This window comes from Protopterus annectens, chromosome 2.part2, assembly GCF_019279795.1.
Source record: "Protopterus annectens isolate FY-2018-M chromosome 2.part2, PAN1.0, whole genome shotgun sequence".
NCBI lineage: Eukaryota > Metazoa > Chordata > Ceratodontiformes > Protopteridae > Protopterus > Protopterus annectens.
In genome coordinates this window covers 898654061-898798239 of record NC_056730.1, presented here as the reverse complement: position 1 = coordinate 898798239, position 144179 = coordinate 898654061, and positions in this window count along the sequence as shown.

The following is a 144179-nucleotide window of genomic DNA, read 5'->3' as shown; positions in this document are numbered from 1 at the left end:
ACAAAAGCACAGCAGCACTAACAGGTTTTACGTCATACCATGGTTTTCAGACACAAGACATGGACCGGACAACAACAATAGGGGGGGTATCCATATACATCATTCATACACACACCTCCAGGTTGGTAGCAGTGCACAAAGCATTGGGGAACGTACATGTGCAACTGAGAGTGGGCAAAACTGCATTTCAGTTTGTAGACTGTTACAGACCACACTCCCAAACTTGGGCACAACAGTCGTTATTCCTGGGAACACTGGGGAATGTGAAGGTCTCACCAAACACCATTATATTGTGTGACTTCAAATACACAAACATTGACTGGGTATACTACTCAAGCACTGACACCCTCACACAACAGTTGCTAGGATTGTTACACTCAAATGCTATGGCAGACCTGGTCACCACACCCACAGGGGGTTAAACATGTGGGACCTGATCATCACCCACATGGGGACTCTATGTTCCACAACAGAGGTATACCTGTAATTGTTAAGGTCAGAACATACATTCATCTCACTAGACATACATATCCTATACACACACACATCCAATGTGATCTCAGTGACATACTTCTCATGAGCAAATGTCACACTTGTACAAACTGAGGTGGTATCCTTCAATGACACTGGGACAGTGTTAATTACGGCTCAGACCACTTCATACTTTACAAGCACATTCTATGGACAACTACTGGAATGCATGGATCATGCTATCCCAGATAAATACAAGACTCACTCCTCCAAAGGCAGGGGACCTGTCTACTGGACCACGGCCATTACTGAGCTATACAGGGACAGGAGGAGGCTACTACATTATAGAGCACAATCACAATCAGGAAGGCATCTCTGATCAGTACTATGGTATAGCTACGATTACTTGTTGATTCATCTAAGGCCCACTTCTAACAGACACTTGCAACAGACACTATGAACAGTCACAAGGCCTTATTTAGTTATGTCAGGGACCTGGGTGGGAACTCACAGATATGCTGTGAGTTACTGCATAATTACAAATGATACAGTGAACCCACTGACATTGCGAACATCCTGGACAACAGGTTCAGTGGGAATGTTTCCCCACCATCTCCCCTGCAGTACACATGTCCATCACAACAGGGTATAGCCTCCCTGACATCACAGATGAACATGTGTGTGCTGCCCTCTCCATAGCAGACAACACAGCATCAGTGGGACCAGATGGTGTCCCAGACTGTGGCATACACGAGATTCATGACAAACTTCACACTCACATTATATCATTGTTCAATATCACAGTTACTACAGGATGTGTACCAATGGAATGGCATACAGCTACGGTGTACCCACTCCACAGTGCTGGTGCCACAAGGGACCCTGGACATTATCCCAATATATGCCTAACTATCCTGGTCTGCTATGCTATGGAGTGTATCATCATGGAACACATACACATACACATTGTGAACCTACAGACACTGGATCCTACACAATTTGGTTTTGTTGTGGGCATATCTTGCCTCTTACAGATGTTTGATGTCTTTAAACAGTTAGCAGGTCCATAGACGTACACAGGGTTGTCCACACAGCCTACCTGGAGCTCGCACACCACTTCTACACAATACCCCACTTGGCCTTTACACATTAGATCACCGGATTCAATATCTACACATATGTCACAAGATGGATTGCTAACTGGATCATGGATAGCACATACATGGTCAGTATTGTAGGTGCCATGTCTGACTATACACCAGTTACACATGGCATCCCACAGGGCTCAGTCCTGGGACCTCTCTTGTTCTGTATATATTTCTGATACATACTGGCTAACACAGGAGGAATATGGATGACCATGTTAACTGTGTGCCATAATCGACTCCACAGCTGGCACAAGCATCCTCAGAATGGGTCTCACAGAGATGGATGACTGGTGCCAGAGCCATGGCCTACAGCTACCTTCCTTTAGATGTATAGTCATCACCTTTGGTAGTAACATCATGCACACACATTACCACATAGGTGATGATACATCACGTACAGTGTGTGTGATTTGTGATTTGGGGACATGAATACTTACTAGTCTCTCCTTTGACATTCATGTTGCCAATGTTATTAGACACACCTTCTATTTAGCCAACCTTATCCCATACGGTTTTAGATCCAGATCAGGTGGGGTCATTGTGACCCTATAGTCATCAGGCACATGCTTGGATACAATGCCCCATTTTGGATGTACCTTACCCAACACCTGCAGCAACTGGAATGTACACAGATTTACATAACCAAGTGGATCTAGGGACTCACACAGATGGTATGCACAGTTTGGCTATGGTGACCCCAGCTCTCCTCAGTTGCTTACTGCCTACTTGGATGCAATCTGTGCCTTTTGTTTGAAGCCATGTCCATCACAGCATTGATGGACAGGCTCCACATGAGGATATCAAAGTCCCTTACAGCTACATGCTCCAGGGACAGGTACGTGAGCAATGATGTTAATAGGATATGCTGGGAGGGCATATTACCATCACAGAGGCTCCACTCACTCGGGAATGTGATCACAGTCCCACATATGCACAGACCCCCGCTGACCACCTACAGGTGACATCTTCACAGGTGGATTGGTGATTGTATGTTTAGCCCTGGGATATGTTATGGGTCCTTGCTAGACAGAGGCAGAATGAAATGAACATATGTGAGATATCTTGTGTGACCTACTATTAACAGGCACAGTCTACTGATCTAGCGTGGTTGCAAAATACAAACACACTGTGGCTAGGCTTCTACATACCCTAGGGCAGATAGCCTAGTATGAACCTCTGAACCTATGCTAATGTTCGGGATGCACATTGTTCAGTGATGGTACTGATTGCAGGTTTTGTTTCTTCTTTGCTTTACCACTTCCTATGAACAACCTAGGTTTCTGCATAACATATTTGATTGTGACAGGATTTCACTATATTATATTGTGTCTGTTGTCATATCACTGTGTGCACATGGTGGATTGGTGAATAGTGCGAGGTTCCTGGGTTGACACATGCAACTGAGGGATATGTGTGACTCACTGCTGTACTCAAACTTGCCCTAAGTGTGTGAGCATGCCCAGTTCAGACTTTCAGTGTTTTGTTGCCTGACATTTGTCTCATAGTTTCGTGTGTGAGCATGCCCAGTGTGACCTTGCAGTATGTTGCTGTCTGAGGTCCACTACGTTTGTTGATGTGTGTGAACATTACCAATATTAACATTTATACTATATGTGTGTTGAATATCAGGTTCTATTATTACTGCAGGCCTCACCTTTGTGTCTTAACTCAACAGGGATTATGCTATGCCTGCAAAGTTTCCATGAGATACTTAGCATTGACTTATCAACCGTTTTTCATACAAGCTGACCATTGACATACTGTCATGGTTTAGTGGTTCTGTACTCTGAGTGCACTGTATCCTGGGTTTGAGGACTGTCACTGCTTCATATTTATATACATGCCAGAACAGACTGCTTCAAGAAAAGTGAAGCAAATATGAACTTGTTAACCTGCTTTTGATGAACTATACCCACATTTGACCAGACTTGCACAATATTGCTCAATCTTGCCCAACATTGCTGGACAGTGCACAATATTGCTGAACATTGCCTGTAGTTGTGCCACTTAGTGTGTGCAATTTTGTTTGCATATACTAAATAGTGGTGAGAGCTGCTTAGCAGTGCTTTATATTGCTTAACACATAGCAATCATGCCTCAGGTGGTACTGCAGGGCTGCCTATGTCGGATGCAAATTTTACACTCCCTATACATGTTTGTTAACAGGTAGTGTCAAGTTAGGCATCGCTTTTACTATATGTGCAAGTCGGAGAGAGGTATCATTTCCAGGGTTCCTACTGAGCCAGTGTATATGCTATGTGTTGCCTCTTTGCCAAGGCTAAAGCATACTGGGCACGCCTCCTTCTGCCTACTGGGGCAGGCTCAGGTTGTTCCTCCTCTGAGTCACGCTCTGCCTGTGATGGCCTTGGCAATGGTGGGGGGCTGCTGTGCTCGGGTCTATGCTGCTCCTGCTGCAGCTGTTTTCACAGGATCATATTGTGTAGCATAGCACATACCATGACTATTTGGGTACATGTAGTTGGTGAGTACTGCAAGGCTCCACCAGATGTGTCCAGGCACCGGAACCGTGACTACAGCAGCCCAAACACACGCTCAATTACATTTCATGTTTGTGCGTGTGCCTCATTATGGCGTTCCTGTTCAGGTGTGTGTGCATTTCTGATGGGTGTCATCAGCCACGGCTTGAGTGCATATCCAGCATCCCCCACTAGGTGACCATGAGGGATGTCCTCATTGGCAAATGTCTGGTACAGCTGTGTCAGATGCCAGATATGGGAGTCATGGTAGCTTCCAGGGCAGCCAGCACACACATTCATTATCACACATGACCTGGCAGTTGATGGAGGGGTAACCCTTGCAGTTATAGTAGACCCTACCCCGCTCACCGGCTGGTGCTTTGATGCAAATGTGCATGCAGTCTATTGCACCCACTACCTCAGGGTATTCTGCTATTTGCTGGAAGAAATGCATATTGCTGGCCAATACCTCATGGGAATTGGGGAAATATACATGATCACCGACATGTGCTGCCATGGCATTCAGGAACTGGTGCAGTACCCTAGATGCTGATGCCTGTGAAATCCCCATCATATCGCCAGTTGGTCTCTGGAAGGTACCTGTTGCTAATATTCTTAGGCCAACACATACCTTGGTTTCCACTGGGATGGGTTCCCCTCTGTTGGTTCTGTGTGTGAGGCGTGGCCTGCACAGCTCAACAATTTGCTGCATGAGGTCTCTGTCCACTCTATAGCGCTCCACTATCTCCAGCCCATGTAGCCCCTGATAGGTTACTGTAGGCCTGTACACTCTTCTCCATCTCCTCACTGTAGGTTGCTCAGCAGCATTTGCATTGTCACCACCCTCAGCATGTTGCATATGTTGCCTTATGACAGCAATGGCAGCCCCTAACATTTCTTTGTCTCAGTAAAGCTTTTTCAGTTTTCACTTCTATTAGCTTACTGCAGTGTTGCAGTGTGTCTGAGAAAAACATACTGGAATGGTTTTTGCTGAGTTTTAAGTGCTGGGCTGGGCTAGTGTACTGCCTGTGTAATTGCCTGATTCTGATTGTTTTCACCTGCTAGCTCTGCTAGTACTCCCTGGTTAACTTCCTACTATTTGTTGTGCTTCCTTTTCCCTTTCTGTTTCCTCAGGGGGCAGCGCCATGCAAACACACGCACACCAGCTCACATGTGTGCACACATGCTTACACAGACTAAATCTTGCTTATTCTTGTTAAAACACGCACACACAGGCGCAAACTTGCTTACAACTGTTTACACAGCCTTACATATGCTTACTCAAGCCTACACATGAGCACACACGCTTACACACGCACACACTGTCTTACTCAGGTTTACTGGCACGCACACACAGGCATGCACGCTCAGCAAGAAACTTTGGTGTTATCCACAGCATACACCTTTGATTTCTTGACTTTACCTGGCCTACCTGTTGACACACCTCTTTCACTATTATGTAAATGTAAGCTGACACATGTCACTCTGCTCCAATGAGCTGCACTCCTTTCATACATACCCCCCTCGTGATGTCACCTATCTTCTACTCTGTTACTCCCCTTATCCTACTCCCATACTCCACTGACTGTGCTCATTTGCTATGTAAACCTGCGATTCACTATCATAACTCTCATTTGCATAGGATTGCCTACTAATGCTTAGTTACATCTCTTAGACTGAGCTTCCCCCCTTAGCAACCTCTACTCGGTGGCCATGTTGTCTTCAGCCTACCATTCCCTTGCATTGTAATTTCATTTTAGCTATGAAATCCACATTTGTGGATCTTAATTATTAATTTTCTGCTTTTTAGGGTGCAGCACATTTGCGCGGCGCTGCACTATGGTTAAACCCCAGAAATCGGGATTGAAAAAAGAAAGTTATTTTATTTTTAATTTGCATCACTTCCCATTGCCAATGGCTGTATTTTTGGCCAGTAGCATGCTTCTTCCTGTGAATGCATGCATTTTTTTCAGCTGACACGGCTCCGTTTTGTTATTTGCAGAACCGTACTGTTATCAACTGAGTACATTTCTGCAAATAACACTACTCCTACTCAGACAGGTTCGGGTTTCCTGGATCGCAAATTTACCTCATTTGCATGGCTTTCGCCTGCAACTGAGGTAATTTGCATATCCCAGCCCTGTCTGTGTAAGACTAGTTTGGAGAGCTCAGTTGCACGCCCCTGCCGGCTTTTCCTGGATCGCTCGGCGGACATGTTGGCTTGCTGGAGTCTTACTCTACTCTTAGACTGCATGCAAGCCTTCATGAATCCGGCCCTGTGTTTACTTGTTACGAAACAGACTGGAGTCAGTCAATCTGACTGCTTAGGCCTTAGTCAGTACAAGTAGAATGGCAGGGATAAGAAGGTACTTAGTTGTTAGAAGATGGCTTGGCTTCCAATCTGTTACTGTCATTCTTAGTAGATTAGTTTTAGAGAAGGGAAGTTAGTGTATTATGAGGAAGTAATATAGAGGAGTAGAGGGGGGCTTAGCCTGAAGTTAGGCATGTGCATAGCCATGACTTAAGTGTTTTTTAAGGAAGTTTTAAAGAGAATTAGGCTATGAGTTAGGCTAATGTTTGGTGGGAGGGAGTTCCATAATTTTGAGACTGAGTATGAGTATAAAGATTTTCCAGACGTTTTGGAAGGTTTGTAGATTTTGTGTAGATTTTTATCATCATATTTGAGAGGCCTGCTAGGTTTGCATTGTTTGATTAGGTTTGCTAGGGTATGACAGGCAGTGGGTTTATAGATTAGGTTATGTATTGTAGTTAGGTGTGTAAATGTTAGTTGATTTGACAGTTCTAGCCAGTTTAGTTCTTGTAGTGGTTTACAGTGATGTCTGCAGTAGCTGGCATTTGTTGCAAGCTTTACTACTTCATTGTAACAATTTTCTATTTTAGTTTGGAGGAGTTTTGTAGATTAGTTAGTATACAAGAACCGTAGACTAGGGATTGGAGGAGAAAGGTTTTTGCCAGTGTGGTCTTGGTTGGAGTGATAAGGAATTGTTTGTTTCTGTAAAAGTAGTCCTATTTTTTTATGTGTCGTCTTTATGTTTTGTTGGATATGAAGGTCAACATTTGGTTGGCTATCAATAATGACACCTAACAGTTTAGTTTCTTGTACATTTTCTATGATAGTTTTGTCAGATGCAAGGATGTTAAATTGGTCTGGGCTGAGGGTAGTATTTTTGGGGTGAATGAATGTGAGTTTTTTATTTATTTTTTTTTTTGGATTTAGAAAAAGTTAGACCTTTGTGAGCTAGGATTCAATTTCTTTGAAAGATTATTGGGTTTTGTTTTGCAGTTCAGGGAGAGTAGGAGATGTACAAATTAAAGCTGAGTTGTCTGCATACTGGATTATTGTTCCTGGGAAGGAGGCAGTGTGTAAATTATTGATGAATATGTTAAATAATAGGGAACCTAGGATGGAACCTTGGGGAACTCCTGTAGGGTTAAGTAGGAAGGGGAAGAGTTGGTTAAACCATTTTACTGCTTGCTACAGGTCACATAGATAGCTCTGAAACCACTGAAGTGTGGTAATGGAGCATCCTAGGTTGATTGGTGTTTCTAGAAGTAATGAGTGTGAAACCATGTCAAAAGCTTTTGAGAGGTCCAGAAATACTGTGGATATTAGGCATCCCTGATCCCTGGCTCTGTTAATAGCATCTGCGAAGGATAACAGTGCAATGAATATGCTATGATTTGTCCAGAAGCCACGCTGGGTTGTTTTGTAGTAGGTACTTCACTAATTGTTGGTGGATATATCTTTCCATTATTTTAGATTGAGGGGATAGTATTGATCCTCCTCATCATCATCATCATCTTTCGGCTTTTCCAGTTAGGGATCGCCACAGCGGATCATCTCTTTCCATTTCTTCCTATCCTCTACATCTTGCTCTGTCATACCAACCACCTGCATGTCCTCTCTCACCACATCCATAAACCTTATCTTAGGCCTTCCTCTTTTCCTCTTACCTGGCAGCTCCATCCTTAGCATCTTTTTCCCAATATACCCATCATCCCTCCTCAGCACATGTCCAAACCAACGCAATCTCGTCTCTCTTGCTTTGTCTCCAAACTGTCCAACATGAGCTGACCCTCTAATATACTGATTCCTAATCCTATCCATCCTGGTCACACCGAGTGTAAATCTTAACATCTTTAACTCTGCCACATCCAGCTCTGACTCCTGCCTTTTTGTCAATGCCACTGTCTCCAACCCATATAACATAGCTGGTCTCACTACCCTCTTGTAGACCTTTCCTTTCACTCTTACTGGTTCTCGTCTGTCACAAATCACTCCTGACACTCTTCTCCACCCATTCCACCCTGCCTGTACTCTCTTCTTCGCCTCTCTTCCACATTCACCATTACTCTGAACTGTTGATCCCAAGTACTTAAACTCGTCCACCTTTACCAACTCTACTCCCTGCATCCTCACCATTCCTCTACCCTCCCTCTCATTTACACACATATATTCTGTCTTAGCCCTGCTGACCTTCATTCCTCTACTTTCTAGAGCATATCTCCACCTCTCCAGAGTCTCCTCAACCTGATTCCTACTCTCACTACAGATCACAATGTCATCTGCAAACATCATAGTCCACGGGGCCTCCTGTCTGATCTCATCTGTCAACCTGTCCATCACCACTCCAAATAAGAAAGGACTCAGAGCTGATCCTTGATGTAATCCCACCTCCACCTTAAACGGATCTGTCACTCCCACTGCAGTCTTCACCATTGTCACACTACCCTTGTACATATCTTGTACCACTCTTACATACTTCTCTGCCACTCCCGACTTCCTCATACAATACCACAACTCTTCCCTAGGCACCATGTCATATGCTTTCTCCAAGTCTACAAAGACACAATGAAACTCCTTCTGACCTTCTCTGTATTTCTCCAATAACACTCTCAGAGCAAACATTGCATCTGTAGTGCTCTTGCCTGGCATGACACCATACTGCTGATCATTAATCATCACCTCCCTTCTTAACCTAGCTTCTACTACTCTTTCCCATAACTTCAAGCTGTGACTGATCAATTTTATCCCTCTGTAGTTACTGCAGCTCTGCACATCACCCTTATTCTTAAAGATAGGTACCAAAACACTTTTTCTCCACTCCGGAGGCATCCTCTGACTTTCCAAAATTTCATTAAACAATCTAGTTAAAAATTCCACTGCCATTTCTCCTAAGCACCTCCATGCTTCCATTGGGATGTCATCTGGGCCAACAGCCTTTCCATTCTTCATCCTCTTCATAGCTGTCCTTCCTTCCTCCTTGCTAATCTGTTTCATTTCCTGATTCACTATCCCCACATCATCCAACCTTCTCTCTCTCTCTCTCATTCTCTTCATTCATCAGCCTCTCAAAATACTTTTTCCATCTACTCAACACACTCTCCTCTCTTGTGAGTACCTTTCCCTCACTATCCTTTATCACCCTGACTTGCTGCACATCTTTCTCAGCTCTGTCTAGCCAATCGGTACAGGTCCTTTTTTCCCTCTTTAGTGTCCAATCTCTCATACAATTCTCCATACGCCTTATCCTTAGCTTTCGCCACCTCTCTCTTTGCTATGCGCCTCATCTATTGATATTGGACAAAAATTGGATATTTCTGTGGAGTGTCCTCTCTTATGTATTGGTGTTATGTGTGATTGTTTCCATATTGTGGGGACTAAGGCTTCTGAGAGTGATCTGTTTATAAAAGTGCTGATGGAGTATGCAACTGAGTCTGTGGCGAGTTTTAGGTATTGGGGTGGAAGGTTGTCTGTTGATGTGGAGCAAGGTTTTTAGCCCGAGTAGTAGCTTTTTTATTTTTGAGGTGGGTATAGGTTGGAATGAGAAAGGGGTAATGAGGCTATTTGCTTGCTTATTTATGTTGTTGTGGGCTTGGTCTCTTTTGGTGGGGTGTAGAGTTATTGTAGCTAGTGTTTAACTTTATATATGTGTGTCCTGAGTTCGTTTTGGTGGTGAGTAAGTCAGGTATGGATTTTATGAAGTATTTGTTAAATTCCTCTGTTATTTGAGATGGGGGGGTATTGGGAGAGGAGGAGTGTTCCGTATGTTCCTGGGTTGAGCAGGGTAGATATAGAGTGCCAGAATATTTGGGGTTGTGTTTGTGTTGTAGCCGAAGGTTAGAGTAGCAGAATTTTTTTAATTTTTTTGACTAGTTTGGTTACTCTGTTGTGTAGTGTTTTAAAAGAGTGGAGATTTTGTTGGGTTTTAAAATGTTTCCATTTATTCCATGCTGTGTCTCTTTGTTTCATGAGGTTTGAAGCCATACAGATTGATACTTGTGATGGGGGAGTTTGCGATGATGGATTGCCAATTTATGTTCATGTCACCCAGGATGACTGTTTCTAATTTAATGTTTTCAGATGTCCAGGAGAGAATATCTTCCAGGACTGGTACATTATTTCCGGGTGGGATGTACACTATGATGATACAGATTTTTTTTGTGTTGTTAAGGTTTATGGTGGTTATTAATATCTCAGCATTATGGAATGTGGCTGTAGTGTTTGAGTAGGGAGTAATGTTAAGTGTGGAGGGGTGTAGGAGGGCTATCCCCCCATCTTTCTTTTTTGGTCTGTCCAGTCTGTGTATGGTGAAGTTGGGTGATAAAAGTTCGGTATCTTTTATGTTGGGGTGCAGCCAAGTTTCGCTTATGGCTAATTTGTCTAGCTTATTTTGTTCAATCCATGCATGCAGGGTGTTATCTTATTGCATATACTTTTTAGTTTGATAGTAATTAGGTTTAAGCTTTTGGAGTTTGCTTGTTTGTTTGGTTCAGGATTAGGGTGTAAGTTACTACTCTGTAGCAATTGTAATAGTAGGTAAGTGTTTAGTGGGTGTTTTTAGTTTTGAGGCTTGAGTTTAAAGTGATAAATTGAAGATTGGTGGTTTCAGTGGTTTTGATTTTGGTGTTGGAGTTGTAAGGGAGGGAATAGTAAAATGGCTGAGGGGAGATACTGGAGTAGTGGGTTTGTTTTTGGAGTAAGTTGGTGGAAGAGGTTGTTGTAGTGTAATAGGATGTAGCTGTTTTATTTGTGAATGTTGTGGCTAAGGTTAGGTATAGCAGTAGAGTGGTTAGCATGGTGAGTGACAGTAAAATATTTTGAGAGATGTAGAGCATTATTGTGTGTAGGAGGGTGAACTGAAGTTAGATAAGTTTGACTGGTGTCAGAATTTTATCTATGTAAAGTAAATGGGTGATGTATGGTAGACAGAATGTTGTCTATGTTAGAGTTGGAGATTGCACAATTTAAGTGGTGTTGATAGTTTGAGGGAAAGTAGTATGATTGCTTAAAATATGATTGCATTCATGTGTTCCCACCTCTTTTATATCATTAAGGAATTATCTGAGCCTAAAAAAAGACATATTCTTTATGGACTGCCTTAAAGCCCTATCCCTGTACTCGGTTCTCCTAAAGATTGCTGAAAGGTGAGCCATGCCTTGCCTAAAATGTATCTTCTTATCCCACTCTGATGGACCCGTTGCACATCTGCAAAACAAAAGGCATCAGAATTGCCTGATCTAAAGATCTAAACCTCAAATGCAACACAAATAGTAAATGTTGGAGGGAGTGCTATGTGTCCCAGAGACCACCACTTCTCTGGAGCAGGTTTCCCATTTCAAGTGAATCAGTGTTCTTCCATAACCCAATTCAAGCATAATTTGGAACAGAGGATGGGGAACTGGAAATTTACCCCTGATCTGCCACTTATGTCTCTAGTAGACAGAGTCAGCTAATAAATACTTGACTATCCATTCCCACGCCTACATACCTGCCTTAAAATAACATTAGGATATAAAAACTTGTCATATACCTTTAGGAAGCATGGTTATGCCTAAAAATGCTTTCTGCAGTCATTAGCCTAGGAATCACTTACACACCTATGAACCTGGACGCATTGAGGCATATGTACCAATCTGACATAACCATAATGGCAAGTTTAAAACTAAACCCATATGATGTGACGGGGCTCATATACATTGCCCTTGTAAATAACTCAAACCCCACATAAGTAGGGTAGGAATATTTGTGATTGTGCAACACTAACATATAATTTTGTATTACAGTTAAAGCTAGCAATGTAGCCATTTATTATTCTAATAACAGTGCATTATTAAGCTATACTGCTTCAGGCATTTAGTTTTATAATAGTTGTCTATTATCAAACTTTGTGAGCTTTAAGTGTTGTGATAGTGGTACAAAATTAAGCTGTATCTTCTGAATAACTCTTTTCTAATGGGGTACATGGTGTTTGTTGCAGTTTGATACAGAGCAAAAGGGTACTGATCACAAAATGCACTTTTACAGGATGGTTATGTCATCAGCTGCCTGAATTAAAAAACTTACCCTTGGAATCAGAAATAAATAACAGCTACAAGCTGCTGTTTACATGTCAGGAAAATGTGTGTGCAATATATCTGAGCACTGTTTCTATCCTCGCACCTTTATACTTGATGAAATGCATCAGTCAGTTCCTTTCCACGCAGCCTAGTATGTGAGAAAATGTACCTAAAATGTGCTTCATCAGTATGAATCAGCAAATGTAACATAAAATCAGGGGTCTGTTAGACAAACTGTTTCTTCTTTCTAAGTCAATGAGTGTGAATAATTGTTTTGTTTGTATCTGTATCTGGCAGATTTGATAAGAGGCAAAAGTTTTCTTCCACTGATAGCAGATATAGGGAACTACATTTAACAGGCATTGATTTTCTCATATTGTCTGTAATTATTACATAATAAGGTTGCTTTGGCTTGTGTTTTATAATAAATCAGTTCTGAATTGTTGTTTTGCTGGTGTCTTGTGTGCTCTTTTCTATCAATGTCATCTATGTTGTAATTTATTTCCTTGCCTCAGAATTCTACTGTAGAACATAAGATGCAAATCAACAAAAACTATAAAACTCTTGGCCATCCATACAAGAAGTATACTTCATCATTATAAAAGGGAATTAAAACTTGTAAGTGCATCTTTCAAACTTACCATTTGGAAATAAAGGCTAACTATGAACTTAGAGTTACAACTAAATCAAACGACAACCATAAGACCTTCATCAGCTACATTAGGAAAATTAGAAATGACTAAAAATTCTGTACTGAACCTATCTTCAAAGGTCTTTCCTTCTCTGACCCCTAAGATTCTGGTAAAATTCTTACACACAAATTCTCTTCCAACTTCACCCAACCCACTTTCCCTCAGTCCATCCACACCCCCACATCTCCCATCCCAAATTCATTTTGGATCAAAGTTTTGACACTTTCCAAAATTAAAGTACCATTTTCATGGGTTCTGATGATTATATCCATCGAAGTTTGCTGAGAAGTGTTAAATCCCTTCTAGAAAAAACTCATTGTCAACTCTTTATCCTGTCTCTCTTCACTGGTTATATCCCCGCTGTTGTGGTGCCCTTACATAAATGTGGTCCCCCTGCTGACTCTGGGAATTATGTTGCCTATTAGTTTCACTAGTATTATTTGTAAGGCTATGGAATGTATTATAATTGAACTAATGAGCAATATTGTAGGTGGCCTTATATCCCTGGATACGCAGCAGTATGGCTTTGTAAAAGACAGATAATGTCTGCTAAACCCTGGTTGATTTCTTTAAAAGGGTTACTAGGAGAAAAGGTAAAGGAGATATTATCCATGTTGTCTACCTGGACCTTGCCAAGGCCGTTGACACTATCCCCACATTGGGATTATTGAAAAAAACTCTCCCAACTCATTATGAAGTAACACAAAGTTTGCTGGGTAGGAAAATGGTTACTCATAGAACATATACTGTTAAGGTCAGGATGTCTGACCTAAACAGAAAAATGTCACCAGTGGTAAACATGGAGCTCTATCCTGGGCTCCATCCTCTTTGGTATACATGGTTTTCTGACAAAAAAGCTGAAATCAAGGTACTTGGGCTAATAAAGTGTGCTGATGATCACAAACTCGAGGCAGTTGTCAAATTCCATTCTGGTACTCAAATTCCCTAGCAAGGGTTGGACCAGATAGATGCTTGGTGTGTCAATCACGTGCGCCAGGAGCACATACTGGTAGTGCATATTCAAGTCAAGAGATATGTGCATTTATAGCTATAACTTTACTTGCATCTGTGTTTAGAAGATGGGATATTTTTAATCCATTTTGAACTGGTTTAAAATATTGGATGTTAAAAGTTCACTATGTGTATAAAAGAAAAGTGCTTGGTATTATACCTAAGTATTTTTTGCTGAGTATTGTAATGAAGTTTAATAATCAAGCATTGAATGTTCTGAGACATTTGGAAGTGTTTAATAACATAACTGTAAACTTTTAGGAGTTGATGATCATTTTTTATTGTTGGAGATCCAGTTCCAGATATATGAGAAGTCACTTTGCACGTCTATACAAGACACTGTGAGGAAGAGTGAGATTTACTTAATACAATGTTGTTAGCATGAAGCTGAAGTAGGCTCCAGTCCTAGTACGCATATAAATTTTAAAAAGTAAAGGATCAAGAACATAGGGAATACCTTTAGAAAACATGCCCAATCACTGTTTTACTGAAATACCTGTGTCTTCCTCCAATAGAAAACAGTAGTTTGGTTATTTAACCTGTATAAGGGTACTGGGAAATAATTCATCTGCTTTTTGGATGGAATTTTACCATATTCTAGAGTTAAAATTTTACAACAGTGAATTCTGAGACTGAATTTTCAAAAATGTAAAGCCAGTGGTAACACTATGTTTAAGGAAGTCATACTGAAAATTCCAGTCTGAATGCAGCAATGTATTCTCTTTCTTTCTTTTTTCTTTGCTCCCCATATTTATCTGCAGTGTGTGTGTTCATATATTTGCATTGTGAAAAGGAGACACCTGGTCTGTCCAGATGTCAAAGTTCAAGAAAGTGTGCTGATCCTCTGGACTTGAGTGTACCTTCTTCTAATATAACAAAGAAGGATAAAGCAAGAGTGAAATGCTAGACTTTTGAGTACACAACTGAAATTTGATTCAAAGAAAAATACATGTTGATATGTTTGGACAAACTTGTTATCTGTTAAGCTGAACAAAATGGTTTAGAATGTGCTTCCCTATCAAATATGATGTCACGGACACTGGGACTAAGGAAGGGTTAAGCTATACAATTGTATGATATTGCAATTGGAAAGACAGTAGTTCTTGTTGATGCTTATCAGTGGAACAATCTCAACCAGCTATTTCAAGGCCAATGCTATTGTAGCAAATTATCTATGGAACGTATAGCTCGGAAGTTACTTTTTTCTGTACGCATCCTATCTATGTTTACTACATATTCTTTTAATTTTCCTTGTGTACCAATCCACATATATTTTATTCTGTATTCACACTATTTTCTTTCTTATTTAAGTAAAATTCATGTTTTCACCTTTCAGCTCTTTTGACTGGCATTTATTTATTATAATTGCACTTATGCACTTTTGTCTGTCTGAGAGGAGGGTGGACATTGTTTATACTGTAGGGCACACATCTACAAAACTGCTTTGGCCAACTACCAGTAAAAAAGGTATTAACTGATGAATTTCATGCTTGACTTATTTAAAAACTGGAAGTTTCTAACTTTCTTCAGAGTGATGGCAGGACTACCGACTAGGAAGAAAGCTCTGCAAAACTGGAGAATTCTGTCAGTCTTCTCTGGGATATGTGTGTGCGTGGGGGTGTGTAAGAAAATAATATTTTTGTGTAAAGCAGTTACCATGGATAAAGAGTGCACTGGAAGACACTGGTTCACTGACACAACAGTGAGTGTCTGTAAGTGAACAGTGTACTGTCTAATTTGGGTGTGGAGGCTGGAACCCCATACACAAGACAACAGTGCATATTCCCTTTATGCTCTTAGAATCAGATTGTATCTTGTGGATTAATTATTGAAACACACCTGTGTGTACTTTCTTACTATCACTTCATCCTTTGTGAAGACAGAAGTACCACTTTATCCTTTACCTTGGGTGGCAATGGTACCACCTGCCCCCCACATTTGATGCCCAGTGGTGAAGACAAGAGCTGAAGTTATTCAGTCTAAAGTTGCTTTGTCATCAGAGGTGTGTATTAATACTCACTGTCACAAGGTAAAATATACAGTGGTCTGGTTGTGTACAGCAGTTATTATTTTATTTTCTGTACAGCTTTGTTAGGAATCAGTAGAAAATAAGGTTTGCTGGAAAATTTGCTAAAATGTCCGTAGCTCAGCTGACAAAAGAATGTACAGCCTGAGGAGTTCAGAAGACTAAAATGTCCAGGAAGGAGCTGATAGAAGCTCTGTGCACAGTACAGCATGGAGAGAATCTGCAGGACACCAAACAAGGACAATTAGTTCCATTCCAGGACTTTGTAGTGAGCTGAAATTACACAGTCTGCCATTAGAAACTAAATTAAATGCAAAGAACTTGAGACAGCTAAGCAAATGTGAAAACTGGAAGCAGAAAAGAACACAAAATAATGCTAGTATGAAAAGGAGATGGTCATTCTATGACAGAAGCATGTGAGTCAAAGGGTAGGAGAATGTCTAACTCCAAAAGCTAAGGTCATTTAAAAAATTCTCATTATAAGAAAGGGATAATTTAGATTGTCCTTTAACATTTTTTTGGTGTGGGGGGTATGTATTCTACACCAAGTTGACCAAGGGGCAGTAGGTGAGGTTTTTAACTTCCTTGCTCATGGGTAAAGCAGTACATGCAGTTTCTAAACTGAATGATGTTGACTGTTTAAATGATTTATTTATTTAGTATTTATATACATATATCCATTCATCCATTCCTCAGGAAATCAGCCCTTAGCAGTATGCCCGATGACATGAGGATTTGGGGGGGCAGACTGGGAGTGTAATACTGCTGTAGAGATTGGGAGGAAAAGGGGACCTCTACCTAGATATCAGATTCTCACTGAATAGGAGGGTCTAATTGTCTACTAAGGCAAGGGGGAAAACAAAGATCTCAGGAAGCACCAAGCAAGCCAAACACTACAAAAGTGGTTGGCTTTTTAGAGACAATAGCTAGGTTGCCACCTGTCCATCTTTGCTCAGGACAGTCCCTACTTGGGCAGTTGTGTCCTGTGAAAAGTAGTGAAAATTAGCAAATGTCCTGAGATTCTAGGACAAAAATTATTTCCTAAATTTTCTTTACGTGTTGCATAAAACAATTATTTTGTATCTCAAAATCAAGTGTTAGTCAAAACAACATAAGCAAATCAAATTCTGTAAGAATAAGCTTTTATTTTTAGCAAAAAAATAAAGTTTCAGTTATTTGCAGTGGTGGACTCGTGGATATGGTTTGTCCTGCAAAATCTTGGGTTTCTATGAAAAATGTCCTACTTTGGGTATTTGAAAAGGTGGCAGCCATAACAACAGCAGTAGCTAACTATCACAATTATCAACATTACCAACATGGGAGATAGATGCTCCACACCAGTGGTCACCCCCTCACTGGTCAGGTCTGACCATAAGCAAATCATCCTTGACATCCACATCCCACTTCCCAGTAAGGAAACCTGTGTAAAAACTTCTCCAAAGCCAACTTCATGCTACTCAAGTCAGAAGTGACAAACATCATGACGCCCATGCAGATGGGAGCTGAAAGTTCGACTGCTGAATCCTACATTAAGTCACTGTACAAGCACATCCACTCGTGCATGAATTGTGCCATCCCAAACAGAACCAAGACGCCCTCCTCCAAAAAAAAGGAAGCCAATCTTGTGGTCCCCTGCCATAAACAAACTATACAACAGAAGAAAGAAATTGTTGCAGAAAAGAGGAAAATCCCAGGATGCAAAAAAATCCCTTACCAGCCTCACTAAGAAGCTGAGATTCCTCATAAAATCCTCCAAAGCTAGTTATGCAAATAAAATTGCCAAAAATTTCAAAGACAACCACAAGGCATTCTATAGTTATGTCAAGAATCTAAATGGCAATGCTTAGATATGCTCTGAGCTACAACAAAATGGCATTAAATATACTGATCTCAAGGATATTGCCAATATCCTGGCAGATCAATTTAGTGCAAACTTCACACCCCTCTCACCCCCTAATGGGCCCATCTCAATACCAAAAGATTGCCAAATTCTGGTAATCATGGCCACACAGGTAGAAACCGCACTCTCCAAAGCTAAGAATACAGCATCCATGGGACCAGATGACATCACGGGCTGTGTACTACATGAGCTACAAAATGAACTGACCCCACCTCACCTAAGTGTCATATTTAATCATAGCCTCATCTCAGGCTTCGTGCCCACTGAGTGGTGCACAGCTACAGTTATCCCACTCCACAAGGGGTGATCCACCTTGAATCCCGGGAACTACCGTCCCATCAGTCGGATGAGCCTGATCTGCAAGGGCATGGAACGCATTATCATGGAACTTATAAACAAAGACATTGGCAATCTTCAAACACTGGACCCCACACAGTTTGGGTTCGTGAAGGGCCGATCTTGTCTCCTGAACCTGATTGACTTCTTTGAATTAGTCTCCGGAGCTGTGGACAAGGGTAAGGTGGTCCACACAGCCTATCTGGACCTCGCCAAGGCCTTCGACACCATCCACCACTCTGGAATCATAGATAAACTTATGAAGTTGGACTTAAATCCCTACATCACTCGATGGGTTGCCAACTGGCTTACTGACAGAACTCAGACTGTAAAAGTAGCCGACTCTAAATCCAGCTTCAAACAAGTGACAAGTGGAGTACCTCAGGGTTCAGCCCTGGGACCACTCTTGTTTGGCATCTACTTCTCTGAAGTACAGACCAACACTAAGGGATTCTGGCTAACAAAGTTCACAGATGACTGCAAACTGGGAGCCATTACTGAATCCCCAAATGATGTGGATATTCTACAAAAGGGCCTTACAGAAACAGATGTTTGGTGCCAGAGCCATAGGCTCAAGCTTAATGCCAAGAAATGTATAGTTATCCCCTTTGGGAAAAACCATGCATCCATGAATTACCACATAGGTGGCAGTACACTAAACACTGAAAGTGTGATGAGAGACTTAGGGACACAGATGGACAGTGGTCTCACCTTCGATAACCACATCGCCACAACAGTCAGGAAATCCTTCTATGTGGCACACCTCATCTTTAAGGGCTTTTCATCCAGATAAAAGGAGGTTATTTTCCCACTGTACTCATCCCTCATTAGACCCATTATAGAGTATAACACCCCGTTTGGTATGTACCTCACAAGATATCTGCAACAGCTGGAAAGGCTGCAGAAATACCTCACTAAAAGAATCACAGGCCTAAAGCAGATGCCCTATACTGACTGTCTAAAAAAAACTCCAATTATACTCTGTGGCTTATCATCTACACAGAGGTGATCTCTGCTTAACATACAAGGCCATGTCAAACCCTGAGCTGTTGGACATGCTCCACTTAAAGAAATCCCAATCCCTCAGAGCCACACGCTCCAGGGATCTAAACCTTGTCATCACAATGAACAAAACATGCTGGAGGGATAGGTTCCTGACCCAGAGACTCCCCATACTCTGGAATAGACTGCCCATACATGTCAAGCAGAGCTCCTCCTTGGCCCTCTTCAAAAGGAACCTTGACGATTGGATGGGAGATAGGAAATTCACCTTGAGGATCACATCAGTCCCCCTGCTAAGCAGGGGACCAGGAAGTAAATATTTTGGGAAGAAATACCCAGGAAATTGTTATGGCTAGGCTTGTATAGGCCCTAGGGTCGATAGCCTAGTACCAACCTATGAATCTATGAACCTATGAACAACATCTGTATCCTATCGTGGTAGAAGGGAAAGATGCCAGTGCCAAAAGGGACACAGCCTCAAACATACCCATAGTCAAACCTACAGTGATCAGACAGGAGAGCTACTTGTTTGGGCAATCTGATCCACTTAGAGCCTTAGATGGGAAACCTTTTCAGGTACCACTGTCCAGAGTCTATTTGGACTGGGAAATTGAGCAAGATAGCAAGCAGGTGGCTGTGTTTGAGGACATTCCCACTGATGTCCTAATATGGAATAATTTTAACAGTACAGTACCTGGTGTGCATGCTGTTACATGTAGCCAGGAATAGAGGCAAACCTATGGGGAAAGCAGTAGTAAAGAGACCCAGGCAGAGCCCACAACTCCAACTAGGGTTGCTGATGGGGCTATTTCAGCGGGAGCACTATACAGTAGCAGTGACTTGGGATCCGAGCCACAATAATGTAAAGGTATTGGGATTCCCTTGGAAGGTGATATTTCTAAGAGAACTGTAAGTGATAGTAGCCAGACAGAGCTTGAGGCATCACTGGCAGATGGTACCAGACTTCCTTTGGAAGGGGAGCTGGGGAGGGTCAGTAAGAAAGAAATGAGGCAGGCTCAGCTCTCAGACTATACTTTACAAGACATGATGGAGGAAGCCAAGGATGCTTCAGACACTTAAGAGCAAATGGAGTCCATATACTCGGAAACATAAGTGTTATACAAGGAATGGTTCCCTGAAGGAATTTTACAGGGAGAAGCAGTACAGCAGCTGGTAGTTCTGAGGGCATACCATATGTCTTTTCCTGACAACAGCTCATGATATTCCCTTTGCAGGTCATATGAGCATAAACCTTACTAAAAGATGACTTTGGTAGAATTTTTGTTGGTCTATGATTGCAAAGGATGTAACAAGGTACTGCAGGATCTTTGACTGATGCTAGAAGGTTAACAAGGTTGGAGACAAAGTCTGAGCTATCTTGATGCATTTGTCTGTCATTGAGGACCCATTAGGTAGTTATTTTTATTGTGGGATCACTGAGCAGCCCAAGTTCCACAGTTAGGAAAATTTATCCTGGTAGAGGTAGATTCCACAACTAGATTCTCAGAAATTGTGGCAGAGAAGATAGCAAATACTTTATGTCAAATCTGCAGGCATGTTTGAGGAAGTGCTATGAGGTAAAAAAAAACCTAATGCTTCCACCTTACCATTCACAGGCAAATAGTCTGGTGGCAAGGTTTATTTCTACACTAACTACACTGGAATTCATAAACTCCAATGCCCTAGATCAACTTATCCACACCCCCACCAGGGGCAACAATATCCTAGACCTAATCATTACCAACATGAGCGACCTGTGTTCCACACCTGAAGTCAACTCCTCGTTGGTCCAATCCGACCATAAGCTAATCACCCTTGATATCCACATCCCATCCCCACCCCCCATTAAGGAAACCACAGTAAAAAATGTCTCCAAAGCCAACTTCATGCTTTTTAAGACAGAAGTGGTGAACTTCATAACACCCATGCAGATGGACAATACAGTTACAACTGCTGACTCCTACACAAATGCACTCTGTAAGCACTTACACGAGTGCATGAATCGTGCTATCCCAAACAGAACCAAGATGCTATCCCCCAAAAAAAGGAAGACAATCTGGTGGTCTCCTGCCATAAACAAACTGTACAACAGAAGGAAGAAACTGTTGCAAAACAGAGTAAAATCCCATGAGTGGAGGAGCTCCCTGGTCAGCCTCAGTAAGAAACTGAGATCCCTTATAAGATCCTCCAAAGCTAGCTACGAAAACAAAATCACTACTAATTCCAAGGACAACCACAAAGCATTCTATAGCTATGTCAAGAATCTCGATGGCAACACCCAGATCTGCTCTGAGCTACAGCACAAAGGCACAAAAATTACAGAACCGACTGGTATTGCCAACATCCTGGCAGATAGGTTCAGTGCTAACTTTACTCCCCCCACCCCCTAAAGGGCCCATATCTATACAGGAAGAATGCAGAGTCCCTGTAATCACAACTATGCAGGTAAAAGCTGCTCTCTCTAAAGCCAAAAACACAGCATCCATGGGACCGGACAACATCCCAGGCTGCGTTTTACATGAACTTCAGAACAAACTGGTTCCCCACTTAAGCACCATGTTCAATAATAGCTTCACATCAGGCTTTGTGCCCACTGAATGGCTCACAGCAACAGTTATCCCACTCCACAAAGGGGGAGCCACCACTGATCCCAGGAACTATTGACCTATTAGCCTGATGAGCCTGGTCTGCAAGGCCATAGAACGTATCATCATGGAACTCATAAACAAAGACATTGGTAACCTCCAAACTCTGGATCCCACCCAGTTTGGGTTTGTGAAAGGCAGATCATGCCTCCTGAACCTGATCGACTTCTTTGAAGCAGTCACCAAAGCTGTAGATGAGAGGAAGGTGGTTCACACAGCCTATCTTGACCTCGCCAAGGCTTTTGACACCAACCCCCATTCTGGAATTATAGCTAAACTCACTAAACTAGGTATAAATCCCTACATCACAAGATGGGTTGCCAACTGGCTCACTGACAGAACCCACACTGTAAAAGTTGCAGACACCAAATCTGACCTCAAAGCAGTGACGACTGGGTACCACAGGGTTCCATCCTGGGACCTCTCCTGTTTGGTATCTACTTCTCTGAAGTACAGGCTAACACAGAAGGCCTCTGGCTAATGAAGTTGCAGATACCTGCAAACTAGGAGCCATAGTCAGGTCTCCAAATGATGTGGACATCCTACAGAAGAGCCTCACTTAGACAGATGCCTGGTGTCAGACCCATGGCCTCAAGCTCAATGCCAAAAAGTGCAGTGTCATCCCCTTTGGTAAAACTCTATACCCATGAACTACCACATAGGCAGCAATCTACTTAACACCGAATGCGTGATAAGAGACCTTGGGATCCTGGTGGACAGAAGTCTCTCCTTTGATAGTCGCATCGTCACAGTAGTCAGGTAGTCCTTTTATGTGGCACACCTCATCATAAAATGGTTCTCATCCAGGAAAAAAAAGGTCATTGTTCTCCTCTACTCAACACTCATTAGACCCATTATAGAGTACAACGCCCCTTTTGGAATGCACCTCACAAGACATCTGCAGCAGCTGGAAAGGCCACAGAAGTACCTCACAAAGAGGATTACTGGCCTCAAACAAATGCTCACACTGACCGCCTCAAAAAAACTCCAGCTTTACTCCATAGCATATCGCCTATTCCGAGGTGATCTCTGCCTAACATATAAAGCTATGTCAAACCCAGATCTGCTGGACATGCTACACCTAAAGAAATCCCAATCCCTCCGAGCTACATGCTCTAGGGACCTAAACCTTGTCACTACAATAAACAGGACATGCTGGAGGGATAGATTCCTGTCCCAGAGACTTCCCATACTCTGGAACAGGCTACCCATCTATGTCAAGCAAAGTTCTTCATTAGCACTCTTCAAAAAAAAATCTTGATGAGTGGATGGGAAATAGGAAATGCATCCCGGGGATCACGTCTGTGTTTCTGCTCGAGAGTGGCACAGGAAAATAACTTTCTTGGGTGGCGTAAGCCAGGAAACCTTGTTGGCTAGGCTTACATAGGCCCTTCGGCCGATAGCCTAGTACCTACCTATGAACGTATGAACAACCATGTTGAGAGCATGTGCAGACCAGTTCAAAAGGGAGAAGAACAAGTATTCCTTTGGTCTTTCTTTTTTCTTGCACTCTTTATTTTTTCCAGTGTCCAAAGAATCCCTTCTCTGATTCCCTGGACTTGCATTCTCCTATTCATACCTAGCTTTCTCCCATGTCACCATACGTATCAACCTCTTAGTACAAACAATTCTAGACAAAGCCTGAAATAGTGGTTTATAGGTTCATGGATACTTACTAGGCTATGGATCTGTGAGCATTTCAAGAAGCCTAGCCTTACATTCCTATGGTAGTTTTTAGCCATTATATTCTGTATACAAATAACCCAGAAGCAAGTAGAACAAGGATATGTTGGGACATTTACTTGTTGCCCCTAACCATGAGGGGCATGGATCCAAATGGAGGACAAAGGCCCAAAATTGGTGACAAATTTTAAATATCACTCTTAGAAACTTAGAAAGCTTCTACAATAACATGTTTTACATGATCATTTGGATTCCAAAGGATATAAAGTCTGAAACTGAAATATATATCAGTATTTAGTGATTTTATTCATCAATGATTTACCAGAAAACTACATATTTTATGAGAAACAAGCAAAAACTATGAGGCACAAATACGAACATTCTTTGAAATTCTCTACAGTTGAGAACTGCTGCCAAGTTCTCACTTCCTGAGATCCCAGATTTATGCACTTTAAATGGGATGTAATAACTGCATTCTCCAAAAAATGTCTGTCAGACATTTGGCGCATGGACTACTGTGTTCATTGAGATCAAGACTGGAGTTTCCATCCAGTGAGGAAATTGCATTATTACAGCTTAATGACTTTCTGTAATGCCTTATTCTGGGCTTTGTGAAGTCCAATAACATGTTATGTTAAGTATATGTTAATGCACACAATACTAGTTATTGTTGTATGAGGTCAGATTTGGCCAACAGCTTCAAGAGCTTGAAAGTGGTTGTCAATCATCTAGCTGCCACTAGAGGGATGTCAAGCACTGAGAGACACATCAGCCTTCTTCAAAGTATTTGAGTCTTCAAATATTCACTTACTTCTCCTTTGAATGTCTAAATGCATGGCTGAAGGTGGCACACTGACATTGCAGCCATAGGCTTTGTGCTTATGCACATATGAAAAAGTTTGTCTGCTCGCTATTGATTTTCTCTTCCATATAAGGATATCAAACTGTTTGCTTTTACCTCTGCTATGAGTCCTATGACGCAGAATATCCTTGTGAAGGCAAGACAACTGTATAATGTTCTTTATCTAGGAACCAAATATGGCTTAAAAGGTAGAATAATCATACTTTTCTTCTGCTGGTAACTTAATTTGCGGTCCCGTGGTAGCTAATTTTGTTTAAATATTCCACTCTCAGTGGACAATATATTATTAATATTAAATTACTAAATGTATTATTAATAATTAATATCAACCCTTTCTGCAGATTGAGCCCCCCTCCCCCCATGAACATATTTGAAAAGCTGTTATGCACAAAGTTCTCAGTCTATTTACTACCAGATAATAAAACTGTCAAAATCTAAGCTAGGTTTCAGAACTCTATATGGCACACACATATAGCAAGTAGTCAGGATGCTCTGTAGACTGTATCTCCACCAATGTTGATAAAGTCTACACTAAAGTTTACACTCAGCAGCTACAGTATCTTTTTTAGATTTCTTGAAAGTTTTCAGTCTCATGGACTTAGAGAGGTACCTGCTGTATGTTGGTTCTCTAGCTACCTGAGGTATGAAAAAGTAGTGTCCTAGAAGAATGCTTTTTTCAGAGGAGTAACAGTCTCATACAGGAGTTGTTCAGCAGAACTGCATCCTTGGGTCTTTCCTTTTCTAATAATATGGATCATCATACAAATGGAACATTATGGATTTAATATGTTAATGACTTGATTCTCATACAAAGTGCAGACATCTAGAAAAAAAATCAAGGAGCTAAATTCAGGCTTCAACTCATTCAGAAATTGGATTTTCCAGAACAGATCAATTCAAATTGGAAAGTAAATTAGAATAATATTAATACAATTCTCTGCACTATCCGCTGAGCTATCGAAGGAATCCCCTGGTAACCAAGGACTACAGTGTGCAATCATTCCTAAGGGCACTACTTTCATGAGACATTCTGTCCCAGTAACATAAGTTAGTAGATGGAAGTACAGTACATAGCAATTACTAACATAAGTCTACCCTTCAAAGAATATATCAAGGCAGCCATCAATGGCACTGATTCTAAAATGGGCATTTGTAGAAAATAAAACAGTTTCTGACACAAGTACCAGGATGGAAACTCCTGCACTGTAATATGGTGTCGGGAAATCTAACCAGAAACGTAGATGGCATGCTCAGTACTATATAGGAGTACAGCTGGCAGATATTTATTTATTCTATTCTATTCTATTCTATTCTATTCTATTCTGTTCTATCCTATTCTTTTATTGCATTTTTAACCAGGAAAGTCCAAGTGGGCATTAAAATATCCTTTTAGTAGAGGCCCTAGCAGAAAATCTCCACAAAGTAATATGACAGAGTTTACTGACAAACGTAAATATACCAGCAATGGATACATTTACAAATTTAGTTTTTAAAAAGTAATTATTAAAGTTTGCTATGTTTAAAGAAGGGACCCGAACTCAAGAATCAGGAAGAGAGAAAAAGTGAGTGAAGGCATTATGGGAGAAAGTGAAAGGGAGTTGTGAGAATTGTACGATAAGCATAGTGTACAGTTGAGATAAAAAAGTGGTAAAGGGTGTTATTAAATATATAGGATGGAAATAGCAAAGCTGATGAAATGAATGGTTATCCTCGAGGAGATGTCAAGTTTCCCTTCATCTATTCCTTCCTGTACTGTGTTCAATAAACATTAATTAGAAGAACTTCAGTCCTAAGACAATGCATGCCCAAAATGTATTCATTGTCAAACTGTTGCATTAACATTCATTGTTTTTGACCACCTCTCTATTAACATGGCATAGACTAAATATAGAAGTTAGGTCTCCAAACTGTTACTTGCTATGGGTCTCAAGATTATACCCAGAATGGTAGACAACCTCTAATCTGTTCATACCCACTAGGTGGAATAAGTTTCCTTATCACATTAGCATTTCTGACAAACATACTGAGTTCATCTATACACTTAAGAGCCATTATCTTCAGGCCATAGACTATTCAAACTGTAGAAAAATAAAATAATATGCCCTTTTCTCCCATATAACACCGTGTTCATTATATGTGGCTTCTTACCTCAGCTTCACATTTAATTCTCATTATTTTACTCTCTGCTGTCTATACTTCACTATATTTCCCTCTTATTTAATGTTATTTTGCTTTAATCCATTCATGACACAAGTGTATGCTTGCTTAGCAATGATACAGACATAAGTATTTAGAACTCTTTGTATAACTATTTACCATGTAATTAATATGGGAAGTATTCAAAATGATTTGAAATTCTGCTGTGAAGTTCAAAATCCCAAGGAAATTACATCACAACACAGTCTAGTGCTGCTTAGGTATGTATTAGGACCAGCATCACCCTGATATTCTCTGAAAAGGGCTGCAGATTAAGGTAGAGTAGTCATGACACTGGCAGCAGTCATGCTATCGAACTAAGGCAAAGTGGCTACTGGTGGTCATGTTACCAGCACAAAAAGCACAGTATGATCTGTGCATGTTCACATGCACAGCAAAGTGTCCCATAGCTGCATCATAGGCACTCTGAGCAGGCCGGAGAGGATCAGCATGGAAAAGTGTTAACCCAGTTATCAGATATATGGGGAAGGGGATTTATGGAAGGCAGAATGGGATAAGAGTAAGCAGAGGAACACATGCAAGGATAATTTGAAAGAAAAGTATGTGGGGATGTCTTTTTTGTTTTTACATTCTGGAAAAAGATGGATAGAGGGAGACACTACCAAAGGAGCTTGTGTGGGAATGAATAGTGGAATCGAGAAGGTGGCAGGAGCAGACAAGCAAACATAAGATGAAGACTGAGGCAGACAAGATGGAACAGGAAAAAAGGACTGCAGCAGTGGAATGACACAGACAGACAGAATGAGGGCAACTGGTGATGTCAGGGTTTGGAGTACAAATAGCAGAAGGTGAGTAACACAATAGGAAGGATGGACACCATGGCAAAAGAACAGACTTCAGTACAGAGGGCCTGTCTGTATGATATAGAGGAGGATCCACCCAAATGTCAGTCAGCATTGTAGCTGACATTATGAGCAGGTTTTATCCCTGATAACCTGATGGTCGGGCTTGCTGGTTGTGTAAATCTATCAGCCACATGAGAAAGTGCTCCAGGATCCCAATGCAGGAGTCCAACTGCCATTGCACTTCAGACATGATATAGGATTACCCAGAGGAACACCTTCAGCAACTCTCACATTAGGAATATCTGACTTTCTGCTGACAGGTGGTCACAGAAGCCACCATCGAGCCCTTCAGGTCACCCTCAATATGACAAGCAAGCTCCAGGCATGTTGGGTACAGCAGATCTAGGTTGCTGCTGCCACACCATGGCTTATACCACAGCTGAACCTGTAGAAGATGGAGACAGAATCAGAAAGAGAAAATATACAACACACATCTATAATGTTATAATGGTAAAAATGGTAGCTCTATGTACACTCCACATATTATGACCACTATGTGATGCACGTCATGAAATGTTAAGGGTGCACTACAAAAAAGTATCACTAGTGCATGCTGACAGTGTTATGGGATTTGCAGTGTCTGTGCATGAGCATAGTGTACACTAGTCTAGAAATGGCCAAGGACAAGTATGGCAATACTGATGAGGGGCAATAGCATAACCTGTCATGGCGGCAGTTTAGAGATGATCTCACTAAGTTTCCTCAGTATTCTAGCCTCTGAGAACCATTATAGCATTATAAAAAGCTCTGCTGTCATACCATGGGAGGCCACATTAAGGCAAGTAAGTCAAGAATAGGAATTCAGTGGAGAAGCATTTTTATTGTGAAGTAGGCTGAGGAAAAGAAAATAAGACAATTGGTAATGTCTCTCAGTACTGCACTGATCACACATGGTGCATAGAAGCAACAGGGACAGAGAATAGATTAGATAACGTAACATACCACTTGGGCATGACAAATTACTGTCCACCTTGAGGGTGGCTCAGCTTGACATAGAACAGAGCACAAGAGCATGGTAGGTTTGTGTCCAGGAGTGGAGTGGGTTCATCCTGACAGAGAACATAACCCAAAGGGATGATGGGGTATTAGAGGGGCCTTAACCTGACAAGGACCATAATTCCTAGGAAGGACAGGTAACTGTGCTGCAGGAGGGTGCTCAACCTGACAGAAAAAAGAACACAAAAGCATAAGTTTGTGTCCACTTGAGTGTGTGTGTGTGTGTGTGTGTGTGTGTGTGTGTGTGTGTGTGTGTGTGTGTGTGTGTGTGTGTGTGTGTGTGTGTGTGTGTGTGCGCGTGTGTGGGGCATCCAGTGTTCCACCTTGATAAACAACACAGCGTATGTGCAGTGTCAGGGTATTGTCCAGCTTGGGGGGGGGGGCATTGTGACCTATGTGTGCAGATTGCAGGACATACTACTGCTGAAACAATGTCTCTTGTATATAGGTCATGGCATGGCCACATGCAGAGAGAGAGAAGTGAGAAGTACAGCATATGCACAACACACTGACTGTCAGCACAGTGCTACCAAAACATTGGAAGAGGGTACATGTACATTGCTACTGTTAGTGTGGCACAGATTGGAAATGGTCATAATATAATACCAATCAGGTATGTGGGCACCATATGGAGGTATGGGGACATTGTTGAGACTGAGGTCTGCCAAGGACTGGAATGCACTCACACTCTGACCCATGTGAGTAACCCATAAGTGTACACATGTACTAACTGGTCTAAGAGAATGACATTGGCTGGAAAAGTTCACCAGTCAGAAGACAGCAAAATTACTACAGGCTCTATGCATATAAGACATGTTTACCTTTGATAAGTTAAACTTAGGATGGCTTTCTCTGGAGCAGGTGTGGCAGGAAGTGGTACAGGGCATCAATGTTGTGGGTACTCATAATCGGACAAGAGTATAGATGCATCATATGGTCAGTGATATAGTACTGTATACCAAAATCAAGACCAAGATACAGGACATCATCTGGGACAAGTCCACCACAGAAGGTGAACCACAGACACAGATGTATCTCACAGAAGTGAAGAGTTCCTATTATTCATGTCCAAGGCTGAAGAGTAAACTCTCATATCTGTCAAATACTAGGATGTGGGAGTTGGGGGATGGCAATTGCCCAAATATCTGTAGGAGATGCCCCATGTTAGTAATAACATGTACATTTCCAGTAATACATTGAGTCCCATGAGTAAAGAGGTTATTCAGCCAAATACCTATGTATATATGTTCTCCAGGTATATCAGGCCTGCAATTATGATAACCTGCACCAAACGGTATCTACGTATGCATGTGCCTATATATTATTTGTATATGTGGCCTGTACTAGTCTGTATGCCACAAGCTGGGAGGAATAAGGCATATGTCTCCACATTTCCACAGATATGGTATCTTTATGGTTTCACAGTTTTTACTGATGGAGGGACCAATACAACAGCCCAGCACATGCTTGAGGTCAGAAGGTCACCTGTGGCTGATGATGATGGTACCATATTGATGGCACAGTCATATAGCATAGTAACATTGGCAGGAATGCTAAAACTGGAGGTCACATACATATATCCCTCCATATATGAGGTAATGGAGGAGGGACATGCCAAACCTCTGGCATCATCTGGTTTAGTGCTGCACACCCTGTCAATGTAAGACCACCAGGCAACAGAGTAGTCACTACCAAAGATGGGATCTATCAGCTGTGTTGCCTCTAATGTGCATACATCTACCATAGATGAGAGGTATGTAGGTAGCCATTGCTGCCATAAGTGAAGGTCATTCTCAACCCAAATACTACACTTGGCATCAATCAGCAAATGGGCAGGTCAGTGACTCAGGCACAGACAGCTGCCGCTCACACTGTGTCTGAGATGGTTAGCATGCTGTGCGGCCTGTATGAGGATGTGAAACCAATGCAGGGATTGCAGGATGATCTGCACCACATGAAGATTGGCATGACATACAGAGACATAGTGCAAACATTCTACTGATGGCACTGGTGACCCAAATGGCATCCACTGATGCATCCTTGAGAATAATGGCAAATGTCCACTCGGTACAGCTGTTCAAGGTCCCAGATGCATGGAAGACAGTCACAGGTCAGGCTTACACAGATAGCACACACAGTTACACCCCTGGCCATGACAACATTCACACTTAGGCATGGTCATTGACATGGTTATGGCTGATGGTTATCTGGCTCCACTTTATGGATGTCCCAACAGGCCACCCACTCTGTTTCTCACAGTTCCACATACTCCATATTCCCAGTTGGTTTCCTCAGTGTAATACCTAGTCAGAGCCATCCTTAGAGTCTTGGGCATCATCCATTTATTCTCTTTCCAGTGTTCCTGTACCTGCTCCCAAAGTGTTGCACCATCCCTCATGCAAGATGCATCCAGTTCTGACACTACAGGGCTGCAAAGAACACCTGGACAGTGATCATGTCATGGAAGCTCCACCCTGCCACTGGTATATGTGATCCCTGACTCCTACACATATCTAAGGCTATCCCATTCAGCTCCCATAACCCTTGAACCCTTACACCTGTGTAATGTAATGCATAGCCTGTTACGGCCTATAGTTGTGCACCGGATGCTGCCTCTTTGCCAGTTCCATAAAGTACTGTCCCTTCCATATTGTACCACTGCAGCCAGTTCTTCTGATAGCTCTGTGTCCACCTCCTCCACTGTTGCTGCAACAGGTCTGTCAAGCACTATAGCTGTTTTCATTTTATCATATTGTGCAACATGACATACACCACTACTGAAGCCCTGCAGGTTTCAGGTGCATACTGCAGTGCACCATCAGATACATAGCACAGTGATGCACATTATCTAGGCCGTGGTCTTGGGGGTTCAGATGGGTATCATCAGCCATAGTGCCAAGACATATCCTGCTGCTTCTGCAGTACACAACAGTGTCAAAAATCAAAATATTTAATAACCCACATGCGAGGAGAGCAGTACATACCCCCTGCCCAAAAATAAAAATGAGCATTGTTTTCTGATAGAATGTGTTCCCATGCAGCGGTATGCATGTATTAAATGTATGCTACAGTAGGCATTTTGACCTTGACATTTTAATGCTTCAACATTTTGATATTTAAATGTTCATTAATGATGCATAGCAAGGGAAATGAATGTGAGGAGGTGAGCTTGTTAAAGATCCTGCTCACAGCTGCAGCAGACCCTGTGGAATCAATATATACTAATGATGTACAGCCAAAGGCAATGATGAGCACAAGCAGCACTTGTACAAATCATGCTCCTTAATGAAGCTCTGCATGAGCCTGAGTGCACAGTAGCAGCAAGAAGAAGTGATTAGGAAGTCTTAAAGTGCCCTTGTACAGGTTTATTCATCTATTTCTGACCAAATTAAGGACTAAAAATTGAAATATAGAAAGTGATAAAATGAAGGAAGCAAGCACAGGGCAGAATATAAGGTAAAAACCTAAGAAAAGAGCGGGATGGAGGTAGGGAAGGTGAGGTCATTTTGTTGGAAGGGTCAGGTACCCATTTTATATAGGAAGGCAAGGGAAGTTGGAGAAGGTAGTAAGGGAAGTCAGAGAAAGGTGAGATAGTTAAGGTAAGTAACAAGTGCACACAAACAAACAAACATAGAAGACAGACAAGACTAACACTGGAGGTGCTGACATAATGAGAGATCGATAACACAATGGAGAAGGAGATGAAACACTTGGAAGACCAATGTGATGGGAAGGATTGGGCAACAAACGCAGGAGGCATAGACGCAAAATGAAGAGGAATATGAGAGTAGGATATAGGATGAGATTGCGCCACTGCAGTTCCTGTCAGCTGTGACCTAGTGGGAGCTTATTGTCCACACTGGGATCTTTCTTCATTGGGTCTTGGCACAGATTGAGTAGCCAGTGCTGGATGTGAAAGAGACTGAACAAATCAGTGGAAGAGGTGTTCTAGTTATCCAAACCAGGTATCCAGCTCCCTATCAATAATCTTCCCTCAATATGTCCTCCAGCTGCCAATGGATGACAAAGCTGTCATGTTCACTGATCCTGCTACCAACAGGTACAACAGCACCACCATCCAGTGCAAGGGTGGCTGGAGTGCCTGCTGTAGGTGCTGTAAGAGGTGTGGAGCTGACAGTGGTAGCCTAACACCCATATATACTGGGTGTGCCTGTTGTGGTGGTGTTGTTGCTACCTATGGGAGAGACTGGCAGACCTTGATGGAAGGATGGGTGTTGATCTGGATGCTGCTGCATATAACTGTAAAATAAATCGAAAGAAACAAATTGCTAAAAAAAAAAGGAAAGAAATATATGCAATAAAAAATATAGCAAGAAATAAGGTGGGGGACAGAGAGAAAACCACAGCTGATATATATATTTACTATAATAAAGATATTAGAAGCAAAAAAACACCCATCTGGCAAATCTTTGGCATGTGGAGTTATTTGGATAATTTCACTGAAGGCTGCTGTCCAACACACAGTAATGTAACCATATCAAGTATATTGAGAAAGATGGTCTGTGAGAGAAATTCACAAATACAATGACAGTATGCAGTTCATACATATTTTCTCTAATTTTGGAGAAACTGTACTCAAAAGTACAACAAACCTACTCCAAATTACCAGTGATGTCACAATAAACAACTAAGGGTGGGATGCAAACCTACAGTCATCATCCTATGCAATCTCCAAGCAAAGCCTTAACATGTTGAGTGACCTGTGCAACCCCACAAAGACATGCATATACATATTAATAACATCAAACAGTTATACTGCTACCTACAAACTATGGAAAATAGCACAAAAGAGTCAGTACTGTAGAAAATCTGTGCTAAGTTAGACTACAGCTATAGTATCTGAATGTCTCCCTTTTGAAATAATACAATGCCGAGTGCCTACATGCCAAAAATGGAGACTGAAAATACAGGAGAAGAGTGAATTTTGAAGAGTGTTCTTAAAACTTCTTTTAAGAAGTTCCCACTGCAGACCAACACCTCCCGAACTTAGATATACCAACTCCGAGATCGGCATACCTCAGAGAAAAGGGAATATTCCAAGAAATGGCATCTCTGACTTAGTATATGTAAGTCTATTCTATCATTCATTCAGTCTCCATATTTTGGGAATAATTCGAGTGGGTCCCGATATTTCAAATGGTTACCTGTCTGAACACATTATTAGCACTTAACAATGTTCTGTATAAAACAAGTGTACTAACCCAAATAGTCTTTAAGGAACTTTATCCTCCTCCTGCCTCCTGTGCAGCTGTGCATTCTCTACAATAGCTTCAGAGACTATGGGGACACAAACAGTGGCATGTAAGATATGTGGATGGAGCATAGTGGCCACTTGTATGTGTAAGTAGAACAAGGATAACTTATAGTACATATGTGGTGGTTGAGCTCTAACCTCAGCCTCCCATCAGCCCAGGAGGTCAAGGTGTACCACTGTTACCCCAAAACATGGGATCTGAGTGGCATGTGGTACTATATATATATATATATATATATATATATATATATCAACTGAACGCATAAGTGAAGTTAAGTAAATTTTTTTCTGCACTTTTTTCAAATAATACATGATTTAAATTAATTTGTGTTGCATTGAGCAATATCTAGCTGGAAGTTGTGACTGTTTTTTCAGTAGGTCCCCCTCCACTCTCCTTGTTTTTGTTTTGGTGTTAATCTTGGTGGCTTTGAAACTGCCTGCCCCTCTTGCAAATTTGCACTTGGATACTCCTCCTGGGCCCATCTGATTTGCTCACTCAAAAAAAAGTTATCTGCTTTTACTGTATTTGTGTTTATTCCTACTTTATTTTGCTTTTGCTTCATCTTAAAAGTACTCAATTGTATTTATTACTGCTTGGTGTAACTCATTCTAAGCCTTTTAGTTTAAGCACTTGGGCTTTAGACCAGTTGATTTACATTAAGAAGGTTTGTGGTCTGCACTGTAGTGGCAGAACAGGTAGCTTACATCCTTCTGAGTTGGGAACTGCTGATTGAGGGCTCAGTGTCTGTTATTCTAAAAGTGTATTAATTCTGGTTTAAGCACTTGGGCTTCAGGCCAGTTATTTTACATTAAGAGGGTTCATGGTCTGCACTCTTGTGGGAGGAGAGGCTGGACTCTGCCCTTCTGAGCTGGGAATTTCTGGTTAAAGGCTTATAGTGCCTGCATATCTGAACTGCTTCTTACTGAAATTGGTACACCTTGTTTGCTGTAGTACAGACTAGATCCAGGCCTGCTGAATCTAGCTTTGTTTGTATAACTTGAGCACTAATCCAGGCATTATTTAAAGTATTCAATTGTATTTATTACTGCTTGGTAGTAACTTGATTAAAGTGTAGCTATCATTCTGTCTTTTGGATTAAGCACTTGGGCTTCAGACCAGCTGTTTTACATTACGAAGGTTTGTGGCCTGCACTGTGGTGGCAGGACAGGTAGCTTACATCCTTCTAAGTTGGGAACTGCTGATTGAGGGCTCAGTGTCTGTTATTCTAAAAGTGTATTAGTTCTAGTTTAAGCACTTGAGCTTCAGGCCAGCTATTTTACATTAAGAAGGTTCGTGGTCTGCACTCTTGTGGCAGAAGAGGCTGGACTCTGCCCTTCTGAGCTGGGAATTTCTGGTTAAAGGCTTATAGTGCCTGCATATTTGAACTGTTTCTTACTGAAATTGGTACACCTTGTTTGGTGTAACATAGACTAGATCCAGGCCTGCTGAATCTAGCTTTGTTTGTATGCTTGTTGTTTGTTTGCTTGTTATTTCCCTGAAACGCTAATTCCACCTAAAATGCGGCTTTTCAGTGCTTCTGTGGATCCCTAGTGATATCTGCATTGCTTACTGTACTTATTTCCTGGTTTCACTTGAAAAAAAGTTACTGCTTGTCATTTTTGCATTTAAGTTACCTGTAACACAGTCGCAGGCTACACACTCAAGTGCGCTAGCCTCCTCTGTGTATTTAAAGTAATTTAAGCTCTGCATTTCTGTTTCTAAAAAAAAAAAAAAAAACACAAAAAAATTCCTTGTTTTCCCGCCTTTCTGAACTAGTCTAGTCCAGTTTTCAGGCTTTGCTGAATCCAGGACTGAGGTAAAGGTTCCTGTGTTGCCCATATCATACTTGGATACTTAGGTGGCTTCCTTGTTCACTGTGTGAGAGGGAACTCTGAGCAGCCTATCTGTCCCTGTAGGAGTGGTCCCAGCCCAGCAACTTGTAGCTCATTGGCCATTTTTGGCTAATTTCTATCCGTTTTGATCTCCCTGGTATAAAAACTGATTAGTGCGGTTTTGCACTTGTATACAGCTCAGCAGGCTCCTCGTGGTGCCCTGCAGGGTCCTACAAGTGGCTGAGAGACAAAAGAGAAACTTTGGACTTGATTAAGTATTGTTTTTGCTTGTTGTTTCCCCGAAACGTTAATTCCACCTAAAATGCGGCTTTTCAGCGCTTCTGTGGATCCCTAGTGATATCTGCATTGCTTACTGTACTTATTTCTTTGTTGCACTTGAAAAAAAGTTACTGTTTGTTGTTTTTGCATTTAAGTTACCGGTAACACAGTTGCAGGCTACACACTCAAGTGTGCTAGCCTCCTCTGTGTATTTAAAGTAATTTAAACTCTGCATTTCTGTTGTTTCTGAAAAAAAAAAAAAAACACAAAAAAACTCCTTGTTTTTCACCTTTCTGAACTAGTCTAGTCCAGTTTTCAGGCTTTGCTGAATCCAGGACTGTGGTAAAGGTTCCTGTGTTGCGCATATCATACTTGGGTAGTTAGGTGGCTTCCTTGTTCACTGTGAGAGAGAGAACTCTGAGCAGCCTGTCTGTCCCTGTAGGAGTGGTCCCAGCCCAGCAACTTGTAGCTCATTGGCCATTTTGGGCTAATTTCTATCCTTTTTGATCTCCCTGGTATAAAAAACGCTTAGTGCAGTTTTGCGCTTGTATACAGCTCAGCAGGCTCCTCGTGGTGCCCTGCAGAGTCCTACAAGCGGCCGAGAGACAGAAGAGAGACTTTGGACTTGATGAATATTGTTTTTGCTTGTTGTTTCCCTGAAACGTTGATTCCGCCTAAAACTCGGCTTTTCAGCGCTTCTGTGGATCCCTAGTGATATCTGCATTGCTTACTGTACTTATTTCTTTGTTGCACACTCAAGTGCGCTAGCCTCCTCTGTGTATTTAAAGTAATTTAAGCTCTGCATTTCTGTTGTTTCTGAAAAAAAAAACACACAAAAACTCCTTGTTTTCCGCCTTTCTGAACTAGTCTAGTCCAGTTTTCAGGCTTTGCTGAATCCAGGACTGTGGTAAAGGTTCCTGTGTTGCCCATATCATACTTACATAATTAGGTGGCTTTCTTGTTCACTGTGAGAGAGGGAACTCTGAGCAGCCTATCTGTCCCTGTAGGAGTGGTCCCAGCCCAGCAACTTGTAGCTCATTGGCCATTTTGGGCTAATTTCTATCCTTTTAGATCTCCCTGGTATAAAAACCGCTTAGCGCGGTTTTGCAGGTTTCAGCTGCGCAGTGCTGTTTAGCTGTGGTTAAACTATTCCAGGCTCCACGAAGTCTGCACTTCAGTTTTTCCCTTGAAACTTGAAACACTTCAACCCAGCACTAGAAATAAGGCAATTTAAGACCGGCACTTATTAAAACTAGCACTAGCTTACAGCTTGCACTTCAGCCCTATACTCAGGAAGTATAAGGCTCTTTACTCATCCAATCAGCAATACAGTCCCAACCATCTATTCAGGCATGTTCAAGTGACAGCTTCAGGTGTGCTCTCCAGTCCAGTTGGTGAATCTGGGCATCCTGAGGCAATGTTACAATTGCCTCATGTACACAGACACCCCCCTCCTCCTCCCAACCAACACAAACATATGTGAGAGATGCAGCTACACAGCCAAACTGGAGGCTAAGCTCTCTCAACCCACGACTGGATCAACCACTCACAAGGAGAAGGGCATCACAAGCACCACATTGCCAGACTTACATAGACCAGCCATAGCTGCACCAGAAAACAACTCTCAGAAACACGCAAAATCATACTCGGAGGCTCTAAATAAGAACCTGCCTAAACAACAGAGACATCCTAAGCATACACCCAAGCAACCCAAAAACCAAGTAACACATACGTCACAACGTCAGTGTGCCAAGCAAAAACAACCCCTAAGGCTAAATAACACACTAGTAATTGGTGATTCTATCATCAGGCACACAGACGTCCCACTCACTAGACTGAACAAGGAGAAGGTTACCGTAAGCTGCCTATCGGGTGCCAGAATCCACCACATAACACATACACTCAGGTCACTCCACAACAAGTACAAATATGACTCTACCATTGTACATGTTGGCGTAAATTACCTGAGACATACCTCCCTGGACTACATGAAAAGAGGCATGGAGGAGCTCTCTGACCATGTAGCCCAGGCTGGTATGACTCTGACTCTGAGTAGCATCCTGCCTTCACCCAAAATTATGCCAGCATATGAAGAAAAAATGATCAGTTACAACAATTGGTTAAACTACTGGTGTCATTCAAAGGGGATCCAGTACTTGTCAGCCTGGGATGACATGCTTGACAAGCCACGTTGCTTCGCCAGAGACGGCTTGCACCTGTCACCCCTGGACTTTCGAATACCGGCCAAGACTCTTGCCACCCCAATACTGCCTTTTTAGGCAAGGCTCAAAAGACAAACCCGCCTCCATAAACAACAATAATAAACAAAAACTGAGGGTAATGCTGCTCAACGCCAGAAGTCTAAACCTTAAAATGCATACACTCAAGGCTCTCCTTAGTATGGAAGAAATCGACGTATGTGCAGTGACAGAAACCTGGTTCAAGGCTCCAGAGAGTACCCCAGCACTACCAGGCTATAACTCCTACCATACCTTTAGGTCCCAAAACCAGGACCGGAACAAAAAAGGAGGGTGTGTGTCCATATTCATCAAGAACACCCACACCTCCAGGTTAGTAGCACAGCACGTGGAATCTGAGACCATCCAAGTGCAATTGACAGCGGGTAAATTGACTGTTCAATTTATAGCTTGCTAAAGATCTCCCACCTTGTCTCAGGACCCTCACGCAGCATTCCTGAGAACATTAGAAAGTATGAAGATTCTACCCAACACCATGCTACTGGGTGACTTCAACTATCCAAACATTGACTGGGAAAACTACTCAAGCTCAAAAGCCCTAGCCCAATGCTTCCTTGAGTTTATAAACTCAAACGCCCTTGAACAGCTGATCACCACTCCCACAAGAGGTGACAACATACTGGACTTGGTCATCACCAACATGGGGAACCTATGTTCCACACCTGAGGTAAACTCATCATTGGTAAGATCAGATCACAAACTAATCACACTGGACAGCCACATCCCGACCCACCCCCACCACCCCCAGTCAAGGAAATCAAGGTAAAACTTCTCTAAAGCCAACTTTACACCTCAAGACCAAGGTGGGAAGTTTCCAAGGCTCTCTATCAAATGGAGAGAATGATGACCCAATGGCAGAACTTTACAAGTGCATTCTTCTATGAACACTCTTCAAGAAGAAGAAGAAAGAAGGAAATGCATGGACCGAAAGCCATCCTAGTAAAACCAAGACCAACTCCTCAAAAAGAGGAAGCCAGTCTGGTGGACCCGGCCATAAATAAACTTTACAACAGAAGGAGGAAACTCCTGCAAGATAGAACAAAATCCCAAAGCCAGAAGAAGGCATCTCTGATTAACACTCAGTAAAAACTGCGCTCCCCTCATTAAAATCATCCACATTAATTTGAAGAAAATAGCGCCAATGACTCTAAGGACCAACCACAAGGCCTTCTTTAACTATGTCAAAAGTCTAGGAAAGACAAACTCAGATATGCTCCGAAAGCTAGTGCATAATGGCCATGCATTGCACTGAACCGGCAACCGACATTGCCAACATCCTGGCTGGACAAGTTCCAGTGCAAGCTTCACACCCCTCTCTCCACCTTCCATCAAAGGGCTGGCACTCACGGCATCCCAGAAGAGATGTGGCACTCCAGGATATCTCAGACACACAAGTAAGACCAGCCCTTGCAAAGGCCAAAAGCGCCCACACAGCATTAATGGGACCAGATGCTTTTATCCCAGGTTGTGTCTTGCATGAGCTTCACAAAATGAACTAATCCACCCATCTCAAATCATTCCTGTATTCCAAAGAAAGGCTCTCAGCCTCTCCTACCAGGCTATGTACCCAAAGAATGGTGTGCAGCAACAGTACATTGCCACTCCTCCTGGCACAAAAGGTGGTGCCACAACGACCCCTCAGAGACTGTATCACTCCAGGCTTGACCCCAAAGCTTGGTACACACAAAACAGTGAACCCCGCATTATCATGGAGCAGCAGGGACATTAGGACACTCCGGACACTGGACCCCACCCGGATTCGACTTTCGATGAGCAGATCTTGGCTTCTGAACTTGGTGACTATGCCGGAGAGCAGTCACCAGGACATAGATGAAGGAGGTGGTCCCACACAGCATATCTGGACCTACTTCTCAAAATTTCCCAGCACCATCCACTCTCGGGATCATAGACAAACTCACCGAGAAGCAAATATCAGCCCCCACTTCAATGTGTGTGTGTGTGTCGCCCAGGGAGGAATGGGTTGCCAATTGGCTCTCAGACAGAACCCACGGTAAGAGTGGCAGGCGTCATGTCACCGACTCTAAGCAAGTCCTGGCCCAGATACAGGGGTCTCAGTCCTGGGACCCAACCCCTCCTGTTTAGTATATATTTCTCCGAGAAGTACACGTAAAAGGATGGACTGTGGCTGACCAAGTTAGCAGATGACTTCTTAAATGAGGTACAATAATTGACTCCTCCAGCAGAGGCCAGACATCCTGCAACAGGGTCTCCACAGGAACAAACACCTGTGTCAAGAAAGTCACAGCTTCAAGCTAAATGCCAAAAATGCATAATAATCTCATTGGGAAAAACAAAGTACCTACAAACTACCACATAGATGAGAATCCACTAGAAATTACAGAAAGTAATTAGGACTGGGTACCCAAGCAGATAGCATGCCTCCTTTGATAACCACATAGCCAAAACTGTCAGGAAATCCTTCTATGTGGGCACACCTTATCACAAAGGTTTTCTCATCCAGATCCAAGGAGGTGATTGTGCCCCTTACTCCCTACCATTAGGGCCCATAATAGAGTACACACCCCATTTGGGATGTACCTCTACTAGACACCTGCAACAACTAGGAAGACTACAGAAGTACCTCAATTAAGAGGAATAAGGGCCTTAAACACTACCTCCCATGAAGCACTAATTAAAAAGATCCAGCTCTTTCTCTAGTCAGCACTGCCTGCTTAGGAGGTGACCTATGCCTGACCTATAGGGCCATGTCAAACCCTGAACTAATGGGCATGCTTCACTTCAAAAAAAACGAGATCCCCAGAACCACTCATTCTAGCTTAATTTGAACCTATGTACAACAATAAACAAGACATGCTGGAGAGATAGATTCCTGTCCCAGCTACTTCCCCTCATTCTGGAATAGAATCCCAATCCATATCTCGGCTGGTGAGCTCCTCTATGACCCTCCTTCAAGAGAAATGTTGATGAGTGGGATGGGTGACTCCCAGGTTCTACTCCTGATCACTTCAGAGCCCCATGACAGAGGCCCAGGTTACTAATCCAATGGGGAGAGACAAAGCCATCACCTGTGGCTAGGCTTATAAATGCCCATGGGCAGATAGCCTAGTACTTACTTACTTACTTACCTATACATAGATATATAAATGGGCATGCCTCATTGAAGTTGAGCACGTGGAATCTGAGACCATCCAAGTGCAATTGACAGCGGGAGTATTAAATTGACTGTTCAATTTATAGCTTGCTAAAGATCTCCCACCTTGTCTCAAGGACCCTCACGCAGCATTCCTGGAGAACATTAGAAAGTATGAAGATTCACCCAACACCATGCTACTGGGTGACTTCTAACTATCCAAACATTGACTGGGAAAACTACTCAAGCTCAAAAGCCCTAGCCCACATGCTTCCTTGAGTTTATAAACTCAAACGCCTCTTTGAACAGCTGATCACCACTCCCACAAGAGGTGACAACATACTGGACTCTGGTCATCACTCAACATGGGGAACCTATGTTCCACACCTGAGGTAAACTCATCATTGGTAAGATCAGATCACAAACTAATCACACTGGACAGCCACATCCCGACCCACCCCCACCACCCCCAGTCAAGGAAATCAAGGTAAAAACACTAATGGGCATGCTTCACTTCAAAAAAACGAGATCCCTCAGAACCACTCATTCTAGCGACTTGAACCTATGTACAACAATAAACAAAACATGCTGGAGAGATAGATTCCTGTCCCAGCGACTCCCCTCATTCTGGAATAGAATCCCAATCCATATTCGACAGAGCTCCTCTATGACCCTCTTCAAGAGAAATGTTGATGAGTGGATGGGTAATCGTAAGTTCTACCCTGGGATCACTTCAGGAGCCCTGTTGACAGAGGCCCAGGTTACTAATCTAATGGGGAGACGAAAGCCATCACTCTGTGGCTAGGCTTATAAATGCCCATGGGCAGATAGCCTAGTACTTACTTACTTACTTACCTATACATAGATATATAAATGGGCATGCCTTCATTGAAGGTTGAGCATCGAGGTGGCACCTCGGCGTTTCGTAAAAATCTACTGCCAATCATTAGCAGACCGGAGTTCCGCTGTGGCGATCCCTTACCGGGAAAAAGCCGAAAAGACAAACAACATATACACACACACACACATATATATATATATATATATATATATAGATATATATATATATATATATATATATATATATATATATATATATATATAGATATATATATATATATATATATATAAGGTCACTGTGTTTGCTACCTCTCTTTTTGTTTTTATTGTATGTTGGATTATAAGATGTGCTTTATTCACCAGTCCATTGTGTTTTCGATACTTGCAGTTTTTCTTTGGATCGGTGAGGCATGGCTGAGGGAACAGAGCTCATATTAGAATACAATCCAGTTCACAGGGGGATGACTACCAGGGTTGATCAATTTAAGAGACTGCTGTGTGCAGAAGACAATCAGTTTCTGGGTTATACTGCTAATGAACAGACTGAAACCAATGAAGAGAATCATGATTTAGGGAATGTATTGCAGTTAACGTGGGATATAGAGAATAATCTGCTAAAACTGAAGAGATTACAGTGGCAATGTAAGCACATGGAAGCATGTTTATGCTTTAAGGTAGAGAGGATTACTTATCGTTAAATACCTACATACGGCACTGCCTTTCCAGATTTATTGTCCAAATGGCAGAAACTTAATCTGGAAACTAGTTTCAGATATATGAAATTATTAGTAGAACATTATATGCATTTGGAGAGTGAGCTGACAATTGAAATTATGAATGTGTAGCAACAAGCCAGCAGTATTATGTCATCGAGCAGACTTAATGTGTTCATTGATGTGCTAACTACAAATATAGCAGCATTTGAATAGAAATTACATTTGCAGAAGAGGAAAAAGCTAGAGAGAGACTTTAGAAACTTAAGGAAAGTGCAGGTATTTGCATGGCCCAAAGAACCAATCATGAAGGCCAGACCTGATATACCCTTTCTTCCTGTCCAATCAGATGTACTTCCTGTAAACATCAATGCAGATGAAAATACACCCCCGGAATGAGTAACCATATCTGCTTTTGACTCTATTAATGCTCATGTCAGGAGGAAAGTTAGAGAAGCTGTTAATAGTACTGAACAAACGGCCTTTCCACTTTTCCCACTTCCAATAATGCAGCATCCACCATTGCAGCATTCTCAGAGTAGGGGCAGAAAGAGAAGGATGAATTCAGAGGAGGCAATAGACTCGAAGATGCACATGAAGAAAGCATTGAAATCACTGAATATCAACTAGTCGTGAATATCTCCACCAATATCCTGAATTCAGACGAAATGATGTTGTTACAGAGAGATTTGTCATTTATACCCTCAGTTAAGACAGACATTGTTGTTTTAGTAGTGAACATTAAATTGTTCTGCAGGAATGCTATGCTTAATTTAATGTATGGATGTAATACTAATGAAGTTGTTAGTTTTAAGAAGCTGACTTCTTTCACACAAAGTTTACATCCTTTAATAGAGGCATTTGAAAAGGCATGTGAGAAGGATCTTATTACCTTGGCATGTTCCTCTAATGAAAGCAATCATTTTTATAATATAACTGGGAATGTGTATCAGGCCTTGTTAAGTTTAAAGAATAATGGTGATATCACTATCAGGCCCGCAGATAAGGGTGGAGCCGTAGTTGTTATGGACACTGCTGACTATAACAGGAAGATGAATGATATGCTAAGTGAAGTTGATACATATACCATTTGAACAATGAGCAATTGAGCAAGCTCATTAGAAATGTTCATACTGATTTGTATTTTTTGCTCATGTCAGGCATGATTGGACAAGAGTTATATAAATATTTTTTAGTTGAGACACCTTTTATCCCTAGCATTAAAGGACTCCCTAAAATACATACAAATTATAATGACCCCCCCCCCCCAAGACCTATTGTTTCCAGTAAAGGGTGGCTCACTGAGCCACTCTCTACTTATATGTAGAAACAGTTGAGAAATGTAGTTGATAAGACTACTATGATCATTAGAGACACTGAGCATTTTCTAAGCACTTTATCTGAATATGTTTTCTCAGATAACTTTAATCCAGGAGTTTATTTAGTTACTCTTGATGTTACATCGCTATTTACTGCAATACTAATGAGGGTGGAATAGATTTTGTAAGGCAGTTTTTGAGAGAGAATGATGTTTCTAATAGCAAGATACTGTATGTTGCTTGATTTGATTCTGACAAATAATGTTTTCTCATTTGAAGGAAAGTAGTTTCTACAAAAGAATGGAGTAGCCATGAGATTGCCATGTACTAACTCTTATGCAAATTTGGTTATGGCAAACTGGGAAACACATTTCATTTACAACAATAGTAGCTTCTCGAAATATATACCTTATTATACGAGATTGTGGATGATGTGTTCCTGGTGTGGGATGTGTCTGAGTTGGAATTAGGGAGGTTTTTGGAATATATTAATTCCACAACTGATTTCTTGAAATTCACAGAAAAATGGTCTACTGAAGGCACAGAATTTCTAGATGTCTTCATTCTTAAGAGTGGGAGTAAGATTCATACTGAATTGTATAGGAAAACATGTAGGAAAAATAGTTTATTGCATAATCAGAGTATGCAACCCACCCATGTCTATAAAAACATTTTTCAAGGACAAGGTCTCAGAGTGTCGAGACTCACCAGTTCTGATACAGGGTATAAAGTAGCTTTAGGAAATTTAGAGAAATAATTTTTGGAAAGAGGTTATAAACCTCATGAGTGTGTTCATTTGAGGGATGATGACTTCATTGTTAGGTCACACAAAGGGAGACCTTATTTTAGAGATAAAAGAGAGCAGGGGAATGTATTGTTGAATAGCAGGCCACGTCACTATAATAAATGTAAAGTGACCATTCCCTATTCTTCCAAAAATAAGGCCATTTGTGACATAGTATACAACAATTGGCAAAAACTCACTGTAGATGAGAAAGTGCAAGAGGTTGTAGGTAGTTGACCTCGTTTTTCCTACAAAAATAGTAAGTCGCTAAAAAGATTACTTTGTTATAATGATAGTGATATAAAGAGGGTTCGGTCTCAAAGGCAAAGGACTTTTATTTGCAGGAATTGTAACCATTGTCCTTATATGATTAATGGCAATAAATTCATTCATCCAACCACTAATATAGTTTATGAGTTCAAACATTATGCGGATTGTAAAACTAGGGATCTTGTGTATTTAACTTCTTGCACGAAATGTCCTGCTTTTTATATAGGCAAGATAAACCGTACATTAAGGGGACGTGTTAGAGAGTACTTGTATGTGATAGAAGATGAGAGCTTGCCCTGGTCAGACACATCCTTAGTTATGGTTCTTCACATAGGTTTTTGTTTTTAGCTATAGAACTCATTCACTGCAGTGTTATACTTGGTAATCTTAAGAATTTAACAGAAAAGAAAGAGACCAAGTGGATTATTAGAATGTAGGCTGATAAAACATATGGTCTGAATGACATTTTCTAACTGACAGATCTTTAAAGTATTACATTTTTTAAACTTTAATATTATGCTGTATGACAAGATATATACTGTTTTTGGATATGTAGCTATTGTAACTCACATTCTCCTATACCAATTGTTATAATATAATGATATTGCTCTGTTGAGGTTAGTATGTGTATAATTCCATATACATTTTTTTAGTGATGAAATATTGCCACCTATTGGCCAATGAATTAGCTGCTAGACTCAGTCTTATTAAATGCAGTGAAACAGGATTGTTTTAGCTTTTAGTGTTTCATTTGTCATTTTTTATATTTGTTAATATCACCTACATATATATGTTTATATGTCATAACAGAATTCATACATTCTTATGAATATTAGTATTTTTGTCAGTTTTAATGATTATAAATTGTATTTTATTCATGATGAATGAGACCTATTTAGGAAGAGATGATTTGCATATTTAATTGAGATACATTAGCTAATTGATAGTAAATGTGACCTTATCTATATAAGGGTGGTTGTAATTTATTTTATTCGAAGTCTGAAGAAGCGCCCTAGTTTGACGCGAAAGCACTAACTGTTTTTATTTTTAATAAAGAGTTTAGTGGTTGTTCTGTCACCGTGTTTGCTCCCTCTTTTTTTGTTTTTATATTATGTTGGATTATAAGAGGTGCTTAATTCACCAGTCTGTTGTGTTTTGGATAAAGTATTTGACATTTTTCTCTGCAAATTCTCACCTACACAGACATGAAAACCTAGGTTTTGAATGCCCTCTCTAAGGTCAAAAACACAGCATTCATGGGACCTGATAACATCCTAGGCTGCGTCTTACATGGGCTCAAACAAGAACTGGCAGCACCATTGGGTACACTTTTCAGTCATAGTCTAAGTACTGGCTTCTTCCCAGATGAATGGAAAAAGGCCACCATTGCCACCTTGCACAAAGGTGTTGCTTCCACTGACCCCAGGAGGTATAAACCTATTAGCCTGACTAGCCTTATCTGCAAGGCCATGGAGGAAATCATCATGGACCTTTCCAACAAAGATATTGGTAACCTCTTGATCCTACTCAATTTGGATTTGCCAAAGGGAGATCATGCCTGTTAAACCTGGTGGACTTCTTTGAGACAGTCACCAAGGCCTTGATGAGGGGAAATCTGTGCATACAGCCTAACTAGACTTAGCAAAGGCATTTGACACTCTCCCCTACTCAGGCATAATTGACAAACTCATCCAGCTAGGTATCAACCCGTATATCGTTAGATGGGTCACTAACTGGCTCACTGAAAGAATCCACATAGTCAAAATAGGGGAAGCCACCTCCAACAGTAGAACTGTAACCTGTGGTGTTCCACAGGGATCAGTCCTGGGCCTCTACTGTTTGAAATCTATTTCTCAGAAGTGCAAGCTAAAACTAGAGGTCTGTGGTTGACAAAGTTTGTGGTCATAGACTCTCAAAACGATGTCAGCATCCTAAAAGAGGGTCTTACACAAACAAATGACTGGTGTCAAAGTCATGGCCTTAAACTCAAACGCAAAAAATGTAGTATCATCTCTTTTGGTAAGAGTGATGTTCCTGCTAACTACCACATCAATAGCAACACCCTAAGTACACACTCATTGGTGAGAGACCTGGGCACACAGGTTGACAGCACCCTCACCTTTGACAACCATGTCTCCACAGTGGTAAGAAGGGCATTCTAGATTTCTCATCTCATAAGTAAGGGCATTGCCTCCAGAAAAAAAGAAGTTATAACCTCACTGTACTCTTCCCTCATCAGACCAATAATTGAGCACAATGTCCCTTTTAGTTTGTACCTTTCCAAGCACCTGCATCAATTGGAGAGACCACAAAGGTTCCTTACAAGGAAAATTTAAGGTATTCAGCATCTGTCCTATTCAGAGGTGATCTCTGCCTTGCATATAAGGCAATCTTTGACCCTGATTTATTAGAAATGCTGCATATCCATAAGTCAAATGGTACACGGGTTGCTCGCTCTAATGGCCTCAACCTGGTATGTGACATTAATAGAACCTGCTGGAGAGACCGATTTGTCTCTCAGAGGTTACCACACCTTTGGAACAGACTCCCACTTCATGTCAAGCAGAGCACCTCATTTCTCCTCTTCAAACACAATCTGGACGACTGGATGGGTAACCGTAAATTCACACGAAGTTCCACCTATGCCCCTCTTGAATAGGGGTGATAGGTGCTGATCATGGAAATAAGGGTAACTAGCGTAGTAACCTCCTATGATCCTATATAATCATTGCCTTCCTGTTACCTAAAATGTGTGCAATATAAGTGCTAGGGAAGGTACTGAGAATCATCATGTTATGGAAGAATTCATACAGCAGCAAGTTCAAAACCTGCCACAGGTGAATCTCTGAGCATCTGGAAAGAGAAAGCAGATATTAGCTTCTACAAGGTAAGTGCTACTTGTTTAAAGCTTACTTTGCCAAGTATACCTCTGTTAACGTTTGTAATGAATTACAGAATGAAATAGCCTGGGCAATACTTGTAAAGGTTTTAAAGAGATGTAATGAGTAGGGTACTGCAAAGATAAGGTAGCCTTGGTGTTGAAGGATTGTTAAGCCTAATAAGAAACACACCCAACAGCACATCCTAACAGTACGCATGAACACATTCAGGCCTACTTTTATTATCACTTTGGATAAAAACATTTTCTTGTTGTATAGCTTAGACATACATCACATGTGCAGAACTCTTTTTTAACAATGAAGGAAAGTGGTCACATCACACTGGGGAGCTGCAGTGCTATAATTCTTGTACTATGCAGGACATTTGCTCAGAAATGTTATGTACCTGATATTAGGTAAACTATCCGTACAGGCAAAAATGATTGTCACACACAAACAGCATAGTATATAGGCAAGGAGGAGATCGATGGTGTAAAGTTGTTTCTGGGCTGCTCCTTTTTCAGCCACTCCCCCTTCCCCCACTATAACTGCATCCTAAGTAAGATATTGTGTAACACTGTACATACTGAAATATTTTTGCAGATATGTCAGTATCATACTGCAGGACACCACTGGATGAATCAAGCCAGTGAAAATGTCCCTTCAGCAGACCAAACACATGCCCAGTAATGCTTTTTCGCTTGCAGTTGGACATACTTGTACCCCTGGTCTGTTTCATTTTGTGGATTTGTTATGGTGATATCAGCCAGGGTTCTACAGCATATCCAGCATTGCCAATAAAATGCCCCTGGAGGAAGTCACTCTTTGCAAAACATTAGCACAGGTCGCAGGTGTGCCATGTGTGAAAGTTTTTATTTCTACCTGGATGGCATACAGACACATTATAGATGAATCCCTGTACATTACAAACTATATGGCAGTTGATGGAGTGATACCCTTTGTGGTTCAAGTATCTCCTTCCCATTTGCTGCGGAAGGGTCTTTATTTCAAAGCGGGTGCAGTCTATGGACCCTAGTACATTAGGGAAATGGACTATATAATAGAAGACCCACATGGTATTCCTTCTCTCCTATGTTGTATGTGGGAATCACATATTTTCCCCTACCCACTGAAATATGGCATTGAGAAACTGATGGGATATTCTCAAGGGAGATGTGTGAGATATCCTCACTGTATTCTCAGAAGGTAACAGAAAGGTAGCTTTAGCTACTATTTATTTATTTATTTTATTTAACATTTGTTTACTGGGAAAGTCCGACTTGGAACTAAGCCAATTTTCAGCGGAGGCCTGGGGAGAAATGCTTCAGATGCATGTCTTTGAAACATGGGAGGAAACCGGAGTACTGAGAGAAAATCCACATGAATGCAGGAAGGACATGCAGATTCCACACAGAAGGCACTCCAGCCAAGAATTGAACCAGAGAACCTCTTGCTGTGAGGTGAAAATGCTATCGCTGCACCACTGTGCCATGTGGTTACTATACATAAAGCCACACATGCCCTGTTGTCCACTAGTATAGATACTCCATGACTTTGATGGGGCTGCAGCAGATGCCAATACATGCCCATCTCTTGCATGGTCTCCCTAGCCACATGGTAACGATACACAATGTTGGTGTGATGGAGTTGATGAAATGTTAAGCATGGTCAGATTATATTATTTTTATTATCAGTACTTGTTAACCAGGAAAGTCCGACTAAGCCATGACAGGCCCATTTTCAGTAGAGGCCTGGGGGGAAGCTCCATAGTTTACAAATCTTTCAATATGTCATACACTGTAATACAATACAATACAGGGCAAAATAGCAGATGTTAACTATCACATACAAGATAAAAAAATTAATATATAAACAAAGAAAAAAACAGAAATAGATCAAGGAAATCATTATATTACACATAGTTACACTTCATTTTTACTGTAGCAATGAGAAGCTATTTGGTCTTCAAATGAAAGCCCAGATACTTAGATTAAACAAGAAGACCAACATGACACTATATATAGAGAACAGATGGACAGAGTGGTAGCAACATTTAACCAGAAGAAGAATGGGCAGGAGCATAATTTGGAATCCAAAAGGTGGATCTTACTGTTTGTTTGATGTATTTTGGATTTATGATTTGTCCTAGGTCTGGTGGGAGAAAATTCCAACATTTGGATACATATTAGGAATACATTGTCATCGAGGATGATATGGCTCCTTCAGGAAAGATGGCTTGCACTGTTGCGGTTTTTAGTAGCAATAACAACCTGCTATGACTGCACACTTACTAATGTAGTGACAACCCCTGACATTGTCTTACAATTCCCATAACATAAACAAGTAGATTCAGCAGTATTCATTTATACAGCATGTGCAGCTCTGCAGCATAGCACTTATGTATTTCTAAATCACTCCACCATTTTGCTCTGCCTCATTTCTATGCAGCACCATGCTGCTTGTTTTAGTAGTGCTACTCACTACTATGTCATTGTATGGTTTTTAGCATATACTATGGCCAGCACCATTGCTTGGGTCTATATTACAACGTCGAACTAAAACAAGATCGAACATTGTAATATTGAACCCTAAAGTCCGAAAGTGGAAAATAGCTAAGCCAGGGCTCATCGACTTTTTTCCCCAGGGAAAAATATCGGTGGACCGTTTTCAGGTCTTTGCTATTTCCTCCGCTGTGGTGCGCTCATGGAGTTGGTATATTTAAGTAGGGGGTGTGGGGGGGGGGTGAAGCTACCCACTTCAGTTTAAGGTTAAGTTATTTTTTTTTGTTGCCACGGAACAGCGATATTTTTTCCCTGGGAAAAAAATCGCTGTTCTGTACTTTCGGTTTTGTTGGGTTTCAGACAGTAGGGTTCAATATTACAATGCTCAAACTGCTGTAAGATCGACGTTGTGATATAGACCCCCATTGCTCAACATTCCCCAGCAGTGCCAAGTGTGTCTCTGAATTGCACTCACCCTGTGTGTGGTCGCTCTTTCCACAAAGTTTTCTGAATCCTAACCTTTATTTTTTTTTCTTTTTTTTCAGTTTTGATGGCCATGATAATGAATATAAATTATACTGAGATGGTGTTTTTGAACATATCTTAAGACTGTTAAAATAATTACAGTAGCATGAAGGTGTTCTAGTCATTGTAGTGAGATTTAGGTTTTCCTACATTTTTCTTATTTTGTTAACTGGGCTCTGGATAGATGTCCCTTTTTAGGGGCAATCCAGGTGTACTGTCTTGTTGAATGACTTGATCAATCACACAGTAAGCAAATGGAAGCTGAGGGAATCAAACCAGGAGTACAAAAAACCTTAATCCTCTGTGATAACTACCAGTTTAAAGCTATGAAATGATAAAAAGCTTCATCCTGTACTCTTAAGTTTGATTCCCCTCAGACTCTACTTGCATAGTTTCTGACTGAACTAGTCACTTAACCAACTAGTGCTCCATGCTTACCTTGAAACCAGACACGTGTGTCTAGTGGACTTACAGAGTTAACAAATTAATAAAATAAAGATGTAGTCTATTGCATGGCATTCTAGAGTTATATCACCACTATATAAACCCAACACTGTGAGTCTATTTGCTTAATATGATTCAGATCTTTTCCATGTACTCCACACATCTGTTCATGTGACCTGATTGAGACCATTCTGAATGGATATATTTATAAACAGAAAAGAAGGAGGCAAAGAGTTTTTTTTTCTAGCTCTGCAAGGTATTCCATGTAGTACAATGGATACAGATTGAATTCTCATAGAAACATTGTTATATACCTGAGAATAACATGGATCACAGCAGAACAAACTGCTGAGAACAAGGTACTTGTTAAGGCAAAGTGCCACACATAGATGTGCATAGGCCCTAGATCAAAAAGCAGACTTACCAGGATGCCAAAGGGCCAACAGTGCTTATTGAGGCAGGACAGTATTATCAGGGACCCCTGCATGTAAACAGAAATAAGTGAGCTGGAAAGCAGGCATCTATGGATCCCTGGCATAAGCCAGGAAACCTTGTTGGCTAGGCTTACTTAGGCCCTTGGGCCGATAGCCTAGTATCTACCTATGAACCTATGTAAGACACAAGAGGTTGTGTCAGAATACAGCACTGTACCATACTACACTGGAGACAAACAGAACACTACATGTAACAGATATAACATGAACCTGCATCTTCTTGTGATTTGTAGACGAGAACTGGTTATGTGTCTTCATTATGTATGTATTTTATATTTAGTGATCATAGCAAACTTTGCTCTAGTCACCCCCAAACCTGAAGAGTATATACATTCACCCCCCATAACAGTAACCCAGGTACAGAGGTGAGAGATACTCAGAGGGGCTATCATCCAGGCAGTCACGAGGGTTATCTGTAATGCCACCTGCATACCTTCCATTCAAAAGCCTGCTGCATGAGAAAGTTGCACTCCTTCCATCTGCCAGGTAAGAATGCCCCCCCCCCCCAACCAGGGCTCTATGGCATCCATGCAGTCTTGTCCCTAGCCACAGAACTACAAGCTCCTACTCAATCCCCCATTTCAGCAGCATACATCATACTAGGTGCAGGCTATGGAGGCATTTACATTGCAACTGTAACCCCACCTTCAGGTGGTTGAAGTGAGTACCAGTGTCACCTCAGGGGCCTCATACACTTTTGTCCAAATGCATATGTGCTCCCATATACATGCCCCAAGGGCTACCTTTACCATTTTGGGACAACCAATCCTACATATCTCCCAGTTAAAGCCCCTATTGTTATGCAAGGCCCCATGTGTAGGGGAGCAAATGGCTTCTGTGAAACCACCATTCCCTTCCCCAGAATGTGCAAGTCATTGTAGTCATTAATTTTCCCTCTTCTCCCAGGATCTTACCAGCATTCTAGCTGCTACTTGAACTTAGGTCATCTAGACTGTAGTCAGGACTTCATCATTCTGCACCATATAATTCGACTAATATATATACTGTAATTGCACTGTATTTCATTTTGCAACATAACATGCTTATTTTGTAATTCTGTTAATGTAGGCATGAACTCAGAGTAGGGGGTAGTGTGATGCTGTTGCTCAAACATAACCACTCTTGAACTTCCAAGATGGCTGCACACTGATCAACATATTAATTCCATTTCTCCCAGTGTGAAAAAAGAAACTGAGAAACAACAGCCAGTGATATTGTCAGCTTGAGTATAATTCAGTTACTGGCTTGTAAGTACATTGCCTGGGTGCCAGCAAAGAAGAAATTTAGACAACCTGAAAGAAAATCAACCAGAAAAGCTGAAGAGAAAACACTGCTTGGGAAGAATCTTGAAGCAACATAAACAGTTCAAGCTCCAACTTTGGTATTAAGGATGGCTTCCAGTAATTTAGAGGAAAAAATAAGTCAAATGTGCTCAGAGCTGATTAAAATAAATGAAACACTGAAGGGGTATAGCAACTCAAATAAGAAAAGGCTGGAAAAATGGAAGAAGCTTTTAATGGGTATTATTCAGTTGAACCGATAAAACTGCAAAAATCAGAGGGTGAAATGAAAAGAAGGCTGGCTGAGTATGAGACTGCCGAAGAAGAACTGTTTCAAAAATGCTAGAGTTAGAGGACAGTACATGCAGAGAAAACCTGAAATTTTCTGCTTTACCAGGTAAACTGGAAGGAACAGACTGTATTAATTTTATGAAAGCACAAATAAGAAACAGGAGTAGTATTCCACAACAAGATTGTTGTGTGTTTGCTCCAAACCTGGCCATGAATTGGCAGCAATGACTTGTATTAGTAAAGGTGCAATTATGCCAGCAGAAAGAGTTAATCCTGACAAAACTGTGTCAGAAGGGCAAAATATTAAAAACATGGACAAAATAGAGTGTTTGTGGAAAATGATTATTCACTGTATATCAGGGAGAACAGAAGCAAATTTATCCCAGCAATCAAGGAATGTCAAGAGGTAGGTGTGAGATTCAAGCTGCTGTATCCAGCTGTCTTCAGAATATTTTTTCCTGGAAAACAGAGATAATCCAGAAAGCTGGAGTCAGGTCTGGTATTCCACCTGTGACCCCGAAAATGACAGGACTAACGAGAAACAATGTACAAAGATCAGTCCAGATAAAATCACTTTAACTAGCAGATCTAGGAGACTTTCTGCTAGCTAAAGTGATTTTATCTGGGCTAATCCTTTGTGCAATATCTTTTTCCTAGAGGATGAAAGTCATTTTTTATGCAGAACAGGCTAAGGGGGGAAATACAAAAGTTTGTCCAACAAGAGGTGAGTCATCAATCAGAAAGGCACTTTGCTTCTCATTCTTCTGATGGTAAGGCTCATAGAGAGTCTTTGCCACTGAAACTTTTTCCAGTGTTCGAAAGGAAAATGCTCGAGAGACAGAAAAAAGCATAGGAGTTGACTAGAAGAATCAGGAGTACTTTGGACTTGAACCAGAGTCTGGGGCTGTGAGATGGAGATGAACAGGATGCCAGCAGCAACACTGAAATTAGTGAATAAATTTGAATCTATAAAGCATCAATCAATTCTGCTAAATATGGCTTTACAAGAAAAAGTGGCTGAGAAAGACTGTATTTTTGATGGCTTTGTTAAAACTTGTTGGGAGACTGAAAGGCATATGCCCCAATTTATGTTGTTAATGTTTGGAAGTGCACTAAAAGGGAGAAAAGAGGGAGAAAGAGGGAAAAGTAAACGTTTTTGTTCTTAACAGTATTTGTATAAAACATTTTATGATATAACTTGCATGTGATATAGTAAAGTATTTCAGTGATTGTTGCATGCAATAGAGATTCTATAGTAAGCAGGTGCTTTTTTCTTCTCCCTTTTTTAGTTTTAAGAACTATAGGCATTACAATGTAAAAAGAGAAGAAAGGCAAGACAAAAGCACATTTAAGTCATAATCTTGGGCTGTCAACATGAGGGATGGAGTGTAAAAGTGCACTGATTATAATATACGTAGAAATTAAATGATTTATTTTACTTTTGCATAGGTAAATGTCTGGATTAAAGCCCTTGGCTTAATCTAATGAGTATTTTTTTTGTGAATGCAAGTGGGTTTTAAAAAAATGAGAAACAACAATGTAATATATAGTTTTCTTTAAGGAAATAAATGTTCAGGCCCAGTTGAGAAATCTGGAGCTGAAGGTAGCTCTACATTTTGATCATATGTTTCCATGGAAACAAGCTGACTAAAGGTGAAGGCAATAAATCAAGAGATCTGGACATTGTTTACTGAGAGGAACATAAAATTAAAAGGCACAAGGGCAAGCAGTTCCATAAAAAAAACAATGTTTGAAATTATTGGAAGTGGATAAGAGATAGCCGTTTTTCTGATAACTACTTTAATGCATTTACTAGAACTTTGTATAATTTGGTTTTATTTGAAGATGACCAGTGCACATTTTTTCTTAAGGCTGAAAGTTAATGTTTTCTGAAAATGTACAAGTTATTTTTCACATCTGGGAGGGTAATAAACATAAGACAAGAACAGACAGTAATTAGTGTAAGTAGGAGCACAGGCTGTGCAAGCATCTTATGAATAACCTTAATTTTAGGTTAGGTTTTGCCTTTGTGTGTGTTTGTGTGTGTGGGTGCAGCTGTTGATGTGGGACAACTGTTTCTATCAGGAAGGTTAAACTTCATTATTTGAAGATGTACATAGTTTTATCTGTTTATCTTAAGTTAATAGGTTGTGGGAGTGTTCTAGGGGGTGTTTTTTTTTTGGGAGGGGGGTTCATTAAAGCAAAATGTCTTATAAAATGTGACATAGGTTCAAATGGAGATGACAAAAAACAACTGAATAAAAGATCAACCTGCCAAACATTAGTGGGTATGTGTAACACAAAAACTGTAAATAGACAAAAAAGTTGTCATATATATAGCAGTTGGGAATAACTGCTTCTTGTCATAATGGTTACACTAAACATATAGTTCATAGTTCATAGATTAGTACAAAGGAAAGAATGCCCTTATATTAAGTAATGCAGAGTGCAAATATTCAGCCTAACCAATTATACCTTGTGAAAGACTCAAACCCTGCAAATTTGATAAGGCAAACACCTTAACCATTAGGCCACCCTCCCAACTATCAAGAACAAAGGAAAAGAGGAGTACTTATACTAATTGCTAGAGGAGCACCAACAGTGGCAGAAGAGGAAAAATATAGAAGTGGTAGATTTGTGGTAATAAGTGGCAACTGGCAAGGTAGGAGGATTATCCTGTCATGTATTTATATTACCCCTAAAACTGCTATTAGGGAGCTTAAGAAAATTTTGGGAGAAATAATCTATTTTCAGCAAGAAATATTACTTATAGGTGGGGACTAAAACTTAATTTGCAACAGTGACGATGTATCTGGGGTCCTAGAAAGGAAAATATAACAAAATAGGGTAGATTTATGAAGAAATGCATAAAAATATTTGGTACTGAATATCTGAATTCAGTAGTAGGAACTCTGAGAGAATGTATATATTATTTCCCAAGGTACAATAACTCGGCTAGACTAGACAGAAATTTTATTTTATCGGAACATGTGCATTTAATTGAAATCTTCAGCAAACATCCAATAACTATTTCAGATCATGTGCCAGTAAAAAGTAAGATTAAAATATTATGGCAATTAAGTACAACTGAGACAATGATACTCCTCGACCTACCTGTTAAAAAAAGAATAATTTAATGTATGGGCTGTGGAAATTATTCAAGCGTTATTAGGAAAGACAGAAATTTCTTCAAACGTTGTAGCTAGTGAGTTGGATAAAATAAAAGAGGAGTTTAAAAACAAGGTAGAAATAAAACAAAAAGAGAAATGGTTAACTAGTAACAAGAATTATTTAGAGGGGCTGACAAAAGTTAAAATAGTGTAGAATAGTGGGGATGTCACAAAACAAAAAGAGGTGCAACTGCAGAGTGCTAAAGAGCAAATAAAAAGTATCTGGATTATTGGCGGATCCAGAACAGAATCAGATGGGGGCTAGTGCTGACCAAACATGAATGTCAGCAGATATTCAATATTACAAAGTCCACTTCTGGGTACACTTACTCCTCGTTTCCTTTCATGTTATGCATATTTAGAAATACACATATAAAGTTGTGAACAGTGACCTACAGTAAGCAAGCAAACGTCACTCAACCGTAAGAGGAATCCATAAGTTTATCCCATGGGAATGGTTTCGTACTTATCTTGCTTCCCTACACCATTTGGGATCTTTTCAACATACTGTGACATTTAAAGGCGACACTGAAACAACTGAATTAAGCCATGGTGTTCTAAATACCTAGAGATGCAGTTCAGAGTTCTTTCAAACATAGTTATTCAATGATCATCTGAAAAAAATCTTGACTAAGTAAGGAAGTACAATCTTATTTTCTTTTAAGAAAGAAATAAGTTATAGCCAAGGCATAATCTTTAAAGCTGACAAAACAGTTCTTCAGCTTCTAAGTTGACAAAACCAATATTTCTCAATAAAATAAGACAAAATGATTACAAGGATTCATAAATCATTGATGGAGATAGAGCCTGCTTCCTTCTCCCCTTAAAAATAGTCACTGGACCCCTCTGGTATTACATTGGGATAAAGTGAAATAATAAATTGCCACAATCATATATTTCAAATTATTGTCATATATTATTTACACAGCTTGCCTCTCCAACCCTACCCACAAAAGACAGCCATTTTCTTGATAACCCTCTGATGTCAAACTGCGATGTGGGTGAATAAATAAAATGCCAAAGTAATATATTTCAGTTTGATATTTTCACTCACACATACACGCACACACACACACACACACACACACACACACACACACACACACACACACACACACACACACACACACACATATCATGCCACCTTTCCCCTATCCCCAAAACATAGCCACTTCTACATATATTTCCTCATCACACTTGTAGACATGTCTGATATCAGACTGTGAGGAAAATGAAAAAATAATGATCACAATAATGTATTATTGTTATTATTATTGTTCAGGCTGTGTACTACATGAACTACAAAATGAACTGGCACCTCACCTAAGTGTAATGTTTAATCATACCCTCACCTCAGGCTTCATGCCCACTGAGTGGCGCACAGCTATAGTTATCCCACTCCACAAGGGGGGATCGACCTTGGATCCCGGGAACTACCACCCCATCAGTCTGACGAGCCTGATCTGAAAGGCCATGGAACTTATAAACAAAGACAGTGGCAATCTTAAAACACTGGACCCCACCCAGTTTGGGTTTGTGAAGGGCTGATCTTGTCTCCTGAACCTGATTACTTCTTTGAATCAGTCTCCAGAGCCGTGGACGAGGGTAAGGCAGTCCACACAGCCTATCTGGACCTCAACAAGGCCTTTGACACCATTCCCCACTCTGGAATCATGGATAAACTTACTAAGCTGGGCATTAATCCCTATGTCACTCGATGGGTTGCCAACTGGCTTGCTGACAGAACCCACACTGTAAAAGTAGCCGACTCCAAATCCAGCTCCAGACAAGTGACAAGTGGAGTATCTCAGGGTTCAGTCCTGGGACCTCTCTTGTTTGGCATCTACTTCTCTGAAGTACAGGCCAACACTAAGGGACTCTGGCTAACAAAGTTTGCAGATGACTGCAAACTGGGAGCTATTACTGAATCCCCAAATGATGTGGATACTCTACAAAAGGGCCTTACAGAAACAGATGATTCGTGCCAGAGCCATGGGCTCAAGCTCAATGCCAAGGAATGTATAGTTATCCCCTTTGGGAAAAACATGTACCCGTGAATTACCACATAGGTGGCAGTACACTAAACACTGAAAGTGTGATAAGAGACTTAGGGACACAGGTGGACAGTGGTCTCACCTTCAATAACCACATTGCCACAACAGTCAAGAAATCCTTCTATGTGGCACACCTCATCACTGAGGGCTTTTCATCCAGAAAAAAGGAGGTCATTGTCCCACTGTACTCATCCTTCATTAGACCCATTATAGAATACAATGCCCCATTTGGTATGTACCTCTCAAGACATCGGCAATAACTGGAAAGGCCGCAGAAATACCTCACTAAAAGAATCACAGGCCTAAAGCAGATGCCCTATGCTGACTGCCTTAAACAAACTCCAGCTATATCGCATATCGTCTATACCGAGGCGATCTCTGCTTAACATACAAGGCCATGTCAAACCCAGAGCTGTTGGACGTGCTACACTTAAAGAAATCCCAATCCCTCAGAGCCACATGCTCCAGGGATCTAAACCTTGTCATCACAATAAACAAAACATGCTGAAGGGATAGGTTCCTGACCCAGAAACTCCCCAGACTCTGGAACAGACTGTCCATACATGTCAAGCAGAGTGCCTCTTTGGCCCTATTCAAAAGGAACCTTAATGATTGGATGGGAGAAAGGAAATTCACTCCGGGGATCACGTCAGTCACCCTGCTAGACAGGGGTCCAGTGAAGTAAATAGTGTGGGAAGAAATAGCCAGGGAATTGTTATGGCTAGGCTTGTATAGGCCCAAGGGCCGATGGCCTAGTACCAACCTATGAACCTATGAACCTAAATATGTTTTCCTACACAGTATGCAGACTACAGGCAAGTTACTGTTACCATCTATGCAAGCCTCTGAGGTCAGTCAAAGAAATATGACCACAAGGTTTCCAGCCCCCATATAATCTATGGCAACCATCTGTGCATACCTCTGAGCAGGAGTGGCTATATACTAGGTCAGGCATAGGGCAGAGAAGTGAAGATGGGACCCCCTATTCAGCGTGTACCAAAAACCCATTGAATAGCTAAGGATGTTAGAGCACCAAGTCCCCAATGATCTGAGGGCATAGATGGTTTCTGATGCATTTCCCACCTTATTTTTTTTTTAAATAATTACTTGTTGCTATCCAATATTGTGTGTATCCATTGATAAAACTGGAGGTATTTTTTTCATTCACATAAACACACACACACACACACACACACACACACACACACACACACACACACACACACACACACACACACACACACACACACACACACACACACACACACACACACACACACACACACACACACACACACACACACACACACACACACACTTTAAGGCCAGTTCATCTGCCCAGTTAACAAAGGAAATAAATAAAATAAATGCAATTATTTGGTGGTCCTGGTCATAGATATATCACATCAGGAAGGAAGAACTACTGCAGTACTTTACTAGATATGTGAGTCTATAAAATGGTGCTGGAAAAAATAGCAATTCCAGAGGGCTAACCAGGAAAGTGGGAACAATTTGACAAATCAACGGAAAACAGCAGGGAGAAGTTTGGCATCCAAAAACAACCAGCACAGTAAGTGTTTGGCTGCACTGTGGTTTTCCTCAAAGTGTTCGCTCCTCTCCCTGGTCACAGGACTTAATAGCCCACTTAGCCAAATGACTGAACCTATCTGGAATGATACAGCCCACCTATTAAGAGACATGTTTATGGTACATCCCATAATATGATGGCCCCAAGGAAGATGGAAAATGGGATGTGTGGGGGTCTAGGTTCATTGGCACGTGACCCCAATGGATAAGGATAGTTGATGAACCTATTTTCTGCATTAAAAAAGGAATAGTTAAAAATGATGGAAATAATAATATTTGCAAGAAATAATGTAAATATATCATTGCAGTTGCTGTAAGAGAAATGCAAGGAATGAAACATTTAGATATGCAGAGAAAACAACTTTATTTTACATATAATTAGAGGAAAGTTAGAAATGTCAGACAGCAATAGACAAAAATAATCAACACAATAACAAACAGCCTCTCTAAATAAGAATCACCAGCTCCCTTGCTTCAAAATTAGTCATCCTTAACCAGATTCTATGCTTGTATAACTAGATATAAATTTCATGCTGATGTAAAAGATGCCAGTGGTCACATTTGCTTGGGAAAAACAGTAGCCATCAGCAAGACAAAGATGCTAGAGGTGAATATCAATGTTCCTCTTTAGCCATTGGTGAGATACCCATTTACATGCTTGGTAGATGTTAATATGCTTCAGTAGGAAATCTCCAGCACAAAATATATGCCAGGTTAAGTTACACAGGAGCAATAGCATAATCATTGAAGCAAAATAATTAGTTTGTAACTTGTCAACAATAAAGCCAGCTCACGTGTGGTGGTAAAAACTACAAATCCATCAGAATGTTTTCTGACTAAAAATGAAAGTGGATAGTCTATGAAAAAAGTCCATATAATAAGCTGTAAGGCAGTAATGCCAAATTCAGCATAAAGATATAGAAATTCCAGTACCCCTGCATAATTGCAATTAAAGGCACAGCTTAACTTAATTTTATAACACTCAGCCATCCATAGACCAAAACACACACTGTAGTAGCCCGCAGCCTATAAGCAGCATGGACGGAAAGGACTGCAGCATAAGAGGTCAGGCTTTATAGCAACTAACTGCTAACAAAATCAAAATTAAAGCTAGATGTCTAGGTGCAAGCTACTTCATCACATGAAAACTAAATATTGTAGTTGCAATTAAGCTGCAGAGCAGTTGACATCAGTAAGAACTTCACAAAACAACAAACAGCTTTGCTGGACAAATGATGAACATCATCACCGCAATTGAAAAGGCAGACTAATCCTCGATTCCACATGTACAACATAATGCAAAGCCAATAACATTTTACAAACAGTTCCTACAGACGTGTAAAATAACACTTTTAAATTTTAAGTGTAATGCCAGGGAAACACTGCCATCATCCACTAGTGTGAAGATAAAATCCCTACAGCACTGGGTACAACCTAATGACTGTACATTAAAAAAAAAAGATTTATACTCCTTAATGTCCTCTTTGCATGTTCTTGTCCATTGCAAAGGAACCTCATTTGAGGACACTTGCAAATATTCATTAAATTAAGATAAGTGATATGAATGTATCAAACAAGACACATGAATGTTCTCATTAATGCTAGAGGCTACAGTTAGAGCAGTAGATACCAAATTGTCATAGTTTTACATCCTCACCTCTCATCCCTCACAAACATAGAGTTATTTCTGTGCTGTATTTACATAGATAACTAAAATGCATAATGTATACCAAAACCACCACTGCAGATGCAGCAGTCTGGATAGTAACAATATAACGACTTAGTATTTATCACGTTAAATACTTTGTGTTTCATCATGTGATTTACACCTCTTTTATTTCACTTACAGTTTTCAGAGTTGAATTAATAGAGGTGAGCTAAAATTTAAATGGAAAAGAAGGAATTCAGTTGTACCTCTCAACTTCTTAGTTTAAGAAATCTAACTAAATGGGGAAAAGGCAAAAAATAACGGTATATTTTAAATATTGTTCTTACAAAGTTAGAAAGTTGCTAGAATAACAGGACTTGTGTTAGCATGCACTTTCTGAAGGATATGACATCTGAAACTCAAATGTATGTCATTAGTTAGTGACGTCAGTCTCCCGTGATTTACTAAAAAAACACCACTTTTATGAGGAACAGACAAAAATTATGAGGCAAAAATCTAGACAGTTGAGAGGTATGAACCCAGTATGTCAGTAAAATAGTTGAAGTTAGTAAACCAATGGAATGCTTCTAATTTCTCCTGTTTTTATTCAAGCATAGGATCAGCATAATTGAAATGGCCAAGTCAACTAAAGGTCGTGTGGTCTTGTCTGTCCAATTCACAGTCAGACTTTATAAATTGCAAGTAATTCTATACCTGTCTCAGCTTTTGACTACTCACCTTGGAGACAGTCACCAGCACAGCTCCAGTGACCTCACCATTTCCAGACTCTGGGATGTGGCATGGATGGATGGATGACGTACAGCTGTCAAGAAGAAAAAGAAAGAAAATTTCTGATTTAAAAGGGGCCATTCATAATTTCATGGTGCCCTGTTATTTAAAGAAGAAAGTCCTATTTTCTAGGAACATTGGACAGTTGAAAGGTACACATAGTCAAGCCGTGCAGGATGTGACAACAAGATACTACAATAATAGTTTTTGCATTAGCATACTTTTTTTTATGAAAGATTATGAAATCTGAACCTAATATGGTGACTGCAGTCCTTTAAATGTATGAGGGACAGACAAAAATATGAGGCAAAATTACATGGATGTTCTGTAAAATAAGTTGTTCTTAATAATTCTTGTCCCAACTTGCCACCCTTTCTGTCTGAAAAAAAGTTGTACTAATCACATTCCAGCTCACAAATTCTACAGTTTCAGCAAAAGCAGAAAAGCTCAAAAGCAAATCATTTTTGTGTTACTGCTCATCTCATGACTCTTGAAAGTGAATGGACTGTGATGATCAGCTGACAGGAAACTGATCCTCATAGTCCAATCAAATTTCAGACAGGGGAAGTTTAAAAATAAAATGTAATGCCATGCCAAAAGCCGTATAGCTGATGAGGTGAGTGAGGAGCTTGATAAGAGGTGAGTGAGGTGACTGTTAATGGGGGAGCTTTAGCTCCTCTTACCCCCCCCCTGTAAATCCACTATTGTGCATAATATGCATGAATTTAGAAAGACTGCTATTAAGCAACTTTTTTTGATAAGAACTCCAGAGCACAAAAACTTTTAGCACAACAACTTAGGCAGGAGAAAGTAGAAAGGGTTATTACTAAACTTAGGGTGTCTATAACAAGAAAACGAACCAAAGATCCTGTACAGGTACTAAAGATATTTCAGAAATTTTATGAAAATCTGTATATAGCAATGGAAGCTGGAAATCAAGAAAAAGTGCAAATGGAAATATTTATGGAAGACTTAGGTATGTCTAGGTTAGCGGTAGATGACACTCAACAATTAAAAGTTAAGATAGGAGGAGATAACATAAAAATGATAATGTATAATCAATCTGTAGGAAAGTATTAAAGAACAAATGGTATTCCTGTGGAAGTGTGGAGGCTAGGAGGGAAGAAAGTGATGAAGATCTTGAAGGTTTTGTTTAACAGTATTTTAAAATGACAGGCAGCACCCTGGAAGAAAGCTGTGGTGGTTGAATACCTAAAGACAGTAAAGACCTATCATACCCAGCTTCATATAGGCCCATTTCAATTCTAAACCATGGTTATAACGTGTGTATGTCTATACTAGCTAAAAGAATGCAAAGGTTGCCAAAACTGGTAGATATGGACCAGTGAGGTTTTGTGGAGGGGAGGCATACATCTGACAACATTAAGAGAACAATGATGACCCAAAGGAAAGCACAATGCAAGAAAATACCACTGTTGTTAGTGGGTCTTGATGCTGAAAAAGCATTTGAAAGAGTAAGCTGGGATTGTATGAATATGGCAATGGAAGCATCTGCATTCCCGGATACAAAATAAGGTTAATTAACAGGATATATGAGGGATCAGAAGCAAAAGCAAAGTGGGAGGTTTCCTCTTTGATAAGCTGTGTCTGAACAGAGGAAGTAAGCAGGTGTGTCCTCCTTCCCCTTTGTTATTTGCATTATATTTAGAGTTGATGACAAAGAAAATAAAAAGACTCAGAAATTCAAGGATATAATTGGTAGGGTAATCAAGAAAAGTTGGCTTTATTTACAGACAGACAATATTATTTTGCACCTGATAAAACTAGAAAAGGACATCTCAGTGTTTTGGAACATTCTGAGAAAGTTTCAATTCTTTTCGGGATATATAGTGGATATAAAAATTTACACCCCCCCCCGTTAAAATACCAGGTTTTTGTGATATAAAAAACATGAGGCCACAATAAATCATTTCAAAATTTTTCCACCTTTAATGTGACCTATAACTTGTACAATTCAATTGAAAAACAAAAAATCTGTTAGGGGAAAAAATATAAAAAATAAAAAACGTGCAATACGCTGGTTGCATAAGTATGCACACCCTTAAACTAATACTTTGTTGTGTGTGCACACCCTTAAACTAATACTTTGTTGAAGAAGCTTTTGATTTAATTATAACATTCAGTCTTCTTGGGCAGGAGTCTATCAGCATGGCACATCATGACTTGACAATATTTGCCCACTCTTCCTTGTAGAAACCTTCCAAATCTGTCAGATTGTGAGGGCATCTCTTGTGTACAGCCCTCTTCAGGTCACCACACAGATTTTCTATTGGATTTACGTCTAGGCTTTGACTGGGCCATTCCAAAACTTTAATTTTATTCTGGTGAAGCCATACTTTTGTTGATTTGGATGTATGCTTAGGGTCATTGTGTTGAAAGGTGAAATTCCTCTTCATCTTCAGCTTTCTACCAGATGTCTGAAAGTTTTGCATCAAAAGTAACTGGTATTTGGAACTGTTCATAACTTCCTCCACCTTGACTAAAGCCCCAATTCCATCTGAAGAAAAGCAACCCCAAAGCATGATGCTGCCAACACCATGCTTCAACGTGGGGATGGTGTTCTTTTGGTGATACGAAGTGTAGTTTTTGTGCCAAACGTACCTTTTGGAATTGTGGCCAAACAGTTCAACCTTGGTCTCATCAGACCCTAACACATTTTCCCACCTGCTTTTGGGAGACGATGTATTGTTTTGCAAATTTTAGCTGGGCCTGGATGTTCTTCTATGTAAAAAAATGCTTCTGTCTTGCAACTCGCATTTATATCACGTTATCGAAAGATGAAAATAGCGAACGCTATTTCATCAGCCCCAAAACATCTAAACATGCAAATATCAAACATTCAGAACAGCGAAATTTTTCCCATGGAAAAAATGTGCTGCTCCGAAACACATACACACAACACAAGTACATCAAACAAACAGCAACCACACACATACACTTAAATTCCTACATCTAATGCTACACAAAACTAAACATACACTATTATCTACCCACTTACCTTAACCCAAACCCTAACCCTATGGTCCATCACTATCGCACTCACCTAACCCGCGCCCTAACCCTAACTCACTTAAACTGCCCCTAACCCTAAAATCTGTCACTATCGCACACACGCCTAACCCGTGCCCTAACCCTAACTCACTTAACCCGCCCCTAACCCTAACGTACAAACAATCACACACTTACCTGAATCCAACCCGTAACTTTCCACCACAGCGCTAAGAATAGCAAAGCCACAGAAATGGCCAACCCAATTTTTTCCCGAGGAAAGAATTCGCTGTTCTGCAGCTTCGCTATTCGATATCAGAACATTCAAAGTTTTAATACTTCGATGTTCTGATATAGACCCTTGCAACTCTACCCCATAGTCCAGACATATGGAGAATACAGGAGATTGTTGTCACATGTAGTACACAACCAGTACTTGCCAGAAATTTTTGCAGCTCCTTCAGTGTTGCTGTAGGTCTCTTGGCAGCCTTCCTGACCAGTTTTCATCTTGTCTTTTCATCAATTTTGGAGGGACGTCCAGTTCTTTGCAACATCACTGTTGTCCCATATTTTCTCCACTTTTTGATGACTGTCTTCACTGTGTTCTATGGTATATCCAATGCTGTGGAAATTTTTTGTACCCTTCTCCTGACTGATATCTTTCAACAATGAGATTCCTTTGATGCTTTGTAAGCTCTCTGTGAACCATGGCTTTTGCTGTAGCAGGCAACTGAGTAAATGTCAGGAAAATACTACTAGGACAGCTGAACTTTATTGGGGGTTAATCAGAGTCTCTTTAATTGATGGTAGGTGTGTACCCAAGATGACTGAATGTTGTAATTAAATCAAAATGTGCTTCAACAAAGTATTAATTTAAGGGTGTGCATACACAACAAAGTAATAGTTGAAGAATTTTATCTGTGAATGGAAGACGGAAAGGGTCAACTAGGATAAGTTGATCCTTCTAATAGAACAAGGTGATTTAGGAGGGTTCCTATCAGCAGACCGAAGACGCATGTTTTTGAATGCATCATGGTCGAACTGACAAAACCAAAATTGCAAAATATTGAAGCGGCATGTAAGCAAATTCTTTCCCTGGGAAAGAATTTGCTTGGTCGCTTTGGTACTTTACCATTTTCAGCACTGTAGTGCGGTCTTGGAGTTGGTATATTTCAGTAGGGGGGTGTGGGGGGGTGAAGCCCCCCACTTAATCTCATGTTTTAATGTGCTTACTTTTTCTTTCTTTTTTTTTTTTTTTTGTTGGAACAGCGATTTTTTTTCCCCTTGGAAAAAAATTGCTGTTCTGACAGTTCGGTTTTGTAAGCTTTTGCTTACATGGGATCGATTAATCACCGTTCGCTTACCTTAGCGTTCAGTGATCTAATATAGACCCATTTAGGGCTACCTGATTTGATGGGATATTTTTGAGCTACACAGTTAAGGATCATATACATCTTTAGAAAAGAGTAGGAATAAATTACATAGAAAAAATGGAAATTGTGGGAACAATGCATGCAAAATAATGTTTTGCAGGAGTAGTGATGTTTAAGGGAAGGCAGCAATTGATCAATTTACTTAATGCTGGATTGATGATAATTGTGTAAAAAATATATGTGACATATAATGTTTGCAACTGTGACTGTGTTAACACAGTTTGTTTTCTTTTATATAAATTCATGCTTGCCTATGTCTTAAGTAATAATTCAATATGGGTGTGAAGAAAAGACCATAATTACTCTTCTCTTACAGAATACAGGATACCAAACTCCACATATATGATACCTAACTGGACTACTGCCCATATCACCTTGGGATGGCACATACATCATCATACTGGGGCCATTTACATATCCCCTCCATCATCTCTTATCATGAGATCATGATACAACAGTTTTCTTTTCATGTTCCCAAAAGACACTCCCAATAGTTGCATTTTAATAGTCAATTTCGGCTTCAATCCTATAGGTTCAGATAAACCTCAACTGATCAGAATCTTAACCTCTTTTAACTTAGAACAGTTAATCCAGCAGCCTGCAACACTCAACCTACCAAACAGAAACCACACAACTCTTGCTCTACTACTAACTAACTGTACGCAGATGCAAAAACACCAACATGTTGGCAAATGCCATTAGGGACCATTCCCCTATTGTCTCCCCCCTGGACTTTCCAAGCTAAAAAAATGTTCCCGACATATTGTCTCAGGCATTCTCCACAATGTAAAATACCAAAATGTAATGAACAACATAGCAATTTTGATTGGGCCCTTCTTTCCCTCTTTACTCACACACAGACCCTAGTACTGCACTGAACAACTTTTTAAATATACTAGTCCTCATTCAAGAAGATGACAAAAGATGGCCCTCTATGGATGAAAACATCAAGCAGAAACTTAAGCAGAGGGATTCTGCCTGGAAAATTTGGAAAGTCTAATCCTGACAACCTTACACTCCACCATACCTTCCATGAGCTTAGAAAATTCACAAGAATAGGTAATAATGATGTTAAAGAGCTTAAGTAAGACATAGACAATAAACATATATATCTCAGCCCAAATTCTTCTGGCAGTAAAGAAACAACTTACAGGAGAAATTGCAGACACATCTACCAATCATAACTCTCAGTTATAATCCAAATTTACCATTAACTTTAAAGACTATCTTCTAACTTCAATAGGCAACAAAACAAAAAACGTTCAACTATTCCTGCCTTATTAAAGCAGCAGATAACACACCTGAATTGTATCCCCTTGCTTCCTACTTGGTTCCTTTCTATATCAAAGCTATCACAACTAGGAAAACCAAACTCTCGTACTAAAATTAAAAGGTTCCAATGCCAAAGTTAGCAAACTACACCCTACTTTCCTTATATAGGTAGCCCAGAAGATTGACAACTTGCTTATTCATGTATCTAAAGTAGGGTAAAGGGAGCAGCCACCCCAGAATCAAGATGTTAGGCAATGAGATCAGTAGATGCTGATTTGTTGGTAGTACAGTAACAATCTTTATTTCTAAACCGACATTTCTAAATGCAGGTATGGAAATTAAATTCTGATACTGCTTTTGCAGCGTGTCAGGACTGAAGCAATGTTTGCTTTAGCACTTCATATGTAGTATAGCTGTAGCAAACTGCTACAAATATAGCAAGCAGTTTGCTACATTTTTTCTACAGTATGGATTGCAGCAGTGCAGATTAGAGAATAATGCACCTGGCTAATGACAGCTAGATCAGGGAATGGAACAGACCTTTTTTTTCCTCAGTTTTGAGTTGAGAGGCCCCAGATCATTTAGCAGCACTATATGCAAAATAAGTCAGGTATGGCTCTACAATCTTTCATTCATCTCAGAATTAGTCCCAGCTGCCTTCAAACACTCCTTCCTCAGACTCCTCCCTAAAGTGCCCTCATCAACTGAACTTACACACTTTAGGCCCATCTGCATCCTATGTCTACTTATCAAAATCTTTGAAAAGATTCTATACCAACAACTCCTAACACACACAAATAGCTAAGGTCTTATGTGTCACCAACAACACAGCTTTAGAAATTACTTTAACACCACAACTGCTTTGCTGTCAGCAACTATCACCATAAAAACTATATGAATAATTGTTTCATCATCTAGGGCAATGATGTGTTTGCAGCTATGTGCATTTCGGTAACATGACAGGTATTCTGTTGGAATATTGTAAGATCATCAACTTCATGTGGTGTGGGTGTGTTTCACTGATTGTTGGCATGGCTACCAGGTCTTAGCAGCTGCTATGTCACTCGAGGGTGTGCTGTACCACTGTTCACTCCTTACATATTTTGTAGTGTTTGCTGGTATACTGTGGTACTACATGTGGATATGGTAGTCTGTTTCCTGCCTATCAGTGTATAGCTATCAGTAATACTTGTCTCTGGTGCTGGACAGATATTTCACATTAAGCTGTTGGGAAGTATACAGACCTGGCACTGTTCCCACTTTCTCCTTAATGTTGATTGTTGCAGTGTTTATTACGTTAGTCATTTTAGTGGTAAGGGATTGTTATGTGGTTGTCTCCCCTGTATGAGCATGCATATTATTTTCCTATGTTTTGTCTACACTGGTAAAAGAACTGTCAATTTCTTGCTACATTTTTGAGGAATACAGTTTGGGTCAGCCCTCTCACTTCCTTTGCTCTATAGTACATCCCCCCACCATTTTGCTTAGGCAGATGCTGTTTTTGGTACTGTGCTGTATGACTATAGCCCTGCTGTGGGTGTATGTCTGCTTATCTGCTTTACCAAGTGTGAGTCTTTTTTTTTCATTATAATTCTAATGTGCTGAATTTCAGTCTGGTCATCCTCAGTGTTTCTACCTACTTTTTGTCATCTGTATGCTTTGTTGCTATGCAATTTGTATCCTGCTATAAATTATCTTCCTGGCTTTACTATTTACTGCAACTACAAGTCAAGTCAAGATTCAATGTGTCCTTTCTCAACATGAACCTGCCTCACTGTTTATGCTTCAGAGGCTGCATGGTTGATGAAAGGCAGGCTCATTGACTCAAACTAATATATCCTAATGAGACTAAATGTGACAATGAAAGATATTCTGCAACACCGAAGACTTATTTATCAGATGTTATACAATGATAATATTGCTTGTATAAAAATAAGGCACAATTTTTAACAGACAGCAATCTAGGTAAATCTGGATAAGGCAGGCAAATAATATGGTGACGGCACAGACAGCAGGTGCTCATTTAGAGTACTGATCCCATTGGACCAGTTCCAGTGTCAGCCTGGGGGTAAAAACAATAGATACATGGCATTATATATTCACTGAATATGAAAACTCAGTTTATATACGCATCATACACAGAGTGACTATCAGAGTTGGCCAGGTGTATAAAGACAATAAATACATGACTGACAAAACACTCTATATATATATATATATATATATATATATATATATATATATATATATATATATATATATATATATATGCATTATATACAGTGTGATGCCAGTGCACTGGCCCAGTAATCAAGGAATCAAGAAGCCTCAATCCTCACCACTAGTACCAGTGAGGGGTGTCTACATTGGGAGGATAACAAGCACACACACAGTAAAATACAGTTTCCCTTAAGAACACACAGAGATCATAGTCAGTCTGGGGTTGGTTTCTCCCTTTCTCTCCAGATCCCCAATAAGACTCCCCACTGGCATAGCTATAGGGTACAAATCTCAGCCTAGTGGTCAAGTCAAAATCTCCATCACCCTTGCTACCCAATCAGTGCTTCATGTCCCTGCCCATGTAACTGACTCACACACACACACACACACACACACACACACACACACACACACACACACACACACACACACACACACACACACACACACACAAACACACACACACTTTGAGATATGCGTTATATACAAACACACAGACACCCCTGGGGAAGGCTGGCACAGGTTTTCCATCTATGCCTCTTTCTACCCAGACTATAAGGTAGAAGTTACTGTCACCAACCACTACTTATCAGCTACTAATAAGGCCCTTCCCAAAGGGTGACCAATTCTACTGTGCAATTCTACCTACCAGCAGAATTGGAAATGGGGTAGGCAATTCTACCTACCCCATTTCCTGTCTTGAGAGCTCATCTGCATTGGCATTGTTAATCCCACTGTGGTGCTGCACTGACATATATGCTTGCAACCCTAGGCTCCACCTTAGCAACTTGGTATTTTGCTTGCTGGCTCGGTGTAACCATGTTAGGGGATTATGATCTGTAATTACAGTGAATTTTTTTCCATACAGATAAGGCTGAAGTTTCTGCAGTGCGCACACTCTGGCTAGACATTCCTTTTCTACAGCTGCACAGCATTCTTCCCTGGGTTGGAGCATATGACTGAGATAAACCACTGGGTGTTCTTCTCCCTCTGAAGAAATCTGGCTAAGTACAGCTCCCAACCCATGGTTTGAAGCATCAACCTGCACAACAAATTATTTGCTGTAATCTGGACTGGCTAACACAGGGGATCCTCCCAAAGTTTCATTAAGCTTCTGGAATGCCTGCTCACATGCTGGGGTCCATACTACCTTATCTGACCTGTTTTCCTTGTCAGGTCTGTGAGGGAAGCAGCTATGGTACTATAACAGGGGACAAACTTTCTGTAGTACTCTGCTGTCCCTAAGCATGCCCTCACCTGCTTTTTAGTATCAGGTGCAGGCCATGCCTGAATGGTTTCCACTTTGGCAGGTTCTGGCCTGATCTTACCACTCTTCACTCTATGTCCCAGGTAGGAAACCTCTGCCATACCCACCTGACATTTGCTGGGCATAATGATCAACTCTACCCTCTGTAGTCTGCCCAGCACCCCCCTGACATGTTGAAGGTTCTCTTGCCATGAATGGCTGTAGATGGCAATATCATCTAGGTAAGCAAGGACTAACCCTCCTGCTCCTGCTAGGATATAATCTACCCGCCTTTGGAAAGTCGCTGGGACATTTTTCATCCCAAAGGGCATCTTTGTGAACTCATACAAGTCAAAAGAAGTCACAAAGGCTGACTCCTTTCTAGCACTGGGAGTCAAGGGCACCTGACAGTAACCCTTGGTAAGATCAATGGTTGTAAGATACTTAGCCCCACCCAGCTATTCTAGGGCTTTATCTGCCCTAGGCATGGGTAAAGCATCTGACTCTGTGTGACTATTTAATTTCCTATAGTCCACAAAGAAACTGGTGCTGCCATCTTTCTTTGGTACCTGCACCACTGGGGAGGCCCAGGGACTGTTGGACTCTTGAATTACCCCAAGTTCCAACATTTCCTGTATCTCCTCCCTCAGAGTCTGTTTGACTCTCTCAGGCACCCTATAATGGGCCTGCCTAATAGGCCTTTGGGGTCCTATATTCACCTGGTGCTACACCAAGTGGGTACACCCTGGTTTCCCATTGAACATGTCCCCAAACTCCTATAACACTGCTCGAATTTCTCGAATCTGGGTAGGAAATAGCTGCTGGGACATTGCTACCCCTTCCACTGAGGTGTCAGTCTGAGCCTCACTGAGGAGATCAGTCACCAGATCTCCCTCAGACTCCTCCTGCAATCCACTGCAAATACTCAGCACAAGGGCTTCCCTATCATGGTAAGGTTTCATCATGTTAACATGGCACAATTTGTGCTCCTGCCTCCTGCCTAGCTGTTCCACCATGTAGTTAACATCACTGACCTTCCTTACCAACTTGTAGGGTCCCTCTCAGGCTGCTTGCAGCTTGCTATGTCTGACAGGAATGAGAACTATTACCTACTGCCCTAGAGCATACTCTCTAGCTCAAGCATTCCTGTCATATCAGACCCTTTTCTGTTGTTGGGCTTCTGCCAGGTTCTCCTGGGCCAAGCTCATGAGTTCCCTGAGCCTTGTCCTGAGGTTTAGGACATATGCAACAACCGACTCCTTGTGGGATTCACACTCCCCTTCCCACTCATCACAAATTAAATCTAGAGGTCCTCTCACCCTATGCCCATACAACAACTCAAAGGGTGAAAACCTGTGGATTCCTGGGAACCTCTCTATAAGCAAACAACAGATGGGGTAAATATTTGTCCCACTCCCTCTTAAACTGGTCTACAAATGCCTGTAACATGGACTTGAGTGTAGAGTTTAACCTGTCAACAAGTCCATTAGTCTGGGGATGATAGGAGGTGGTCTTTAGGTGCTTCACTCCACAGTACTTCCACAGAAAAGCCAGCAGGTCTGACATGAAATTGGCACCTCTGTCAGCCAGTATTTATTTTGGGAAACCTACCCTGCAGAAAATCTCTAACAAAGCATTTGTCACCTTTTCTGTCTCAATAGAGGACAAGGCCACTGCCTCAGGGTATCTTGTAACATAATCTACTACCATTACAATATACTTTTTCTCTGTGGAGCTTGGAGTACTCAGAGGCCCCACAATATCCATAGCTACCCTCTGAAATGGCTCCTCAATCACAGGCAAAGGCATCAAAGCAGCTTTCACCTTGTGTCCTGCCTTGCCTACCTTTTGGCACTGCTCACAGGTCCTGCAGTACCCTGTTACATCTCTGGAAATTCCAGGCCAGTAGAAGTTCTGCATAATATGTCTCTTTGAACGTTTTATGCCCATATGACCTGCAAAAGAAATATTATGAGCTATGGTTAGAAGTGACAGATGGTAGGCTCTAGGTACTACCAACTGCTGTATCCTTTCACCTTCTAGCCCTCCCTCAGGGGTCCACTCTCTATACAGTAATCCTTTGTCCCAGTATACAGATTCCCCCTTTCTAGCTACTATTAGCTACCTGCCTCAGGCCTTGTAATGTAGGGTCTGAGAGCTGAGCTTTTCTCAACTCTCTCTTTGTAATCCTTCCCAGCTTTCCTTCCACAGGAAGTCTGGCATCCTCTGACAGTGGTGTCTCACTGTAAGCCTGGGTACTACTACTCACCTCTACCTTTGCAGTCTCTCTGTCCAAGGGAACATCAGTACCCACAAGCAGCTGTGGCTCATCTTCAGTCTCACTGCTTCAGGGTAGCCCCCTCACTGAAGTAACCACCTCACTAGTCCTGATTGCAAGCGTGCAGTCTGGCTGGGTCTCCCCCAGGCTACCAGACCCACATGCATGTCTCCAAGCCTGACTGCATGTAACCGCATGAACACATGGTACTGCATTATCAAACTCCTTTCCTATCAGGACATCTGCAGGATGGTAGTTTGGTACCCCTGTTGTCTCAAGAAAGCTACTATTGGCATTTTGTCTTTCCCACTTACTGGCTATCCCACCTTTTGTTCCCCACCTTGCCTCCATAGACATCTATATGCCACATGGCCCCACTGGTTGCATTCAAAACATTTAACCCTAGGTCCTGGATGTGTACCTGGACGAGTGGCTTCCCCTGCTACTGGCAGATTATGTGGGGGCAGTCTAGGCTGCCCACCACAGGTTCTCTTAGAACCATGAGCAGCACTGGGTGTCACTTTCCTGTGCAGGGATGCCCTGCTTGCTAGATTGAAGTATCCCTTCTTCCCCAACTCATCTACAGTAGAGTATTGTCTAGCAGTTAACCAGATCCTCATGTCCTCAGGCAAAGTGCTAAGGGTTTGTTCCCTCACCAAAAGGTCTGCCAACCCTTCAAAAGTGGTGACCTGACATCCACTCACCCACCTATGAAAATAAGTGCTTAGTTCAGCAACATATTCACACACATTTTCATCTGCCTTGCGTCTATGCTCACAGAACTTTTTCCTATAAGCTTCATAGGTTCATAGGTTGGTACTAGGCTATTGTCCCTAGGGCCTATACAAGCCTAGCCATAACAATTCCCTGGCTATTTCTTCCCACAGTATTTACTTCCCTGGACCCTTGTTTGGCAGGGCGACTGATGTGATCCCTGGGGTGAATTTCCCATTTCCCATCCAATCATCAAGATTCCTTTTGAAGAGGGCCAAAGAGGCGCTCTGCTTGACATGGATGGGCAGTCTATTCCAGAGTCTGGGGAGTCTCTAGGTCAGAAACCTATCCCTCTAGCATGTTTTGTTAATTGTGATGACAAGGTTTAGATCCCTGGAGTGTGTGTCTCTGAGGGATTGGGATTTCTTTAAGTGCAGCATATCCAACAGCTCTGGGTTTCACATGGCCTTGTATGTTCAGGCATTAGCTTAAAAAATTCTAGCAAACAATTCTTTACAGCATTATAATTTAAGAAATCATGGTCAGACAGTTTGGACAAAATAGTTGCAGCTTTACCATGGAGTAAGGGGGTCAGGAACTGTATGCAGAGCCTTTGGTCAACATCATACTGTTTACATACCCTCTCAAACATATGAATGAAACTATCTAATTTATCCCCCTCTGTAAACTGTGGAAGAAATTTACTGACCTTTTGTGCTTCTGGGTCTGGTTACTCCCTTCCCTATTACCTCCATGACTCTGGTGAAGAGTCAGCATCTCCTTTTCATGCTGCCTCTGCCTCTCCTTCTCCTAAGCTTCTATGCAGCAGTTTCTCATTCTCCTCAGCTGCAGACATCACAGTTTCTCATTTTCCTCAGTCTCTAGATGCCTTAGCCTCTCTGCTGCTTCTATTTCCAAATGTTTGGCCTCCAACTCAAGTCTCTTTAACTCCAGATGGATTTTTAAGTCCTCTGTAGAAAGGTTGAGATGTCCATTCTCTGAGTGTTGTACATCTCCACGGCCAGTCTGATCATCCTCCTGGTTGCTATTTTCTGATACAGCTGGGACCAAAGCTGCAATCATGTTTGCCTTAGTCAGGTTTCTATGCACCAGTCCTTTAGCCTGGCACATCTCAGCCAAATGGCTCCTTGTCAGCTTGCCATACTCCTCTGCTGACATGATTGCCTGCTTTCCCTGACTAACTAAGCTAACAAAAGAAATAAAACAATTGTGATCTGAACTCTGAATGTTCACTGCATGGCTGATTTAGAGTACAAAAAAACCTTCAGTGATCACTGTACACAAGCTACAGGAATTCAATGTCCACACCACAAGCCAGTTAGTATCTGATGTGGCTAACTCACCACTATCAAACAATTAACATTTAATATGGATATCAACCACTGCCAAACAATTAATATGTGATGCCTGTGCACTGGCCCAGTAATCAAGGAGCCTCAATTCTCACCACTAGCACCAGTGAGGGGTGTCCACATTCTGAGGATAACAAACACACACAGAGTAAAGTACAATTTCCCTTAAGAGCACACAGAGATCACAGTCAGTCTGGGGTTGGTTTCTCCCTTTCTCTCCAGATCCCCAATCAGACTCCCCACTGGCACAGCTATAGGGTACAGATCTCAGCAGAGTGGTCAAGCCAAAATCTCCAGCACCCCCTTTGTCCAACCAGAGCTTCGTGTCCCTGCTCAAGTAGCTGACATGCACACACTTTGAGATATGAGTTATATACAAACACACAGACACTCATGGGGAAGGCTGGCACAGGCTCTCCAGCTATGCCCCTTTCTGCCCAGACTATAAGGTAGAAATCACTGCCACCAACCACTAATTATCAGCAACTAATAAGGCCCTTCCCAAAGGGTGACCAATTCTACTGTGCAATGTTATTATTATCCAAATAGTAAGTGTGATGAACAGCAAGGCTATTCTAGAGTGGTGTATATACAATATCACCAAATACATGCAAAGTACTCTAAGAGATTAAATTAACTCTATACAAAACAGCCACAGTTAAAAGATTTAAAATATTTAATAAGAAATAAAAACACAAGACAATACTCATCAATTAAACACAGTGATAATAGAGAGTTCAGAAATCACAGGAAAATACTTTAAAACAATATTGTAGGATAGTCTGATATAAATATAGAAAACAGCTAGACTAATCTGGCTATATTCCTATCTGTCTCTAAGAGAAACTATGTTCTAAATTCTACTTACAAGGCAAAGTGCTGGTGAGTTGTTGTCAGCTTCAGAACCAAATACAAAATGCTCGATCTTTCTCTCTGAGAAAGTCTTAAATTGATAATACACATTATTGCTGGGTCATTTCAGATTACATAATTCTTGACGCTTCTACTTAAGTTTCCCAGGCTCACAGAACTTAAATTTTTAACATTTGTTTTTGTAATCTGCACTTGCCAGGATACCATAGCAATAAAAGACACTTTACATGTAAAACGTAGTAATTATCTCTGTCTCAGAACAATAGAAAGAATTTCTGCCTGCAGACATCCTGTCTCCATGCTTGAGATCAAACAGTCATAAAATGATTTACATATCAGCTTTCTTCCAGTGGTTACATTTTTGAAGCTCAGAACATACACAGTTTTCTTACATTTGTTACACAAGCCTGTGGATCATATTAATATTTACAAGGACATAGAATTATTTACAAAATTCTATTTAGCTTGGCTGGCAGTTCCTCAGTTTTTCACATACAGTACGGATATTAGAGTTGGTGTGTTAATAGAATCGCATCAGTGGTGCAGTAGACACTGTGTTCACCTCACAGCAAGAGGTTCTTCAGTTCAATTCCTGACAGAGGTCCTTCTGTACAGAGTCTGCATGTCCTCCTTATGTTCACATGGGTTTTCACTGGGTGCACCAGTTTCCTACCTCATTCCAAACAATGAATTAATGGATTGGATGCTCTAAATTGGCCATATGTGTGAGTGTGCATGCACATATGTGTGGAAGAAAAATTGGCAGGCTAGCCACCTTGTGGTAAGAACCTTGGCTCTAGATGATTGTCACTGTTGAAGTAACATCCTTATCCCATGTGCCAAAAGGGGAAAAAGGGGCTGTGGATGGATGATGGATGGATAGATGGATGGTCGAATAGATGGATGGAATGAAAACTAAAGTCAGAGCAAGTTATGTAGAAGGAAGTAGGGCTGCAAGATGTTGAGTTATATGACCAGAGAGAGAGGGAGAGAGCAGTTGCATTTTCCTTGATTCTTGTAATGTGCTTTTAGATCTGATCGAAAATTGGGGTAAGAGAAATGATCTTTAAGAAAAGGGGAAGTCTGGGCAAAGGACTGAGAAGGAATGGTTTATGCACACTGAGGCCTAGTTTGGGGTGAGAGGGAACTGAGTGGTTAAGCCTTCTAAGGTGGTATGTTGGTGCATTTCTGATTAGTTTGGAGTCTAGTTGAGGAAGGACTTTTTGTTGATAACTTTTAAAAGCTGAGGAGGTTCACACTAAGCCAGTGGGCTTTTTCATTGATTTTTCAGTGATGTTCATTTCTTGGACAGAGAGAGTGATGAACCTGCATAATGTGTTTGAGATGGCATGTGGGAGGTACTACCAGCCATGCCAGGAGAAATAGACCAGTGGATTTAAAACATATACCCACACAGCTGGAATTTTGTAAATAATTATATGTCATTTGTATATCAAACTGATTTGTACAGATGGTTGTGCTGAAACTGTATTTGTGAGGTTTGCATGTATTAAAATGTATCAAGCGTGCGCCCTGCTAGAAGGAAAAGAAACGTACATGTATTATTGTAACTGAATTACATGTATACATTGTAACAGCATATACTGGAAATAAACAGATTAATATTAATCCACCTGACTTTGCAAAATATTCTTGAAATTAAATTACTTTATGGGTTAGGCCATAAAGATATTATCCCACAGTTTGGAATAGAGCCAGAGAAACAATGCTTTTATGACTTCCAGGAGATCTGAGCAAAGCTCTATCTGTGTGTATGGTAACACACACTGCTAAAATCTTGTCAGCTTCTAGTGTTGGTGATACTGGGAACAGAGTCAGATGACCAGATGTGTGTGATGTCATTCTGTAAACCAAAAATAATATTTAGATATTAGTAGGAGTTTGCTCTCAGCATTCTGTATTCTGTATTGGATCTGACAACAAGGACCACTCACGCATTTTGCCTTGTGGTAGTAAGCAACTTGACTAGAGAACAGTAATACTCTTTAGTTAGGTCAGGAAAACATAGTGAGATTAGAAGTACTGTTTTTTATAACTGTGTAAAGCCTTCCATCTGTATGTGTAATATCCCCCGTGACTGCAACTCTGGTGTTTGCTGTGAATAGATATTTAGTGTTTTCATGTTTTTTTCTATTATTTATAATTAAATATATTTAAACTTTTCATTATGGCTGGTCCTTGTAGAAAAATATTTAAGTTTTGAGAGTATTTGCACATATTTATTTGGTGATAACTCTGACCACTCCTGAAAGCCTTGCTGTTTGGTCAACGTTACCATTTGTATTAATATTAACGTCACTCAGCATAACTGGAAAACCTTTTAAGAGCCTTTTAGTAACAGACAGGTGGCAGTGAATTTACCTTATAGTCTGGGCAAAGTTGGTAGAGCAGATAATTCGTGCCAGCCTTTCCCAGGTGTGTGTGTGTGTGTGAAAATTAAATCTCAGTGTGTGTGTGTCAGCTTCTTGGGGCAGGGACATGAAGCACTGGTTTCACAGTGCCAGTGGGGAACCTTACTGGGGACCTGGGGAGAGGCAGAGAGAGACACCCAGACTCCGGGCTGATTGTGTGCCCTGTGTGCTCTTGAGGGAAATTGTGCTTGATTTACAGAGGTCTGCATCTATAAATACTGAGTGTATCCATTTGTATTGCAAGTGAATATCCCTCTTCAGTGTCGGTGGTGAGAATGCAGGCTCCTTGATTACCGGCCCAGCATGTAGATGTCACAGTATGAATGGCATTTCTTTTAAAGGCTACAACAATTAAATGGAGACAATTTTCTAGCTGAGCCAGTAAGATTACTTTACTTTTGCCATTCCTACAAGATCTAGAAAAACAGAGGAGATCCTATTAGCCCAGAATAGGAGACAGTTAAGTGTGTGTGTGTGTGTGTGTGTGTGTGTGTGTGTGTGTGTGTGTGTGTGTGTGTGTGTGTGTGTGTGTGTGTGCGCGTGTGTGTGTTTTGTGTGTGTGTGTGTGTGTGTGTGTGTGTGTGTGTGTGTGTGTGTGTGTGTGTGTGTGTGTGTGTGTGTGTGTGTATGCACTAGCACGCGTATACTCCAGGTAGATAGAAAGAAGCTTTTGCCTAATATCAAAAAGCATTGTTTTAGTTTTAGCAATAATTGTTTATCAATGTTGAATTAAAGAAGGGCATGAAAATCAGACAGATGCTTGAGTTCAAAAGAGGAGAGAGAGAATGGCTGGAGCAGAATAAGACCATGTCATCAGCATAAAGCAGGAGATAAAGATGGGGTAAGCTGAGAGTTAAAAAAGAGGTGAGGCTCCAGGTGCCAGCAGACAGGGAGGTTAAAAAAGTAGGTAGAGGTTTTGAGAAGACATTTTCCTTAATAACTAAACCAAATGCAGGCATTCTGAGGATGACTTCTCCAAGGTTTTGAGATCTGAGTGTCCAGGTCAGACCATTGAGATTGTCTATACCATAGTGGGGGTGGAGTGGGGTAGAGGTCATATGTCAGTGATATGGGCATTAGTATTCTTAGAAGGGAAGCAGCTCTGCTATAAAATGTAGACATATGGGGCAACCAGTGACAGTCCCAAGGGTCCATTTTAATAAATCTACATACTTTTTTGTGTGTGTGGTTTAAGGCTGCTTATTAAAATCCCAAGACTTGCTTTGCGGAGTCTCAAGATTGAAAAAAAGACTGAAAATACAAGAGAAGAGTGAGTATTAAACCTTGCTCTTCTCCTTTAAACTTGTTTTTTTGCAGGGATGCAAGCCCCTCTATATCCCACTGATGTGTGTGGGGGGTTCTCCCATACTCTAGAATTATATACACCAGCTCTGAGATTGAACCTTTGGCTATTCAGTCTCCATCTCTTGGGATTTGACAAAATGGTTCTCAAGATTTCAAAAAGTTGCAGTGGTTTTAAAGGTTTGCATTATTCATAGGTTTATACTAGACTAATGACCACCAGGGTCTTTACAAGCCTAGCCATCCAACTCAACCTATCTTTGTCCCAGAGTTCCTTGCACATCTATATGGTGGGGCATGTTAGTAAAGAGGTAGCTAAAGATTATGTGGGGGGATATGTTATTTGGGGATTAATTTACATACTGCTGACTTCTATTCTTAAGGGACAGGACGGACAGACTGAGCCTGAATTTGTGATTTCCCATCCAAATGATCAAGGTTTCTTTTGAATATGGTCAGGAATGAACTCTGTTTCACATAGATGGGGAACTTATTACATAGAGTGGGGATCCTTTGACAGACATATTGGTTCTTCAGGCATGTTCTATTTAGGTAGCAGGCAAAGTTTAGGCCCTTAGATCTAGTGTTTTTGGTGCTGTTTGTTTTGCAGATATGCAAGAGATACATCAGAGCTGGATTTGAAGGTGCTTTATATGCTAGGCATAGATTGCCTGTCAGTAACCTGTAAGAGACTGAGTATAGAAATAGTACCTTAAGCCGATCTGTGTAGGACTAGGTATTCATACCCTGTATTCTGCTGGTGAGGAATCTTTCAGGGCATTCCAAATGTTGTATGTGCCTGATTGGAAACATACTAAAGGGTGCATGGTACTCAATGATGGGTCTGATAAGGGCTGAGCAGAGTGACACTATAACTTCCTTTGACCTGGATGCAATACCCTTGCTTATGAGTTAGTTGACATAAAATGATTTTCTTACTATCTTGGCTACATGTTGATCGAATACCAGATTACTGTCTACATATGTTCCCAGATACCCAACTATCAGGTGAACTCTTACAGGTGTTTTATCAATTAAATAATTAGTTTGGATGGACAATTTCCCAAAGGGCACTATAATGCATTTCTTTAAATTTAGTTTTCATCTGTGGTTCTCGCACCAGTTTATGTTAGACCCTCTTGTAGGATGTTGATGTCATGGGGGAACTCTATGATAGCTCCTAATTTACAGTCATCTGTGAACTAGGCGAACTAGAAGCCTTTGACATTGACAATGACTTTCAAGAAGTAGATGCCTCACATGACAAGGCCCAACACAGAGTCCTGAGGTACTCTGGTGGTGACTGGAAAGGTACATACTTAAGGGGCATTATACTGTATTATGGGTCTGATGAGGGCTGGGTACAGCAGTTTGATGACATCTCTGGACCTAGATGCCATTCCCTTGTTTATAAGTTGAGCAACACAGAAAGATTTTCTTACTACATTGGACACATGGGTAAAGGCTAGGTTACGATCTACATGAGTTCCCAGATCCCTGACTAGTGAATCAACTTTTAAGAGTGTTTTTTGATGATATAGTTACATGGGGTGGCAGCCTTCTCAAAAGGAACTATAATGCATTTCTTGGTACTGAATTTTAAGCCATGGCTTTGGCACCAAGAATTTGTCTGCACTATACCTACCTGAAGGGTGTTCTCATCTTGGGGGGATTCAGTGACTGCTTCCCGGTTGCAATCATCTGTAAACATTGTTAGCTAGAGGCCTTTGACATTGGCTTTGACAACTGACAAGTAGATGCCAAAGAAGGTTGGCCCTAGCACACAGCCTTGAGGTACTCCACTGATGACAGGCCTCTTTGTGGAGGTGACTTCACTGATTCTAACCTTCTGGGCCCTATCTGTCTGTCAGCTAGCCATCCAGCTTGTTATAAAGGGGATTACATCTAGTTCCATAAGTTTGTTGACAATGCCTGAGTGGGTTATTGTATCAAATGCCTTAGCCAGATTTAGGGAAGCAGTATGCACTGTTTCTTCTTATCCATTGCCTTAGTGACCTTTTCAAAGATGTCCACTAGATTTGACAAAGCCAAACTAGGATCGATCCAGTGTCTGGAGGTCTCCTATGTCCTTGTTGATAATTGCCATGATAATTCTTTCCATGGATTTGCAAATATGACTAGTCAGACTAATGGGTCTGTAGTTTCCAGGATCTATTGAAGGTCCTCCCTTATTAAGTGGGATTACTGTTGCAGTCTTCCATTCATGTGGTACAAAGCCTGTTTTAAGACTATAATTAAATAATGACTCCAGAGGTCCTGCTAAGTCATATTTTAGACTATTCGGGAAGCATGCTGGGATGTTATTGGTGCCCACTGAGGCCATGTCCTTGGCCTTAGTGAGTGCAGTGAGTATATGCTCCCTAGTTATAGTTGGAGAGATTATGTTTGAGGCTATTTGGGGGGGGGGGGGGGGTTGGGGCTAAAGTCCGAGCTGAATTTCTCCAGTAATAGGTTTGCTATATCACCAGGCTCAGTGAATGTGGCACCATTAACCACCAGTTCAGCACATTGTTATTTGTTGCCCTTGAGGTTTCTAACATAGCTGTAGAAGGCCTTATGATTATCTTTCACCTGGGAGGCTATCTTAACCTCAAAGTTGGCTTTGCATAACCTAATTAGCCCTCTTAGTTGCCTATTTACTTTGATGAAAGAGTTTTCATATTTGTGGGAATTACCCTTCCAGATTCTTGCCATAATTTTTTTTCCTTTTGTTGTATATCCTGTTTAATTTGGGATGTCCCCAGGGTGGGTTTGTTTCTGGGGCTAGCCCTAGACTTACTTCTGGCAGGTACAGCAGCCTTCATGCAGCCATTGACATGGTTGCACAGAGTTTCTGAGAGCAATTCAACATAGACTATTGTATTCTCAGAGTTTGGAGTGGCATTGAATTCTGACAAACCATCACTTATTAAAAGGTAATTTGGCTTAGAATAGTTCCTAACTGTTACTGGTTTTAATAGGATTATGGAGTTTATTTTGATTTCAAAGGAGGCAGCTTTATGGTCAGACCTTACCAGGGAAGGCAAGACATTGGAAAGGGGGGGGGGGGCGCAAAATTCTCCCATATTGGGTATATTCACTATTTGGTCAGGGGTGTTTGTATTTCCAAATTCCAGGAATCTCTTTGCCTATAGATTTGAGGGCAGGTAGGATTCCCAGTATGTAGAGGTGTAATTAAAGTCTCCCATGAGCAGGATGTTAGGCTGGATGGTAAATGTTTCCTGTAGGTCCAAGTATGCCTTGTGAGTTATTTGAGAAATGGAAGGTGACCTATAGCTGGCTAGGATATGGTACCTGATTTGCTCTATGGTGATCTGCATGTGGAGGATCTCCAGCATGTCATCCTGTTTGATCAACCTATTGTTATGCCTGTTAGTAATGTTTATTGAGACACCTCACCTTTAGCCCATATCTGTGCAACTACTGGTCTAAAAGTGTGGAAGCCACTGAAACCTTGCAGTGCCGGGATACTCTGTGCTGCTTTATACCATGTCTCGGTAATTGCACAGATGTCTATAGTCTTGAGTGTGATGACGTCTTGGAGGGTGTGTAGTTTTTTATTTAGGCTCTTGGCATTGAGCAGTAATACTGTGAGGTTTAGTTGCGTTGATTTGTTATGTCAGTAGATTTGTCAATTTGGCATTGCCTAAAAAAGGCACTATGAGGGTAGATAAAGTTTTAGCCAGTATTCGAAATACTAAAGGAGAAAGGTGTAGACCATCTTTGTCAAAGCAACATGGTCTTTTGAATATGTCCTCCCAAGCTGACAAATATGGATTCCCTTAGAATGACACCAGAAAGACAGCCAGTTGTTGAAATCAATCATTTTTTGCTGATATTGTGGCATCATCATCAGTGATGGTAATATGCTGCTCAGTGCTAGGCTCATTCCAGCCTGAGATACATAGTCTGAAAGCTCCATAATAACTCTCTAGGGAGGTACATCTCAGGTCATTTAGACCTACATGGACTATAATAGATTCATTCTGGTACCTGTAGCATAAGGACTAGAGTGTGTGTATGATTTGGTGGCTCCTGGCTCCAGATAAGCAACCAACAGTTACCTTCTCCTTGTGCAGCCTGGTAAGAGGGTCATCAGTATATCTTAGAAATGAATCCCCTATGATGAGAGCCCTGAGAAGTTTGTTTACTTGCCTTAGGGGCTTAGTGTTTGGGGGTCTAGTGGGAGTGACAGTATGTGTGGTGTTAGGTGGTGTTTTTTTCTGAATGCCTTTGAGCTTGCTGAGGAGAAGCTTTGACAAAAGATGACCTAGGCGAACTTTGCTGTTTAGGAAGATTGCTTTTAAGTGCTTCAGCATATGTTAGGCTACGTGTGTGCTTTCTGCTATGTGAGGTGGGTGTTGTGTTCATGGTTTTGACAACCTGAGGTGCATTTGTATGTGGGAGTTCAGCCTCCAGTGTCATTGTGGAAGTACACCTCTCACATACTGTGTCTGCTTCTTTATGAAATAATTGGCAGCCAGTAAACATGAGACAACTGCCACATTGTCTCAAGATGCCCATATTCACCAAGCTGGCTACAGAGAAGTTAATAAACTGCATATCCATACTGCCCAATCCTTTGATCTGTGAGTTACAAGGGGTGGTGTATTGGAGTTAGAAGGCTATTAAGGGCACTTTGTTGGTGCAGACTAATACAAGTGTGCTTTTTTGAGGCAGATTATGCTAAACAGAACTAAATTCTGCTAACTTTAATGTTTACAGAATACTGACTTCTACTAAATCTGTAGACATTGCCACTTGACACCCAACTAGCTGCTCTAAGCTTGCTTCGCACAAGGTATATGTGCTGTATTGCTGTTTTACAGGTTACAGTTTTATGGGCCGTTTTACAGGGAAAATTTGCTTTCTAGGTGTTTTGCTACTGAACAGGGTACTGCTAACTCATGCAAATGTGTAAAATTTATAGCAGCACAGAAAATGAGCCCTCTAGCCAATAAAATGACTACACTGCAAGTCCTTTTGTGTATTTTCCAACTCAGATAGATGAGGCAAACACCTCCTGCCACAAGAGGAATAAACCCTGTCCTTCTTATGTAAAAACATAGAAGAGACCCACAAGTGCAATGCTACCACAAACCCCTTAAACAACTAGCTGGAAAAACCTTGCTGAGGGCAATTTCAAGACAGTTGTACAGCAGTAACAGAGAAAATAAAATTCAGTAAATGTAGGGAAAAAAGCCGAAAAAGTGGTGATCACTCAAGATAACTTAAGTACAATTCATCAATTAAAGGTGCTAACTTTGCCTGGATGGCATTGGATACAAGTAAAATACTTCTGAAATACAGGCTAGGATTCCAAGCTTTGCTGAGCCCCAGGAAAATGAGCAAGAAACAACATGCAGTAAAGGAAGTTTACTCAAAAACACACTAAAAACAAATGTATAGTTGACATACAACAGAAAAAACAGAAACCACTATGTACAATATTTACATTTGTTAGAGAAGTGACAGGGTTTAATGTAAAAACTCAGCAAAAGTAGCTCTCAAATGCAGATTAATACCTAAGTCTCTAAAAAGCTCTCTGGCTGATGAAGCAATCTCACTTCAAGCCTTCCTGTTTGTTTCCCAACTCTGACTGACCAGGTTACTACTGTCACTAGTATAACAGCCCCGGTCTTAAACTCTACTTTGGTTAGCCAAAAGTGAAAAGGTACCAACTAGCTACAACAAGTAATATGCACTTTAAGACCCCTTGTATGTATTCTACCTCACACTATCATTCTACTCCCACTAGAGTTGCAGTCTCAGCTTTCTTAATGTAAAAACACACTTTTAGTTAGCCAAAAGTAAGCCAAACGTGAAAAGGTTTCACTTTGCATCATAGGAAGGAAAAAATGAAATTAGTGGTAATGCATAATCCAGTTTTGGGATAAGAATTATTTGGTAACCATTTTTCTATAATCCTGGTAAAACAGTCTTGTTAGTCTATACCATAACAATAACCATGTTAAAACTTTGAAAGCAATATGTTTACTGGGATAGGCAAAGGCAGGGTCAATCTAGTCTCCCAAGAAGTTAAAGGTGGAAACTTGATAAATAATTTGGCCTCTTGATGACATTTTATAAATATGTGGTGTAATACTGGCATCTGCTGCAAAGAAACCCCCTCCCAGATTTGCTGCCTCCCTTGGCGCATCCTGCTCAGCCATTTGTTGGTAGATGGTAGTGCTACTGCTATTATAGTAAGTGTAATTTATTCTGAAATGTGACCAGTCATTTTGTCACCATACCTTTCAAGTGTACCTCATTATGAGAAACATCCCTCATTTGAAGTCTTAAAAATACCATGTTTCTCAGTTTATCCACTAACATAACTTTTTATAAGTATAACATGATATGTTTAACCACCTGATGAGCTTTCTAGTTAAGGTTAGTAAGCTGTTAGCATGTGCTCCACATTTTGCCCATTTGTTATTCCACATTATAGGAGGTGGTGCTCCACACCTTAGAGATGGAAGATTGACAGCTCTGTTTTTCACTATAGCTACTCCATGTTGCTCTAGGAACGCCGAGCACCTCACAACAATAGAAGGAGGTTCTGACTCAGGACATGATCATATGAAGCAGAGTATATGCCCACCAAATCCAACATCTGTTTGTTTATAGCAGATGACTAAGACTGCGAGCTGCTAACAAGATTTATCCTTTGGTCTGAGGTTTGTTACCTATAGCCTTCAACTGCATACTGAGCCACTCTGAGAAAATATTTTAACCACACTACTCCCTGGTCTCCAATGAAAAAAAAGCTTTAAGCCAGTTGAACAAGTCTTGTTATAGACAAACAAACAAAAAATAAATAAACAGCAGTTCATCAGACAGCTGTACAAAATCAAAAGGCTGGGACATGATTTTATAGAAGTTTGTCACTTGTCTAATGATGATGAACTGAACCTTTGTGGAATTATAACAGTTTTTCAATGAACTGAGGATTGCTATGCAGCTGTAATGACTTATTGACATGTAGGAGCTGAGTCACATTCCATGGAGGTAACACTTGGCTTGTACAGCCCATGAAGTGCCCCCGCCCCACACCCCCAGTATGTATGGAGGAATAGAAACAACAGTGGTAGTGCAGAATATCTTCTGTCAACCTGGGGCAAAAACAAATCTCTCAAAGTATCCACAGCTGCAAAGGGCAGAGTACAAATGGGTACTGACTATGCAGAAAAGACACAATGGCACTGTATAATTAAAATACTGAAGTAGTGTGAGCTTCAGGGCTAGAAATGAAGTGCTACAGCACCAGAGAACTCTTCCATACATGTTTTGGTCTGATTTTTTTTATCACAAATCTGTGTTTTGAGTTTATATTTCTTCTAAGTGATACAAGCAATTAAATTCAAGAAACTGTACTTTATCTTGCTGATGAGAAAAATGAGAAATGTGTTTAATTAAACAGTTAATCCTCTTACATTTCTGGAAATAAATGTAACACTGAAGCTAAAGGTTCTCATCTTCAAGATCCTGAATAACAAGTTCTATACGGATGAAAATCCTGAACAGCCAAAACGATCAGTAAACTTTGTTTAAAATAGTACTTTATCCACCATACGTAACTTATTGATATATGCACACACAGGAATTTTTCTTTAAATGAAACAGAATTTCACATCTGTAATGATACCTGTATATTTATGAAACTGAAAGTTAAAGTACTAGATCCCCTCATGCTGTATGCATGATAATTTTTTTTGCAGCTTGATACTAACAGGACCTTCATAACAAGATATTACATCTCAGAATTATTATTATAATTATTATTATTGTTACTATTATTATTATTATCATCATGCACCTCAACTATTACAAACTAGCAAACAGCTAAGGCTAGCTCATACTCAGAGAAGTCAAAAGAACAATACACATTAAATGTCTTGGAACAGTTGTGTGAGCTATATTTTGTTGGTACATTAGTTTTATATACTACTGTTTAATAACTGCATTACTGAATCTACATTTTTCAATTTTAGGCACAGTTTAGAAAGCAAAATTAAAAAATGCAAAATGATGTATTTATTCTTTCATAAGAATATAATATCACAGGAGATATGGACTAAGTATGTATTTTTTGAGCTAATGGAAAAGCTACAGCATACTCCTAATCAAGAGTTTACTTTTTAACACTTCTGTTAGAACTGCATGATGCCTGTCCCAAATATTCCTGAACTCAGTTACTGCTTTTGATCCACAACTGCTTAAAGAAGGCATTTACAACTATTTACCACCATTTCTTTTTTTTTTAATTCTTTATATTTGTTTATAAAAAATGTAGACATTGAAAGACATTAATACAAAAGAACATGACCTATATACAAACTTAACTATATACACTTATACAATGCCCAAAAATAACACAAGTGAATCTATGAAATGTTACAATCATTTTAAAATATATTTAAAAAACATCCTCCAATATTCTTTAAGATAAGCTTTCTGATTTGGCTTGTGAAATAGATACCTATGAGCCTTAAGATGTTTAATTGCAAGTAACTTAAATCCTTCCCAGGAAAGTGGATGCCTGTTTTTCCAGTTAAGTGTGATGTAAAATTTTATTAACATGAAAATGGAAATTAAAATTCTAAGTTGTACCTTTGATAGTCCATTTACCACCATTTCTATGAAAAGAAAAAAACAGTTGTTTCTCCCATGCGTATCCACTTTATATATTTAAATCCATGACATTTTCTTCTTACAGGTGCATAGGTTCATACGTATATACTAGCTAAAAACTGCATGGGCCTTTATAAGCCTAGCCATACTTACCAAATGTATTCTGCACCTTTCTTGAGCTTTAGATGTTATTTTAAGGGTTATATGTAAGTCAGGGTATTACTTACAGACTGACTCTGTCCATTCGAGACATAAGTGCTTGACCTGGAGTAAATTTCCAGTTTCTCATCCCCTGATCCAGGTTATAGGTTCATAGATTAGATTAGTACTAGGCTAATTGCCCTTGCGCACTATTTTAAGTCTAGCCAATTACTCCATGTGAGACTCAAACCCTGCACCTTGTGTCTGTAAGGTAAACACCTTAACAATTATGCCAACCTCTCCACCCTAAATGTTACATTTGAATAGGAGTAGGGAAGGCCTCTGTTTTACATGGATGAGAAGCCTGCTGCAGAGGATGGGGATTCTCTGAGGGACATACCTGCCTGTCCCCCCAGCATGTCCTATTTATGTTGTAAGCAAAATTCAAGTCCCAAGAGCAAGTAGTTCTGATAGCATTGCTTTTGTGGATGTGCAAAAAGTCCATCAGAGTGGGATCCAAGGATGCTTGTATGACAGGCACAGATTGCCTCTCAACAGTCTGTAAGAAACTGAGTACAGAGATAGGGTTTCAAGGTAATCTGCATAGGACATGTTGTTTATACCCAGAAGTCTTTTAGTGAGGAACATCTGTGGGTGTTCCATTTGCTGCATGTGCCTGGTCAGGTACATATACTCAGAGATGGATCTGTTGAGGGCCAAATATGGAGAAACTATGACCTCCTTGAACCTACATGCCATGACCTTGTTTATAAGTTGAGCAACACAGAATTATTTCCTTACTAACTTAGACACATGCTGGTTAAAAGCCAGGTTACAAATATCCCCAAATCCCTGACTAGTCCACTCTTAGGGGTATGCTATCAATGAGGTAATTTCCTGGGGTGGCTAACTTCCCAAATGGTACTATTATGCATTTCTTGGCATTAAATCTTAGGCTTTGGCTTTGGCACCAGTCACTTTGTCTGTGTTAGTTCTTCCTGTAGGATGCTAGTACCTTGGGAGGATTATATGACTGCTCCTTGTTTACAGTCCTCTGCATACTTTGTCAGTCAGAGGCCTTTGGCATTGACTTTGACTTATCAGAAGTAAATGCCAAAAAGAAGCAAGCCCACCACAAAGCCCTGGGAGATTCTGCTAGTGACTGGCCTTTTTGTGGAGATGGTCTTCCTGTGCCACTTTCCTGGGTCTTATTTGAGAGCTAGCTGGCTATTCAGTGCATAACTTAGGGGTTAATGCCTAATTCCATGAGTTTGTTTACAATGTCTGAATGGAGTATTATATCAAATGCCTTAGCCAGGCTAAGGTAGGCAGTATGCACCATTTTGCCCTCATCCATTGTCTTGGAGACATTTTCAAAGAAGTCAGCTAGGTTGAGTAGGCATGATCTACCTTTGACAAAGCCAAACTAGATTGGATCCAGTGTCTGAAGTTTTCCTATGCCGTTATTAATCATATGTTTGATAATTCTTTCCCTGGTTTTGCATATGACACTAGTCACACTTATGTGTCTGTAGTCCCCAGAGTTCATTGATGGACCACCCTTGTGAAAAGGGATGACCATTGCAGTCCTCCATTCATGTGTCGGTTGAGGGCCAAATACAGAGAAACTAGTGTCCTAGTTGTCCTGCCCCCTCCTCTCGGTTCACCATGTATCACCCAACTAGACCTCTGTTATCAGTCAATCAGATGTTATTTATTTATTTATTGACATTTGGTGACTGGGAAAGTCCTTTCCTTAATGTAGCAAAGCCTAACATTTCCGCCAGTCAAATGCATTATCCATATGCTATAGCAAAACTATGGAATGCTCTCCCTCCTTCAATTAGATCTACTAGCAACCCTGAATAATTTAAGACTTCACTGAAATAACACCTGTTCTCAAATTGAATATGTACCAGAACTGACTATATAAAAAAAAAAACATATATATATATATATATATATATATATATATATATATATATATATATATATATTCCTAGCCATCTTACTTTTCCTCCCCATCTCACTTACGGCTCAGACTCCTCATATATACAATCAGTGCTTCTAACTTACTAAGTCCAACATGTGCCACCCAGCCACACATAATCTACTATATCAGTTACCTACCATACCTTCTATTCAGTCTTGATGCCTATATAACAATAGCGCTAAGGCTGTCCCTTACTGTCAGTATCTTTAATCTGCTGCTCTCCATCTTTCCCTGTCTACTGCAAAACTGCAATACTGCATAGTTGACACATTCGCTATTATCTCATGTCATCAACTGTACTCTTGTTTGGCTTGCATACTTAAAATATAACATCCGTATAACTAGTATTATCTATTTTATGTTATCAGCTATTCTGTAATGTAGTGTTCTGTACCATCACTGCTTGATTTCTGTATTTTGATTCTGTAGCTTTATCATGTGTGTTTTTGGAGCTTTTCTCCACGGGCCTCTACTGAAAATGGGCTAATTCTGGCCTAGTAAACGAATGCAAATAAATAATAATAAACTAACTAACTAACTAAATGTGGCAGAAATTCTGAATGGAGGCTATGGTTAAATAGTGACTTCAGTGATCTAGACAGGTCATGCTTCAGGTTGTTTGGGCTGCATCCTGGGATATTATTGAGGCCCATCAATGGGACATTCTTAGCCTTAGAGAGTACATTTAGGACCTGTTCCCTAGTGATAGCTGAGGGGTTATGTTTGATAATATTACTTGGTGAGGGTGGTTGTGTCAGGGTGGGGAGTAAAACTAGAGTTGAATTTATTGTCCAGCAGATTTGCTATATCTTCCAGTTCTGTGTAAATGCCTTTTTTTTTTTTAACATGGACAGTACCAGTTTATACACTGTAAGAATCACTGAAATATTCAGCTACCTCTTTTCTCTAAGACTCAGTACTTTAAGTTCTGGTACTTTCTATTTATATGGGTCCTAGTGCAGACCTGCAGGCCATGCAACACCATTTCTCTGTACTGCATCTATCATTGTAAAGACAAGCTCTCCAGAACTGAATACATTTTTCTGGCTGAGGTCCTGCAAACTGTGTACAGACAGGGCTAACACCAGTTCAGCCAGCGAATGCCACTTTCTAATCATATTAGTATCCCTGACCTTCCTTGCTGCATTGTCACTTTGCTTGTTTATCTCATAGAATCTGAAATGGACACCCTGATCCATTTCTAACACTGCCATTCTGACTGTTTTCGTTTTGACTGTATGCTGTTTTCGAAGTTTATTGTTTTTGTTTTGTAGTTCTGTGAGAATGCCTGTCTTCTATTATGAAACCCCATATCCCAGTGACTCATATTATATCCTTGCTCCAGCAAGCACAAAAACTACAAGTGACACTTTAAAAAATGTTTTTTTTTTTTTTGCAAGGGTCAAGCCTGCTCTGAATCTTCCACACTCCCAAAACATATGCTGCATGGAAATAGTTCTCTACATGCTTATAATTTGTATCTTATTGTGCTATTTTTTTGTTATTATTATTTACTAGTATATAGTGGAGCTTTTCTCCTCGGGCCTCTGCTGAAAATGGGCATGTATCCAGTCAGACTAGCCTGGTCAACAAATGTAAAATAAAATAAAATAAAATAAAATGAATAGCTGCATGGTTGCACAACACTGGGGAAAGGAGAAGGCTACCAAAACAACACAGCAAACTTAGGCAATTGCTTCTTTGCTCTATTACAGCAAGCAGTTCTTGAGACTGAACAGTGTGTGTGTGTGTGTGTGTGTGTGTGTGTGTGTGTGTGTGTGTGTGTGTGTGTGTGTGTGTGTGTGTGTGTACATACACATACATACATATATGTTTTTTCTATACTTTCTTGTGAATGAACCATGACCCATCCCTTCCAGAGCACTGAAAAATTACTTACATCGACAATGAAAAGTTTGTTTCCAGTACTGACCCCACTAGTAACTATAATTATTACCCCACTAGTAATCATCCTTATTATCTCAGAAAACTCATTTTATGTTACTTTCTGTCTGCATCATTTTGGCTTGCTATCGTTGCAGTTTATTGTATGATGAACAAATAGATTTGAGATTAAATGCACTTTTAACTGCTGAAACTAAATTAACTGTGGCAGAAATGCTGGAGACTAAATGAACATATTTTTTTAATCACAAAAAGCACATTAAGTAGACCAGAAGACTTGGCATTTAGATGCATGCAGCTTTGTAAGAATGAGAATGAATAAAAAGCATTTGAAAGGATTGAACAAAAGCATGGTTAATACTGTAGTTAAACCTGAAATGGAAAACTCTGCTTTTTAACTGCGGGTAACCTATTAACATGTTATACAACAATTTGACAAGAAATCCTTTTTCCCTGTAGGTCTTAAGTCTAAATCTGTGAAATTCAGATATGTTACAGACTTCATTGGCATGCAAAGTATGCACATTAAGACAGTGTGAGCAGTAATTGGTCTCAATGGCCTTGATGAAGCAGACGGTACCCCATTTGCACCTCGTCCTTTTCAGCAATGGAGCCCTTGTGATCTTTCTTTTCTTCAATATGGAGCAATTAAGAAAAAATGTCATTCTTTTTATTTGCTGAGATTTCTTCTTATCAGTCAGAAAGAAGCATCCTGAGCTGGGATGTCACCCTTAGCAAGCACACTGCCAGATACATTTACTAAAAATATGCATTTGAGTTGCATGCAGTAGACCAAATGTTCATCAGTATATCCGTGTGCTAAAACTAATTTTGACTGACACTGACAGATGTTATGTGAATCCATTTTATCATTAGCATTGCTCTAAGGTATCCATGATGAATATAATGGAAAGTTAATTTAACACAGTTATTATACCTAATCATGTCTAGTGTAATCCGTGTACAGAGCAGAATGATATTAAATTAAAAGTTGATTACTGTCCTGCCCTCAGCAGAGGAAACAGGGATTTTCCGATGCTCAGAAAACAGCAATTAAAAAAATTAATGAATTTTATTTATGCATTAAAATGTTAACTACAGAGATGAAATTAACAACTGTACCACATTTTTCACAAAACTGAATTTTACAGCATATTTTGTTTTTAATCCATATTTTCAGTAAAATGGCTATTATTTGAGAGATTAGCTTGCAGATATATTACATGCATTTAGTATAATTGAAAGGTTTCAAACCCACATTTCAGCTAAAAACCTGGAGCACAGTATTAGTGATCAGTATTTATTTATTTATTTGTTTAACAGCCAAGTAAGTGGACTTGTTTACAGACTCTTTTCAGCCACAAAATGGGCACCACTGTGCAAGACACAAACAGAAAAGTATATATACACTATAGAACAGACTAGGAACACAATTTGTGAGAGACGCAATTACATTAAGTACCTACAGTTAATGCTCTCTCCCTCGCAAGCCAGTATATCTGGTACTGAGAAGGTTGTCAACACAACACATACAACCACATATGTGGAGGTCCTCAACAAAAACATACCCAAACAAAAGATATCTCTGAGGCAAAAACACATGAAATCCACCACACACAGTCCACATACCTGTGTCTCACAGTCACTAAGGCCTAAACATAAACTCAACATATTAGTCATAGGAGACTCCATTGTGAGACACACATATGTGCCCCTCACCTGACTGGTTAAGGAGAAAGTCATGGTTAGTTGTTTGTCAGGTGCCAGAATCTGCCATATCATCCATGGACTTTTCAACAGGTACTGTTATGACTCTGTCATAGTGCATGTTGGTGTGAATGATTTAAAACGTACCTCCCTGGACTATATGAAGAGAGACATGATCGAGCTTGCTGAATATGTGTCCCAGGCAGGTATGTTCCTAGCCTTAAGCAACATTATACTGTCACCTAGAATGATGCCTCAACACAAACAGAAAATTATTCACTTTAACAATTGGCTTAGTTTCTGGTGTCATTCCCAGGGGATCCAGTACCTGACAGCCCTGGAAGACATGGTTGACAAGCCATAATGCTTTGCCAGAGATGGCCTGCATCTGTCTCCCTTCAGCTTCAGGCTCCTGGCAAAGGCTCTTGCCATCTCATAGTGCCTTTTTTAGGTAATATCATAAGGTCAAAACTACCAACATGAAAATTTCATCAAAATGTACATTAAAGGTCATGCTGCTAAATGCTAGGAGTCTAAACATGAAACTACACTCATTGCAAGCATTCTTAACCCTGGAAGATGCTGACATTTGTGCAGTCACAGAAACCTGGTTCAATACTGCAGAGAGCACCCCACCCACATGGTTACTCATCCTACAGGTTCATAGGTGTGTACTAGGCTAGTGGCCCTGGAGCCTTTAAAAGCCCAGCCCATAGAAGTGCCCTGGCATCTTCCCACCCAACGTTAATTTCCAGTGCCTCTATCAAGTAGAGCCACTGGAGTGATCCCTGGGGTGACCTTTCTATTACCCATCCACTCATCAAGATTTCACTTGAAGAGGGACAGCGAGGTGCTCTGCTTGACATGTATGGGAAGTCTATTCCACAGCATGGGCAGTCCCTGGGTCAGGAACCTGTCCCTCCAGCATGTTCTGTTGATTGTGGTAATGAGGCTGAGGTCTCTGGAGCATGTGGTGTGGAGGGACTGGGATTTCTTTAGATGTAGCATTTCTAACAGAGCTGGGTCAGACATGGCTTTGTAAGTCAAGCAGAGATCGCCTCTACATAGGCGATATGAGACAGATAATAGTTGGAGTCTTGAGTCTGTCCGTGTAGGACATGCTTAATGCCTAGGATCCTCTTTGTGAGGTACTTCTGTGGCCTCTCCAGCTGTTGCTAGTGTCTAGTGAGGTACATGCCAAATGGGGCATTATACTCGATGATTGGTCTTATGAGGGAAGAGTAGAGAGAGACGATGGCCTCTTTCTTCCTAGATGCAAGACTCTTGGTAAGGAGATGTGCCACATAGAAGGACTTTCTGATCACAGTGACAATGTGGTAGTCGAAGGAGGGGTTGCTGTCAACCTGTGTCCCCAGATCTCTTATAACACCTTCAGTGTTTAGTAGGCTCCCATTGATGTGGTAGTTAGTGGGAACTGAGTTTTTACCAAAGGGGATGATGATGCATTTTTTGACGTTAAGCTTAAGGCCATGGTTTTGACACCAGTCACTGGTCTCAGTGCGGCCTTTCTGTAGGATGTCTGCATCACTTGGGGAGTTAATAATGGCTCCCAGGTTGCAGTCGTCTGTGAACTTGGCCAGCCAGAGTCCCTTTTTGTTGTCCTTGACTTCTGAGAAGTAGATGGCAAACAGGAGAGGACCCAGGATTGATCCCTGTGGGACTCCATTCATGACTGGTCCGCAGTCTGACTTGGAGTTCATTACTTTCACACTGTGTTTTATCTGTGAGCCAAAGGGGATGATGATGGCAGAAACACAAGCAACCTCCACCCCCCCCCAACACAACCCAAATGACACATAGCCCGCAAACTCAGTGTGCCACTCAACCACAGCCCATAAGGCATAACAACGTACCCAACACTCTAGTCATAGGTGACTCTATAGTCAGGCACACTGATGTTCCACTCACCAGGCTAAACAAGGAGAAAGTTACTGTCAGCTGCCTGTCGGGTGCCAGGATCTGCCTCATAATGCATGCACTCAGGTCACTCCACAACAAGTACAAATATGACTCTGTCATTGTCCATGTTGGTGTAAATGACCTGAGATGTACCTCCTTGGACTACATGAAAAGGGACATGGAGGAGCTGTCTGATCTTGTAGCCCAGGCAGGTATGACCCTAGCCCTGAGTAGCATCCTGCCATCACCCAGAATGATACCACAGTACAAGGACAAAATGATTGACTTCAACAATTGGCTAAGCTTCTGGTGTCATTCTAAGGGGATCCAGTATCTGTCTGCCTGGGATGACATGATCGACAAGCCACGATGCTTTGCCAGAGATGGCCTGCACCTGTCATCCCTGGGATTCCGGATACTGGCTAAGGCTCTAGCCACCCCTATAGTGCCTTTTTTAGGCAAGGTTCAAATGACAACTTCACCACCCTAACAGGTACCGGCAAGAAGAATCTGAGGGCATGGCTACTCAATGCTAGAAGTCTAAACCTCAAAATGCATTCTCTTGAGGCACTCCTTAAAATGAAGAACATCGACATCTGTGCAGTGACAGAGACCTAGTTCAAGGCTCCAGAGAGTGCCCCTGCATTACCAGGCTATAATTCATACCACACCTTTCGGCTACCTAACCTAGACCGAAACACTAAAGGCGGAGGCGTGTCCATATTCATTAAGGATATCCACACCTCCAGGCTAGTTGCTCAGCATAATGCATCCAAAATTATCCAAGTGCAACTAACTCTGGGCAAGACTGCAATCCAAATTGTAGCTTGCTACAGATCCCCCAGTATGCCCCAGGATTCCCACTCCTCATTTCTTAATACACTGGAAAATATTAGGGTACAACCTAACACCCTAATAATGGTCAAATTCAACTACCCTACCATTAACTGGGAAAACTACTCATGTACCAACTCTTGTGCTCAACGTTTTCTGGAATTCATAAATTCCAATGCCACGGATCAACCTATCCACACCACCACCAGGGGCAGCAATATCCTAGATCTGGTTATTACCAACATGGGCTCCACACCAGAGGTCAATTCCTCATTGATCACATCCGATCACAAGCTAATCACCCTAGACATCCACATCCCTCCCCCACCCCCCATTAGGGAAACCACAGTAAAACATTTCTCCAAAGCCAACTTCACGCTTCTTAAGACAGAAGTGGCAAAATTCACCACACCCATGCTGATGGACAATAGAGGTATGACTGCTGAATCCTACACAAATGCACTTTATAAGCACTTACACGAGTGCATGGATCATGCAATCCCTAACAGAACCAAGATGCTATCCTCCAAAAAAAGGAAGCCAATCTGGTGGTCCCCTGCCATAAACAAACTCTACAACAGAAGAAAGAAACTGTTGCAAAAAAGAGTAAAATTCCATGATTGGAGAAACTCCCTGGTCAGCCTCAGTAAGAAGCTGAGATCCCTCATAAAATCCTCCAAAGCTAGTTATGAAAACAAAATCGCCACTGACTCTAAAGACAACCACAAAGCATTCTATAGCTATGTCAAGAATCTCAATGGCAACACTCAGATCTGCTCTGCATTACAGCACAATGGCACTAAATATACAGAACCAACTGATATTGCCAACATCCTGGCAGATAGGTTCAGTGCTAACTTTACCCCTCTGTCATCCCCTAAAGGGCCCATCTCTATACCAGGAGAATGCAAAGTTCCTGTAATCATGGCTGCACAGGTAAAAAACACACTCTCCAAAGCCAAGAACACAGCATCCATGGGACCTGACGACATCCCAGGCTGTGTTCTACATGAACTACAAAACAAACTGGCACCCCACCTAAGTACCATGTTCAATCATAGCCTCACCTCAGGCTATGTGCCCACTGAATGACGCACAGCAACAGTTATCCCTCTCCACAAAGGGGGAGCCACCACAGACCCCGGAAACTACCGCCCCATTAGCCTAACGAGCCTGGTCTGCAAGGCTATGGAGCGTAGCATCATGGAACTTACAAACAATGATATTGGTAATCTCCAAACCCAGGACCCCACCCAGTTCGGGTTTGTAAAAGGTAGATCATGTCTCCTAAACCTGATAGACTTCTTTGAAGCAGTCACCAAAGCCGTAGATGAGGGTAAGGTGGTTCACACAGCCTATCTAGATCTCGCCAAGGCTTTCAACACCATCCCCCACTCTGGAATTATAGATAAACTCACTAAACTAGGTATAAATCCCTATGTCACAAGATGGGTTGCCAACTGGCTCACTGACAGAACCCACACTGAGAAAGTAGCAGACTCCAAATCCAACTTCAGACCAGTGACAAGTGGAGTACCACAGGGTTCAGTCCTGGGTCCTCTCCTGTTTGGTATCTACTTCTCTGAAGTACAGGCCAACACAGAAGGTCTTTGACTAATGAAGTTTGCAGATGACTGCAAACTAGGAGCCATAATCAAAACTCCAAAAGATGTGGACATCCTACAAAAGGGCCTCACTGAGACAGATGCCTGGTGTCAAAGCCATGGCCTCAAGCTCAATGCCAAAAAGTGCATTGTCATCCCTTTTGGTAAAAACTCAGTACCCACGAACTACCACATAGGTGATAGTCTACTTAACACCGAAAGTGTGATAAGAGACCTTGGGACACAGGTGGACAGTAGTCTCTCCTCTGATAAACACATCGCCACAGCAGTCAGGAAATCCTTCTATGTGGCACACCTCATCACAAAAGGTTTCTCATCCAGGAAAAAAGAGGTCATTGTTCCCCTCTACTCATCACTCATTAGACCCATTATAGAGTACAATGCCCCTTTTGGTATGTACCTCACAAGACATCTACAACAACTGGAAAGGCCACAGAAATACCTCACAAAGAGGATTACCAGCCTCAAAGAGATGCCCTATGCAGACTGTCTCAAAAAACTGCAGCTTTACTCCATTGCATATTGCCTACTCAGAGGCGATCTCTGCCTAACACACAAAGCTATGTCAAACCCAGAGCTTTTAGACATGCTCCACTTAAAGAAATCCCAATCCCTACGAGCTACAAGCTCAAGGGACCTAAACCTCATCACCACAATAAACAGAACATGCTGGAGGGATAGATTCCTGTCCCAGAGACTTCCCATTCTCTGGAACAAACTACCTATCTATATCAAACAAAGCTCCTCATTAGCACTCTTCAAGAAAAATCTTGATGATTGGATGGGAGATAGGAAATTTACCCCGGGGATCACTTCTGTGGCTCTGCTCGACAATGGCACAGGAAAATAATTTTCTTGGGTGGCGAAAACCAGGGTACATTTGGCTAGGCTTATATAGGCCCTAGGGCCAATAGCCTAGTACCTACCTATGAACCTATGAACTTCTCCCTAAACCAGTTACAGTTAGCTCCATTTTAAAACTCCTGAACAAGCTAAAGCCAACTACCCTAGCGGCAGATAACTTACCAGCTGAATACCAAAAAAATAGTTGCAACAACTATAGCCTATCCAGTTACAATTCTGATAAACAGATCAATATCAGAGTGTAAAATACCCACTCTATGGAAAATCTCCCATATCATCCCACTGCATAAAGGAGGAAATTCTGTAAAACTAAACAACTACCAGCCCATTGCTATCCTATCCCCCCTATCAAAAATACTCAAGAGTTATTCATACACAGCTAATGAACCTACTTCTACAAAATAACCTGTTATCCAAATATCAACATGGATTTAGACCCTTCTATAGCACTACCACTGCTCTCATGTCCTTTACTAACATAATCAATAATAACAGAAACATGGGACAACTAGTGTCAGCCATTTTTCTAGACCTGTCCAAAGCTTTTGATATGGTCAACCACAATATACTTCTCAAAACTCTATCCAGCCTAAACATAAGCACCCCCTCCATCTCATGGTTTAAAATCTACCTATCAGGGCGACAACAAGCAGTTTTATGGCAAAATAAACTATCCTCCTGCTACCAGTATCCTCAGGGGTACCTCAGGGCTCTATACTGGGTCCATTACTCTTCTCTCTATTTACTAGCCAACTCTCCACTGCCACACCCAATGCCTCAGTCATTCAACATGCAGAGGACATCAAACTTATATGTGCAGCCAGTACATGTCATGACCTCCATACACTAACCCAAGAATGCTTCTCCCTTGCAGAAACTTGGTTCAGTAACTCCCAGCTTATCTTAAATCCAGATAAAATGAAACTTCTTATATTTGGACCAGGCAAATCCCGTCCATCTGATCACTTTACCATAACCACCTTGAATAGTACCAAGATCACCCCCACCTCCCATACCAAACGCTTAGGGGTAGAAATAGACAATAACCTCAGATTTGATATTCATATAGCCCAGACTATTAAAAAAGTTCATAAAAAACTTGGACTCCTCTATCGGAACAAATCATATTGCACTAAGAAAACTAAAGCTACCATTGTTAGGACACATTTACTGTCTACCCTCCTCTATGCTGCCTCAATACTGACTAACCTTCGCAAGACTGATGTAAACAAGCTAGAATCTTGTTACAATTAAATTGCTAAATTTGCTACAGAAACCCCTTATAGGACTCACCACTGTGTAGCACTGAAACAGCTAAATTGGCTAGAACTGCCTCACCAACTAAAAGTCAACCAGTTAATACTAGTGCATAAACTGTTCTACCATCCAACTAACATCTCAGCACTCCAAAAACTAGTTATACCGTATTCTACAAAAAAAAACTCTAAGATCAACAACCAAAAACCAGCTACAAGTCATCAAACATAATAATGAAGCTGGAAAAGCTCTCTTTGGCCATTCCATCTCAAAAGCTTGGAATAACCTCCCCTACTACCTTACCTCCATTACCTCCATCATTCAATTTAAAAAATCCGTCAAGGTTCACCTTATGAATATCTGGCTATGCTCCTGTAACTCCACAGGATAAACATTAAATCAACATCCTCTCCTAATCCCATAGACACTAGTCCCTTTACCAAAAAATCCTCACTAACTTTTGATATCAACTACATAGAACCAGATAGGAAAACTCAATGTCCCTAGAGTTAGAGGATGTAGAACATCCACAGACTAACCGACAACCTAGTCCCACTACCGTATGCTGCCTATTCTATATACTTCTGTACTATTCCAATTGTTCTTCACTTCTACTTTACACTAATTGCATAACCTACCAGATAGCATGTACTATGATTGTTCATTTTTTTCCATGTACTATTCCGTTTTTAGCTCAACTTCTATGTGCTATACTATGTAATATTGAATCTGGATTTATGATATTATGTAAATATTATGTTATTATGGATTATGTGGAGCTTTTCTCCCCGGGCCTCCACTGAAAAAGGACCTGCATCCAGATGGGCTTTCTTGGCAAACAAATGTATAATAAATAACATAAATAAATTTGCAACCCACCTAGTGATATAGGGGTTGATGCCTAGTTTGGTGAGTTTATCAATAATTCCCAAGTGAGGATTGGTATCAATGGCCTTGCCCAGATCGAGGTAGGCTGTATGCACTGCCTTACCTTCATCCACAGCCCTGGTGACTGACTCAAAGAAGTCAACCAGGTTGAGCAGGCATGATCTCCCTTTCACAAAGCCAAACTGCGTGGGGTCCAGAGTTTGGAGATTTCCTATATCTTTGTTAACCAGGTCCATGATGATGCGCTCCATAGCTTTACATATCAGACTCATCAGGCTAATGAGGTGATAATTCCCAGGGTCTATAGTTGCTCCCCCTTTATGGAGAGGGATGACTGTAGCAGTGCACCATTCAGTAGGGACAAAGCCTGAAATTAGGCTGTGATTGAACAGGGCACACAAATGTGGTTCCAGTTCGCTTTGTAGTTCATGTAAAACACAGCCAGGGATATTATTGGGTCCCATGGAAGCTGTATTCTTGGCCTTGGACAATGCAGCTGTAACCTAGGCTGCAGTAATGCTGGGTGCCTGGCATTCTTCCGGTATTGTGATTGGTCCTTGGGGGGGAGGGGTAAAGTTGGCACTGAATCTGTTAGCCAGTATGTTGGCATTATCTGTTGGCTCAGTATAGAAGGTACCATTGTGCAGTAACTCAGAGCAAATCTGGGTATTGCCGTGGAGGTTCTTGATATAACTATAAAAGTCTTTGTGATTGTTTATAGTGTTTGCCACAATTCTACCTTCATAGCTGGCTTTAGAGGATTTGATAAGGGATCTCAACTTTTTGTTGTGGTTAATAAGGGAGTTTCTCCAGTCTTGGGACTTCACCTTTTTCCTGCAACAGTTTTTTCCTTCTCTTGTAGAGTTTATTAATGACAGGGGACCACCAGATTGGCTTCCTTTTTTTGGAGGAGAGCATCTTGGTTCTGTTGGGTATGGCTAGTTCCATGCATTTATGTACATGTTTGTACAGTGGTTTGCACATTGATGTATGATTCGGCAGTAATACAGCTATTTTCCATTGTCATGGGTGCCATGAAGTTAGCCACCTCTGTTTTTAGGAGTCCAAAGTCAGCTTTGGAGAAATTTTTCAAGGTGGTTATCTTTGCGGTGGGTGTGGGTGAGATATGGATTTCCATGATGATTAGTTTATGATTTTATTTTTATTTTTATTTTTTTATTTTACATTTGTTGACCGGGCTAGTCTAGCTGGAAACATGTCCATTTTCAGTAGACCAGGGAGGAACTCAAAGACATATGGTGAAAAATACAAAAATGCTCACCCATGTAAAACTATAGTATAAGATATACAAGGATGTTGCTTCCTCTAGTCGGGGTCAGAATGAGCTGGTCCAGGGCATTGGAATTGATGAATTCCAGGAAGTGTTGGGCCAGTGTATTGGTGCTTGAGTAGTTTTCCCAGTTGATGAAGGGGTAGTTGAAGTCTCCTAGTATGAGAGTTGGGTTGGACCTTGATAGATTCCAGGGTGCTTAGGAATGTGGAGTGAGAGTCTAAAGACATGGCTGGGGACCTATAGCAGGCTATGACCTGGATCGCAGTCTTACCCAATGTTACTTGTACCTGAAGTATCTCAGATGCATTATGCTGGGCTACTAGTCTGGGGGTGTGCATATCCTTTATGAATATGGAGACACCACCACCTTTAGAACTTTGGTCCATGTTTCGGGGCCGAAAGGTGTGGAATGATTTATAGCATGGTAGCACAGGGGTGCTTTCTGCCACTTTAAACCAGGTCTCCATTACACCACAAATGTCAATGTTCTCCATTTTGAGGAGTGCTTCGAGTGAGTGCATCTTGAGATTTAGACTTCTAGCACTGAGCAGCATGACCCTCAGATTGCATTTATTTATAGCTGTTGCAGTGCTATCAAGCTTTATAACAGTGCAAAATATAGTAGATTAGCTGTATAGCACAATTATAAATGTTAAGAAGTGCAATTCAATGAAATAAATGTAAGAAAAAAAAATATTCTGCTATTGGAGTCTTAGTGAATTTCTGCTTTGTCACAGTGATGAATCACCACTCCACTGCCTGGTAAAAACAAGCACAGCCCCTGCAGACACGGGGTTTAAATACCAAAAAAGATGGAAGAATCTAGAAGCTCGAGTTACTACCCAGTCCTGCTAGCCCTTGCTCTTTCAACCAATCACTCTTGCTAGAAAAGGTCAGGCAACCCTGTTACTCTCACTAACAGAGAAGACAAGACACTATCAGCAGAAGATGGCTGCCAGAAACACAGGAAACTCAACAAACAAAACAAACCAGGCCTGGATAACAGCAGGCCTCTATCCAGACTATGCTACCTGACTAGAACACAGAAACCTCACAAAAATGCACAGAAAAGCACAGATAGAGCACTCACAAACAGAAAATACAACTCTCAGTATGAAAAAGCAGTTTACAGTTAAGTAATTCAATAAAAATGTGATTACAGTAATGAAACAATATCTAGCATACATTCAGACCCCAAACCATGGACAGCAAAGCAAAAGAGGTAGCGTAGCAATATATATAAAAGACATACACATCTTCAGGCTGGTCAAACAGTATGACACGCAGGAGGCACTCCAGCTGCAGTTAACCATTGACAGGACCCCTATTCAAATCATAGCTAGCTACAGGCCCCCAACTTTGACTAAAAATGCCTACTCCACCTATCTGGACTTCTTCGACTCTATTATGATTCAGCCCTTTACCCTGCCCCTGGGTGACTTTAACTATCCATCCATAGACTGGAAGAACTACTCATGCCAAAACACAAATGCCCAGAGATTCCTTGATTTTGTCAATGCAAATGCCTTGGACCAGCTGGTCGACACCATCACAAGAGGTGAAAATATCTTGGACTTGGTATTAGCCAACATGAGTAACCACTGCAGCATACCTACAGTGTCATCCTCCCTGGTAAATATGGCCACAAAGCGGTCAATTTCGAAGTCACCACCACCCCCCCCACCAGGCAGGGTCAAACAAAAAAACTTCTCCAAAGCTGATTACAACCTCCTGAGGGAAGGTAAAAACAGCTTCACAGCCCCCTCCCCCTCCACAGGAATAGGCACATATGTACAAACTTACACCAAAGTACTATATGAGCATTTATATAGCTGCATGGAATCAGGAATACCCGACAGGGCAAAATCCTCCTCCTCAAGGAAGAGTAAACCTGTCTGGTGGGCATCAACAAAAAATAAACTCTATAATAGAAGGAAAATATTGCTGTCCAGGACGAAGAAGAAGCAGGTGCCTAATAGGAAGCACTCTCTCCTTAGCCTGAACAAGTAAATAAGAGCACTAGTGAAATCCTCCAAAGCAAACTTTTAGTTCAAACTAGCCACATCTACTAAATACAATTAAAAGGCTTTCTTCACATATGTCTGCAGTCTCAAGGAAAGCACCCACATCTGCTCAGAACTGGTGGTCAAGGACACCACATACACAAATCCTGTTGATATAGCCAACCTGCTGGTAGACAGGTTCAGTGAAAACTTTACCCCTCTGTCCTCCTCATCAGTAAATCAGGACATCCCAGCACTTGCTCCCCTTCCCTTATCTCTAGGAAACAGGTCATCACTGCTCTCTCAAAGGCAAAAAATACAGCCTCCATGGGACTCAATAACATCACAGGCTGCATTCTACATGGACTCAGGCATGAACTTGCAGCACCATTAGGCACTTCAACCAAAGCCTGAATACCAGCTTCATCCCAGCCGAGTGGGGGGCAGCCACTGTCATCTGTTTGCACAAAGGTGGAGTCTCCACCAATCCAGAAAACTATAGACCCATCGGCCTAACTAGCCTGATCTACAAGGCCATGGAGCGGATTATCATGGACCTCATTAACAAGGCCATTGGCAACCTCCAAACACTTAATCCCACATAGTCTGGTTTCATCAAGGGAAGGTCATGCCTGTTAAATTTGGTTGACTTCTTTGAGACAGTCACCAAAGTCATGGACAAGGGGAAGATGTTGCACACTGTCTACTTTTATCTGGCCAAAGCCTTCAATACTGTTCCCTACTCGGGTATAATAGATAAACTCTCTCAACTAAGTATCAATCCATATATTACCAGATGGGTAGCAAACTGGCTGACTGATAGAACCCATCTAGTCAAATTAGGGGAAGCCACCTCAAGCAGTCAACCTGTAACAGGCGGTGTACCCCAGGGATCAGTCTTGGGGCCTTTGTTGTTTGGGATATACTTTTCTGAGGTGCAGGCCAAAACCAGTGGGCTATGGCTGACCAAGTTTGCAGATGACTGCAAGCTGGGTGCTGTGATCAATTCGCTTACTAAGGTGGACATCCTCCAAGAGGGTCTCACCCAAACAAATGACTGGTACCACAAATATGGCCTCAAACTGAATGCCAAAAAAAAATGCATCATCATTCCCTTTGGGGAGGGTGACATCCCTACAAATTATCACATTAATAATGAGGTCCCAAACACACAATCAGTTGTGAGGGATTTGGGCACCAAGGTTGATAACAAACTGACTTCTGACCACATATTGCCTCTGTTGTATGGAAAGCTTTCTACATGGTCCACCTCATTAGTAAGGGTATCTCATCTAGGGACTAGATGGTTATAACATCCCTGTATTCTTCCCTTATAAGACCCATTACCAAGTACAATTCCCCTTTTGGCATGTTCCTCACAAAGCACATGCAGCAGTTGGAGAGACCACAGAGGTTCCTCACCAGGAGAATCCACGGCCTCAAACATCTACCCTACACATATAAGCTAAAGACCCTGCCCCTCTACTCAGTCTCCTACATACTCCTCAGAGGTGACCTCTGTTTGGCATACAAAGGAATCTCAGACCCCACCTTGATGGGACTGCTGCATATCCACAAGTCAAGCTCCAATCGAGCAACCTGGACAAGCGACCTCAACCTGGTCTATGACATTAATAGGACTTGTTGGCGGGACAGATTTGTGTCCCAGAGACTCCCACTTCTGTGGAATAGACTCCCGTTCCACGTTAAGCAGAGTACCTCATTAACCCTTTTTAAGCGCAACCTGGATAACTGCATAGGGAACAGAAAATACACATGTGGGATTCCACCTGTGTCCCTGCTGGACAGGGACATCAGGTGCTGACTTGTTGGAACATGCGCTAAATTCTTGGCTAGGCTTGTAAGGGCCTCAGGGCCAATAGTCTAGTAACTTCCTATGATTCTATGATCCTACAGACTACACAGACTTAAACATAGAAATAAGAGGGAGACAGTGCATTTGTGTTATTTACAATTATAAATGCAAGTGATATTATTTTATAGTATGTACAATTAAGGTAGGTATTCAGCCTGTAGTCACTTGATGAAAGTCTTTACAAGAAAGATGGAACTGCAGAGTGAGCTGCAAGGCCTAGCCACTGACAAAGAAACAACATTTGGAGTCCTGTTTAAGCATTTACTTTGTTTCTAAAAAATTGAAGTGTTTCTTACTGTATCTCTTTTGCAGACAGCTGATTTCAAACCACTGCTGTAGAAGTTGGAAGTGATAAATTTGGGGTTCTATAGGAAGAACAAATATGTAGGTTTTGTTTATAGTAGTTTGCATTTTATATGTGTTTGAGCAAGGTTACAAGAGGGAGCCCATATTTAGTTTTAAGGATTGACACATTTATAGCTAAGGCATTATGAATAGACTGAGCAGGTTTAAAATTCTAATGCATAGTTTTAGTTGGTGGTGTGTTTTGCAAATATTATCATTATTCTTGGCCAATGAAAGAGAGGGTCCAAGGTGACCCCGAAGTACCTCTGTTCTGTTACTAGTGATAGAGGGGTTGCCATCTGTATCAATAAGAATTACATTTGGGGATTTAGGGAGCTTTTGAAGGGTACTAAATATCGTGATGTTAGACTTCAGGGGATTGATTAGTAGTATATTTTATTCATCCAGTGACATAACTTTGTAAACTGTTTGCAGTTGCTATAGAATAAGGAAAAACATTTGGTCTTATTTGTTGGGAGCTTACCTATATTCAACAGAACAAATCAGCAATATTTAAAAACTGATGTTGACATAAAGTATGTGTATATTTTGTCTTGGCTTTCAGTGAATCATAATCACACACACACACACACACACACACACACACACACACACACACACACACACACACACACACACACACATATATATTTATCACTACTATATAAATTCACTATAGCTGATCTCTTTCATGGTGTTGAGTGCCCGTAATTTATATTTCAGTCACTTGAGTCTCCACTGCATCCCCCGTACCACAACAAGACAGTGGTTATGGCTTGGAATACTTAGGCCGGGAAATGGCTATTCACGGAGACAGTGACTACAAAGTTGTTGACTATAGTTATATTTCAATCACTTGAGTCTCCACTGCATTCCCCATACCACAACACAACAGCAGTTATGGCTTGGAATAATTAAGCTGCGAAACAGTTAATGAGGCAGTGGCTACAAAGCTGTTGACTATAGTTATATTTCAATCACTTCAGTCTCCACTGCATCCCCCGTACCACAACAAGACAGCGCTCATGGCTTGGATTAATTAAGCCGCAAAATGGCTATCCACAAAAACAGTGGCTACAAAGTTGTTGACTATATGTGTGTGCTAAGTGCTATCTTACAAATCACCATAAGACTAGATTATCCAGCACTCTTGCGGTGGCACAGTAATAGTCTCTGAACTTTTGGGCACTCCTCTAGGAACGACAGCTGTATACTGCTCCCTTACCCCATATTGCCACCCCCCACACACACACACACACACACACACACACACACACACACACACTTACTTTATATCTGTAAGTCACCTCTCCTAGATGTAGTGGTTTAAATTGTAATGAAAAAATAAATAAATAAATAAATAAATAAAAATAAAGAAATTAAATTGAATTTCTATGCCCAGCTGTTAGCGGCAAAGTCCTTGATATATATAGTTACAGTAAAATAAGTTTCTGGGGATATTCTGTTGGAGGGAACTTACCCAATTATTTTTCTTTATTGCTCACAGTATGGCTAGGGTCAGAATTTGTACAACTATTGGATAACCTTTCCTGGCTGATTAGTCCTTCCCTCACTAGCCCAGCGTAGTGCATTTGCCAACCAAAAGTTATACATAGTGTGGGCGCCATTTTTAAATTCTCACTACAGCTAATCTCATCCCTTGGCACTGAGTGCCCATAATGTAACTGCTCTTGTTACAAATAATCATTGTTAAATGTGACATATTATACTATTATACTAATAAAACAATCAATACTGCTACTGTAAAACTTAGAAATTAACTTATTATATAGTACTACAATAACAATCAACTGTATGAATGTAAAATATAGCAATTGATTGAAAACTAAATGGAACAGTCCACAGTATTCTGTTAGGGTCCAGGACTGGTTATTTAAATATGGTAACCCTAAAGTGCTGCTTTTTTTTTCTGAGCATCACTGGGTGTCAGCTCAGAATTATCTAATTAATGTTTGCAACTACCCTGTAAATATTTCACTAAAGTACTGCTGCATCGGTAGCGTTGTCGCCTCACAGTAAGACGCTGTCCGGTTCAATTCTCAGCTAGAGCGTCTTCTGCGTGGAGACATGCGTGTATGGGCATACCTTCATTGAAGGTTGTGCGTCAGGGCTGGTAACTCGGCACATAAAAACCAACTACCAATCATTAGCGGACCGGAGTTCCGCTGTGGCGACCCCTAACCGGGAAAAGCCGAAAGACACAACAACTGCTGCATCCTCTTTGCATTTTAATTGTTGCGAATGCCTTCACTAGTTCCAAATCACAGAAATCACAGAAAGGCTAATGGGTGGAATATACTCCTAGTGTTTTGGAGACTAACTACTAGTTATGCTGAGATTCACCTGCTGCTTTACTTTTTCATGTTCTATATGCTACATTTGGTATCGTTAATCAGGAAGTACATTGTTTATAAGTTCGACTATGAATAAGGAGTATATTAGAGAACTTTACCAGGGTAGTTGCAAAATTTAGTGTAGCTGAATACAGAATATATAAAGTGCATTCAACTGTATATCTAAAGTGCATTTAATCTGTGTTTAAGTTGATTATACTCACAAGTATGTAGTGCTAAGTTTACACTGAAAGTATTCACATTGTTTAAATGTTGTGGTAGCATACATTGATAGGAGATTGATTACCCTCCCTGCACATGCTAACTTCTCTGTTCTGTCTCTCTTTCAGTTCTTTAGTTATATTTCAGTCACTTGAGTCTCCACTCCATTCCCCATACCACAACATGACAGCAGTTACGGCTTGGAATAATTAAGCTGGAAAACAGCTATTCACAGAGACAGTGGCTACAAAGTTTTTGGCTATAGGTGTGTGATAAGTACTGTCTTATAAACCACCTTAGGATTAGATTACCCAGCACTCTCGCTGTGGCACAGTCATACTCTCTGAACTTTTGGGCAGTCCTTTAGGATCAGCAGCTGTATACCACTCCCTTAACCCATATTACTCCCCTTCCCACTAATTACTCTGCATCTGTAAGTCACCTCCCTTAGATGTAGTGGTTTAAACTGTAATAAAAAAAAAGGAAAATTAAAAAAAAAAAAGAAAGAAATCAAACTGAATTTATATGCCCAGTTGTTAGCGGCAAAGTCCCAGAAATGTATGGTTACAGTAAAATACGTTTCTGGAGATATTCTGTTGGAAGGGACTTACCCGATTCTTTTTCTTTCTTCCTCACAGTATGGCTAGGGTCAGAATTTGCACTGCTATTGGATAACCTTTCCTGCTTGATTTGTTCCTCTCCCACCCATGCAACATAGTGCATTTGCCAACCAAAAGTTATATATGGTGAGGGTGCCATTTTTAATTCTTCACTACAGCTGATCTCATCCCTGGGCACTGAGTAACTGTAATGTAAGTGTTCTTATTACAAATAATCAATGTTGAATGTGTTATATTATTACTAACAAAACAATCAATACTGCTACTGTAAAACGTAGAAATGAACTTATTATATGGTTACTACAATAATGATCAACTGCATGAATGTAAAATATAGCAATTAATTGAAAACTAAATGGAACAGTCCAGAGTATCCTGTTAGGGTCCAAGACTAGTTATTTAAATATGGTAACCCTAAAGTGCTTTTTTGTTCTGAGCGTCACTAGGTATTAGCTCATAATTATCCAATTTATATTTGCGGCTACCCTTTAAATATTTCACTAAAGTACTGCTGCATCCTGTTTGCATTTTAATTGCTGCAAAGGCCTTCACTAGATGCAAATCACAGAAATTGAAGGGCTAATTGGTGGAGTATACTCCTAGTATTTTGGAGACTAACTCCTAGTTATGCAGAGATTCATCTGCTGCTTTACTGTTTTGTGTTCTATATGTTGCGTTTTGTATCATTAATCAGAAAGTTTATTGTTTATAAGTTGGAATATGAATAAGGAGTATATTATAGAACTTTACCAGGGTAGTTGTGAAATCTAGTGTAGCTGAATATAGACTATGTAAAGTGCATTCAACTGTATATCTAAAGTGCATTTAATCTGTGTTTAAGCTGATTATACTCCCAAGTACATAGCGCTAAGTTTACACTGAAAGTATTCACATTGTTTAAATGTTGTGGTAGCATACATTGATAGGAGATTGATTACCATCCTTGCCCGTGTTAACTCCCTGTTCTGTCTTTCTTTCAATTCTTTAGTTATAATTCAATTACTTCAGTCTCTACTACATCCTCTATACCACAACATGACCGTGGTTACGACTTATATATTAAAGTTACAGGGTGGTGTGGGGGGCAGAGCACCCCACGGGGTGGTGCAGGTGGGCGTAGCCCCCCTGCTTGCAGAAAAAAGGAAATGTTATTTTCCTTTTTTCTGCAGTAGCACTGTTGTTGGTATTTCATGTGTTGGGCTTTTGGTGTCGGCGATGTGGGTTTCGGTGTTGTGAGCTGTCGGTCTTCTTTAGGGGATCCATATATATATATATATATATATATATATATAGGTTCATAGGTTCATAGGTTCATACTAGGCTATCTGCCCGAGGGCATTTACAAGCCTAGCCCATAGTTTTGTGGCTTACGCCACCCCTTTAGTTTGGAGAAACTATGCCAATTATTTTGCTGTGCCTCTGTCGAGCAGTGACACTGAGGTAATCCCTGGGGTATATCTGCGATCTCCCATCCATTGGTCAAGATTCCTCTTGAACAAGGCCAGCAAGGTGCTCTGCCTCACATATACCGGGAGTTTGTTCCACAGCATAGGGAGTCTTTGGGTGATGAATCTATCCCTCCAGCACGTCCTATTAATAACCGTGTCGAGGTTTAAGTCTGCCGCCCTTGTGGCTCTGAGGGATCTAGATTTTTTGAGGTGAAGCATGTTCATCAAATCTGGGTTTGACATGGCCTTGTATGTCAGGCACAGGTCACCTCTGAGCAAGCGGTAAGCAACTGAATAGAGCTGGAGTTCTTTCAGTCGGGCAGCATAAGACAGATTTTTGAGACCCTTTATCCTTTTGGTGAGGAACTTTTGTGGCCTCTCCAGCTGCTGCAAGTGTCGGGTCAGATACATTCCGAATGGGGCATTGTACTCAATCATTGGTCTGATGAGTGATGAGTATAGGGAGACTATGACCTCCCTTGATCTAGATGTGAATCCCTTCATGATAAGGTGGGCAATGTAGAAGGTCTTCCTAACTACTTTAGCAATATGAGTGTCGAATGAAAGGCTACTGTCAACCTGGGTCCCCAGGTCCCTGATAACTTCTTCTGTGATCAGTGGATTGCCACCTATATGGTTGCTAGGGGTAACCTTGTTTTTCCCGAAGGGTATGACTATGCATTTCTTGGCATTGAACTTTAGGCCATGACTCTGGCACCAGTTATCTGTTTCTGTGAGACCCTTCTGAAGGATATCTGTGTCAGATGTGTTTTCGACTATGGCCCAGTTTGCAGTCATCTGCAAACTTTGTCAGCCATAACCCTCCTGTGTTTGCTTGTACTTCAGAAACGTAGATGCCAAACAAGAGTGGGCCCAGGACTGAGCCCTGTGGGACACCACTTGTGACAGGCTTTGAGTCTGACATGGCGCCAGCAACTCTGACCCTGTGGGTTCTGTCACTCAGCCAGTTTGCAACCCATCTTGTGATGTATGGGTTTACATTTAAGTTGATGAGTTTTTCAATGATACCCGAGTGGGGTATTGTATCGAAGGCCTTCGCCAGGTCGAGGTAGGCTGTATGGACTGCCTTTCCCTCATCAATGGCCTTGGTGACTGTTTCGAAAAAGTCAACCAAGTTTAAAAGGCATGATCTGCCTTTGACAAAGCCAAACTGGGATGGATCCAAAGTCTGAAAATTCCCTATGTCTTTATTTATGAGATCCATTATGATCCTCTCCATGGCTTTGCAGATAAGGCTTGTCAAGCTAATGGGACGGTAATTTCCAGGGTCGGTGGAGGCACCGCCTTTGTGAAGTGGGACCACAGTCACTGTGCGCCACTCCTTGGGTACGTATCCGGAGGTGAGACTAAGATTAAACAGCTGTCCTAACTGCGGGTTTAATTCCTCGTTGAGTTCGTGGAGCACACAGCTGGGGACACCATCAGGTCCCATGGATGCTGTGTTTTTTGCCTTGGAGAGAGCAGTTCTCACCTGGGCATTAGAGATGTTTGGGGGGGCTACAATCATTTGGTATAGATATCTCTCCTTTTGGGGGGGAGAAGTTTGCACTGAACCTGTCAGCCAGTATGTTGGCAATGTCTGTAGGATCAGTAATCTTCACATCATTTTGAACTAATTCTGAGCATATCTGGGAGTTTCCTCCCAGGTTTCTAACATAGCCAAAGAATGCCTTATGATTGTCTTTTGAGTCCTTAGCTATTTTTCTCTCGAAATTAGCTTTGGATGATTTTATGAGAGCTCTTAGCTTTTTACTTATAGTGATCAGCGGTGTCTTACCTTTTAAGGATTTTGCTTTATCTTGTAGTAGCTTTCTCCTTTTGTTGTAGTTTGTTTATGGCTAGGGTCCACCAGACTGGACGCTTGCCTTTGATACAAAGAGTCTTTGTTTTGCTTGGGATTGCCTGATCCATGCAGCCCTGCAGGTGCTGGTAGAAGGCATTTGTAAGTGATTCAGCGGCTTGAGTAATGTTTACCGCCGGCTCGGGGGCCTTAAAGGAGACCACACTAGTCTTTAGAAGTGTGAAGTCGGCTTTCGAGAAGTTCTTTACTGTGGTCTTTTTTATTTCAGGTGGGGGCGGGATGAGGACCTCCAGTGAGATTAGTTTGTGATCTGATCTCACCAGTGAGGGGTATACTTCCGGTGTTGAACATTGTGCTCCCATGTTCGTGATGATGAGATCAAGTACGTTTTCTCCTCTTGTGGGGATGGTAACTAGTTGTTCCATGGCATTTGAGTTTATGAATTCCAGGAACTTTTGGGCTAGAGTGTTTGGGCTTGAGTAGTGTTCCCAGTCTATATTAGGGCAATTGAAGTCACCTAGTATGATGGTGCTCGGAGATACATTTATCCCCTCCAGTGTTTTCAGGAAAGCCATGTGAGGTTCCTGAGTTTGCGAGGGTGGCCTGTAACATGCTACAAATTGCAGAGCAGTCTTGCCTATGGTTAATTGCACCTGGATGGTTTCCGATGCATCGTGCGTTGCCACCAATCTTGAGGTGTGGATGTCCTTGATGAATATGGATACCCCCCCTCCTTTCTTGGTATTGTCTGGATTTTGTGGCTGGAACGCATGATATGAGGTAAAACCTGATAGTGCTGGGGTGCTCTCAGGAGCCTTGAACCAGGTTTCTGTCACAGCACAGACATCAATGTTCTCCATACTGAGAAGGGCCTCGAGTGCGTGCATCTTGAGGTTGAGACTTCTGGCATTGAGCAGCATTACCCTTAGTTTTTTTTCTTTATTGTGTTCTAGGGTGGTAGGTTTAGAATTTGAGCCTTGCCTAAAAAAGGCACTATGGGGGTGGCAAGACCCTTTGCCAAAATCTGGAATCCCAGGGGTGACAGGTGCAAGCCATCCCTTGCGAAGCAGCATGGCTTGTCCAGCATGTCATCCCAGGCAGACAGACATTGGATCCCCTTTGAATGACACCAGAGTTTAAGCCAATTGTTAAAGCTGATCATCTTATCTCTGTATTGTGGCATCATTCTTGGTGAAGGTAGGATACTGCTCAAGGTCAGGGTCATACCTGCTTGGGCTACATAATCAGAGAGCTCCTCAATGTCTCTTTTCATGTAGTCCAAGGAGGTACGTCTCAGGTCGTTTACACCAGTATGGACAATGATTGAGTTGTACTTGTACCTGCTGTTGAGAGACCTGAGTGCTTGCGTTATGTGGCGGATTCTAGCGCCCGACAGGCAGCTTACTGTGACCTTCTCCTTACTCAGTCTGGTGAGCGGGACGTCAGTGTGTCTGACTATGGAGTCACCAATGACTAGTGTGTCTGGCATTGTGTTTGGCCTTAAGGGCTGTGACTGCTTGACACTCTGACTGTGTGGTCTATGTGTTGCAGGTGTTGTGTTCTGAGGTGGTAGTTGTTTGGGTGTCTGCTTTGGTGGCCTCTGCTGTTTTGGTAGATTTTGATCAGAGCCTCCAGTATGTCTTTGTGTGTTTATGTGTATGATTTGAGGTTGTGATGGTACTATGTGAGACTGGGTCTATAGTGTGTGTGGTAACATTCTCCTCCTGTCTGGTCTTGCCAGTCCTATGTTGAGAGAGCTCAGCCTCCAGTTTGGCCGTATAGTTGCATCTCTCGCATGTATTTGTGTTTTGTGGGAGGAGGAGAGGGTTGTCTGTGTACATGAGGCAATTGTAACATTGCCTCAATATTCCCAGGTTCACCAGCTGAGCAGGGGAGGACATTAGCAACTGATCCCTCGACATGCTAGAAGGAATAGACAAAAAAACTTAAAAAAGGTTCCGGGGGATGTGGGTGACCGAGAAATGGGGTTTGCATTTTGGGGTGCTATCTATAACAAGAGTGCTGTATCAAGGTGATAAGTACTGTAGGAGCAAGTGCTGGGCTTTACAGATAGAGAATAGTCTACTTTGGAGTCAAGTAGAGATAATTTTTTTAGTTATAGGATACACTGATTAGAACAGTAGTATAGTTCGAGGAAGGTAGTTTTAAGGGAAAATTTGAAGAGTAGACTTTAGGTAACCCGAATAGTTTAAACCTGATTAACCGCTGCTGCCCTAGTGTACAACGGTGGCAGCTCTGCTCTAAATCGCGCTAAAATTCGCTAAAGCGCGCTTTATAGCAGGGGGCTGGAAAAGACAGAAAATGACCCAAAATGGCCAATAAACTACAAGTTACTGCCTTAAACCACTCCTCTAAGGACAAACAGGCAGCTCAGTACTCCCCACTCTCACTGGTGAGTAAAGAAACTTCCCCCTGACCAAACAAGGAAAATGGAGAAACACAGGAACCAAGACAAAGCCCAGGGATCAGCAAAATCTGGTCTCTGGAACACTAGCTAGGAAAGTATGGAAAAACAAAGATTTTTTTTTTTTCAAGATTTTACAGAAAGGCAGAAAACACAATAAATGCTATAATTTTCGACTAATTGCTATCAAAAGCTAGTACACTTGAGTGTATTAGCCTGTAATTTAACTTTTAGGCAAAACTTAAATTAGCAAGTGCAGTAAACAGTTTGAGCTTATAAAGACAGTAAAAACAGTGCAAACTTCGATAAAACAAGCAAAAACAGTGGTCGAAAGTTTCAAAAGGATGAAAAAGCCAAGAAAAATACTTAAAATCTGGAAAGGTAGTCTTTCTGGTCTCTGCTGCTACAGGAACACTGCTGGCCACCACGAGGAGCTGTGCTGAGTTCTCAATAGCTGGAAAAGCCCGCCAAAGCGCACTTTATAGCAGGGGGCTGGAAAAGACAGGAAATGACCCAAAATGGCCAATAAACTACAAGTTACTGCCTTAAACCACTCCTCTAAGGACAAACAGGCAGCTCAGTACTCCCCACTCTCACTGGTGAATAAAGAAACTTCCCCCTGACCAAACAAGGAAAATGGAGAAACACAGGAACCAAGACAAAGCCCAGGGATCAGCAAAATCTGGTCTCTGGAACACTAGCTAGGAAAGTATGGAAAAACAAAGATATTTTTTGTTTTTTTTCAAGATTTTTTTACAGAAAGGCAGAAAACACAATAAATGCTATAATTTTCGACTAATTGCTATCAAAAGCTAGTACACTTGAGTGTATTAGCCTGTAATTTAACTTTTAGGCAAAACTTAAATTATCAAGTGCAGTAAACAGTTTGAGCTTATAAAGACAGTAAAAACAGTGCAAACTTCGATAAAACAAGCAAAAACAGTGGTCGAAAGTTTCAAAAGGTCAAAAAAGCCAAGAAAAATACTTAAAATCTGGAAAGGTAGTCTTTTCTGGTCTCTGCTGCTACAGGAACACTGCTGGCCACCAAGAAGAGCTGTGCTGAGTTCTCAATAGCTGGAAAAGCCCGCCAAAGCGTGCTTTATAGCAGGGGGCTGGAAAAGACAGGAAATGACCTAAAATGGCCAATAAACTACAAGTTACTGCCTTAAACCAGTACTGTACTTTTAGTTACAGTAAAATAAGTTTACAGATATTCTGTTGGAGGGAACTTATCTGATTGTTTTTCTTGATTGCTGGCAGCAAGGCTAGGGTTAGAATTTGCACTGCTATTGGATAACCTTTCCTGGCTGATTAGTCCCTCCCCCACTTGCCCAGCATAGTGCATTTTCCAACCAAAAGTTATATATGGCGTGGGTGCCATTTTTAAATCTTCACTACAGCTGATCTCATCCCTCAGCACTGAGTGCCCATAATGTAAGTGTTCTTATTACAAATAATTTAAGTTGACTGTGATATATTATTACTAACAAAATTATTAATACTGCTACTGTAAAACTTAGAAATTAACTTATTATATGGTTACAACAATAGCGATCAACTGTATGAATGTAAAATATAGTAATTTATTGAAAACTAAATGGAACAGTCTGGAGTATCCTGTTAGGGTTCAAGACTGGTTATTTAAATATGGTAACCCTAAATTGCTGCATTTTTGATCTGAGCACCACTGGGTGTTAGCTCAGAATTATCCTATTGTTTGTGGCTACCATGTAAATATTTCACTAAAGTACTACTACATCCTGTTTGCACTTTAATTGTTGTGAATGCCTTCACTAGTTCTAAATCATAGAATTTAAAAGACTAATTGATGGAGTATACTCTTAGTGTTTTGGAGACTAACTCCTAGTTATGCAGAGATTCATCTGCTGCTTTATTGTTTTGTGTTCTATATGTTGCGTTTTGTATCATTAATCATAAAGTGTATTGTTTATAAGTTGGAATATGAATAAGGAGTATATTGTACAACTTTACCAGGGTAGTTGTGAAATCTAGTGTAGCTGAATATAGAATATGTAAAGTGCATTCAACTGTATATCTAAAGTGCATTTAGTCTCACAAGTATATAGCACTAAGTTTACACTGAAAATATTCACATTGTTTAAATGTTGTGGTAGCATATAATTAATAGGAGATTGATTACCCTCACTGCAAGTGCTAACTCCCTGTTCTGCCTCTCTTTCAATTCTTTAGTTATATTTCAATTACTTGAATCTCCACTGCATCACCCATACCACAACATGACCAAGGTTATGACTTAGAATAATTAAGCTGAAAAATGACTATTCATAGAGATAGTGGCTACAAAGTTGTTGACTATAGGTGTGTGACACGTGCTATCTTACAAACCATTTTAGGGTTATATTACTCATCACTCTCGCAGTGGCACAGTCATATGCTTTGATCTTTTGGGCACTCTGCTACAGATGGCAGCTGTATTACCCTTACCCCATACAGGTCCTCATCCCACTAATTACTCTAATATAGTGGTTTAAACTGTAAAAAAAAAAAAAAAAACAGAAAATTAAAAAATAAAGAAATGAAATGGAATATCTATACTCAACTGTCTCAAGTCTCATATATATATATATATATATATATATATATATATATATATATATATATATATATATATATATAGATATAGATATATATATATATATATAGTTTCTGGGGATATTCCTTAAGGCTAGGGTTAGAATCTGCACTGCTATTGGATAACCTTTCCTGGCTGATTATTCCCTACCCCACCCAGCCAGTGTAGTGCATTTTCCAACCAAAAGTTATATATGGCATGGGCTCCTTTTTTAAATCTTCACTTGTTGCCTCACAGTTAGACGTTGCACGTTCGATTCTCAGTTAGAGCATCTTCTGTGTGTCGACATGAATGAATGGGCATTCCTTACTTGAAGGTTGTGCGTTAGGCCCAGCAAGCCAGCACGTAAAAATCTACTGCCAATCATTAGCGGACAGGAGTTCCGCTGTGGCGACCCCTAACCGGGAAAAGCCGAAAGACAGTTTTTTTTTTTACTACAGCTGATTTCATCCCTCGGCATTGAGTGCCAGTAAAATAATTGATGCTGAATGTGATATATTATTACTAACAAAATGATCAATTCTGCTACTGGAAAACTTAGAAATTAACTTATTATATGGTTACTACAATAATGATCAACTGTATGAATGCAAAATATAGGAATTAACTGAAAACTATATGGAACAGTCCGGAGTATCATGTTAGGGTCCAAGACTGGTTATTTAAATATGGTAACCCTAAAGTGCTGGTTTTTGTTCTAAGCATCACTGTGTGTTAGCTCAGAATTATCCAATTATTGTTTGCGGCTACCCTGTAAATATTTCACTAAAGTACTGCTGCATCCTCTCTGCACTTTAATTGATGTGAAGGCCTTCACTAGTTCCAAAGCACAGAAATTGAAGGGCTAATGGGTGGACTATACTCCTAGTGGTTTGGAGACTAACTCCTAGTTATGCTGAGATTCATCTGCTGCTTTACATCTTTGTGTTTTATATGCTGCATTTTGTATTGCTAATCAGAAAGTATATTGTTTATAAGTTGGAATATAAATAAAGAGAATATAACAGAATGTTACCAGGGTAGTTGCAAAATCTAGTGTAGCTGAGAATAGAATATGTAAAGTGCACGCATCTGTATATCTAAAGTGCATTTAATCTGTGTTTAAGTTGATTATACTCACAAGTATATAGTGCTAAGTTTACACTGAAAGTATTCACATTGTTTAAATGTTGTGTTGGCATACATTAACAAGAGATTGATTACCCTCCCTGCATGTGCTAACTCCCTGTTCTGTCTCTCTTTCAATTCTTTAGTTATAGTTCTATCACTTGAGTCTCCACTGCATTCCCCATACCACAACCCAACAGCAGTTATGGCTTGGAATAATTAAGCCGTGAAATGGCTATTCATAGAGACAGTGGCTACAAAGTTGTTGGCTATATGTGTATGATAATGGCTATCTTACAAACCTCCTGAGAATTAGATTACCCAGCACTCTCGTTACGGCACAGTCATATTCTCTGAATTTTTGGCACTCTACTAGGGAAGACAGCTGTGTACCGGTCCCTTACTCCATATTGCTCCCCCTTCCATTATTTACTCTATGTTTGTAAGTCACTTCCCCTAGATGTAATGATTTAAACTGTAAAAAAAAAAGGAATATTAAAATAAGAATAAAGAAATCAAATTGAATTTCTATGCCCAGCTGTTATTGGCAAAGTACAGTAAAATAAGTTTCTGTGGCTATTCTTTTGGAGGGAACTTACCTGAATGTTTTTTCTTGATTGCTCGCAGTAAGGTTAGGGTCAGCCTACTCGTGCTCACTCCACTCCCATACCCTACCCCCATTCTCACCCACCCACTCTTTCCCTAACTTTATAGCTCACTGAACTCCTCCCCTAACTTAATTACCCAACTAACAGCTCATACAATGTCTCCAGCTGCTCACCGACTGTTACTAACAACTCTCCCCCAACTTAGACTTTACCACAACTCCTACCCAAGTAATGTGGAACCTCCCATTTTATTCCACCCAAAATGTCCATACTATGCCAATTACCTTAAAATTCATCATACTGGTTATAGCTCTCTTAATATTATTAGGCATTTTAACTCAAGCCATGTCACTTACATGCCAGATGTCTCCTTTTGCCATAAAAAACTCTACTCAGTCCCTATAAAAAACTCTAGTCAAACCCACACAGTTAGTTTCTCTAATATTGCAACCTCCCCATTCAACCTTACCAATACATACTTTGCAAAAATTCAAATCCTACCCTATACCACCAAATGAAAGCTAACAATGCACTAACCATTTAACAATAACCCTTACCATTTTTCAAAATACTGAACTAATCATGACAATCTTACAAATAAACAGCTCTAAACAATTAAACATTGTAACTCTGTATATCCCACCAGACCAAAATATCCCTATATTAGAAGATTTTCTTTCCTGGACAACCCAAAATTTAAGCAAAGAAACTATCATTTTAGGTGATACTAACATTAATTGGATAGAACACACAATGGCACAAAAATAAAAATAAAGCCAAAGAACTCAAATATAAACAACTATGGAACATAGCTAAAAAAATTCTGAATCACATACATAAAAGCTTACTTCTCTCAAAAACTATCCAGCAAAGCAAATGACCCTAATACATTTTGGAAATCTGTCTCCTCACTCCTTAATCCCGGAACCTCTAAAAACTGATCATCTCCAGACAAAGAACCACACAAAATAGCTCAAATGTTTAACTCCCATTTCATCAATAGTATTCTAAACCTTATAAATGATTGTCTCCCTAATGCCCACTCTATCCCCACAGACAAGCCAAACCTTATAGATGTAGCTCAGGCAAAACTCTATACAACACCCTTCCTACAGGAACATCAAAAAACAACTCCACAGACTTCTCTTGCTCTCTACATGCAGTACCCATCTCACTAGTGCATAAACTTCTTAAGAAACTAAAATCCTGCTCCCTATCCTCTGACAGTCTTCCCACAGAATATCTCAAGCTTGCTGCTGATGCAATAGCCTACCCTGTCAGCTTTATCATAAATAGGTCCAACATAGAATCCAAAATTCCCAAACTCTGGAAAAAGTCCATCATAACTCCATTACACAAAGGAGGCAAAACCAATGAACTAACCAGCTACCAACTTATCTCCACCATCTCCCCTCTATCTAAATTACTGGAGAAATGTATTCACATACAACTAATACAATAGCTCACTGAAAATAACCTCTTTGCACCAACACAACATGGTTTTCATCCAGCACATAGCACCACCACTGCTTTTCTCTCCTTCATAGACACTGTGAACAAAGTCTTGGATTCTGGACTACTAACATCAGTAATTATATTAGACCTATCAAAGGCTTTCAACACAGTGTCACATCCAAAGTTACTTCAGCGACTATCAATAGTAGGATGTTCTCAATCCACCCTCAAATGGTTCTCTAACTACCTAACCGATAGATAGCAATGTGTCAGATGGCAAGGTAGCCTATCTGAATATCTAGACAATAAAACAAGAGTTCCTCAAGGGTCTTTTCTTTGGTCTCTTCTCTTTAATATTTTCAGAAATAATCTGCATACTGCCTCCCTTCAACGTGCACTCATCTAATATGCAGACAACTCCACCATCATCTCCTCTCCAATAGTCTCAAAAACCTACTAAGTATGACACAAAATGCCTTTACCTCCATAAAAACCTAGTTAAATGAAACACAACTTTGACTTGATCCTAAAAAATCTAATCTATTGTTATTCTCAACTAAACCAGTCTTACAAGACATCAACATATACTCACAGGACAACACAAAAATTGGAAAAGTAATACATGCCAAACTATAAGGTATTATTATAGACACAAACTTATCTTTGAACAACACGTACTTAGTACAATAAAGAAAACACATGTTAAGCTTGGCAGACTCTACAGACAAACTCTACATGGATAAGGCCACCAAAAAGACATTTGCTAATAGCCTCCTGCTCCCATCCGTCTTATATAGGGCTCCCATTTTCATCAACCTCCACCAGTCTCTTAAAAATAAACTCATATCATGCTATCATAAATTTGCAACCGGCATACCTTACTGATCACACCAATGTCAAACCCTTAAGGAATTAAACTAGCTTGAATTCCAGCACTTCCTTGATTCCACCCAGCTAACTCTAGTGCATAAAATAATTCACAAACCAGGTAGCTGCCCTGCCCTACAGCACATCCTGAAACCATATCCCCCATCCCGTAATCTGCGATCCACTAACAAATAGCTTTTAACCACTATCAAACCTAACAAAAGAGCCGAACAGAACCTTTCCTCCTATGCCATTGTTAGGATATGGCTTGCCCTTACCCCAGATATAATCATCCTAGGCTCATTAAAACATTCAAACTATCTTTGAAAAAATACTTCTTCAACAATCAGATCTGTTTCTGTACCCCAAACTATAGGCCACCATAAATTACCTTATATGTTTCTTCTTTTCTTCATATCCCATATTTTTCTTTGTCTGTCTTCTTACCAAACTTATCACTAAATAATATACTTCCTCTCTCTCTCTTTTTACTTTACAACTATGCTAATATTATTATTCTTTTCTTCACAGTACATTCCCATTTTATTTTTCTACCTTCTCTTACCTTCTATGTCCAATACCAAAATGCCCTAACATCCCCTATGTAGATCAATGTGTGTGTATGTACCTTTAAGAAGCTATCCAAGGGCTTGCACAAGTGAATAAATACTGAGCATGCGCAAGCTAGACTGCCATTTTGTAGTAAGCTGTTGAGATGTAATAAGGTCTGTCTGCTAGCCAGTTCATTTGTATTTTATGATGCTGCTATCCATCCTGAGTTTCTATGTATTAAAGCATCTAAATGAAATACCCCACCTGCTTGTCATCTATGTTAGAGACGAGCGACATGGTGTCAGAAGTGGCATGTCTAAAGGGCATGAAGCTAGAGGTGGCATGGCTAAAACAACTTAAGGCACTTGCTTGCGACTGGTGGAATATACAAGAGTGACTCATCCCTAAAATGTGCATACTTCACAAGACAGGTCAGAAAGAAATTTTAAATATTAAAACTTGCTCAGCACTATTTCTTTTTTTGGAAATATGAAACGAGGCATACAGAATGTTCTAAATGATATTCGCATAAACTATGTACAATATTGATAAAAATATTCACATTACTATGGAAAATATTTGAAATAAATTCCAAATTTCATAAAACAAATAAAATAAAGGGAAACAACCGCATTTTCGCAAAGCCATGTATTTCTTTGTATTAAGCAAAGATATTTGAGTTATCAGAAGTGTATAAAGTGTACACATTTGTGCAGTATTACAATAAAGTTATTTCATAGACTACAGCCATTACAGAGCATAATTTGCAAAGTACAGTATTTCGAAGAGTTTATTGTGCATTTGAATGTTGTTATAAGCTCACAGAACAGTTTATTTGTACATAATTACAAGGGACATATTTTCAGTGTATTTGTGTTCACTTTGTGGGCATGGCAGATGGATTTTGAAAAGCCAGTCTACTTGTGTTTGACAGTAATATTGCTGAAAACTGGAGAGTGTTTGAACAAGAGTACAACATTTTCATACAGACTGCATTTTCTGATAAAGACCTTACAAAGGTATTCATTCTACTTAATTTAGCTGGGTCAGAAGCCATTGAAAGGGAGCTTGTATCTGTGTATGTGGTTACATATTAGAAACACGTAATATCTAAAATGTGAATGTATGTACATCGACACATAAAGGTCGATGTACATACACAGCAAAACACGTAAATGGCGAAAATCAAAACACCGAACGTGTTTCCTAGCCAGCAGCGTGGTGCTAGGGATAAGGAAATATATTATTTTCCCCACTGTAGCGCGGTCTCGGAGTTGGCATATTTAATAAGGGGGGCGTGGGGGGCTTTGGGTGCAGGGGGGGCTTGCCCCCCTGCATAAGCATGTTAATGTATTTTTTTTTATTTTGTACTTACCTGTGTGGCTTGTTTTGCTGACGAAACACGTTCGGCATTTTGATTTTCGCTATTTTCGTGTTTTGCTGTGTATGTACATTGACCTTTAAATGTCGATGTACATACATTCGCATTTTAGATCTTTTGGGGTTTTAATATAGACCCTGTGTATGCACCTGCTATCTATAGAGGAGAGGGGGAAAACTGTCATATTGTTGCACTGGCTGAGTCAAGGGAGGACCCAGAGTGCTTAAAATGCAAAGTTAGAGAAATGTGTAACCCCCCCAGCACCACCAGACAAATGTTATTATGGAAAGGCACTTATTTTATACAAGGGATTAAAACCCTGGTGAAACTTTTGCAGCATATATAACTGACCTGAGAAACAAAGCTAAAACATGCAGATTTGGTGATTTAAGGGATGAGTTGATAAAAGACAAACGTGTGTGGTATTAAAGATGATGCTGTGAGAAAGCTTTTGCTTTGTGACAGTGATTTAACTTTGAATAAGGCCATTGAGATTTGTCAGATATATGAGCTCACAGAAAAGCACACAGATATGCTTACAAATGAGAACAGCTCTAGAAGCATGTAGTTAAAAGAAACAGGCCCAAGCACATGGCAACATCTGTAGCCCCTGCAGCACTCACTGGTAAACCCCAGAGCTTTCCAGCAAATTCCAGAGTATGCACAGCCTCAGTGAAGCACAAGAGAGAGACAGCAAACTCAAAGCAAGGGCTCTGACCAAATTTCATTGCCAACTGTCATAACTGTGGTGGAAGTCATGAATCTAAAAGGGAAAAATGTTTAGCTTTTGGTCAACAATGCCACAAATGCAATAAATGGGGTCATTTCAAAAGGTTTTATAAATCAAGAGGCCCATATTCTTTTATTAAAAGGGAACATTTTAAGAAACAAGTTGATCAATTAGAAAGCTGCAACCCTACTCTTTATGTTGATGGTGTGTCAGTGCTTCATGAAACAGTCAATGCAGTAGATTTAAGGGCAAAGAATGAAGTAGTTTGTACTGTTTGGCTAAATGGCAAAAGCACAGAGCTCAAAGTTGACACAGGTTCCAAGTGCAATATTATGTCAGCAGAAACATTTCCTAGATTGTGTCATGGTGAGAGGCTTGGCTTGGCAAGGTGTGCAAAGCTTGTTGCTTATGGAGGTGAAGAAATTCAAACCAAAGGCTCAGTAGTGCTTTCATGTTACTCTGCTGGAAGAAGTTACAACTTGTGATTTGATGTGGTCAAGAGGCATGTCCAGTCATTATTAGGGCTCAGAGACAGTTTGAAAATGAGACTGCTTTCATTTAATAACCAAGTCCGTCATGTTAGTTAAAAGACCACTACTCTAATTTCACCCAGTACATTTTTTCTATCTATGCTGATCTTTTTGAAGACAAACTAGGCAAAATTCCAGTTGTGCACTCCATGAAGTTAGACCCAGAGGTCAGTCCAGTTATCAGGCCAGCATGTAAAGCTCCAATAGCCATACAGGACAGAGTCAAAGCCAAGTCAGATAAAATGGTGTGGCAAGGTGTGATTTGTTCAGTTGAAACTCCAACTGAATGGGTATCTTCCATGGTGGTAGCTCATATAAAAAGCTCAGATGACATCAGAATATGTATTAATCCATGAGATTTGAACAAAGCGCTAAAAACACCTCATGATCCAATGTGCACAGTTGAAGAAGTCACAGCCTTGATGCCAAATGCCACTGTTTTTTCTGTCTTAGATGCAAAGAGTTCATTTTGACAAATTTGGCTTGGCAAAAAGTCATCACTGCTCACTACTTTCAGTACCCCGTTTGCAGGTACAGATTTTTGAGAATACCATTTTGGATAAATTCTGCAAGTGAAGTCTTTCAACATGCAATGGAGCAAATTTTTTCTTGGTATCTTTATACTATTATAGTCAAAGGCATACTAGTAGGAGGGCATGATGTAGCAGAGCAAGACAGAAACCTCAGAAAAGTTCTAGAAAGGGCACGTCAAGTGTCTTAAGCTCAATCCACAGAAATGCAAATTCAGGCTACAAGAAGTTACTTATGTTGGTCATTTATTTACAAGTACAGGCCTATGACCAGAGCCTTCTAAGCAAACAGCCATTCTCGAGATGCCAGCTCCAGACAATGTTCAAGCTCTGCAACATTTTCTTGGCATGGTCAACTACCTAGGCAAGTACATTCAAGACTTGAGCCAACTTTCAGTGCCACTCAGAGAGCTGACACATAAAGATGTATCCTGTTCTTGGTTAGAGTAACATGAAAGAGCATTTGATGTCCTGAAGCAGAGAATTGCTAGTCCACCAACTCTCAGATACTATGATGTTCACATACCAGTTACACTTTCATGAGATGCTTCAAAATTTGGTCTTGGTGCAGTCATTTTACAAGAGGACAAAACCTGTTCCCTACGCATTGAGAACTCTTTCCCAAACTGAAATACAGTATGTGCAGATCGAGAAAGAGCTTTTAGCAACTGTGTTTGCATGTTTGAAGTTCAAATATTTTGTTTATGGTAGATCTATCGAGATTGAAACAGACCACCAACCTTTAGTCACTATCTTGAGAAAGCCTATTCACTCAACTCCAGTCAGACTGCAACACATGATGCTGAGATTGCAAAAGTATAATTTAAATCTTGTCTACAAGAAAGTCAAAACTTTTTTATCTTGCTGATACATTATCCAGATCATCCAGGAACACCACAGAACAGCATGAGAATGAGAACCTTGATTTTGAAGGCATGGAAGTGACAAATTTTTCTTCCACACATCTTGATGAGGTGAGAGAATATACAACAGATTGAGTTTTACAAAGCATCAACCACTTTATCAATCAAGGATGGCCATCAAAGCAATCTAGTTTACCTCAAGAAGTCCAACCTTATTTTCCATACAGAGATGAGATTTTGTCTGACAAAAGTATCATTATGAAAGGTCTGAAAGTAATTATTCCAAAGGTCTTGCAACCAGAGTACATTACTATCTTGCATCATGGTCACCCAGGAGTCAATTCTACCAAAAGAAGGGCGAGAGGTCTAGTATTTTGGCATTCTATGTCACACAACATTGAGAGAACACTTTTATCTTGTTTAGTGTGCAATAGTATTAAGCCACATCAACAGAAGGAACCACTTCAGCTAAACCAGATTCTGGAACTACCTTGGTCGACAGTCGCCACTGATATTTTCGAGTGGAATGGTCAACATTATTTTGTGTTAGTAGACTCTTACTCCAGCTGGTTTGAGATTAATCTACTTCCTAACCTAATTACTAAGATAAAGCGTCATTTTGCTATGCATGGTAGTCCACACAAAGTTATTTCTGATAATGGCACGCAGTTTACAAGCCAACAGTTCAAAAGATTTGCTGAAGAATGAGACTTTACTTATGTCACGAATAGCCCAGAGTATCCACAATCAAATTGTTTGGCAGAATGTGCAGTTCAAAGTGCAAAACAGTTACTAGAGAAGTCAAAATGAGATAATGGTGATGTTTTCCTGAATCTCTTGAATCTCAGAAATGTTTCTCATGATAAACATCTTGGTTCATTTGCTCAGAGACTTCTATTGAGACACACCAGACTCATATTACCAATCAGTAGTCAATTGTTGGTTCCATGTGTCAAGAACAACAGGTCAGTGAAAACCAATATGTTGAGGAAACACCTAACCCAGAAGTCCTACTACAATAAGAACAGCAAACCGCTCAATCCATTATGAGAAGGAGAAGTGGTAAGGATGCAACATCCAAAGGTTATTGTTGGATTGGTGTCATGAAGACCATTTGCCCAGAGCCAAGATCATACATTATGAATCAGAAGAAGCCGTCTTTAGGTGGAACTGGAAACATTTGAGACCAGTGTCTGAGCCTATTCCACAGCTCATAGCCAGTGCGAAAGACTCTTTGCCTCAGAGTGAGTTGTCAGGTGTTCCAATTCCTGAGGAAATTCCAGAGGACAATCCAGTGATGAATCCAGAAGTTCCTGATACGAGTTGTTCACCGAAGCCTGTCTCTGTTGCTAAATTTAGTCCAGACTGTTAAGTTATGAGATATGGTTGCATCTCTAAACCCTGTAGCAGATATGAAGCAACTTGGACATGAACATTGTGTTTGTTTCTAATGTCTATACTAATGCATGTCTAACTCTAATATTTTTTTTACCAAGGGCAATCATTTTAAGAAGGAGGATGTTGATCAGTGTGTGTGCATGTACCTTGAAGAAGCTATCCAAGGGCTTGCACAAGTGTATAAATACTGAGCACATGCAAGCTAGACTGCCATTTTGTAGTGAGCTGTTGAGATGTGAGCATGTATGTATATAAGGTCTGTCTGTTAGCCAGTTAGTTTGTATTTTATGATGCTGCTATCCATCCTGATGTGTTTCTATGTATTAAAGCATTTAAATGAAATACGCTGCCTGCTTATAGTCTATGTTAGAGAGACGAGTGACATCCTACTTTTCATTTCCTATTCACTGTTGTACCACTCTGCCTTCTCTCAAACCTTTACAATTCAATTGTTCCTATGTACTTTATCAACTCAAAAGTTCCTTTGAATCGACCTTGATAAATCATATGATAATTTTCTGCATATTGTGCCTAGTATATACATTATATTATATGTACATAGGAAGTCTGTCAATTGTTGACATATGTTTATGTATATAGTAACTCTGTCAATTTTGCTAACACCTGTTGTACTAGTTATCTTATATAATTTGGCTTTGTTAAAAATGTTTAATGCCATGAAATATGTATATCTTTATTAGAGGAGAATTTCTCCCCGGGCCTCCACTGAAAATGGGTTCCTGACCCAGTGGACTTTCCTGGTCAACAAACGTCAATAAATAAATATATGTAAAACCTGAGTAGAGGAATATTCCTTTTCCCAGGGTATTTTATGAACTTGGAATTAGTATGTATAATTAGCAGGGGGTGAGGGGTACACACTTGCCACTGGTTTAGTCTACTCAAGAGTAATCCCTGAAGCCTGTGCAAAACATGTCAATATCACCGTGTTCAATGTTATGATGTTGACGTACTGTGTGTCAGGATCCTGGGCATTTCATCCAGTGCTCTAGACCTATATATATATGTATATATATATATATATATATATATATATATATATATATATACATACATATATATATATATATATATATATATATATATATATATATATATATATATATATATATATATATATATATATATATATATATATATATATATATATATATATATATATATATATATATATATATATATATATATATATATATATATATAAATATATATATATATATATATATATATATATATATATATATATATATATATATATATATATATATATATATATATATATATATATATATATATATATATATATATATATATATATATATATATATATATATATATATATATATATATATATATACACACACACACACACACACACACACACACACACACACACACACACACACACAAACACATATATATATATCCACAAAGAATCAGCACACAGGATGAGAATAAATTTAATGACTAAAACAACATCCAGTACACCAGTTGCAAGCCACTTTTACTCCTGACGGCAGCAAATAATAAATCTGAGCATGTTTATATATATATATATATATATATATATATATATATATATATATATATATATATATATATATATTTTTTTTTTTTTTTTCCATAAATGACTTCCACCAGAGCATTCCTAATGCTAAACTTATCCAATATGCAGATGAGTGATCATCTGCTCTGCCACTTCCACCTCCGCCTTCTTAAAATTAACTCAAGATGCCTTTTCTTCTACCGAGTGCTGGATGTTAGTTAACTGCCTAGCACTCAACATGTCAAAAACTAAAATCATGATATTTACTCCTTCAAAAAATACCACTATAGACAAGAACTCGTTCTCCATTACTAGCTAAAACAGTACCTCTCTCGTGGTAGTATCCCATGTAAAGCTTCTAGGAGTCCTTATTGACAGTTAAAATTTGATACCCACCTACAAGCTAATATAAAGAAAACCCATCAGAAACTTGGTATGCTTTACCGCCACAACTGCTCTCTCACTCCCTCTACTAAGTTTATTCTCTCTACCACCTACCTCAGTCCTTCCCAATGATATGTTGCCACACTTCTTACTAACCTTCAGTCTTCTCTAAAGACAAAACTATCTTCCTGTTAGAACAAAATTTCTAAGCTCATTACCGGCTACAAATCCTCCTCCCACCACTGCAATGCCCTACACAAACCAAATTGGCTAGAATTGCCCAAATTTCTTATCTATATTTAACTTACTCATGCTCACAAACTCATCATCACTCCCTCTCTCTGCCCCTCCCTTGCCTCCTTTCTCAAAATGCATCTGCCCGATATACTTCAGAGATCCAACAACCATAATCTGCTTGTACTGCACAAGCCTGCTCGCCCACCAGGCAAACATCTACTGTCCTTTTCTCTAGCACGCCTTTGGAACTCCCTGCCACCAGTTATTTGAACCACCCATAACCACTCTACCTTTAAGACATTGCATCATTCCCATCTCACATCCCTCTGGAAATATTCCTGCTCTCACCCCACATGATGCCCCTCTGCATTATTCCCTGTTTCTCATACTCTCTCACTCTCTCTTCTCATTCATCATACTGAGCTACACTGCTTCTCAACCACCTTTCTTTTCACTTATTTACTTTTACACTACTTTTTTACATCAGCACTTAGCAACTCTTATCCCCCTATCCAACAATAACTCTGTTAGATACCACATGAGGCTCTTTTGCCACCACTGTTATATTTCCAATGTGTTAACTAATCTATTTGTGAATGTTTCCTAATATTTTTCTTATTTTTTATCTGAATTCCACTATAAATTTTTATACTATGTAATACCTACGTTCTTCACCTGTATTACAAAATGTGAATGCATCGTTTTCATTTTATACTGTTTTTATGGAGCTCCATTGAAAATGGGCTCTTCTAGGGCCAATGGAGTATCCCTGTAAACAAACTGTAAATAAAAATAAATATAATAAATATCTTAACACGTTATACAACTGAAGTAAGTCGATTAAAAAACATACATCAATACCAATGGTGAGAATTTAAGAAAGTTCCATCATCTGTTTTCTATTTAAACACTGAAATTCTTAAGTAGACATTCAGTCCAGGAGGAAGCAATGCCAATGTCTTTACAATCCACCTTCTATCTTTTTTTATCAAAAATACTTTGTAAAAGTTCCCTCTGTATATTAGAACTTTGTGAAACAGTATCAAAGCCAATAAAAATTAACTTAGCATGTTAGTAAACCAATGTGTGTGTTTATATAAAACACTCCTGCTTTTTAATATATAATGTTATTTAGATGTGGAAAAAATCTGTCTTTTAAGGCATGTGTTGTTTGACCCACACAGACGATACCAGAGAAACATTCTGCAAAGTAAATAGTATTTATTGTATTACACATTAACATGTTCCTGTTTTTACAATGGAATCCATGTTCTTTGTTGTAAAAAACTGTGTATTTAACACAGAATCACATTTAATTTCAATTTTTACATGGCTTGTTTCCAAGCAAAGTGACTGGGCATGGTGGTGGTGTGCTGGGTTATAATCCTTTTGTGGTGGTCAAAACATCATTGATAAACACATTTAGTTTGTAACCACATTTACTTTCATTGTCTAACCAACTGCTGAATTAGTTATTACTCAATAAAACTGGCCGGTATTTGTTCATAGGTTCATAGGTTCATACTAGGCTATCTGCCCTAGGGCATTTATAAGCCTAGCCAGAATGTGTTTGGCTTTCGCCACCCATTTTAAATTTATTTTGCTATGCCCTTTTTCGAGGTTAGTATACTGTGCCTCTATCTAACAGTGACACAGAAGTGATACCCGGGTAAACCTCGATCTCCCATCCACTCATCAAGATTCCTCTTGAAGAGAGTCAATGAGGACTCTGCTTAACCTGGACTGGGATTTTATTCCAGAGTGAAGGGAGCCTCTGGGTTATGAATCTGTCCCTCCAGCATGTCCTATTTATTTCAGTGCTGAGGTTTAAGTCTCCGTAGCTTCGATGGGATTTGATTTTCTGAGGTGCAGCATGTCCATTAATTCGGGTTGGACATGGCTTTATACGTCAGGCACAGATCGCCTCTGAACAGGCGGTATGCCACTGAGTAGAGCTGGAGTTTCTTTAACCGGGCAGCATATGACATCTGTTTGAGCCCTTTGATCCTCTTGGTGAAGTACTTTTGGGGTCTTTCCAGTTGCTGCAGGTGTCTGGTAAGGTACATCCCAAAAGGGCATTGTACTCAATTATGGGCCTGATGAGGGATGAGTAAAGAGGCACGATGACCCCCCTGATCTAGATGTGAATCCCTTCATGATTAGGTGGGCTATATAAAATGTTTTCTAACCACTTTGGCCACGTGGTTGTCAAATGAGAGATTGCTATCAACTTGGGTCCCCAGGTCCCTAATTACTTCTTCTGTACTTAATGGATTTCCACCTATGTGGTAATTTGTGGGCACTTTGTTTTTGCCAAAGTTGATGACTATACACTTTTTGTCATTTAGCTTGAGGCCATGGCTCTGGCACCAGTTGTCTGTTTCTATGAGGCCCTTTTGGAGGATGCTTGTGTCGGCTGGAGAGTCGATTATGGCGCCCAGTTTGCAGTCATCTGACTTGGTCAGCCACAGTCCTTCCGTGTTGGCCTGTACCTCCGAAATATATACCGAACAAGAGAGGTCCCAGGACTGAGCCTTGTGGGACACCACTTGTAACTGGTTTGGAGTCTGACATGGCTCCAGCAATTCTAACCATGTGGGTTCTGTCCTTGAGCCAGTTTGCAATCCATCTAGTGGCATAGGGTTTATATTTAAGCTGGTTCGCTTATCTATAATGCCCGAGTGGGTATTGTATCGAAGGCTTTGCGAGGTCCAGGTAGGCTGTGGACCACCTTCCCTCGTCAATGGCCTTGGTGAATGTTTCAAAGAAATCAACCAGGTTTAAGAGGCAGGATCTGCCCTTAACAAAGCCGAACTGGGTAGGATCCAGTGTTTGTAGGTCCCCAATATCTTTATTTATGAGGTCCATGATGATCCTTTCCATAGCTTTGCAGACCAAGCTAGTCAGGCTTATGGGGCGATAGTTTCCAGGATCCGTTGAGGCACCACCTTTATGGAGAGGGACCACTGTTGCTGTACGCCACTCTTTGGGCACATATCCTGTAGTAAGGCTGAGATTGAACAGTAGTTTTATGTTTGGGTTTAGCTCTTCTTGGAGTTCATGTAGGACGCAGCCGGGACACCATCTGGTCCCAGTGATGCGGTGTCTTTTGCTTTGGAGAGGGCGGCTCTTACCTGAGCATCTGAGATGGCGGGGGGGCACCACTCTGCTGGGATAGATATTTGCCCTTTTGGGGGGGGGGGGGAGAAGTTTGCGCTGAACCTGTCAGCTAGGATGTTGGCAATGTCTGTGGGTTCGGTGTATTTTTTGTCATTTTGGACTAATTCTGAGCATATCTGGGAATTACCACCCAGGTTCCTAACATAACTAAAGAAAGCCTTGTGATTATCCTTAGTGTCCTGTGCAATTTTTCTCTCGAAGCTGGCCTTAGACAATTTATTTGTGCCCGTAGTTTTTTGCTAATACTGATCAGTGATGCCTTCCCTTTTTGGGATTTTGCTTTATCATTTAGTAGCTTCCTCCTTCTATTGTATAGTTTGTTTATGGCTGGGGTCCACCAGACAGGACGTCTGCCTTTGGAGGATTGGGTCTTGGTTTTATTTGGGATTGCATGATCCATGCATTCCTGAAGGTGTTCATAGAATGCGTTTATAAAGGATTCTGCGGTCTGGGCCATATTTTCCACAGGCCCGGGGCTTTGAAGGATTCCACCTCAGTTTTGCGCGGTGTAACATTTGCTTTGGGGAAGTTTTTCAATGTGGTTGTCTGGGGAGGAGGTGGCGTCGGGATGTGAATATCCAGTGAGATTAGTTTATGGTCTGATCTTACCAGTGAGGATACACTTCTGGTCTGGAGCATAGAGTCCCCATGTTGGTGATGATCAGGTCCAGTATGTTTTCCCCTGTTGTGGGAGTGGTAACAAGTTGTTCCATAGCATTTGAGTTTATAAATTCTAGGAAGCTTTGGGCTAGGTGTTGGAGCTAGAGTAATGCTCCCAGTCTATGTTTGGGTAGTTGAAGTCGCCCAATATAATGGTGTTTGGAGAGACCTTCATATTTTCCAGTGTTCTCAGGAAGGCCGAGGTTCCTGGGTTTGGGAGGGTGGTCTGTAGCAGGCTATAAACTGGAAGGCAGTTTTACCCACTGTTAGTTGCACATGGATAGTCTCTGATGCTTGCTTTGCCACCAACCTGGAGGTGTGGGTATTTTTGATGAATATCGATACTTCCCCTCCTTTTGTGGTTTGGTCCAAGTTTTGGGGCCAAAAAGCATGGTATGAGGTATAACCTGGTAGTGCTGGGGTGCTCTCGGGAGCCCTGAACCAGGTTTCTGTTACTGCACAGATATCGATGTTCTCCATGCTAAGGAGAGTTTCGAGTGCGTGCATCTTGAGGTTTAGACTTCTGGCGTTGAGTAGCATTACTCTTAGTTTCTTATCCCTTGTGATACCTATGGAGGTGGGTTTGTCTTTTGAGCCTTGCCTAAAAAAGGCACTATGGGGGTAGCAAGAGCCTTTGCCAATATCCGAAAGCCCAGGGGTGACAGGTGCAAGCCGTCCCTAGTGAAGCATCGTGGCTTGTCGAGCATATCATCTCAAGCTGACAGGCATTGGATCCCCTTTGAATGACACCAGTACTTAAGCCAATTGATAAGATTTCCTTTTTCAAAAGAGTTGGCAACATAAATAGCAAAAAAACAACATTTTTTTTTTGTGTGCTTTACCTTCGTGAAGCATATTGTGTCAGCTCTATCCATTTTGGAAATCTCTAAGTAAGAATACTGTAAGTACCCATTAAAATACCCCCCTAGGCATGAAAGAGTGCAAGATCTAAAAATGTCTGCTCACAAACCTTGAGATCCCTACAATTTTTTTTCTCTCTCTCTCCTGTACTGTGACTTTGGAGTATTCCTAACTATATTGACATGGATGGCAGCAGTTTTAATATAAAATATGATTTTCAAAAAAAAGGCGTTCTATACAGTACAATCAATATGTGCCATCAATGACTTTGGTGGTCTCAACATCCAATAAATGAATCTTAACCTCTCCAGCTCCCCAGTTGTGCACTTGGGTTTTGTTCATGCACTTACCTGTGTTGTCGAGTTGTGGGGTTGTTCGTCTGGTTGGGTGTGTGCCTGGTGTCAACGATTGTGTTGTGATGTCTGTGTTGTCCCGATGTGTAGTTTTTCTGTTTTTTCTTACCTTTAGAACATGAAGCTGGGCCTGCAGTGTGAGTCAGCACGTTGGTTGCAGAGGCGGAAGCAGAGTTTGCCGGCGCGTAATTCAAAATAAGATTATGTCTTGTTGGGGAAATCCAGAATAGAGGTGAGATGGAGATATGGATGGGTTTTGGAGCTGTGCAGTTGGCTGCAGAAGTTCATCAGAGGATTGGTTTATGGATTGTTGGTTTGGTTTCTGATGTGGAGATGGAGTACCTTGTGGTTCCTAGGTGGAGTGGAGAAATGTTTCTGGGCTGAGCGGAATGCGAGGATGTGGCAGCTGATGTTTCTGTGCCTGCGGTTGGACTGAAACTTTGATGTAGTTGGTGCATGAGTTGGATTGTAGCGTTGTTTTTTTTTATTTTGGCAGCAACGGTTGGCTCGTACTGTTGTTTTTTTTTTTTTTTTTTATAGTTTTTTCTTTACTTTGTTTTTGTTATGTGTAAGATTTGTGTTGCTGATAAATGTTGAGCTTGAAGGAAAGAAATTTTGTTCAGCCGTGCATGCTGTTGAATGACAATAAAGTTAATATTAAAGTCTTAAAGTTAAAGAACTCTCCATGCAACCACATTTGATTTTAAACTCATCGTTATTTAAATATTTTGAAAAATCACACAGTTCTTCATAGTTACTTGTCCAAACCATGAAACAATCATCCAAACATCAATGCCAGATACTCATGGATGTAAGAACAATGTTAAATTCTGAGTTATAAATGTATTAAATCTCAAAAAATGTCATAAACAAATACATATAAATGGGCAAAATCTTCCCCCATCTCAGTACCCCATGCTGTAAACAGCACTCCTTGTTATAATAAAATGCATTCTCGGTCAATATGACTTCAGTTAATTGGATCACAAAATCATTGAACTCATATCAGTATATGTCCAAGACATCTAGCCAGTACTCAAATGCCTCTACTCCCTATTCATGGGTTATACATGTATAAAGTACATTTACATCAAATGTGCATATATAGCTTTGTCATTCCATCATCACATCTTATATAACAGAAATAATCTGTGTAGTATAGTTTATCTTGAAACATAACCAAGATAAAAGTGGTCACCCTGGGGAATGCATATATTTTTATGTGCTTTAGGACAATAGGATCATAGGAGGTTACTAGGCTGATAGCTCTAGAGCCATTTTAGGCCGAGCCATGCATGCCTCACTTTTCTTAATTATCAATGCCCATGAGCTATGAGCTAGAATGGCTTTGATATATACCTATGCCTTTGGGTAACACATAAAAAAAATCTGTGGGTTAGGTACCCCTACTTTACATTTTTGTTTAAGCTGTGGTGAAAACACATTCTGTTGTACCTACTATTCAAGAAAATAATGTATTTCATGATGGAACTATGATATCCAGGTGTAGCTTACAATAAAAAATAGGATTTAGCACTTGACTTAAAACTCCCCTTTCATAATGTTTGCTGTTCCATATTACCTCCCCACCTTTGTCAGTAGTTATCATTAGTAGATGTTTCTGAGATAAATCCACAAGTACATACTGTTCTAGTCTACGTTAGCAGCATTTCTTGTGGCCTAGCCTAAAATAAGTGTTAAAATATAAATTATACATGAGCATGCTCTCACGTTGTTTTATAGTAGGTTGGTGTGGGGGGTTATTTCTTTATTAATTTAGCCTTTGTTGACCAAATTAATCCCTCTAGGCTAGTAGCCTCATTTCAGGGGAGACACAAGGTAGTATTTATACTACTAGGGGAAATTTGGCAAGGGCATCAAGGAACTTTCCCTACTGTTTTCAATAGGTGCTGTGGGATTTTTTACATCCACCTGAGCTATCACCAACTCAAGCAGATGGGTCTTCGGTTTAACATCTCATGTGAAGGATGACACACTCATGAGTGCAGCACTCCCCCCTTATGATGCACTGCAGTGTCAGTAATCAATCTACCTGGTTTGTGAATAGAACTCACACCCTTCTGCACCAAAGGCAAGCATGCAACCTGTTGCCCCACTGACAATGCCAGTAAGATAGATTAAATTTATATTTAAGGTATTTAAAATTTACCTCAACATAATCATGGTCATTCCTGTTTCTAGATTTTCCAAGGAACTATAATTTCAAATTAAATAATAACTAAACTCCTTAAGATTCACTGGAATGACATCCTCAGGAATTATTGAAGAGGGTTTAAACTTTAAACCTTTAACACAGACTTTTCTGATGCATTAACAACTTCTGTTAGAAACATTAATAACCAAGTCATTCACATTACTTATACGAGTACTACCTGTAGTTAAACAAACAATGCATTCAGAAACAGAGTGCCTAAATCTAGCCCTGTGTTTGCGGCCGCCCCAACCTCTGGATTTGATAAAGGGAATTTTTACATTTTTACTTGTGACAGAATTTCTGTGTTTAGTAAGCAGCATTAGATTAATCACTTCCACTTCAGATTCAACTTCACAAGAATATTCCACCTCAGTAATGAAAGTATCTAAGTAGAAGAATAATTATTTCTTAAAGTAGACCTATTGAGGTGGCCTGGACTTATATGCTTCTGAGTATCCATCTAGTTACGTTGAAATAAACATTACATCTCTTTTTCTAGGAATAAACCTGTCCTTAATTTTTTACAGTAGACTACTGCTGGATCCCACAGATAAATTCCAGCATGAAATAAGTTGTTTACTTGAATATTGGATACAACAGAATGTGATTTCACCATAGCTTAAGTAAAACCTTACTGTAAGGGCACTGAACCCACAGATATTGTATGTATTACTGAAAGTACGTAAAAACTATTCTGGTCCCTCTGGGTGACCTATTTTGTCAGGAAAATCCTGTCTTACAGAGTCAGTCTCCATATTTCTGGGAGAATGTTTAAACTACATTTATCAAGGATACTACACGTTTCATCTCAATTATGTCAGATTTGATGGTGGAATGAAATTGCTATATATATATATATATATATATATATATATATATATATATATATATACACATTCATTTGATGTCTATACATTTATACCCCATGAAATAGGATTAGAGACATTAAAATACAGGCTAGTTGTCTCAGACCTATACAGATAAGAGTTTAATGATTTTTGATCTGGATAACCAAAATAGTATTGAATAAGAATGGATTTTATTACAACAAGGGCTTCAGACCAGTTGTTTTACATTACGAAAGTTTGTGGTCTGCACTGTTGTGGCAGGACAGGTAGTTTATATCCTTCTAAGTTGGGAACTGCCGACTGAAGGCTCAGTGTCTGTTATTCTAAAAGTGTATTAGTTCTGGTTTAAGCACTTGGGCTTCAGGCCAGTTATTTTTCATTAAGAAGGTTCGTGGGCTGCACTCTTGTGGGAGGAGAGGCTGGACTCTGCCCTTCTGAGCTGGGAATTTCTGGTTAAAGGCTTATAGTGCCTGCATATTTGAACTGTTTCTTACTGAAACTGGAACGCTTTGTTTGCTGTAGCATAGACTAGATCCAGGCTTGCTGAATCTAGCTTTGTTTGCATAACTTGAGCACTAATCCAGACCTTCTTAAAAGTATTCAATTGTATTTATTACTGCTTGGTAGTAACCTGATTAAAGTGTAACTATCATTCTAAGCCTTTTGGTTTAAGCACATGGGCTTCAGACCAGCTGTTTTACATTAAGAAGGTTTGTGGTCTGCACTGTTGTGGCAGGACAGATAGCTTACATCCTTCGAAGTTGGGAACTGCTGATTGAAGGCTCAGTGTCTGTTATTCTAAAAGTGTATTAGTTCTGGTTTAAGCACTTGGGCTTCAGGCCAGTTATTTTATATTAAGAATGTTCGTGGTCTGCACTCTTGTGGGAGGAGAGGTTGGACTATGCCCTTCTAAGCTGGGAATTTCTGGTTGATGGCTTATAGTGCCTGCATATTTGAACTGTATCTTACTGAAATTGGTGTGCCTTGTTTGCTGTAGCATAGACTAGATCCAGGCCTGCTGAATCTAGCTTTGTTTGTATAACTTGAACACTAATCCAGGCCTTCTTTTTTGGAGAAGGTTCTCCTGCACCCCAGTGGCAGGAGTGTGCTGTTAGAACTTCTCTGATTGAAGACTACAGGAACAGGGCCCAGTTTTGAGATTTTTTTACTCGTTAATTGGGTAATTTGTTTAAAAGCCTTTTCCAATTGCTTGTAGTCAGCTAAAGCTGTTTTATGTGTATTTTTTACTGTTTGTAGTCGTTTAAAGCTGTTTTAAGTGTATTTTTTACTGTTTTTGCCTTATCTTTTAAAAAAAAAATGTTTCCTTGTTTCCCACCTTTCTAAGCTAGTATAGTCCAATTTTCAGGCTAGTGCTGAATTCAGGGCTGTGTTACAATTTTCTGAGTTGCCCATACCTTGCTTGGATAGAGAGAGGTTTCTCTGTTCACCTGTGAGAGAGGGAGCTTTGAGCAGCCATCTGTCCCTGGAGGAGTGGTTCCAGCCCAGACGTTAGTAGTTTCTGGGCCATTTTGGGCTAATTTCTATCTCTTTCATTTCCCTGTTGTAAAAACCGCATTTGCACAGTTTTGCATGTCCAGGCAGTGTCGGTTAGCTAGGGCTAAATGTATCCCGGTTCCACCAAGTCTCCTCTTCAGTTTTTCCCATGAAAGTAGTCTAACTCTCAACCTAAGCACTTAAAAAGCATCCTACAGTCCAGCACTTGCTCAGACCTAATAGCAAGCACTAATATACCCCGACACTTGATTGCCCAGCAGGGCAAGGCTCATTATTTACCCCTCACCAATCAAGTGACTAAGCAGCTCACCCTACTATTCAGGCATGACCAAAGGGCAATTTCAGGTATACTCTCCAGTCCAGCTGGTGAACCCGAGTATCCTGAGGCAACGTTACAACTGCCTTATGTACACAGACAACCCTCTCCTCCTACCACAAAACATTAACATATGTGAGAGATGCAATTATATAGCTAAATTGGAGGTGAAGCTCTCTCCACCCAAGACTGGAACAGGCAGTCATGAGGAGAAGGTTAACACTTGCACCACATCTCCAGCCTCACATAGACATACTAATCCAGCACTGGCAAAAAATACACATAAATACACAAAATCATACTTGGAGGCTCTAAATAAAAACCTGCAAAAGCATCACAGACCTCCAAAGCAGACACCCAAAAAACCAGCACCTCCTGTGTCAAACCAGACAACACATAAAACACAAAATCAGTGTGCCGCACAATCACAGCCCTTAAGGCGAAATAACATACCTAACACACTAGTAATAGGTGACTCTATAGTCAGGCACACTGACGTCCCACTCACTAGGCTGGACAAGAAGAAGGTTACTGTTAGCTGCCTGTTGGGAGCCAGAATCCGTCACATAACACAAGCACTCAGGTCACTCCAGAACAAGTACAAATATGACTCTGTCATTGTTCATGTTGGTGTGAATGACCTGAGACGTACCTCCCTGGACTACATGAAAAGAGACATGGAAGAGCTCTCTGATCATGTAGCTCAGGTGGGTATGACCCTGACCCTGAGTAGCATCCTGCCCTCAACAAGAATGATACCGCAGTATAAAGAAAAAATGATCAATTTCAACAATTGGCTAAGCTTCTGGTGTCACTCAAAGGGGATCCAGTGTCTGTCAGCCTGGGACGACATGCTTGACAAGCCTCGTTGCTTCGCAAGAGACGGCGTGCACCTGTCACCCCTAGGCCTTCGAATACTGGCTAAGGCTCTTGCTGCCCCCATAGTGCCTTTTTTAGGCAAGGCTCAAAAGTCAAACCCACCTCCGTAAACAGCACAAATAAAAAAATGAGGGTTATGCTACTCAGTGCCAGGAGTTTAAATCTCAAAATGTACGTGCTCGAAGCACACCTCAGTATGGAGAACGTCGACATCTGTGCAGTAACTGAAACCTGGTTCAAGGCTCCACAGAGCACCCCAGCACTACCAGTGTACAACTCATACCACACATTTCGGCCACAGAACATGGACCAAAATACAAAAGGAGGGGGTGCATCCATATTCATCAAGGATACCTACACCTCCAAGTTAGTGGCGCAGCATAATACCTCCGAGATCATCCATGTGCAACTAACATCAGGCAAATCTGCAATGCAAATCTGTGGCCTGCTACAGATCACCCTCCATGACCCAGGACCACCACTCCGCCTTTCTGAAGACACTGAAAAACATGAAGGTCCTACCGAACACCCTGATATTGGGCGATTTCAATTACCCTACCATTAACTGGGAAAACTACTCAAGTACAAACTCCCAGGTCCAGTGTTTCCTGGAATTTATCAACTCAAATGCCCTGGATCAGCTGGTAAACCTCCCTACCAGAGGTGAAAACATACTGGACCTGGTCATCACCAACATGGGCGACATGTGTTCCACACCAGAGGTCAACCCGTCACTGGTTAGATCAGACCATAAACTAATCACTCTGGGTGTCCACACCACATCACCACCTCCAACCAAGGAAACCACAGTGAAAAACTTTTCTATAACAAACTTCACCTTACTTAAGACAGAGGTGGTAAGTTTCACAGCCCCCACGCTAAAGGATAACAGTGTCCAAGATGCAGGAACCTTTACAAATGCACTCAATGAGCACCTACAAGGATGCATGGATTGTGCCATCCCTAGCAAAACCAAGACTCACTCCCCTAAGAGAAGGAAACCGATCTGGTGGACCCCTGCCATAAACAGGCTATACAATAGAAGGAGGAAACTAGTTCAGAAAAAAAGCAAATCCCAAGAAGGAAAGACATCCGTGATCAGTATCAGTAAGAAACTAGGGTCCCTCATAAAATCCTCCAAGGCTAACTTCGAAAGAAAAAT